At 36.7% G+C, this 144179-nt stretch overlaps 10 protein-coding genes, 2 long non-coding RNA genes and 2 other non-coding genes across 21 annotated transcripts; 9 read left to right on the top strand and 5 right to left on the bottom strand.

The window, feature by feature from the left end:
- The first annotated feature begins 23393 nt into the window (after positions 1-23393).
- Positions 23394-25132, top strand: LOC103930704 (transcription factor MYB59-like). 2 transcript variants are annotated; one of them, XM_009340071.3, is made up of 3 exons: positions 23394-23949; positions 24058-24187; positions 24445-25132. In XM_009340071.3, the coding sequence occupies exons 1-3, from the start codon at positions 23823-23825 to the stop codon at positions 24965-24967; spliced, it is 780 nt and encodes a 259-aa protein (XP_009338346.2). In that variant the 5' UTR covers positions 23394-23822; the 3' UTR covers positions 24968-25132. The 2 variants fall into 2 exon arrangements, with proteins under 2 accessions (XP_009338346.2, XP_009338348.2); XM_009340073.3 differs by having other exon boundaries at positions 23396-23978.
- Positions 25133-29283: 4151 nt separating this feature from the next.
- Positions 29284-39685, top strand: LOC103930731 (very-long-chain (3R)-3-hydroxyacyl-CoA dehydratase 2-like). 4 transcript variants are annotated; one of them, XM_048564792.1, is made up of 10 exons: positions 29284-29408; positions 29503-29588; positions 29717-29764; positions 29888-30013; positions 30975-31028; positions 31115-31182; positions 31325-31371; positions 31484-31581; positions 32575-32677; positions 39482-39685. In XM_048564792.1, the coding sequence occupies exons 4-10, from the start codon at positions 29960-29962 to the stop codon at positions 39634-39636; spliced, it is 579 nt and encodes a 192-aa protein (XP_048420749.1). In that variant the 5' UTR covers positions 29284-29408; positions 29503-29588; positions 29717-29764; positions 29888-29959; the 3' UTR covers positions 39637-39685. The 4 variants fall into 4 exon arrangements, with proteins under 4 accessions (XP_048420749.1, XP_048420747.1, XP_048420750.1 ...); XM_048564790.1 differs by having other exon boundaries at positions 29928-30013; positions 39482-39669; XM_048564793.1 differs by lacking the exon at positions 29284-29408 and having other exon boundaries at positions 29419-29588.
- Positions 34554-35923, bottom strand: LOC103930703 (probable aquaporin TIP1-2). The gene is made up of 3 exons (XM_048564789.1): positions 35763-35923; positions 35149-35399; positions 34554-35065 (listed from the first exon to the last, which is right to left on the bottom strand). Exons 1-3 carry the CDS (start codon positions 35893-35895, stop codon positions 34691-34693), a joined length of 759 nt encoding a protein of 252 aa, XP_048420746.1. The 5' UTR covers positions 35896-35923; the 3' UTR covers positions 34554-34690.
- An 18343-nt stretch (positions 39686-58028) lies between the features above and the next one.
- Positions 58029-60356, top strand: LOC125468533. The gene is made up of 2 exons (XM_048564383.1): positions 58029-58186; positions 59306-60356. The coding sequence occupies exons 1-2, from the start codon at positions 58148-58150 to the stop codon at positions 60230-60232; spliced, it is 966 nt and encodes a 321-aa protein (XP_048420340.1). The 5' UTR covers positions 58029-58147; the 3' UTR covers positions 60233-60356.
- Positions 60357-61155: 799 nt separating this feature from the next.
- LOC103929054 (RING-H2 finger protein ATL52-like) lies at positions 61156-61698 on the top strand. The gene has a single exon (XM_009338201.3). The coding sequence runs from the start codon at positions 61156-61158 to the stop codon at positions 61696-61698; it is 543 nt and encodes a 180-aa protein (XP_009336476.2).
- Positions 61699-62265: 567 nt separating this feature from the next.
- LOC103929053 (60S ribosomal protein L23a-like) lies at positions 62266-64695 on the bottom strand. 2 transcript variants are annotated; one of them, XM_048564388.1, is made up of 4 exons: positions 64623-64695; positions 64469-64536; positions 63036-63396; positions 62266-62533 (listed from the first exon to the last, which is right to left on the bottom strand). In XM_048564388.1, exons 2-4 carry the CDS (start codon positions 64482-64484, stop codon positions 62449-62451), a joined length of 462 nt encoding a protein of 153 aa, XP_048420345.1. In that variant the 5' UTR covers positions 64485-64536; positions 64623-64695; the 3' UTR covers positions 62266-62448. The 2 variants fall into 2 exon arrangements, with proteins under 2 accessions (XP_048420345.1, XP_048420346.1); XM_048564389.1 differs by having other exon boundaries at positions 64469-64527; positions 64623-64693.
- A 1473-nt stretch (positions 64696-66168) lies between these two features.
- LOC103929056 (UDP-galactose/UDP-glucose transporter 5B) lies at positions 66169-70768 on the top strand. The gene is made up of 10 exons (XM_009338204.3): positions 66169-66587; positions 66679-66885; positions 66976-67041; positions 67440-67538; positions 68378-68469; positions 68934-69046; positions 69443-69531; positions 69757-69843; positions 69940-70008; positions 70099-70768. Exons 1-10 carry the CDS (start codon positions 66477-66479, stop codon positions 70204-70206), a joined length of 1041 nt encoding a protein of 346 aa, XP_009336479.2. The 5' UTR covers positions 66169-66476; the 3' UTR covers positions 70207-70768.
- A 599-nt stretch (positions 70769-71367) lies between these two features.
- Positions 71368-71439, top strand: TRNAH-GUG. The gene has a single exon. It is a non-coding gene; the product is annotated as a tRNA-His (tRNA).
- A 1746-nt stretch (positions 71440-73185) lies between these two features.
- On the top strand, positions 73186-75356 carry LOC125468548 (glutelin type-D 1-like). The gene is made up of 3 exons (XM_048564511.1): positions 73186-73698; positions 74007-74724; positions 75013-75356. The coding sequence occupies exons 1-3, from the start codon at positions 73503-73505 to the stop codon at positions 75164-75166; spliced, it is 1068 nt and encodes a 355-aa protein (XP_048420468.1). The 5' UTR covers positions 73186-73502; the 3' UTR covers positions 75167-75356.
- Positions 75357-75693: 337 nt separating this feature from the next.
- Positions 75694-78666, top strand: LOC125468549 (DNA repair protein RAD51 homolog 4). 3 transcript variants are annotated; one of them, XM_048564512.1, is made up of 10 exons: positions 75694-75958; positions 76109-76188; positions 76296-76411; positions 76508-76589; positions 76843-76977; positions 77097-77210; positions 77296-77383; positions 77560-77630; positions 77958-78107; positions 78215-78666. In XM_048564512.1, the coding sequence occupies exons 1-10, from the start codon at positions 75871-75873 to the stop codon at positions 78248-78250; spliced, it is 960 nt and encodes a 319-aa protein (XP_048420469.1). In that variant the 5' UTR covers positions 75694-75870; the 3' UTR covers positions 78251-78666. The 3 variants fall into 3 exon arrangements, 2 of the variants coding, with proteins under 2 accessions (XP_048420469.1, XP_048420470.1); XM_048564513.1 differs by having other exon boundaries at positions 78326-78666; XR_007250951.1 differs by lacking the exon at positions 78215-78666 and having other exon boundaries at positions 77296-77395; positions 77958-78028.
- A 133-nt stretch (positions 78667-78799) lies between these two features.
- Positions 78800-82964, top strand: LOC103929063 (licodione synthase-like). Its single transcript, XM_048564510.1, has 2 exons — positions 78800-80293; positions 80886-82964. Exons 1-2 carry the CDS (start codon positions 79370-79372, stop codon positions 81552-81554), a joined length of 1593 nt encoding a protein of 530 aa, XP_048420467.1. The 5' UTR covers positions 78800-79369; the 3' UTR covers positions 81555-82964.
- A 789-nt stretch (positions 82965-83753) lies between these two features.
- LOC125468550 lies at positions 83754-86091 on the bottom strand. The gene is made up of 4 exons (XR_007250952.1): positions 85982-86091; positions 85610-85656; positions 84297-84499; positions 83754-84136 (listed from the first exon to the last, which is right to left on the bottom strand). It is a non-coding gene; the product is annotated as an uncharacterized LOC125468550 (long non-coding RNA).
- Positions 86092-107339: 21248 nt separating this feature from the next.
- LOC125468658 lies at positions 107340-107441 on the bottom strand. Its single transcript, XR_007251041.1, has one exon. It is a non-coding gene; the product is annotated as a small nucleolar RNA R71 (small nucleolar RNA).
- Positions 107442-108117: 676 nt separating this feature from the next.
- LOC125468543 lies at positions 108118-114538 on the bottom strand. The gene is made up of 3 exons (XR_007250945.1): positions 113788-114538; positions 113605-113675; positions 108118-113522 (listed from the first exon to the last, which is right to left on the bottom strand). It is a non-coding gene; the product is annotated as an uncharacterized LOC125468543 (long non-coding RNA).
- Between the last annotated feature and the right edge of the window lie 29641 nt (positions 114539-144179).

Consider the following 144179-nt stretch of genomic DNA (forward strand, 5'->3'; position numbering starts at 1 on the left):
TGAAGCTTTATGAGAAAATATTAGTACCTCATATCACTTTACATTGCAAACTTTTTCATCCATTTACGGCTCGTTTACGTAATCGTAATCAAAATACGAAGAATTGGATTGAAGATAAATTGGATTGAGAAAGAGTTGAAATAAGGAAGGGTCAAAATTCGATTCCTGTTAAAACTGTTTAGTTAAATATTCTGGAATTGGAGTATGAATGAAATTGAGTTCATATAAGTTGTTTACTAGTTCACCTGAATCGAAATAGCAATCAATATAATTACTAAAATACCCTTTAGTTCTTTATTTTTATTTTTATTTCATCTATATTTATTTTAATCACATTTTCATTAGTTATTTTAAAATGTCCTCATCCACCTCCTCAGCACCGACATGGCAGTTCTTGCTTTTAACTTCAATCCTCCAAAACCACTCTCCCGGATCATCTTCCAGTTCCCACCCTGCAGAAAAAATTAACATTTTAAGAACCTAGCCTATGCATCTTCCCAGTTCCCACCCTGCATAAAATATTTCGGAAAAAAATTGGAGCCAAGGACCAGACGAGCGTCAACATCGCCAATGACACAAGCAATTTGGCCCTGAACTTCGAGGTCCTGATTGTCAAACCAACGTCATACGAGGATGAGCCGGCTGTGTTGGCGGTGTTGAAGCATCTGCCGAAGCATCTGTGAAGACTCTTGATAAGAGGGCATAATAGGAAAGAAGAAATGCATCCCCGATTCCTTCACCATCTCAGAATCCAAATACCACATCCATGGAGGGAGTCAAATTCCATTTTTCGTGTGGGTCCCACACTCTATTGATTCCTCTAAATTGTAGTAAACACAAAAATTATCCGTAATTGGAATATGTGTAAACATGCCCTTAATGTATCATCAAATCAACATATAATTGACAAATCCTAACTTTAAAAAATCTCAATCAATCCTAATAATTTCAAATAAGAATGATGAACCAACTTTACGCAGTTCATGCAATTCCCCAAGAATTTTTTCTTGAATAAAAGGAATAATACTAGACTTTTTAAAGGATAAGTTGATTTTTTACTCAAAACTTTTTGTTGTTGTTTTATAGAATTTTGTATTTATGATCAAAATCTTTTATAGATTGACTAAACGATATTAGTTTTGATTCATTTTTTTGTATAATGAAATTTTTACAGAGTTGTTCATAATTGAAAAAGTTTCGATAATAAACTTAAAATTTTATAATTCAAATACAAAAAATCTTTAAGTAGCCAAATATTGTTGAATTAAAAAATCCATTGCAATTAGATACTTTCTAAATAAAAAAGCTCTCTCACAAAATTCAAACCCACTAGATGGGTTGACCAATATGTCCCTTCTTTGTTTAATTGTTGTTTACTGCTTTGGTCTTGACTCTTGGGCCACCTAACTTTGACTAGAAACCTTAATTACTTTTCAACATCCTTTCCGCAATTTTGAAAAGTATATAGAAACCAAGTGGACCCAAAGCTGACGTGGCCTTACCTCCTTAACCCAATTAGTTTACTAATATTCCAATTTTCAAAATATTTATTTATTTATTAATTTCCCATCACATCACATAGAATGCGATCCATACCCATGAATCATAGTGCTGAGAGAGATTGGACAGCTCTGATTTGAGTTTTTCAGAACACGTGGACGGACCAGATCAAATGAGGCTGTATCAGAAAACGTACAGACGATCTGGGAGCGGATCTGCACTGAAGTCTTTAGGTGTGCTGTCTTGCAGTTATTGTCATCCTCCTTCCCCTGATCTTCTCAGGTACTTAGACGTCGTCGTTTCTGGTGTACGTTTGAGAGTAGGGAAGTCATGTGGGCCCCAGCTTCTCTGCAAGCCAAATTAATCTTGGGGCCCGTTTTACTTTGTGGGTCAAAAACGTGGGTTTGGATTGCGAATTAAACCGGGTCGTTAAAGTCCAAGATATCGGCGAAACAGTCCAGGGTTCAGACCACATATTTTCCACAGGGTTTGACGACTGTTCGCACGTGCGGATGCACATGCTCTCACGCTTCACATTGCGTTCATAGCGGAATGTGAACTTCGTTGTCTTGTCTCCACCGACACGAACACACTTCCATAGATGAATATAAATAAATAGAAGGAATTAGATGTTGCATAGAGCTCTTTCATCAATTACAAAATTAGATGAAGTATGTCTGTGAGTTTTTCGATCTCTAAAAAATATATTGTCGCGCAGAAATCATCAGCTAATTTTGTTTTTTTTTTTTTCTTTTAAAGAATTAGTTAAGTTCACTACAATTACGTATTTCTTCTGTTTTTCAAGTTTGAATTTTATATTTCATAATTTATATGAATTTTAATGTAGAAGGTCGCTTAAATCAAAAAACAAAATTAAATTTTAGATGTTGAAATCTTGAAACATGCGTGGCAACGCTAGCTAACGTAGATACGCTCCTCCTTGTGCGTTTGAGGTGGAATCATTCTTTTCGCTGCTAGGCTTTTCTTTTCCAATTAGGAGAACTTGCATATCTTTGTGGCTTTCAGGAATGGACGTTCTCTTCTTGCTGCATGTAAAGAAATTAATAGGTGTCCTGTACGACAACGATGATGGGAACAATTGGGGACCTAACTAGGTGCACAACCATTTGACTCGTGTGGTATCATGTACAGTACGAGTAACGAGTTCAATCCATCGGGCAACACTCTTGTCCATGGTGGTGTACAAAATGGGCACAAGTGCCTTGACATTGTAGCGATAATATCTATTGTTGAGCACTTGGCCAACTCATACTCATTGTTTGCTTAACGTCCATCTTTATCTTTTTTGCCATTTTAATTGTATCTATAGGGTCAATTAAGCAGGGGTGAGGCATTTTGTCGAGCACTTGACCAATCCATACCTATTATGTGCTTAGCGTAATGCAAATATTTATGCAGTCGCTTCGGAAAATTTTAGTTAACCAGTGTCATTTGGATGGGAAGAAAACTGCAGGAGTTCCGACTGTGATTCTTAAAATCCCTTATTACACAACCACGAGAAGATTTTACCCTTTCAAGCTCTTTCTGTAACTAATGTTTAACAAATCCTGAACATTAGGCCATCTCAGACGTGTTGACATCGACGACAATGAATGAATCATTTCTTCGGAGACTACGCAGGACAGGCTATACAGTCGCTCAAGTTCCCTGCAAATCTTTCTTAAAAGATCATTTGGAATCTCTGTCACCAGTTGATTACTTTACGACCAAGAAACAAACACTTACATAGATAATAAACCAGAAAAAGAAAGAAGAAGATTTCTAACAAAATCCCGCTTCCATATTGTTAACGGCAATAGACCTGTTCGAGATCAGTATATTTGCTGCTATAATCGATTTTCCATTGCGATGCTTCAAATGGGGAGTAGAGAGAATTTTCCATTTTCTGGACAAAAAGAGAAGGAAAATATCCAATGAGGCATCGAGTAGCAGCACAAGGGACACAAGTGACTGGTCTCCAACCACTGAACAATGCAATCTCTGTGATAAAATGTAAGTATGGCAAGTGAATGACTTCAACACCAGCAAGTGAATGACTTCAACACCAGCAAGTGAATGACTTCAACACCAGGCTCAAACAGCTTCGAACAAATAACACTCTCCCGAAGCTTCCGAGCTATCAAGTCTTACTCTCTCCAAACCATCAATGGATGATTTAGTTGCAGAACTAGGCTTGACCTCATATATTTTCATGGATTCTCTCGTAACCCTTTCAATCACATCAATCGGTTTGCCAATATTTCAATCACATCAGTCGGATTGCCAGTGTTTCTGCGCATTCGCAAGTAACCTCCTCTATTTCGACAACAAGAGGCAGCATGGATAGGGTTGATTCAACGTAATTTTCCAACAATGACTGGCTGCTCATCTACTGGGACATGCATTCCAGAAAGAATTTAGTGATTACCAAAGTACCACTTTCGGATAATAGCATTTTGTAGGGCGTAAAAATTGACTGGAAGTGCGTCAATTAAAGGCTGAGACTGCCGGGTGATCTTGGGTTTGCTTATCTTCCACACATCGGTTTTCTGCTGCACATCGCTACGATAATGTAGGTGACTTATCATGCCTGAAAAAAATTGGAAGTTGCAGAGAAGCCAAACACTGCTCACCAATGGGGGATGCTAATTGAGAATCTGAAGTATTCAACAATTTGTGAATATCTGCAGGGTTCATGAGGTGTTTGCGTGCATATACATAATACTAATATATAACCCTAATTTCCACTAAATCAAGTTGGACTAAAGTTTTCTAGACATATTCAGCAATCATAAGATGCTTAGTCACTCATACAAATATTCCTAAATTCGTATCACTCATCAATCGTGACATGCTCGATTGAATGACCGCAACTATAACTATGATTATTGATACAGAAACCTGTCGATTCAAACTTAATTGAATGCTAAATAAAACCCTAAACTAACACCTTAACTTATAACAATTTAAAGAAAATTCGACGATATAAGTGAATTTATTAATAAACAAAAATGACACACTTAGTCTCAATGTCTCTATTGGATAGATAATACTTAGGCCCAGTCCTTCATGATTGGAATTCTTGGTTCCAATATTCGTGTCATGGTAGTATGAGAATTTGCTTGGGACTACTTATGAAATTGTTCAAATTGTTTTCTGACAACTGAAGATTCTTCTGAGTACATGTAAAAAGAAAACTTAAGTGTTTCCAAGCTATAGAAATGCTTTCTAAAAAAGCACATTGTCTCAGAAGCACTTAAAACTTTATATATGTTTCTAATTAAACCACTATTAAAATTTTGAATTAAGTACCTAAAATACCCCCACCTTTTATTGTCATTCCAAATTAGTCTCAATCTTTTCAAACATTCCAAACAAGTATCTAACCTATTAAAAATGTCACATCTATTAAGCCTCAATCATATTTATGTTAAATTAACTAGGCTCACTTTGTCTCTAACATCAACAAAAGGTCATGGAAGCATGCCCTCCACCAAATGACGGTTATCACAGCCCCCTTTCGGCCATCACCTCCAAATACAGTGCACAACCACAAACTCCACTCTACAATTAAAGTCGTCAACATTGAGAAGAAGTTCATGGTGGTTGCTAACATGGTATGAACTATCATGATGCTGCCACCACCCACAAAGAAGAATTGGAAGCTTTACTAGCCAAAAATTGGCTAATAAGGAAATCACATGAGCAGAAACAAGCTCGTTAAAATCATATCTGAATTCTTAACCTCATTTCTTAGGAGATTTTTTTTATCTTCGTTTTTGTATTTTATTTTATTTGTGAGTTTGTTTACTTTATTTATTTATTTATTTTATATCTTCATGTCTTTTTTGAAGTTATTTTTATTATTATTGTAGTGTCTGAGTAAGCAAATAAGTTGGACATTGTTGCCACATGTACATTTTACGAAAAAAATTAACTAGGATTTAACAAATATGATATTTTTAATAAGTTGGGTTCTTATTTTGAATGTTTAAAAAGGTTGAGGAGTTTCAGATATTTAATCCTAAATTTTTTTTTTTTCAAATACTTGCAAGCTGAGTAGAAATGCTTCTTATAAAAGAGCCTCCTAGGGCCCTAACTAAAGAAAGGAGAAAATAACTGTTTGGGCCATACAAAGCTTTCCATTTTTATTCTCAATTAAAGGCTGAGGTCGAATAAAGTATGTTGGACTGAAGCCCAACTCGAAATATGTTGGGTCGAACTCGAAGTCCAATCCATCTAAAATATCATTTTCCCCAGGATCGAGGGTTTGGAGAAACTCTCTCAACTGTCACATCAGCCACACACCAACTTTGAGAAGTGTATGCAAGGGGTGGGTCGATTTCAATCGATTCGGTTTTTTTTGTCAAAATGCAAACCAGATTGAAATTATTGTTTGATTCGATTTGTTTTTTTTTTTTTCGTTTTATTTCAGTTCGGATTGACTTTGATTCAACTTGTTTTGGTTCGGTTTGACTTTGATTTAATTTGTTTCGATTCGGTTTGTGTTTGATTCGATTTATTTATTTTTTTATTTATAAAAGCTGAAAATTATTTCTGAAAAAGAAAATTTTAATTGGGGGTTGTTGGATTTGGAGAATTGAGTTCTCGTACCTATGTTCGGATGAGAGAAGTAAATCTGGAATTTTGGACAAAGACAAAATTTTTAAATTGATATGCACAAAATCTTTGCTTAGATTCATAAATATAGAAATTTATAATTTTTGCATGGAAAAAAAAAACCTTGAAATTTGTGACTTCTAATTCCCAAGTTTAAATTTATGAAAATAAACATCTAAATTTTTATGAGCGAGAGTTAATTAAAAAAACACAAAAAAAACTTAACCATGTGTGGCCACACCTACCACCTACCACCACCATCTCGGTTGCTGCAACCACTACATACAATTGTGGTCCCCGCCACCACCCACCGCCATCACTGACACCACCAATACTAGAACATTTTCTAACTATTATCTCTTATTTATATATTAATGACTTTGTACACATTAAATTCTGTATGCAAATTTCATTAGTCATGTTAACCAAATATGAAAATTCATAAATTCTAAAACATAAAACTTCATTATTTCTATTTCCATCATTTTGAAATTTCTTAGTAATCTTAAATTTTTTCATCCAAACACGGTGCCATGCTAGACTCTTTTCTATGTTGTATCGAAGATTAAAATTAAATATAAAGACAAAATTCTAATGCAGGATGGGGCTTCACTGGTCCAAGCAATGGTATCCGAGAAGGCAAAGGTCTTCCACCAGCAGTTTTGCACGGTCATTGCAGATGTTCTATATCAATAGATGTATGCAAGCGAGTCGAATCCAGAGGGAGAGCCAGGCGAGTAGAAGAGACAGAGAGAGAGTGTGTATTCATATTCTCGTGGAAACAGCTCTGTTATTTTGTAACAACCTAATGCCGGTGACGCCAGATTCATCTAAAACTAAAAGATGCTTTACCTTCTAAAATTTTAAATTCTAATCGTTGAAAAAATGGAAAGAGACCAATCATTTAGCTGCCGCACGCGAGTCCTCCATAGTATCTGGAGATTTGGCACCCATGTAATGTTAACTGCAGTGCTTCATGAGGTATGGTAGGTGCTAAGAATACATGATCTAAAATATTTTCTAAATTAATCACAGGCACGTGTACCTATCAAAAATAGAGAAGTAAAGAATCATATAACTTATAGGGCAGGAATCAGTGGCGGAGTTGGCATCAGATCATTGCTTGCTTTTGATCCCAACAACTTCAAAAATTCCATGTATATTTGTTGTATATTGTATTTGATCCTCTAAATAGCAAAGACAAATGAAATTACAACCTCCTTCTTCTATTTTCTTCTATAATATGTGTCTCCCTTCTCTTTTTTTCTTGTGTGCGACTCTATTGTACGCACCATGTGTTCGATAAAATACCTTACTTGACAAGCCTTGGCAGTCTTCAACAATACTCCACAATATCCTGCATCTACTCTCGACAAGTCTTTACAAATAATAGTAGCTATGAACATATGTTGACATAAGCATTTGGCATATGTTGCAAGAATTGGCAGGTGCTTACTAAGTACTCAACGAAATGGCATAATGCGAAACCTTTTTTTTGTTGATATAACAAGCCCATTATTTAAAAATCATGACTCCGCCATTAGAAAGAATGATAAATAGATCAACTACTTATTTTAGTACTAATTCCGATTTCTGATTTTGATGGTATTCGATTACAAACTATAAAAACTGGATAGTTATCTGTTTTGTATTCCTTGTGTTAGTAAATATGGGAACTCAGAAATTTGAATATTTCATTGGATAGTTATCCGTTTTGTATTGCTTGTGTTAGTAAATATGGGAACTCATAAATTTGAATATTTCATTGGATAGTTATCCGTTTTGTATTCCTTGTACTAGTAAATACTAGCATATGGGCACACACAAAATGTGTGAGAAAATTTTTTATTTTTGTTTTTGAAATAGAAGGAGAGGGGAAAAGAGTGATAGAGAATGTGGGAGTTGGAAGTTTATTTAATTTTTTATTTTTTAATAATTAATTAATTAATTTTTATTTTTAAATTAGAGATGTGTTAGGATTACATGTAGGTGAGGCTTTGAAAAAAAAAGCAAAATTTGGTTGTGTGAAATTACATTTCTACCTATATTTATTATTCATGTTCTGTTTTAATTAGAGAGTTAAGCTGGTAAATTCATAGGGTTTTGGTTGACAATGAATGTTTTATTAATTAGTAGATATGGGCACACACAAAAGTATGTGAGAAAATTTTTTATTTTTGTTTTTGAAATAGAAGGAGAGAGGAAAAGAGTGATCATAGAGAATGTGGGAGTGGGAAGTTTTATTTATTTATTTAATTTAATTTATTTTTATTTTTAAATTAGAGATATGTTAGGATTACATGTCAGTGAGGTTTTGAAAAAAAAAGAAGTAAAATTTGGTTGTGTGAAATTACATTTCTACCCCATATTTCTTATTCATGTTCTATTTTAATTAGAGAGTTAAACAATTAAATTCATAGGGTTTTGGTTGACAATGAGTTTTATTAATTGGTAGAAATGGGAACTCAGAAATTTGAATATTTCCTTTTCCTCTCATATTCAGTTAATGTTGAGAGAAGTTAAGAATTGAAATAATTCTCTTTCCTCTCATATCTTCATATCCATTCATGCATGGTAAGTAAATATGACATCACACTTCGCTTTATCAATATATAGTGTTGGAATTACACAGTTTCCTGCTAATTTCTCAAACTAATCACAACTCACCATAAAAAAAAAAAAAAAAAAACCAATATTCATCTTCCCAAAATAATTCGAATTCCACTTGTTTTTCAATTTGTTGTTCTGAGACAGGGTTTTTGGCTGGTCACTTCCTGTTGTTGGTAATGAAGAATTTCTTGTTGGCTTTGTATCGTTAGGAAAATTATTTGAGAGCAATGAGAGGTGAAGAAAATTCAAGAACATCGCATGTATATTTTCTTATATGTTATTTATTCACGTTCTCAGTTTGAATAGTATTTATGAAAATTTACCCCATTTTTCAAAGTTTATGTTAGGCGACAATTTCCAAGGAACTTCCAAACTTTAGATATTGATATATTTTTTCAGTGTGTTTGGAACACGATCTAGTACATCTAGTGTCATAATATAAGTGATTGGATACTTGAAAAAAGAAAATTCCAACCATTTATATTATAACACTCAGTATACCGAAACCTATTTCATACACAACAAAATTTCTCATAGATACTAGAGCAAAACCACCTTATAAAACCAAGTGTAGTGAAAAAGCCTCCTAGGAATGTGAATACCACTATTAAGGAAGGAGTACTCTCTCTTTAATTAACAAGTAGGGTTAATTGGCAAACTCTAGATCCTCCTTTCTCCTTACTCCTTTTTCCACATCGTGAATATCATGATAAACTTTAAGTATATACATATTGTCATATAGTGATGATTGATCATACCAAGATGTTGACTTGGTTGCTCTATCGAGACGTATGTATCAACTGTGGAGATAACCCATGATGTCACACAACTTACAAACTTTTATATCTCGTCCCCTAAAAAATTAAACATGTATAATATTTGAGGTGCAGTGTGCGCCTGGACAGCTTTGCACTTGTGAGCATGTAGCTATATATACCACTATGCAGAAGACAAGCTAAATTAGTGATGCTTATCAACTTATCTGATATCAAATTCTTAAAGGTGTCTCCATTTTATGGAATAGACTTTTCTCATTTTCTTGCCTAGCTTATTCATGAGGAAGTGGTAGTGGTAGACATAAAATACCATGAATGAAGGGCTTTGCTTCTTCCTAGAGACATATAGAAAGATACCCAATTCAATTCGTTGTTCTATAGCTATATAGCTTGAAAATCATTACATCATGAAATGGTTTTATCTATTTTTAAATCAAAAGAAATGGCCAATCATAAAAAAGATTGGTTATATATAACCTATGGATCTATTGAGACAACAAATGCTGATGATTCCACAATCCCACTAGAATCTAATGGACCCAAATTCTGCAACCACTTAATTATTTATAGAATTAGGATCCGAAGGCAAATGCTTTTGACACATATTTTAACATAACGTTTTTCTGAAACCCACTAACACCGAGTTCTAAGCCCTTGTTTGGCAGCCAAAAAAAAAAAAAAAAAAAACTCATCTCTAAAGCCGATCCACTCAAATTCTACTTAATTATTTCAGCGATCCAACTTTTTTATGTCTTATCTCAAAGATCATGTCTACCAAAAATCACCTAAATTTTGAAATCATATGACCATTGGGTTAAATTTAGTGTTTCTTTGTACAAAAGTTTTGCCTATTTTTTTCCCACTACAAATAAATATCTTAATGGTTTTGAATTTGTCCAAATTTTTGCAAGGATGATTTGATGTACTAAAATATAGACGGTTTAGATCGTTGAAATACATTACGAATTGAACCTTACAAATGAGTGTAAAAATGTGTGTCAAAAACGTATATCCCTGGAATTTTTTTTTAATACATCGATATTTTTACACCAAAGGGAGGGAGAGTTCGGCTAAACCATACAATGGGCAACCTAATTTGGTATCGAAATCGTTATCCACGAGATTCGAACTTAAGACCTCTCACTTTCAAGTGAAGAGGAATACCACCAGGTCATAGTACTGAGTGACGCGTATTCCTGGATCTTAAATCATATATATCTATACATATTGTCCACTCTTTAAAGTGAGGGATCCTATTTTTTTGAATAGGATCCTCTTCGGATCCTTTTTGTGGGGATCCAAAAGTTTAATCAATCATGACCGTTCATCGTACACCATGCAGTTAGAAATCATTTTAAATTTTTTTTATATTTAAAATTGAATATAAATAGTACTTCACGAAAACTGAAAGCACGATGTATGATAAACGGACACAATTGATTGATCTCCAGATCCTTACAAAAAAGATCCAATGAGAATCCTCATCCCTATTTTTTTCAACAAATGGAGATTACACACGGAGCCGTCAAATCATTTTTAATGAAATCAATGCGGCTGAGATTAAACTTCCCTTATCATCTTATCTGAATCGGTAGGATGGAAAAGGCCAAAGCTGCCAATCGCTAATTCAAAAATAATGAAGGATTGTACAGGAACAAGGTTTTGATCATCTTGATTAGGATATCTTGGAGAAAGAATATACAGGTGCTTGGAAATTGAAGAATATGTGTTGAATGATTTTGATTTTTTTTCGAAGTTCTAATCGTAAATGAATATTCGGTTCTGATGAATTGCAGGTTTGAATTTTTTGGTTTTTTTTACTTTTCATTCAGGTTTGATTCCAATTATGGATTTGACTTTTTGGATATATTTTTTTTTGCAAGTTCTAATTGTAAACAAATAAAGATTATAGAAATGGATTCCAATTTTTTTTCAAAAAAATGGGATTAGTTGTGGGGCTAATACCACATCGAACTTCAACAATTTGAATCGTATATTTTTCAAGTTCCATCTTATAGATCATCTTTGCAAAATATTAGCCATTTTAGAGATAGTTGAGGTATCTAATTGAGTTTTAAAGAAATTGACGAACACTATGTTGTTAAGAATATTGAAATTTCATCGTGACAATTAAATGGGCAACTGGTTTTAGACAAAATTGAATTGAATTTTTGCAAAACTTTCTATGAATAAAGACTTACAAAATAAATTGTTTGGATCGTTTAAGTTCGATATGAAGTGTAGTCCACAATAATTCTGCATTTTTTTAAAAGTGAAAATACATACATACATACATACATATATATATATATATGTTATATATATGTAATGTAGTAAAAGACGATAACAGAAAAACCAGGACCAAGCAAAGTGGAAGTGATCAACATGGTTTGATCTTGTATTTTCTTAATCATTCTACTCTTGAGTCCTTGATTGCACTAACTCCTCCCCCTTTGACTGATCTCCAGTAGAAAAGAAAGGTAGTAAAAGGATTTTCCCTTTAGAAAGACATACATATAGCTTAAATATTTCATAGGTTCATATTTATATGTATTTTGGGTAATAAAGAGGCTAATTGTCATTACCAAATGATAATTTTCTTCCTACAAGTAGTAATCACAATCATATGGAAAGTTGCCACCATCCTCAGCTATGGGACCCTTGTTCCATTACGAATATCATTCCTTCCCCATCACTACTTGTGCATACAAATAACAAAATTAATACAAATTTCAGTCCTAATTAGGTTAATCCGTACCATTGGGATACTTTGGATGCGATCCCTAATCCTTAACATTCTTTGACTAAAACCTTAATGGTTTTCAAAGTTTGATCAAAGTCCATTGACTTTGTACACCTCATTATATTACTATTAATATTTTTATTTTTATAGTTTTGACATGAATTGTTTGATATTTTATGAGATTTATATTCCTATAAATTTAAAGTCCCTCATTATAATACTATTAGAAACGGTTACAATAAAAAAATTCAAACATTTTGATTGAATAAATGGATATAAACTATGTAACAATAAGAAATAATAAATGACAAAAGAATGTATCCATAGTGTTAAAAAATTTGGTACATTTTGCAAAAAAAAAAAAAAAATGATACATTTCACATATAACAAAGTGGTACATTAATAAAGAAGAATGGGTACATTATAAATAAATTAGGGTACAAATAAAAGATTAAAAAATTATGAATACAAATGAATTTTTAAAAAATATGGGCACTAAAAGAAATTAATATATGGGTACAAATTAAGACTAAAAAGAAAATACTACAAATTTAAAAAAATGTTGCAAATTAAAAGTGGGTACAAACTAAAAATATAAATATATGATACAAAGGTTAGCCATAAAACATAAATATACCATCTGTAATTTTTCTATCATTGACTAAATATATAATGTCACGTGATGGTAAACACATGGGTAAAAATACAAATAAAACTTTAAAAAAATATGGGCACAAAAAGAAACTAATATATAGGTACAAATTAAAAAAGAAAAGAAAATTGGTACAAATTAAAAAAGATTTGCAAATTAAAAATAGGTACAAACTAAAAATAAAAATATATGATAAAAAATTTAGCCATAAATATAGATATACTAATTGTAACATTTTTAACACTAAAGGAATATATTTAAAAATAAAAATATTTTATTATTCAAATAATTAATGATGTTATTAATACCCAAGGTCCTTAATCAAAAATTGAAAATGAATAGGATGTTAATCAATGTAGTAGCAAAATGAAGAATGTGAACCTAATTTCTCTTATTATAATCTAAAATATAGAGATAGAGCGTAATATAACGATATGTATTATTTTATCACGTCTCAATTTGTTGGCCAAACATCAGAGCACTTGTATCTGACTTAGAGTGTAACCTAATCAATAAAGTGGTGTTAACCGTCTTCTAATTACATTTGGTAAAATTGAGATGAAAATGTGGACCATGCGGACAATCAAACGAGTAAACAATTATTTATAGCTAGTTTTTAACATAAATAATCCTTAAAAGCGTATCTAGAACTTAAACAGTTCCGATCATTAAACAGTTTGGAAAAAGAATAAAAAAAAACTTTAAAATAGGTTTTTTTTTCAAAGAAATTTAAGAGCGTTGCATTAATTGGTGAGACAGAAAGTGAAGAGAAGGGTAGAATTAAGTGGGATGGCCACAGGGGGCATGATGTATTGATCTTGCTGGTTTCTTTTTCCTATTCCACTCCACTACACTTTAAATAAGGAATTTATGTACTATTTTCTTATATCCTGAAATCACCAATCCACCACCACCACAAATTATAAATTTTGTTAATTATGCTAATCGAGGACATGATGCCATTTCCCACTTAACTCATCTCTCTTTGAGACACTTGTCATGCATGTGGCCAAAATTTCTCATACTGAAATCTGGTTTGCTGTGTGTGTTGGAGAAGTAAAAATCATCTGCGGTCCTGGTATGAAGTTTCTTCTTCAAGCAAATGCACAAAGCATAAGGGGAAAAAAGGAAGAAGACGACGAATTAAATATTCAACACAAACACTCATGAGCTCTGATCTCTAGCAAAGTGCTGGATCCTAAATTCAAATATTGATCATTATACTAGAATCCACCATACACGATATGTATGTGCTGAAGGAAGAAGAGTCAAAGAGTTTCCAGGAAATTAGCTTGGCAAATGCATTTTGATGCGCCACATCGGTAAAAACTCACTTCATGAACTAGATAAATATTGCTTATGCAAAATACTCTAATGATAAATCTATTTTGCCTTGCTGAAATAAGAAAAATTGAACACTTAAATTTATCTTATATAACCATATATTTACACTAAAAGATGAAGAAATATAATTACACAAATGCAAACACAATCAAATCATGTTTTCTAGATATTTGTCTAACAAATTGACTCATCCCTTATAGTGACAAGTTTTTGATGAGGCAAATATTGAAGGCAAAGCGCCACATAGGCCACTCAGAGTACTCATTTGCATCAAAATGTTTCCTCATCCTTTGGAGATGCCTATGCATGGATGAGAAAGTGAGTAATCCCTAGAGTTAGGCTAAGCGGTGAGGATGAGAACGAACGAAATAAGTTAGAGAAAAAAGTTTCAAGTTGTAATTTAATCCTAGGCTAGGGAACGGGTTCAATTCCCTCTATTATAACAAATAATAATAATTAATGTTTACTTACTTTACTACTCTTAATTTAAAAATATTTTAATAATTATAATAAGTATGATTAACATCTTATTTGATTGACAAAGAGAAATGTTTTAAATAATTACTAGCAATTCTAGAGAAATAAGCTTATCTGATTAACAAGAGATTTATGGTAGGACAAGAGTATAGTGGGAGAAATCGTAAATTTAAGGGGCGTTTTGCCTCAATTTTGAATTTTTTGAATCAAACATTCATAGCCTTTAAACTTTTGATCAAACATTTTCCTTTACCACAGTGGTGGAAAAGTGTTAAATTCTTGCATGAAGGCATGGGTTCGAACCCTGTTGATGGCTAATTTAACATCTAAATCATTGTACTAAAAAAAAACATTTTTCTATTAATTTTTAATTATAAAATTATTTTTATTATATTTAATTTACCAATTAGTTCACATATTAATATCACAAATATCCTAAAACCACTACAAACATCCCATCTTATTGTGACATCCCACATCGTCCAGGGGAGTGATCCTTTTATGTATATTCTCATCCCTACCTATCGCGAGGCCTTTTGGGAGCTCACTGGTTTCGGGTTCTATCGTAACTCCAAAGTTAAGCGAGAAGGGGGCTAGAGCAATCCCATGATGGGTGACCCACTGGGAAGTTGCTCGTGAGTTCCAAAAACAAAACCGTGAGGGAATGGTAAGCCCAAAGCGGACAATATCGTGCTACGGTGGTGGAGCGGGGCCGGGAAGTGATCCGCCACGGGCCGGGATGTGACAATTTGGTATCAGAGCCTAACCCGGGTCGCGTGTGTGTCGACGAGGACGTCGGGCCCCTAAAGGGGGGTGGATTGTGACATCCCACATCGCCCAGGGGAGTGATCCTTATATGTATATTCCCATCCCTACCTAGCGCGAGGCCTTTTGGGAGCTCACTGGCTTCAGGTTCTATCGGAACTCCGAAGTTAAGCGAGAAGGGGGCTAGAGCAATCCCACATCACACATCGTCCATGGGAGTGATCCTTAAATGTATATTCCCATCCCTACCTAGCACGAGGCCTTTTGGTAGCTCACTGGCTTCGGGTTCCGTAGGAACTCCGAAGTTAAGCGATAAGGGGGCTAGAGCAATCCCATGATGGGTGACCGACTGGGAAGTTGCTCGTGAGTTCCCAAAAACAAAACCGTGAGGGAATAGTAAGCCCAAAGCGAACAATATCGTGCTACAGTGGTGGAACGGGCCCTGGAAGTGATCCGTCCCGGGCCGGGATGTGACAATTTGGTATTAGAGCCTAACCCTGGCCGTGTGTGTGCCGACGAGGACGTCGGGCCCCTAAGGGGGGTGGATTGTGACATCCCACATCGCCCAGGGGAGTGATCCTTAAATGTATATTCTCATCCCTACCTAGCACGAGGCCTTTTGGGAGCTCACTGGCTTCGGGTTCCGTAGGAACTTCGAAGTTAAGCGAGAAGGGGGCTAAAGCAATCCCATGATGGGTGACCCACTGGGAAGTTGCTCGTGAGTTCCCAAAAACAAAACCGTGAGGGAATGGTAAGCCCAAAGCGGACAATATCGTGCTATGGTGGTGGAACGGGCTCGGGAAGTGGTCCCACCCGGGCCGGGATGTGACAATTTGGTATCAGTGCCTAACCCGGGTCGCGTGTGTGCCGACGAGGACGTCGGGCCCCTAAAAGGGGGTGGATTGTGACATCCCACATCGCCCAAGGGAGTGATCATTATATGTATATTCCCATCCATACCTAGCGCGAGGCCTTTTGGAAGCTCACTGGCTTTGGATTCTATTGGAACTCTGAAGTTAAGCGAGAAGGGGGCTAGAGCAATCCCATGATGGGTGACCCACTAGGAAGTTGCTCGTGAGTTCCAAAAACAAAACCATGAGGGAATGGTAAGCTCAAAGCGGACAATATCGTGCTACGGTGGTGGAGCGGGTCTGGGAAGTGATCCGCCACGGGCCGGGATGTGACATTATCCTATCATAAGTCGTTTGAAAATAAATTTTTAAACTCAAATAATTTTTTTTTGTTTTCAATTCTAAAAATACATCAAATTTTTAATTATAAAATTATTTTTATTATATTTAATTTACCAATTAGTTCACATATTAATATCACAAATATCCTAAAACCACTACAAACATCCCATCTTATCCTATCATAAGTCGTTTGAAAATAAATTTTTAAACTCAAATAATTTTTTTTGTTTTCAATTCTAAAAATACATCAAATATCCTATTAAAATACAATTATGAGATATAACATGCACATATATTAAATATAACGTACCAATCATTTGGTACATATTGGTACGTTATATAAATTTAATTTGGGTACATATTAGTATTATTTTGGTACGTTAGAAAATATTACTTTGGTACGTTATGCAATTCTTTATTTGGTATGTACCAAGTTATTAGTGTGTTTTATTATTGTTATTTTGGTATGTACCAAGTTATTGGTACGTTGTATTATCCTTATTTTAACTATAAAAGAACTCTTTTTTTTTCTTTTTTTATAATCTGTATAAAATGTTGAGTTAAAAATTACAAAAAAAAAATATATATCCATCCAATTAATCTCTATCCCATATAATTGAATCCTTAAATTGAGGAAGGAATGAGATCCATAAAAATAACAATAAATAAAATAATATTATTGAGTGCATTTTTTATATGGAAATGAATTTAAAATTAAAAAAAAAACTTAAGTTAAGAATATACGTAGAATATAGGGTTTAATTAAAGGTGAAAGCACTTTAATAAAAAATTAGAAAATAACAGATGTTTAGTCTATAAATATCTAAAATCAGGCATCTAATTCTAATTTTCTCTAAATTTAATTGTTAACTATGTGTTGCCTCTTAGTACTACGGTCTAGTGGTATTCTTCTTCACTTGCAAGTGAGAGGTCTTAGGTTCGATTCTCGCCAAAGGCAAATTTGAACCACATTATTGTTAGCCCATCGTGAGCCTTAGCTTACTTCTCCACCCCTTAGTGTTGTATCTAAAGAAGTTGAGGTTCTATTTCAAAATTATTTGCCAGCGGTGGGAATGAATGAGGATCCTCTTTTTGAGAATCCCTAGGATCCTTTAATCGTGTCTGTTTATCGTAAATCGTGCGGTCAGTTTTTGTCAGGTACTATTTGTATTCAATTTCAAATAAAAAGTTTAAAATAATCTCTGACCGCACGATTTACGATGAACAAACACGATTAAAGGATCTCCGGGATCCTCACAAAGAGGATCCAGAGAGATCCTTATTCGGTGGGAATGACCCAACTTATTAAAGTTGCAATGTTTCTCAACTATATGATGTGAGATTATTTTACATTCTTACATGCCTTTACAAATGCAAAAATTTCAAATCTAACACGTGGATAGTTCAACTAGGTGATGCAGAATACCTATGGCTATTACTCATCGCATGTGGCCCATCTTGCTTTGATATTATGAAGAAAGTTCTATATTTCCAAACTAATTGAAAATGGGAGGAATTGAATGACCTAAATCCTTGGAGAATCTCCAACCAAGATGTCAAAATGCCACAATTGTAACATCCCACATCACCTAGGGGAGTGGATCATGTAAGCCTTATATGTATATGCTCAACTCCACCGTAGCACGATATTATCCACTTTGGGCCCCAATCACGCCTTCACGGTTTTGTTTCTCGGAACTTACACGAGAACTTCCCAGTGGGTCACCCATCTTGGGATTGCTTTTTCGCGCTACTCGCTTAACTTCAGAGTTCCGGTGGAACCCGAAGCCAGTGAGCTCCCAAAAGGCCTTGTGCTAGGTAGAGATGGAAATATACATATAAGGCTTACATGATCCTTACCCCTTGGCGATGTGGGATTCTCATCTTTACCTAGCATGAGGCCTTTTGGGAGCTCACTGGGTTCGGGTTCCGTAGGAACTCCGAAGTTAAGTGAGTAGCGTGCGAAAGCAATCCCATAATGGGTGGCCCACTGGGAAGTTCTCGTGTGAGTTCCCAGAAACAAAACTGTGAGGGCGTGGTCAAGCCCCAAAACGGACAATATCGTGTTACGGTGGAGTTGGGTTCAAGATTTGGTGGGGGCCCGGGCCAGGATGTGACAATTTGGTATCAGAGCCTAACCCTGGCCTTGGTGTGCCGACGAGGACGTCGGGCCCCTAAGGGGGTGGATTGTAACATCCCACATCACCCAGGGGAGTGGATCTTGTAAGCCTTATATGTATATTCTTATCTTTACCTAGCACGAGGCCTTTTAGAAACTCATTGGCTTCAGGTTCCTCCGAAGTTAAGTGAGTAGCGCGCGAGAGCAATCTCATGATAGGTGACCCACTGGGAAGTCCTCGTGTGAGTTCCCAGAAACAAAACCGTGTGAGCGTGGTCGGGGTCCAAAGTGGACAATATCGTGCTACAGTAGAGTTGAGCGTGAGATGTGGTGAGGGCCCGAACCAGGATGTGACAATAATGGACAAAGAAAACTATTTTTTACAGCAAAAATGGCTCCAAAAGATTAGCCAAATGTTGACATAGGTTGAAGGAAGAGAGTTCAGCGTAAAAAATGGCAGAAAGCAAGTTTGACGCCAATCTTTTCTATAAATTGACTAATCGTGAGATCCATCATAAATATAACTTCTTTTGTGGCTATATAACCTTGAGTTTACGTTCTTCAGATCTCTCCAATTCTAGGATTAAAACCTAAAATTTAGGTTTTAAACTAATCCAATCTTTCTCCAATGGTTGAACCTAAAATAAGTTTTGGGTTAAAACCTAAAATTTGGGCAAATTTAATCCAGAATTTAGGCCAGGGTTGAATAGCTAGCCCACCAAAACTTAGGTTTTAAACTAACACAATCATTCTCCAATGGTTGGGCCTAAAATAAGTTTTGGGTTAAAACCTAAAATTTGGGCAAATTTAACCTATAATTTAGGCTAGGGTTAAAAGGCTAGCCCACTTTATGCGCATGGACGCACCCAAAAAAGTAGAGGCTGCAACAAGGCGACGCACCCAACGCACGAGGCACGTGAGGGTTAGAAGGAGGGCGAGCCTCTGATGAGAATGTCGGCTACCCAAAACTTTATAAATACATGTTTCATGGGGTCGATTTAGTGAATTTTCAACTTTTATCGGAATCTAAATATTTTTAGGTTAAAATATTCATAAAAATAAATTATGATAATCTACATAAATTTTGTTTTAAAGAAAAAGTTTACCGAAAAAATGTAGCCTAAATTTTCTTTAAAGTTTTAACCCATAACCATTAAAGTAGAAAAATTATTTCTGGATTAAAACCTAAGACCAACTCCAATGGTGGGCTAAAAGCCAAATTACCTCCCAAAATTTCCCCCCAAACACACTCCAACCCAAGGGGAAATTTTGGGCAAATGCTAAACCAATGCGAAATTCCCCCCAAAATTTAGCTCAGAAATTGGAGTGGACTTCACCCAATATTTATCAGAATTTAAATTTTTTTAGATTAAAATGTTTATAAAATTAATTTACAATGGTCTACATATATATATATATATTTTAAATTTAATTTAACAAAAAAAAATAGTCTAAGTTCATTCTGTAATAGTCCCAGGCTAAAATTTTAGGGTTGAACGGTTGGAGCAAAAAAGCTGTTTCTGGGCTAGAAGCTAAATATTTCGGGCTAAAAAATTTGGTTTTTAGCCTAACCATTGGAGATGGTCTAAGGGGGGTGTATTCAATTGGGATTTTGAGGGATTTTAATTCTTTTAATGAATCTAGGGGTATTTAATCAGGATTTTAAGTGATTCTCTGAAATTCAATGTGTATTCAATTAGGATTTTAAGATAGTTTATTAAAATCCTTAGAAATCTGGGTGTATTTAATAAGAATTTTAAAGAAGTTTATAACATTCTAGGTGTATTCAATTATAATTAGAATTTAAAGAATTTGGAAAAGTTGAGGAATTAGAGGGAATTGGAGAGATTTTGTAGTGTATTTTAAGCATCCACAACTCTCACCTCTCCCCAAGAGATTTCAAGGGAAGTTGAATTGAAATTTTACATCGAATCTCTACAAATTAGTTAAACTCCATAGAAATCTATGGATTTATAAATCCATTAAAATCTCTCAAATTCCCAATTGAATACACACCCTAAATTTTATGCGTTATAAATTTAGGTTTTAACCTCAACTATTGGTCTCAATAACCAAGTCATAAATATTACAAAAATAATAAAATAAAATAAAGTATTAACGTATTGGGTGTAGTGGGAAGGTTTTCATAATGTCAAATTGTCACATAAGCCATCAAATATAAATTTTGATGAATTTGACTTCTCCATTGAAGATGCTTATAAGCTATTTTCTTCATATATGCATTAGGATTTCCATTTAATATAAGTGTGATTAGGAACATAACAGAAACTTTCCAAAACGGATGTCAAGGAGCCTTCAATTAGATAATACCCGTTGCTTGACATATGCTATGCATGTTATTGCTCGAGGTGTTGAAGTTGAGAAGAAGTAGTAGGAGGTAGTTACGTACAAATTAACTATTTCTTCTTCATGGACAAACCAAAGATCTTAATAATTGCCAATATAGAAAGGAGAAGTGAAAATTGAGATGACAAATGTAATTTAGCATAGATTATATTTACTTTAACCTTTTATATTTATATGCTTATTGTTATTCTTTACCCATCATTTTGATAATAGTTGTCCACATATATCTAGTCAAAACCTTACGATTGATGACAAATTGTCAGCTAATTACTACTCCACAACAAAGAGTGAAAATTGAAAGCTTCAGAAATTTGACATATATACATAGTCAAAACCTTACATTTTTCTCCTTGTGGTTACTAATTTATAATAAGGAAAATTTTATTCAGACTCATTTATCTTCATTCAATACCTACTTTATTAATTTTAGCCTCGAAAAATTTTGAATATACTCAACAATTCTCTTTCTAAAATGAAAAAGAACAAAATAATAAAAAAATAACATTTCAGCATTAGAAAACTCCGGCCACCCCATCTCTCTAGACCCTAACCACCCCCAATTTCTCCCATCTCTCCAAACCCTAACCACCCCCAATTTCTAATTCTTCTCAACCCCCACTGCCACCTACAATGAAAACAACAAAGATATTAGCCATCATACCCCTCTCCCGACTTTTCCCATGCCATATAACAACTCCCTATTCCACGCAATCCCTCTAACATGTTTGAATTCTATCCAAACTGTTGACCAACCGAATTTAACTGTGTTAGACCATTGAGTGTACGATACATGTGTAGAATCACACTTTTAATATTATCATAATGTTTTTCAAAGAAAAAAAATATTGACATAAATTTCTCTTGGGTCTTTTTGATGGTGGGTTGTTAGAGGATAAGGTTCTTCGAATTTCCAAATTGTTGTGGGTGGTAGGGGAGGAGCCAATAGAGAGTTGGAGAGACGTAGAAATGTGGGTGGTTGAGGTTTGTAGAGATAGGGTGGCCATAGTTGCCTATTACTGAATTATTATTATTATTTGGCTATCGTTGAGTGTAGAAACAGAATTATTGGACACATTTGGAATTTCACAATAAAAAAAATAATAAATTGAGTGTGAAAAGAGAATAAATAGGTCCAAATAAAATTTCTCATCTACTAAAATTTTGTTTTCAGTGTTGGATGGGCTATAGCGTAACCAAACTGGCCCTAACTTCATTCTATCACAACTCAATTTTTACGTATTAACTTATCTTTATTTATGAGTCTAAAGTATTTGAATGTTTACAATTTTTCAGAATTAATGTTTATAATTTCCTTCTACATAAATGAATTATGTTAAAAGCCCTTTTGCTTATTGTATAAGTTAAAGCAAAAGCATACGCTCATAAAATCAAGAGAAAAAGCACCAATTTCCTTTCTTTGAGAACCTTGCCTCAGGAAAGTTAATCAGCGGCACCAAAGAGCTGGTGCTGCGTTTAAGGGGCGACCGGCCTTATCTTTCAACTCTCGATCCACTTGTTAAAAGTCATCAAATAAAGCTAACAAATACCCCATGCACGAAACCCTAATCTAATACTGGTGGAAGCAACACACAACCGACATTGCGTTGGGAAATCCACTTAAGCAGGAAGAAAATGAATCTACCGATGCATTTTAAATACATATTCCTCAGAGTATATAATATGTACCAAAGAAAATGAATCTACCATTCCATGTATTTTCTCAGTTGAATTGAAAAAATGAAAGTCTTAAAGTAGGGCACACGTAGGGGGCACCACTAAAGCCTAAAGTACAATTTCTTCCTATTCCATTGCTTTTCAAGCTTTGTCCCCATCTGCTTTATCTTTTCACTTGGCTTCTACACCTCATATGGCCTCTATTATTGTCAAGGGTGACTAACTAACATCAATATTTCCTCAAATTGGATGAAGAAGCTCACTAGTGATCTCTATCAATTTATTCCCTTTTATCTAACCATATACCAAGACAAAGCTAATCTTCTTTACGGAAACATTCCTATCTAGTTCGTAACATAGAGTAATGTTCTTTTTTTTAGACTCATCGTCAAATAAATACTTATATTATTTGTGAATCTAATTCATATATTTAATCAAGATCAATTTCACTGAATACTTCAAATTTACACAGTTTGAGAAGATAACATTTCTCTCACAACAATTAATTGATTATAGTGACTAAATAATCTCAAAACATGGATTAAATTGGTATTAAATTTGATTAATGATCAAGTGCTTGTGTACTATCTTCACTCATATGATTGGGTTGTTAGAGGCCTCTGATATGAATCCATCTTATGAAAGTTGCACCAACAGATCAATATCTTACTTCGATTATTGCATTCATAGTGGCTGACATCAGATTGATAAAGTGCCTTATCACAAAAACCATGCGTGGAACACATGGACGGTGAAGATGCAAAATCAGCAATATTATAGTCACATACAATAATCATAGAGTACTTCAAAATGGAGAATGGGTAGTATATATACCAGTACCGGACAGCAAAGTTTCCATGTACTAAAAAGAAGAAAGCAGCAGCAGAAGAAGGAATCAGAGAGACAAACAAGGCCCAAGGGAATTGAAAAGATAAGGAAAAAAGGAAAGTAAAAGGCTCATCAAAAGAGAAAATTATCAGTGATGAAAATGGTGCAAGATCAAGAACAGATCAGAAGGGGGCCATGGACTGAGCAAGAGGACTTCCAGTTGGTGTGCTTTGTGGGCCTGTTTGGAGACAGGCGATGGGATTTCATAGCCAAAGTTTCAGGTTTGAAGGTGGCGGGAGACAAATAATAGGTATGGTAATCTGGAGATGGTCAGCTTTTGCAAGGAGCTACCATTTAACCAACATATATGGTGGTTTTGTTACTTGTAGGTTTGAACAGAACAGGTAAGAGTTGCAGGTTAAGATGGGTTAACTACTTGCACCCTGACCTCAAAAGAGGAAAGATGACTCCTCAAGAAGAGCGCCTAGTTCTTGAGCTTCACTCCAAATGGGGAAATAGGTTTGACCTAAAAAAAGCATGTCAATTATTAATTCATGTTTTAAGTCATTTGTTTTCAATTATCTAACATTTGAATGGTAAGACTTTAATATGCTATGTTGCTAGACTATAAATCAGACCCATAAAATCATTTTTAATATATAACATTTTGATTTATAGTTTGATAGCATAGAAAACCGAAATATTTGTCAGAAACCCTAAATTTCAATTGTTTAGAATTTTATTTTACTTGATATGGAATGAAAATTTTCTCGCAGATGGTCCAGAATTGCTAGAAAATTACCTGGGAGGACAGACAATGAGATCAAGAACTACTGGAGGACTCATATGAGGAAGAAGGCACAAGAGAAAAAGAGGGCCATGTCTCCCTCATCATCTTCTTCCAATTGTTCCTCCTCATCAAACATCACCATAACTGAAGGAGGAGAAAGCTTTTATGACACCGGGGGAAGGAAAACCAAGGCTTCATCAGGAGGAAAGAAAACTGGAGGAGGAGACGAAGTGAAAGAAGACGAGAAAAGGGAGCAAGGGGAGTACTCACTCGATGATATATGGAAGGACATCAATCTGCCAGAAGTGAGCAGTATTGTACCAGTTTATGATGGCAACCTTTCTTCTTGTCCTCTAATGGCTTCTCCGACGCCATGGGAATACTGTTCCGACTCGCTTTGGAAAATGGATTTAGAAGAAGAGAGTAAGATTATGTTTCTTCCTACACCAAGTGGTGATCACCAATTTCTGTCATGCTGTGAATATGGAAAGGCATCTCTAACTGGCTAATGATGATTAGAATTTTCTTTTTTAAGATTGGTTCATATATGTGAAATAGTGTTAAATTAAGGAAAGCTTCTAACCTGTATAATAACGTGGGTCTGATCTGATCTGCTGCAGCAGCCAGCCATCAGCTGCAGATCACTTTGTTTATGCATTGCTGTAGTTCCTATACTCTCTGTCTTGTGTGTTTTTTCAATTTTCAGTGAGGATTGAGGAAAGAGAGAACTTCAAAGCTTACTATCATGTTGGTATGGCATGTTCATAAAAGTATATTGTATATATGTTTTTAAGGTTTAATTTTTCATCAAGTTGGTGCAATCTACCACCCTTAAATTTTTCTTTCTTGATTTAGCCCTTATTTATATGTTATTATCGAACTATATGCAAGTTCTTCTGGAAATAGGGCAACGGAAAGTATGCAGACATAAAATTAAAAAGAATTTTGAATTATGAGCATAAGAACCTTCAGGAAACGGGATCAGGATCCTCTTGATCTTAAAAAACTGAGTATGCTGAGCAGGCAATCGTGGTCGTTGAAATTTGATCAAACTGCTACAAACAGTAGGGTCCTTTAAAGTTATAATAATTGTAACCGTTGAATCAAATTTTAACGGTCACGATTGCCTGCTCAACAGACTCAATTTTTAAAGGTCAAGAGAGGATCCTGATCCCAGAAAACGAACAAGGTTCTTCTATTCTAGCTTTCCCAGATACTGTTTTGCTTTTATTTTCCATGAAAATAAAAAGCTACAACTTTGTCTGCAACTAGAAAAGTGGACAAATTCTGGTTATTATGAATGAATTATTTACTAATTAACTGGTTGAAAACTAAGGATTAGCACGTGAACAAAGTGGGGGGTGAAATAATTTAAAGGAAAAATAATGAAAAATGTTTGAAAACTTTGAGTTTTAATGAAAAATACAAAATAAAGAGTAAAATGAATAGTATTAGAATTGACTTTTTGGTGTAAAAATATGATTTTTCGTTAAAATAAATAATATCGGAAATTTTTCGTTAAAATTCTTATAATTTAATTAGGACATCAATTTATAAATAAAAAAACTAATGAAAATGACTTGAAAACTTTGAGTTTTAACGATAAAGACAAAATAAAAGGTAAAGTGAATAATATCATGTTTGACTTTTTAGTGTAAAAATATAATTTTTCGTTAAAATAAATAGTACCGGAAACTTTTTATTAAAAACCCGCTTTATAAATGTTAGATAACAGGACCCAGCATGGAGAAAAACTCCTTTTGGGGAGTGTGGTCCAGGTGGTCTTATAATAAATCCTTTTGCTAATTAAACTAGCTAGTACTTTAAAGTTATATGTCCAAGTCCATTTTCAATAAAATTTGTTTAATTATTCATCGAGTAGTGGTCCATTTAGAACTGCACAAACATATACATTCTGCACTATCCTCACCTTGCCACGCGCAAAACCATTTAATATTTCATTTCCTGATGAAAACAAACTCAGAAAGCACTTAGATATATAGAGATCTCCTGATTAATTAATGATCTTGCAAATTCACCTCAAATCTTTCCAAGAAACACAGTTGGGATTTCTTTACTTTTTTCTTTTTCTTTTTGGAATATAGATCTCTAGGCAAAAGGCAAAATCGAGTTATTAATCATTTATACATTACAAACTAATGGTAAACATCAAACAAAATGAAGAAGGGTATAAAGAAAGTATGCCCAAAAACAGGAATTTCTAACAATGAGATAGGGATGGGGGAGATCAAGAAGTACCAAAGAGTGAACGTTTTTGTTATCTTGAAACCATCTTGCAAAATAACGAAGAATTAAATAGAGATTTCAACCACATATTACAAGGAGGATGGATGCAGTGGAAGAGTGCATCCAGTGTATTGTGCGATCGTCGTATGCTACTAAAACTAAAGGGAAAGTTTTATAGGACGGCAATAAAGCCAGAGATGTTTTATGACACGGAATGTTGGGAGGTCAAAAAGTAATACGTGCAAATTGAATGTAATGGAGATGAGAATGCTTTGTTGGATATGTTGGTACACAAAAAAAATAGGATTAAGAACGAGGATATCTGAAGAAGGTAAAGTAGGAGCGGCCGCTATTGAAGATAAAATGAGAAAAAATCCGTTAAGATGGTTTGAACACGCGAGCCGAAGACCTACATATGCTCCAGTTAGAATATGCGACCATAAGATGGAGACTTAGGACAAAAAGAGTAGAGAAAGACCTAGAAAGACTTTAAAAGAGACTAAAAAAATATGAACTACTCAAAGCTAACTGGAGACTTCTTCTTGTAGTAAAAATAATATCAATTAACTCAGACACTGATTACCTTTCCAACAGTTAAAAGTTAAGGCCACTCAAAGTTAATACAACAAAATAACTACAGGAAAATCCTTGTGCTCTACCCTGAATCAAATTTCCTATTATTCTGAACCAACCACATGTTCTTTGTCAAATATACAAAGTGTTTATATTTCCTTTCCATCCAACTTTAGCATTTCAATGGATTGCACATCAGATTTGGTAAGAATTGTAGAGATATTAACATTATCTTTTTTATAGTGCCCAGATGTGAATCCTAATCTGCTTGTTCCAGTTAGTCAATGTCCAGGTTGAAATTAAATAATTGATCATTTCCAGTTATGGTTCGACGTATACAATCAATCTACATCACCTTTGTAGTGCCTACTTACGGTACTCATCTTTCCTTTTTCTTTATTCAACAAACCGAAAGGTACATAAAGTAGTCATGAGCAAACAAGAATCTCAAAACCAACACCAAAGGAAGAAAAACAACAGTATGAAAAACCAATATGGCATCTACTACAAACTGCATAACAGCTTAATATCAAGGAGAAAGCCTATTTATATCTACATTACTTTTAATTTTCTCAAAGATATATACTTCCATCTGTGTGTTGCACTTCGCGGTGAAAAGTGAAAACCTTACCATTGCTTTTCAACTACATTAAACTTGATAGCTTTGCAGGCTAATTTGACAACAATATTTAGGCTTTTCTTAGAAATGCAAAAAGTATTTGAAGCGCTCCTTAAAATAAAAGCATGTGGGTGCGCACATGCATATTTAATGTTTTCCATCAAACATTGTCAGAATCACTTTTAGTAATCTGAAAACGTTTTTAGTTATTTTAAATACTTCCAAACAACCACAATAATGAGCCAATTGGTATCAAGTTATCAACATCCCAAATTTTAATACTTACAATAATAGATCAATCATGCAGAAATTTTGTTCCATCCATTCACTGAATATATGATCTATGGTTTCAATTGAAGAATAGCTTTGAAAAATTAGGGTTTAGGGCCACCGAATTAGAGCAGCAGATGTCCGATGGTGTTCCAAACTTCCAAGTTTCTGCAAGTATATACTCTTGAGTTGGAAGAGATTGTCCAGATAACTGAATCAACCAACGGAGAATGAATAGAATTCATAGGCACAAACACATAAATAAGGGAAGTGGTATTTATGCACCATTTTTAGCTTCTCACATACTCTTTATCTTTATGACCATCAGATTGAATAAATCAAATAAAATCAACGTTCATGATTAAACAGGAATATATAAAATGTTAAAAAAACATGCGAAAATCACTTTATCATAAATAAACATCGACCAACCGCACAGCAAGATTTATAAGGAGGGTCCTCAAGCACGGCCCAGGCCCACATCGGCCGACTTTCATATGTGTACTTATAATTGAGAATCCAGCTCATCAAGTAGTTGCTGAAGCCCATAAATATATCTGACCCACTTGGGCCCAATCCAAAGGAATAACTCCAACCACCATCATTGTCTCCCGCCAAGCCTGGAATTCTTGGTTTGTGTTTTTAATACATCAATATTTCTACACGGAGGCAAAGTTTAGCTAAACCACATAGTGAACAACTTAATTTGGTATCGAATTCGCTATCTACAAAATTTAAATCTAAAACCTCTTATTTCAAAATAAAGAGAAATAACTGTAGTACTGAGTGCCACCACGCTTGGAATTCTTAGGCCTGGTTTGGTACTGAGGTGATTTTGAAAAAAGCTGGTATAAAAAAAAACTGAGAGCTGTTTTTGTGTTTGGTAAACATTTAGCTTCAGCTTTTTTTTCACAGTTTTGGGTGAAAAAAAGCCAAAAACAAGAAGTTGCAAAACCCAACTATGAAAAACTGGTTTTTTTTTCACATCTGTTTTACATAAAAGTTTATTAAATACTATAATACTGTTTTTTTTTTTAAAAAAAAAAAGCACTTTTACAAAAAAATTTATTAAACACTCTGCTACTTTATTTCATATCTCCTTATTCCTACGCACAACAAAAACAATATACTAAACCAGCCCTTATTGCCAACCGTTGAAGTTTGCAAAAGGCAGAAATGGTAAAGCTATCCAAATCCAACCTCTGTCTCTAGGCCTACAACTCTCTTCAGGCCACTGCATGGTAAAACCCCCTCAACCACAAAACCCCACCTCCCCAAATTTCATTTTGTTATTCAAATTTTGTTGTTCCTCATATCAAGATTCTCTCATTGCAGGGCAGTTTGTCTCTCTCTAAGCTTGAGCAGCTTCGTCTTCACCAACGCCGTCAATGGAGCCTAAGCTTCTGCTGGACACCTTATCTGTCAGTATTTTAGTTCCATTTGTTTTAAATTCTGATGAAAATTGGATAAAGATTTGTTTTTTAAATGAAAATTGGATAAAGATTTGTTTTTTAAATGAAGTGTTGGGTTACATTTTTTTTTGCTGCAGATTTGCTCCAAATGGTACAGTTCTTGGAAGTTACACACGGAGCAATTGGTAGGTTTTCTGAAAGACCCAATATTTATTTATTTTATTATTTATTATTTATTATTTATTTTTTTTGTGTTCAAAGAAGTAGAACCCAATATCTATATAAGGTATATTTTTCAAATTTATTAGGTTTATGGGTTTTGTGTTTATATGTGTTCTGAAAATTGAGGTCTGGTGCCGAGTGGAGTGGTGTTGCCTCTGATGCAATGGGCAGGAAGGGCCCATTTTTTGTATGTTGTGCGCCAAACTCATGAGGTTTTCTTCCTTCTCTTTCTCTCCTTTTTATCTGTTTGTTGTTTTAGTTTCAGTTTTAGCACTAAAAACACTTATGGGTTTAATTATGGGACTTTAACGAAAAGCCCACGATACTGTTCATTTTAACGAAAAACCACATTTTTACACTAAAAAGTCAATTCTGGTACTATTAACTTTACCATTTATTTTGTCCTTATCGTTAAAATTCAGAGTTTTCAAGCTCTTTTCATTAGTTTTCCTTTTAATTATTTGAGATATGATGAGCATTCTGTGAATATGTTACATGGTGAGAGAATGACGAAAGGGATGTTTGTTTAAGCATGGACTTGAATGCATATTATGGCTATTGTTATGGATTTCAAGACCCCAATCCCAAACTCCCGAGATCAAGTAAAGTTGCTAGATAAGATAATTTAAGGATACTAGGTAAAGATCAATAACATATATACTTTAAATCAGTATTCTTTATGCGGTTCAATCCAAACTGGGGCAATCCATTGACCATGATTTGAACTAAAGGAAGAAGGATAAAAGTATCACAATGAAGAATGTATAGGTTCTTCCTTGTGCAAGTATAATCTTTTCCTTTCCCTTGCATTCAATCAAGAACACTGAATGTAACCCAACCTGACTGGCTATCTAATCTGTGGAGAAAACTTATGTACGAGCCTTCACACATCCTGACGTCCAGGTTCTAATATTCCACATATATCTTTAAGAACTATGGTAAGAAATACAAAATATGCTTCTGGTAAAAGCCTACAAACCTTTGTTGCCAGTCGTACTTTCTAGCATGCGATGTAATCAGACTCATTTTCACTTGAGAAAAATTACGCAAAGAGAAATCCTAAGTTCTGTAGTTCTGCAGAAGTGCTTAGTTCTTGTGAACTTGTATGAACATTTATGAGGTCTGTTCATTGTCCACAACTAATTGCGGACCATAATTTTGAGCATTTTGTAGGTCCAAGAGTCACCATCAGTCTTCATAACTTTTGTTGCTTGGAGCTTAACTGAGGTAATTTGGTGTAATATTTATAATGCAATCAAATTTTGTTTAACTAAATAGCGTATTTCAAATTATGATCACAAACCTGTCTGCAGGTTATTAGGTATCCACATTATGCTTTTAATTGCACGGGTAGCTGTCCATCTTGGATTACCTATCTCAGGTTCTACTCTTTCTCATTGTGATGATAAATTCAAAAGTTCGCATACAAGCATATAATTACAATACCACTCAACAAAAAGTTATACAATACAAGCAGAAGAGGATTTTATTTTCAATTATATTATTATTTTTTTTTCAACAAGGTACACTGCATTCATTGTCTTGTATCCTCCAGGGATGGCTGGTGAAAGTAAGTTCATCGTTTCCATTAGTCTTGGGTTTCGATTTTTGGTTGCATGTGCAAGTCCCCCTCCCCTTCTCCGTTGATTTATTTCTGTAAATGGTCGGTGATAACCATGCAGCCTGGCTTACATACCAAGCACTTCCTTTTATAAACAAGAAGAGCCTCTCCCCACATTTCTCCGCTGGCCTCTCTTTCAGCTATTATAACTTTCTGAGGGTATGTTCTGATTTTTTTCCACCATGATATGTTGCTTCTTTCCACTTTTCCAAGTAGGCACTCATGGTAGAGAACAGGTCCAAAACTTTCATATATTTTGCCGACTAAAATTGCACTTAGGAATATTTTCTCAACATATATTAAGCCTTCAAGTCTAAGAAAAATTCTAGTAACCTAGGATAATTTGAAGTGAGCTTCAAATTTTTGCACAATTTATGAATTCTTAAACTTACCTTATTTCCTCTGTATTTATGCTTAGTGCACATAGTTGATGTGCTTCATATTAGCTGAGAAATGATGGACTCAGAAAATATCAGTTTCTTCGAGGTTTTGGGGTGAACTGCCAATTTGAAACCTGGGTTTGTGTTGGAGTTGCACTACTAGGATATCTTTTTATTAATCAAATTTCCCCATGAAAGAAAGAAAATATGAAGTCCATAGTAGGATCTCCCATTTCAAAGTTGGTATTGCCAAGACCTTTCAGTGTCAGATCTGTCCAGGAAAAGTGCCATGGTTTTCTTGGTCCTCCAGTAAGGCGCCTCTATAAATATATACTCTTTGAATCTGCCATGTGGTTCCTTCAGTAAATGTTTTAGTCTTCAATGCACATGTATCAGAAACCATGCAACAAGGGGAAACATCTTCTATTTTCTATCAACGCCTTAACTAATGTTTCGGTTATGGTTAGCTTTTATCATTGTGATTAATATCATTGGATTCTTCTTATTCAGGTTTTGCTTGTCTGCTACCTATTCCTCTTGAGTATATTAACTGTTGGAAGTAGATGATATTTTGGCACTTGATGCGTTGGATTTCTAATGCACGTAGTAGTGGAATTGTAGCTTAAAAATTGTTATCCCTCTACACAAAAGTGTAATCTAGTTAAAGTTCTATATGTGGTCCGTCCTAAGTGTTGTTTTAAATTTATGCATAACTTACTCATGATACATGTTCCCACTTCTTCCCCCTTGTCTTTCACTTTTGCGATCAAAGTCCCTTGCCTATGGATGGTTGGACCGAATAGAACCAGTATCAAGGAAGCAGCCCTATAGCCTCTTGTTTAGGTTGGATGTTTGGACATTATGCCAACTAGCAGGTATGCTTTTAATCTAAGTGTACGTTTTTATTATGGTCTGCCAAGGCTATCTCTATGTGCATAGTTCACCCTAGTTTCTACATAGTATATTGCCCCATCTACGACTGACATCTCAAAGTGTACTCTCTCTCACACCCATATTTTCACTTTGTACATTATGTAAACGCATGCTACAAACTACCGTGGACGTTTTGGAGTTTACCATGTAAACACTCGTGTCATTTGTATGATTATGATTTCACCATCCTAATCTCGTCGATCCAATTCTGTGCATCAACAGTTCTGTGCCATCTTCTTGCCTATTCCATGCCAGATAATATAATTACTCCTTTTCCGCAGGCCATTATTTACTCAACGACATAATCACAATTACCTTTTTCCACTCAAGTTACTGTTTCAAACACCCCCCCCCCCCCCCCCCCCCCCCCTCCTTCTTCTCCCTCCCTCCCTCTCTTTTACTGTACCAAATATTTGGTCTCTTTCAAGATCTGTTGTCGTCTTGTCGTCGACATTGTCCTTTAGCTTTTTAGTTATTGGTTGCCAATGTTGTAGTTGTTATAATAGGACAACTGGCTCTGTCTCCTTTCTCTAAGCTTCCTGTTGAGTGATTTGGCTTGCAGGTTATAGGGTGGATTGTAGTCACGGATCCATGAGCTGGACTACTCAACAGCCACTCTATATAGACCACAAAGTTGCCAAATTTTGGTACCTTTGTATTTGAATTTTGGGGCCAAATTGTGGCTCATGTCATTGGCGAAAAAAACTCTTACTTTTAACCTTGTTAATAAGCTCGTTATCAATCATAGTCAAAATCGAACTGTACATCTAAATTCCATGGTTTTAAAAGACGCTAGGCGCTAGTCGGCCGGCGGGCTGGGGCCTAGCTCATAGGCGGCGAGCTGGGGCCTAGCGCATGGGCGGACTAGACGGATTTAAGTAAATCTATTATATTTCGTGTGAATAAGTGTTTATTTATACTTAAAATATATATATATATATATATATATATATAATTTCATCATAAACTACAAAATAGAATGACATATATTATAAAGTATTAAAACATAATGAAAACATGGGGACCAAAAATATAATGTATATTCATTTAAGTATGCAACAAGTCTCTTACAATTTATTAAAAAAATAAAATGCAAAATTAAAGTTATATATTGTCTGTCTGGTTGAGTCACGACTTAGGCGGGTCTAAGCAGGCGCCTTAGCAGATCTAGGCGTCATTTCTTAATTTTCAAACGCCTAGGAATTAATAGGGGAGGTGGTCAGCCACCTAGCACTTATGTGGAGCTTAGGCGGCACTAGATGAGGATTTTTAAAACAATGCTAAATTCTAACTTAATTTGCTCATGTGCACGCTGCGTGCAAGGGTAGAAAGGTCATGTTAAACATTGAAGCTTCTTGGATGCTTGAATTAGTCTTGGAAGGACTCTTTTACTCTTATAAGTGATGCACGCATTTGTCCGAATTTGAGGAAATTCAAAGTTCAAATTTGAGATTCTTAAGAAATGTTAACTACAACGGAATTATTAGGAGTTTTTCCGCCACATTAGATATATAACCTACACCACAACAATGAGGACCTTCATGACACTGGTATGCCATCATTGTAGCATCATGTACCAAAAGTACACTGAAATGTCATAGTAACAGTGTGTTCGAGTCATGAGAGTTGCTCTCCACTACCTAAAGCATCTGCTGCTCGCACATCTATCTTTGTTGTCCAAAAAGGCCAGTCTGTATTCTCTTAATTAATAATTAGCTGACTAATTAGCCTTAATTTTTTTAATCAAACGCATGCATGCCACTTTCCACCTAAAACGTTTTTTTTTTCTGTTCTTTTCAAAAACTGAACACCAATGAATAGAAAACAAAACAATACAACTTCCACATCAAATTCAACAATCAACAACATCCAAAATACAAAACTTCGCCAAACCACCAACCATTTCATCAACTTGAACTGAAACGAAAAAGAGAAAAAAAAAGAGGAGAAATCTCTTAGTAGTCTGTGGTGGGGAGCTGCTCGTGGGTGTCTTGGGCGATGAAGATGAGCTCGTAGACTACGGCTGCAATGGCAGCCCCGATGAATGGTCCGAGCCAGTAGACCCAGTGGTTGTCCCATGTCCAGCTGACGACAGCTGGGCCGAAGGAAACTGCGGGGTTCATGGATGCACCATCAAAGGCACCGGCAACCAAGATGTTGGCACCAACAATGAAACCAATGGCAATGGGTGCAATGGTGCCGATGTTGCCGTTCTTGGGGTCTACGGCGGTTGCGTACACGGTGTAAACCAAGCCGAAGGTGATCACAATTTCGAGGACCACAGCATTCCATACTCCGACGCCGGACGATAGGGAGAAAGCAGATGTTTCCTGCATCAAATCAATTAACATGTTATAAAAATTGGTTGTTTCGATTGAAAGTATTAATTAGGGACGATGGGTTAGTGGCATACCAATCCACCGGTAGCAAACTTGAGGAGCAAGCAAGCAATGACGGCTCCAATCAACTGGGCGATCCAGTACAAGATAGTCCTGACGAAAGTGATGTGGCCACCAATGAAGGCACCGAATGTGACGGCAGGGTTAACATGCCCGCCGGAGATGTTTGCGGCGATTGAAACAGCGACAAAAAGGGCGAAGGCGTGCGCTAGGGCAGCAGCTACAAGGCCGGCCGGTGTGGTTGATGCACTGTCAGTGAGCTTGTCTGCCAAAACAGAAAACACAAGATTAAGCAATGCACACTGCAACATAATAACCAAATAAATAAATATTTTTTTGCCAGACAATCTGATAGGTTAAATTATCGAGCAGCTGTTTTAACTTTGATATATACAGAGCATATTTAAAATATGATAATATAATGTGTTTTGAGCGAATGTTACGTAAAACAAAGTGAAAAATGAAAATGATGACTTTAACACAAATTCGTAAGATTTCTGCTTGAAATATATAGTTCGGATTCATAGTCTGACAATATATATATATATATATATATATATATATATATATATAATGTATTTGAACAAACATCACATAAAACGAACGGGAAATGGAGAGGGTGACTTACTGAAGGCCATGCCAGAGCCTTCACCAGCAAAAACAAAGATGAGGACTGAGATGAACTCAGCAAGAGCTGCTTTCAGAGCATGAGCCTGACCAAACTCAGCTGCGCTTCCCAGTGCAATTCTGTTGATCGCCATTTCGACTTTCGGCTTAACCAAAAAGCCTTTAGACTGTCGCAAGAGGAAAATAAGCTGCTTTTGCTCTGAGTGTTTTCGGTTAGAGTCATTGTGACAGTTATATAGAGCGGTTCCTAATGACAACGTAAACACGATGCGGGACTGGACTAGCCGGTTTCCGGTGGCACCGGAAATTCAACGACATGTACAATTAGCGGCCACCTGTCATTGTCTGAGTGGGCTAGTAGGCGGCCCTCCAATTTGTTCTCATCTTGCCACGTGGACGGCTGATGTGACTTGGAAGCTTGACTAATCAGCAATGATGGAGAAGTTTGATCACATTCACCGGCCAATGTTTTGCCTTGGCGCCCTTGCGGTTGTCGGTCCTCCCCAATGATTGTTGTCGTTTAGACCGACCAATGTTATTTTATTTATAATTTTGTGGCTAAGTGTGATTAGTTGGTGCTGGCTTCACTTCTTGAGTTTTATCATGCACTAATTATCCAACAAAAAAGAATTATCAACGTAGTTATAGTGATTAAATTCATTTTCAATTGAAGTTAAGTTAGAGCAATATTGCATTGGTCAAAATGCGTGATCCTACAAAGTTCAAACTCAATGATTTACTTATTTCCTACATTGTTTTGTTGTTGTTGAGGACATTGCTAAATTCAAATAAACACGAGTGAAGGCTATTACTCCTACTTGCAGTTTATTCTACTTGTATTGTTTTAAGAATTTCTATGAAAGCTCTTCTTGAGTATAACTATCATGAGGGCAAGATGTTTGATAAAGTCCCAAAAAAATTAAGGTAGGATAATTGAAGGCAAAGCGTAGACTTTTGAACTATTGAGCAAGAAGGTGAAGAGTGATGCAAACCTGGGGTAGGTCATGTACTTAGCACGAAAACTTCATAAATTCACTACTGATTGAGTACGTATAAGGTCAAAAGGGAAAATGATGCAATTGTAAATGTTGGGATGATTGTTTTCTCACCAAAAGTTACAAGAGTTTGATAGGAAGTGAAATTACTTGTAAACAAACAAGTTGATGGTAACATTTATGTGAAGATATTTCAATAAAAAACAAACAAAATGCTTTACAACGAAGCATCTAATTATCATATAAACTGATGTGATTAATAAATTCAAATTGGGGGCCGCGGGGGAATTAGCATTGGTATATTCTTTAGGGTTAGGTTGTAGTGCATATACATGATTTTTCTCTAATCCATTGTTAAAACGAAAAGGACGAATTATCAATGCATCCGATAAATGAGTAGCAAATAAGCAAATTACATCGTATTCTCATGGGATTATCAACAAGAATTAATATTTTCATGAGAACTGGCTTACATGACATTTGATTAGAGAAATGCTAAGGAGATTCTCTCAAAAGTGAGACTTTTTTTTAACTCTTCGTTACCTTATGTTTTTGACACAATTCTCATGCCAACATTATATAAATTGTGCAAAATATATGAGATGGCGAAAAGTCCAAAAGAATCCTGCTTTGAGAGAGTCTTAATTAGAAAGTATAAAATATAATTTGGCCTTATATTAATAGCATGGTCGATTAAAATAGGGGTGGTCAAAAATCCGTCAAACCAACTAAATCAAACAAATTCGATTAGGCTTTTGATGGTGTCCTTTCTCAGTTCACTATTGTTTATGCGGTTATTACTTCCAGCCGACATCGAGAATGATGGTGTGATCTTTTGGATATTCGTTCTTATACTACTGTACCTTGGATGACAATTGGCGATTTTAACACTATTCTTGGAGCTCATCAACGGATGGTTGTTTGCCAGCTCGAACTTCTTGTGAGGATTTCTGCAATATTACTGAGCTTTGTGATTTTACTCATATCGCCACTACTGGTACTTATTGTACCTGGGCTAGAGGTCGAGGTGTTCATGGTCATATGGAGAGGAGTCTTGATACATCTTTATGTGACACCCGTTTGTTAGAATTATGGCCTCACACTAGCTGTTCTGCTTTGCCAAGAGTAGTCATTGGTCATGATTGTTCAGCCTCGATTGTTTTACCAGGAGCCCTAGGCCTTTTCGGGTTCAATCTATGTAAACTTAGCAGTCTATAATTGCATATTGTTGTAGCATGTTTGTTATGTTGCAGAAGCTTAAGGCCTTGAGCATTTTCTTGGGGGATTGAAATTCTCGTATTTTTGGTGATGTTCATTAGAATGTCACTATTGCTAAGGAGAATTTTAGGACTATTCAAAATATTATTGCTTCCAATTGGCTTACTCAATAGAGGTTCCGAATCCAATTCAAATGGCTTACTAAGGGTGATCGTAATACTGCTTTTTTCCATGCTTATGCCCGTGTTAGGTCTTCATCTTAAAAAATTGCTACTCTAATGGATGGTGATACTATGCTCTATTCTCCGACTGATATTGTTGATCATGTGGTAAATTTTTATCAATCTTTATATAATTCTTCCTTCGCTCTTTCTAGAATTGGTGATGCACAATTCATCTTATGGTTAGTGTGGAGGAAAATTCAGTCCTTTGTTCTCTACCTTCACGAAATTAAAAGTGTAGTGTTATATATGGACCCTTCGAATGCACGGGGACCGTATGGTTTTTTTTAGTTCTTTTTATCGGTCTTGTTGGGATATTGTTGGTTTGGATGTTATTGCTTTTGTGCAAGACTTTTTTAAACGAAGTTGGTTATATCCCAATACTAATTGTAACTTTGTGGTCCTTAATTATTTCGAAAGTTGAAGGGACTGCTACTATTACTCACTATCGTCTCATCGCACTTGCACATTTTCTATTTAAATAATTCTTAAGATTTTTGCTGATCGACTCAGACCTATTTCCAACCGTATTGTTTCTCCTCAACAAGCATTTTTCTAAGAGGTAGACGTATTTCTGATTGCATTGGCTTAGTTTCTAAAGGGTTCAATTGACAAAAAGGCTTTTGGTAGTAATGGGGGCATAAAAGTGGATATTGCCAAGGCTTTTGATACTTTAAATTGAGATTTTCTTCTTCATGTTCTTTCCAATTTTGGTTTTTCTCGTGTTTTTATGGACTAGGTTCATATCTTATTACAGTTAGCTCGTCTTTCATTTCTAGTAAATGGCACCCCACATAGACTTTTCTCTTGTTCACAATTTGTTCGTCAGGGAGATCCTATTTCCCTACCCCTTTTTTGTCTTGCGGAAGAAGCTCTTAGCAGAGGTTTAACCTTACTTTACTCCACTAGACAAATTATTGCAATTTTGGCTCCAAAGGGTTGTTGCCTCCTACTCATGTGTTGTATGCAGATAATCGTTTTATTTTTTATTGTGAAAATGCCCGATCTGTTATCTACCTTCACAATTTCTTAGATATGCATGCATGCTTCTAGGCAATTTGTTAATGCTGATAAGAGCACCTTTTACCTTGGGTCCATCTCTTCTTGTCGCAAAGCTCATATGAAGAGACACCTTGTTTTTCATTTGGCTATGCCTCGTTTTACTTATTTGTGTGGATAGACAAATTAATGTGCATCCTAGTTTTCAAGTTTGTCCTCCTTCACTATATGTATTTTTCCTTTTTTCCTAACCTACTACTTTTTGTGCTTTGCAACTTGTTTTGCAGGTTTAGACCTTCTAGGTATTTCTTTAGCGGAGTTTAGGCTTGACGTTCCCCCTCCTTATTTTCTTAAGGGTCAGGTTGATGTCTCCCCTCAAAAAAATAAAAATAAAAAAAAATCATTTTCTTGTATTCTTATTTGTTTTCTTAAGAGGGATTAGGTTTACATTTGCATCTCTTTTATTGTATTTTTCACTTTATTATTCCTCCTTGTATTATGAGTAATTAAGATTTATGTTTCCTAACTAGATGCCTTTTTTCTTTCTTTCTGATTTAATCAAATTTCTCTTGTGTTGTCGAAATTTTCTTAAAAAAAACCTTTTCACTGAATTGAACCAAACTGCAACTAATTTGATTTGGGTCAGTTTAGTTTATTAATTGGAAACTGTTCCTAAACTACTAACGTTAGCTGTATACATTTCTTGGCACTAAAAATCTTTTCTTATGGCTCACACATTGATATTTGACCATTTAATATCTAAAGCTAAATTCCCTAAATCATTCGATTTTGACGTTTCTATCTAAATTCACCATCTTCAATAGCAAGAAATTTTCTCTACTATTATTCAACATATGGTATGAATTTCTCTTTGATATAGAGTACAGAAGAACTCTTTAAGTGCTTATGAAGAAAAAAAAAATGGTCGAACCGAACAACCAAACAGGTTACTGAATGGCGTGGTTTGATTCCGTTATACTACTAGTTTGAACCGTAAATCAAATCAATACGAACCAACCAAGATGTTAAACTGACTCATCCCTAATTAACAATATGCTACTTGTTAAAAATAAATAAAATGGCGTCACATGCCATTCTTTGTTGTTGTGCTCTGCTGTCATATGCTATATATATATTATAATTCCGCAACGACTATGCTTTGTACCATGACATCTCTACTAATTATTTTGTGAACGTGAGGGGGAAATTTAGAATATTAAAATTATATTAAGTGGGTAATGTTGGAGATGAGCTTAAAATTTGTCACCACTTCAACATGTAAATTGGTATAAATTAATCGTTAGATTATCAAGCCGACCACAATGATATGTATGAGCCATTTAAAATTCTAAAAGCACATAAAATAGCAAGAACATGACACAAATCCTCAAATCCTCAAATTTAATTGTGCACATTTTCATTCGTATTTATATTGTCTGCGAATATATATCATTTGAGCTCCATTCCTTTTTATTAAAACAAAGTCTCCCTCACCTTCCCTTTTTCTCATAATTTTCAATCTTATCTGTTGATTACTTTATCTAAAAGGGATGGCTCACGATCACTAATCATAATTAAAATGCTAAATCCTTTTTAGTTTATAGTTTTTTTGGATCAGATCTAAGTTGAATTCAGAGAGCCAAAGAGTTTGGTGGTAGAGGTGAGTTGTAAACCCTAATAACCAAATTCGTTTGAGGCATGCAGCTAGTAAATGCCTTGGATGCATGTTTTGTATTATATATGGATTAACAATGACTAGGATCACATGCAGGCGCAGAATATGCAGGTGTTAGAAGGTTTTATTTTTCCCCAAGTTGGAGAGATTTCCTTGGCATCTTGGCAGTTGGTTCCTATTCGATAACATACCTTTTTTTTAGATTGTCATGTTAGACTAATCAGTGAAATCATTGCTTAAAACTAGTTAACCCTTTTTAGCATATCCTTTTTATCAATGCTAATTTGAGTAATGTTAGGGGCAATAAATTTTTATGGATGCTAATAGTCGCTTTTTAATTCTACCGTTGGTCCAAATATTAACCAAAATTGTGCTAAAAAATAAAGGGCAGCTAAATTTTGCACCCTTCTAGTTTAGCAAACTAACACTAAAGACACAAATTTTTTCACCATTGGTTCTTCTTTAGTAATTTAACAGTCAAGTTAATCTTTATTTTTCTGATATAGCACTCAGTTGACCTATTTTTTTTTTTTTTCTTTACATGCCCGTTTCAGAACATGCCCATTTGCCCATTGGACTTATGCCCGACTAGGTGGTAGCGCATTTAGTTCCAAATTGGCATTTCCCTGACAATTGTGTTTAATCTTTACAAACATCAAAGTTCTCATTCGGGATTAATTCCCTTCGTTTGTGCAACTGTCAAAATGAAGATAAGTGTTGAAGAGATCATAATCAAGCTGCATAAACATATTATTATTTTTTTGGTCGAAGATTGTATAAACATATTTTTTTTGGTCGAAGGCTGTATAAATCATTTTTTTTCATATCTTCTCTGTTCGTGATGAATTTTTGCACTTAAAATTGTACCTAGATGAGGCTAAGCATGATGTTTAGTTTTACATGCGTCACGTCACGTGTCTTTTTAAGTAAGTCATGCGATGTAATCAACAACTCACAAATATCTTATTTTGATCTTGAAATCCTATCCTTGAGTGTCCGTTGTCTTTGGTGATTTCATTCCTACATTCCTTGACATTTCCTTCTTTGTTGTTTTGAGAAGGCTGCTGCCTCCAGTTCATTATTGTGTGAAATGTTTATCATTTTCTTCATGAAAAATTGATTTTAAATCCCAAAAAAATTGGTTTACATCCACACTTTGCATGATGATCTAAGATACGCTTCTCTAATAAAGCATAAAATCATCTTAGGTATAATATTTATATACTTGTGTTGTTGGTGCTACGAAGATGAAGAATTCATGAAGGAGCTGCCATGTTTTGCAAATTAAGACCAAACTTGGTGATGATGTGTGAGGATGAAGTTGCACGTACGAAGGTATAAATCATATAAATTCTCAAGCCATAGTAGATACCTGGTCAGCGATGACCACCGGTTTTTCCCAAAGGTGGGTTTCCGGGTGAACGCCTTTTTGTGTTATTTGTTTTGCTTTTGTGACTTGAGAGTTTGTTGAATGCTCATCAGGCGATCGCCATAAGTTCATAGGAACTTGTGTACGTTGTTGTATCAGTTGAGATGTTAGTTTTCTTGATAGACTGCTCTCACATATCACTCGAATTAATTATTGCTGTCTCGGGTGCCCTAGAGTTCAGGTTGTCACGATTATGAATGCTATACGTATTCCATTAAATGTCTGTGTTAATTTTTTTTTTCTGAAATGTTAAGTTCATATGTGCACCTAGAATTGTTGTGCTTCATTTCTATATCTGTTCTGGATTTCTATATTTAGTTTTCTGATAAAGTACTATGCAGTAAGTTTAAGAAGTTTGATCAAGTTTGCTTTATGTTAGTGTGATCTTGTTCTTGAGTCATCACTAGTATCCAATTTCATTAGCACTCTCCGACTTCAACTACAAGTGATGAAGAGAAATAACACTAGATGGTAATAGCGTTGGTAAAATAGAATTGACATTTAAGTCATTGTTTAGCCATTTAGCCTAGATTGAAATTTTTGTCAATTCTCTATCTAAAGACTGCACGTGAGAGCCTCATGAGACTAACTCTTCACTGAAGTAACTGTGTACACATAAAATATCATGACCAATGAGAGTATTCCACGTGTACAACTTATCAAATATGACTACTTTGCACTTGACGGAATACGCAAAACATTAGCCAAACCCTTACGAGCTATCGGGCCACATTCTCTACAAAGGCCTTAGAAATGCACAATCAACTGGCCCTCAGGCTCAATTCTTCGCCAATGGTCCAAGTCAATTGCCATGTGACCAACGCACCTTGATATGCAATAAGCTTGCCTATCAGCCTCTTACGAGGCAAGACTCTCCAAAGTATATTCTAGGAATCTCAGAAGAATATTTGTCCATCAGTGTGCAGACAAGGTAACACTATGTTAACATATTCAATGAACCTAGACGCTAGGGTTAACTCCTCAAGCTTAGCTACTTTATTCCAGTAATAAAAAACTCTCACCACACTCTTATTATTTCTTACACACTTAGGTATGGGAAGCCCTTTGGCTAACACCACACTGGTTTTACTGTGACTTTGTTTGTCTCTTTTCTTTATATATGTAAATTTTCATCAATTCAACCATAGCGAAAATTTGCTCCCACAGTTACAACCTCTATTAAGAATAATAGTTGTTAGCTTACTAATCCCGACTCTTATTAAGGGGGTATGAGTATAAGAAATCCTCAAGCAAAACAAAGAACCACTATTTCTTTGTTACTCTCATTCTCCACATCTCAATTACTATCATCAATCTACCTCTCCTACTGTTCCTATGTTCTATTTGTTGGACAATTGATTAAGATTTGACATTCGTGTATGCCAGTAATCTGCATAAGGGCCCATACATCATGTAAGGCTTTCCGTTTATATTGGAGTTATATATCAATTATTGCATTATGCAATGTCATGATATGCAAGTAAAGAGGCGTTTACGGATTTAGGACCATGATATCTTTGCCTTTCCTGAGTTGACATGCCAAAGACTCTACTCTTTTTTTTTTCTTTTCTCATATTAACCAATTTTGCGTCGTCATGATGGAATTCACCTCAAAGATTCAACAAAATGAACTATGAATTACACCGAGACTGTTTGGGATAAACTCCACAACTCTTGAGATACAAATGGTTAAGTTGGGGATAATATTAGTATTGAACCATTTTGTCCGTTTCTCTGAAACTTTCATATTGTATCAGAGCGGGTTTGGTCTGGGCCCAAACACTAGGTTTGTACTCTTTTTTGACCCCCTTAACAGGAGTTTGTTCAAAGTGCATACCATTCACATGCTTGTCTTTCCTTTCATAATGTGGAAGTTCTCTGCACGTGTGACCCACTAAATATTTCACATGAGATGGCATGTTGGAAATCTCACGTTGGATTTGGCAAAACCAATCGCTATTTATATACAAGAGGTTCCATTTATAAATACACCAAGTCCTTTTAGAAAATCCTACACCTCTTGGAGTACATGTGGTTAAGCTAACTAACAAATGTTGGACTATTTGACCCGTCTCTCTTAAACTTTAACAAAATCGTTACCTTTCAATTAATAAAGATGAAATGACAAAGTTAACCTCGTACACGTTATACTCATTTCGTCCTTCAATTAATACAGGAATTGTTTATGCATTTGGGCCTTAGAAGTTTTATTGAAAACGAACCAAACAACATTTTTGGCTCACTAGGACCACTACGAACCAAATAACTTGAAAGACTCAAATAATTTGTTACAAACGTAAAGCAACAAATATGAGTGACTAAGGGCCAAGTCCACACAACCTTGCTGCCAATAATCTTGTTACACATATCATTGTTGTTAATATTTAAATGATTTTGGTTATTGGGTTTAGGATAATGCTTGTGCCCTCACTTACGATTAACCAACCTTTACTTTCTAAACATTATAATCAAAACCGTCCATTCTCTTTATCATCATCTAAAGATCACATATGCAAAATATATTTCAATTTGAAGATTGTTTAGTCATCCATACGTGCTAAACCAATCAATGATTTTAATAACAAGTAGTATCCTCGTGATGAATCGTCCATTTGGTCTATGCATATGAATGGCTCATAAATCTCCAAATTGAATGATTTTTTCCCATATATGACCTTTAGCTGATGATAAATAGAATGAACAATACCAATTATGATGTTTGAATGTAACAGATTTATTAATCATAAGTTAGGAACAAATAAGTCCCCCGTTAAGAGACACACGCATGATCCTTGAATTTAATAAGGATGTCTTATTTGCTCTTAAAACAATGAAAGAGGACTGTTGTTGTTACTCTATGTCCATTACTTCGTTTAAAGCCTTAAACCATCTTTGTAATGGACCGTGAGAACTGATAGGAGTTATCAACTCAGCCCAAATGGCCCAAACCATACCATAAGCATGATCATGTATTGTATTGTACTCCTCATACCCCTTTAATACGAAAAAGTGCCCTTTACTTTTTTTTTTCTTTTTTTTTTTAACAAATGCTATTATCTACACTGTAGAGGTCGGGGAGTGGCTTAAGCCTCATAATAGGTTAACAATAATATGATTGAAATTCGTCTTTGGCGAGAATCAAATCTAAGACCTCTTACTTACCAGTGAAGAGAAATACCAGTACTAAGTGGTGCCCCTTACTATTTATGATCACTGCAAAGATTTTGTTAATTAGAAGAAGAATATATGATCATGACCTGTATAATTTTTCTTTGGTTATCCCGGACTAGGTAATGATCTCATCATCTATGTATGTTGAATTTGAAACCTCTTTCAACTAAGTGAAGACAACTACCACACTAAATCAAAAGTTAGCTAGTTGGTTTCAATGTTGTGTTATGTCGTTTGTGTCATAATATCTGAATTATGATATGTTGCTAAATCAATTTTTTTCTAGAAGTTTATATTCATTATTCACAATGCCAACTCTAGCTAGCAACCCAATTACTATAAGTTATAATTCACACTCGAGTCATACATACTTGAAAATGAGAGAAAAGGACAAAGCCAACCCTAGTTTCCTTTTCTTTCCGTCATTCACCTACTCATGCACAAACATAGCCTCCCTCCCCACAACATTAACAAAGACAACACTTATCTTTATGATCAAAAGTGCTTTTCCTAACTATAGAAATTAAAAAGCAGCAAGCTGAGTTCTCTCTTCAAACTCTGGACAAGCTTTTTCTCTAAAAAGCTAGACAAAAAAGCATGGATGGACAATCCTTTCTTGCATGCACTCCATGCAGTCAAACCAAACATCAAAACACCAACCGGTTTGTACAATTTGGTCAAACCCTAGCTGAAATTGTAAAAGCACTTTTTTCGGCAAACTCGACTGGCTTAGGACTGGTTTGGTATTGCTGTGCTTTGAAAAAAAGCTGATTCTGCTATACTGTGAGAATAAGCGGCTGTGAAATAAAGCAGCAGAGTGTTTGGTAAACTTTTTTGTAAAAGTGCTTTTGAAGAAAAAAAAAACAGTATTATAGTGTTTGGTAAACTTTTATGTAAAACAGATGTGAAAAAAAGCCGATTTTTCAAAGCTGGGTTTTGCAGCTTCTTGTTTTTGGCTTTTTTTCACCCAAAACTGTGAAAAAAAGCTGAAGCTGAATGTTTACCAAACACAAAAACAGCTCCCAACTTTTTTTGATACCAGTTTTTTTCAGAATCACCTCAGTACCAAACCAGATCTTAATACTTAGAAATCTAACTAAGAGTATCCTATGAAGGCTTAGCTAAATATAATTTCATGATTAGGTACAGTTAATGATTGTTTAATTTAATCAACCTTTTAAAGAGACAATGGACAGGTTGATGATCACCCCACCATATAACCATATAATGGCAGACAATGGTCGAAGCCACGATGGCTCTATTTGGTATCAGGTGGAAAAAATTGAGATTCCACCAAAAAATTAATTAGCGATATGAAAAGTAGTCAACTTACTTATAAGTTTATATAAGATCTTTTCTCCTATCAATGTGAGATTCATTCTCAACACATCCGTACATGTAGTGAATTTTTAAGCCTAATACATGGACAATACAATGGGGGTGACGTGGAGCACGTGTAGTCGTTTGGCTTCACACGTAGGATAACATGCCCTAATACCTTGAAGAAAGTTGAAATTTCACCATAAAATCAATTGTCAATATGGAGAGTAGCTCAACTTACTTATAAACCCATGCAAGGTCCCTAATCTCATCAATGGGGGATTCACTGTTAACACACCTCTCACGTGTGGCAAATTTTCAAGCCTAACACATGGACAACACAACGGGGTGATGTGGAGTGTGTGTGGCTATTCTACTTTACAAGTGGGACAACTTGCTCTGATATTATAAATAAAGTTGAGGTTCCAACATAAAAATATTTGGTAATATGAGAAGTAACCTAATTTACTTATAAGCTCATGCAAGGTCTCTCCTATTAATGAAGGATTTATTCTCAACACGCCTCACATGTGGTGAATTTTCAAGCCTAACACGTGACCAACATAATGGGGTGGCATCGATTGCGTGTAACTGTTTGGCTTCACATGTGAGACAAACTTTTCTGATACTATGAAGAAAGTTGAGGTTCCATCATAAATCAATTTACAATATGAAACGTAGTCTAACTTACTTATAAACCCATACAAAATCTAAAAATCATCTATCCCATACTTAAATCATAATGCAGGTCCTTTTATATAATTGCCAAGCATTTTTTATAGTTACTTTTTGCATGACATCCCAGTTAATTACTAGTAATACTAACCAGTAACGTTGGCTAAATGGGTCCGTCAATATCTTGACAAAGCATCTTCTGTAAAGACTGCTCCATTGGGAGTAAACTCTTGACTGTTGCTGAAATAATAATATTTATAAAAAAATAATAATTAAAAAAACCCCTTGATTCCTTATAATAAATCAGCAGAATTTTTCTGTTTTGTGTGTGTGTATTCAATTGGGAATTGAAGAGATTTTAATGGATTTATCTATGGATTTTTATGGAGTTTAATTGATTTGTAGAAATTCCATGTAAAAATTTGATTCAATTCTCTCGAAATCTCATGGGGAGATGGGAGATTTGTGGATGTTTAAAATACATTACAAAATCTCTCCAATTCTCTCTAATTCCTCAACCTTTTGAAATTCTTTAAAATCAAATTCTAATTGAAAACATCTGGTGTAACGACCCGAAATTTCTAATTCAGAAGCCAAACACACAAGTAGGCCACAATAAAATAATGGTTAATTAAAATTCTAACTAACTACACTAAAAAAAAATAATCATTTTGTTTAATTTATGGCTGCATCTAACATCCTGGTTAGACTGCCTACGTACCCTAAACGAAGGGATCCAGCCATTCATAGTTCACCTTACGCTTCTAGAACAACATACTAAAATTTTATTCCGGTCCAACGGTCCGATCTTTGCCAATCACGAAATCAAATGGCGGTCAACGTTTTATTTTAGAAACTTGCAAATCCAATTCGGGAAGATCCGTACGTTGGATTTCCGATCTGTAAGTTCCTAAGGTCCTCAAATATTACGTACGATAAGGTCTCAAAGTTTGGTGATGATCCAAAGGTCCGATCGTTGATTCACAAATTGATCAAGTAAGGTATCGTAGTCAATTTAGGTTCAAACGATTAACCTACGTCATATGAATATCAAAACTGAAATCAAGGCATCTAATTTAGCCTAAAAATAGCATTGACGGCCACTCTGGGCACACGCCCCCATGGGTGGCGGTTGGTTGTCCCGACTCACCGGAAAATTTCAACTATTTCCAAAAATTCTCAAATTTTATAGAAATAAAGATCTCAAAGAGTAGAGCAAACTTTATACCTGTGGCCAAGTCCAATTTAGCCGTAAAAAGGCTCCAAATTGACTCGAACCCTCCGGAAACCTTTGTTTTGGGTAGTTGTCGATTCGTCACCAAAACGAACTTCGTCACCTCATCAAAGGCTTGGGCCTTGCTCCTGGGGTTGAGAGGAGTCTTTTGGCGGTGGTCATCAATGGTGAAGCTCGTCGGATCCACCGAAAAAAGATTAAAGCCGTTGGAAAAGTAGTGGGCTTTGTGGCTTCAATTGGAGGAATAGGAACGAAATTGGGAAATATAACACTACAGAGATGTATGGCTCCTCAAGGGCTTTCCATGGATACCAAGATCACCCAAAACGGAGTTCGTATGGAGGAGATATGAGAGGGTCAAGTTGGTGGGTCGGGTGGAGGAACCGGGTTGGCTGATTTTCTCTTTCTCCCTTCCCTCCTTTTCACTCCTTTTCCTTTTTCTCTCCTTTCCCTCATTCCTTGTTTTCTGATTGGGCAATGCTCTGTCTTTCCCAGCCAATGCCACACACGTGGCACCTCACAATTATCTGGAGAAATCTAGATTATGGTTAAATGACCATTTCACCCCTAACTTCGCTAGTTCATATCTCATTCGTTATAACTCCGTTTCACAAACGGTTTGTGCCTTCACGTTCGTGAGATCGAGCTCTATCCAAATATGCTAAGAAATATGATGAAGCATATAAGGACAAAATACGTCCTCATAAAATTACGTTTAGCCAAAAAGGGACATTTTTGTCATTTCACTTTCTGATAAAAATTTCCACATAATCATATATTTTAAAATTTTCAGGGTATTACACCTGGAATGTTATAAACTTCGTTAAAATTCTAATTGAATACACCCAGATTTCTAAGGATTTTAATAAACTATCTTAAAATCCTGATTGAATACACATTGAATTTTAGAGAATCACTTAAAATTCGGATTGAATACCCTAGATTCATTAAAAGAATTAAAATCCCTCAAAATCCCAATTGAATACACCCCGCTTAATTTAGTTATTTTAGTTTATATGTTCAACTATGATTCGTAAATAAGAAAGAAACGGCTATTTACAATGTTACAAATAAGGAGTCAAGCATTATTCAAAATAATATCAAGCATAAAAAACAAGTCACTTAAAATAGGATGATATGGAATTACATGATTAATGTTACATAAACTACAATACTAATTATGTATCGAGGTGAGATGTATCATAGATACAACGGAATTTGTAAATGTGGCCTACTTAGGTTGATCCATTGGTACACAATGTTATAAACTCCTATGCTAAAATTAAAAGTCCATGTATGAAGCACAAAAAGTCAAGAGGTGGATAAGAACAATAAGATTCATATGAACATGAAGTTGATTACAATTCGGGAACATGGGTATTGGTTATTGAGCATAGATACCTATTCTTCTTCCTTTCTTTATAAAGACAGGCCTTGGAAGGTAAAGATTAACGAGCAGCTAGCAGCCAAGCTAGCATTTCACATGAACACTGTAAATGAGAGAGAGATTTAAACTAAGATAGAGTTCTAGAAGAGGCCGGCAAAGACCCAATAAACAATTTTGGTAGGCATTGGAGTGAAGCACAAGTTACAAAGACTGCCTTGGATTGTGTTTTGGTTTGTACACTAGAATGTTGAAATTTTCACATACAACAAGTTACAAGTGATATATACGTTTTGTCACGTATATTCATAAAATACATTTTCCACAAGATCTGAGCCAAACTGTTTGATAATAAGTCAATTTAAATCATATATTCAAATAAAAAAACGTGGTGTGCAATAGATAAAGACCGTTTTCCTTTTGAGTTCGAACAAATATTCAATTTAAAGCATACATTATCTTTTATACTCAAAATGACACAGTTTTGAGTTTTTGTACAATTGATTTCATTCCATACTAACGCGTGGTAGCTTGTTTGAGATTTATTTTATCTTACTATGAAACTACTCAAAATATTTTTTGATCATTGTGCTCGAAACATACTTAGTTATTGGCCTCCTAAGAAATAGTTCGAGATTAAATCTTTCGACCTAGACCTTTTATCTTGTTAAGCTTAATCACAAACACTGAACCCTAAACAGGATTTTACTAGCAAATGAAATTTGAAGAAAATTCCATAAAATTGACTTGTAACCATTTCTTGGTCCCCTCAACGGGCTATCTAAATTCTAATGGCAATGCCGTTTGTAGACTGTTTCCTTCGTTCTCAAGGGAGGACCGAGTCGACCAGAACCACTCACTGAGTCACTGTTTACTATTCCAAGTCTTTCTGCTCAATTTCTTCACTAGCTATAACTCTTGGGCCACATGTGAGCTCCTCATTGGCCAGCTTCCATGCAGCGACGGACGCGCCGCGCGGTGAGTAAACCCAATTTTGTTTGTGCGACTTCCGAGCTCTGGTTATAGGTCTTTGGCTTGTCATACACGTGTCGTGACGACGACGATCCTCACATGACCCGTACCTAATTGCATGTGCAGCTTCAGTACACGACAACCTCATCGGCTTGCCGCAACATTGCTTATGATAAGGACGGTCTTAATAATTAAATTTAATCATAAACACTTAATTGCATTTGTCTAATTATGAATAATTATATGATACGGTGGGTAATGTGCCAAGAAAATGGACAAAAGTTTGCAGTATGATCGTCAGTATGATCGTCATGCTCCTATCAGCGATTCAGTTGTTACTAATTTGTTATTAATTTATAACGTATACTAGGAGCATTGTTCTAAAAATCTCCGTTTAGCATCACTTTAAGTTCTGTCTAGGTGTTAGATGGTTAGACACTTCCTCCGATTAATTTTTAGGCGTTTGAAAATTAAGAAAAGATGTCCAGACCTACTTGGGCGCCCGTCTAGCCCGTCCAAATCCTCTTAGGCACACACTTAGATCACGACTCTCATCTACACAAAAAATACATAACTTTCATTTTGCGTGTTTTTTTTAATAAATTATAAAAGACTTATTGAATATTTAAATGAACACACATTATAGTTCATTATATACTTTTTAGGTATAAGCAGACACTTGTTTATACAATATATAATAAGTTTATTTAAATTCACTTTGTTCGTCTAGGCCCCCACCTAGCCGTCTAGGCGCTAAACTCCAGCCCGTTGCTCAACTAACGCCTAACGTCTTTTAAAACCTTGATTAAGAGTAAATGATTAAGTTAGTTTGTACAAAATCTACAATTTAATATATTTGAGCAATTTTCTAATTTAGTTACGGGTACATAAAACTTGTTAAAAAAAGAGACATGTTACTTTAAGAATTTGTACACTACATGATACATGACGATGGAATTAAAAGATTACTCAGCAAAAATTTGCAGAGAAATAGATCCTCACATGAGTGGCTACGATACCGTCTAATTATACAGATAAAGGGTGATAGTGATTTCTTTTTCCCCAAGAAACAAGAGTGATGAAAGTGTTTTCTTTTGTATATATTTTAATTTTTTCTCCCAAGAACATGATTTGGTCGACAGGTAAAGTCGTTACCGGTTAGGAGGTAAAAGTGGGAGGTGGTCTCAACTTTTTAGGACCATTTTTCTAAGTTAATCACTGAAATTACGACAATACCCCTACAATGCGGCTGCATAGCATTGTCCATTGGATCATTGCCCATGGCTTTGTATCATTCTCCATCTGCCATTGAACATGCATGCATGCTTCCAAATCATGCAGATTAAATTTATCTAACAGTAATAAATAGGTATTAGACTATCACTTTACTTAAAAGTTGTGAACAAAAATACTTCCGAATATTATAGCCTACATACAAGATTTTTTTTTTTTTTTTTTGGTAAAACTACATACAAGATTTGCTTCATTTAAAACTACCAAAACTATTCATGCAAAAACAACACTCAATCTTGACCATCTGCAGTCCAATATTGGTAATTTGACAAAATTAAAGACGACACAAGTGTTCAAGTTCTAAGTATACCGAGATTTTTTTGTGATAAAACGTATCTTTATACCTATTGTACAAAATTTAAAGTACAAGTTGAAACCACATCAGTATATTCAATAATGGTCTCGTTAGTCCATTTTCTCTCAAACATTGACAAAACTTAGACCTTCATTTGATTAACATCTCAAGATTTAGCCAGTCAAATTTGAAAACTCAGTTAGCCTATTCAAATACAACAGAGGTACAATCACTATAATGAACAAGTTATAATCAAGCTTAGTTTGCCTATTCACATAGAATAAAGGTACGATCACCATAATGAACAAGTTATAATCAAGCTCAGTTTGCCTATTCACATAGAATAAAGGTACAATAACCATAATGAACAAGTTATAGTCAAGTATGTAAACTCAATACAATATGTATCGTGCTTTATCTGTGTGTGTTATTAAATGCGAACGACTAATAGATAAGTTTTGCTCTTAAGACTTTTGTCGATTAGATAAATCCTAAGCTACAATGTTAGATCATTTTTAGTCTTAACAACATAAATCTTAATAACAATATAAAATTAAAGGGTCAACTAGTGAAGGTGCCGAAACCACAAAGCGAAGATTAAAGAACAAAACAAATACATGTACACACGTATAAGCAAACCAGATACATTGAATCAAAGAGATCAAATGTTTCTAATGCAGTAGCCTTTGTCCCAAACCAAAACATTTTTAAATTTAGAATTTTTGTCCTTTTTCAAGTTCAACGAGAACCGTCAACAATAAGCAAGAAATCAAGTAAACTATCCAACAATTAGAATAACATTGTGGGAATACCAAAACATTTCTCGCTGCCTGGTTGTGTGGTACATGCATACTTATTTTCTTAATCTCAACGGATTAAGGAATAATGCTATAATTAATATTATCACAAGGGTGAAGTTATTGTGTTTGATATAAAATTATGAAAGAGTGCCGAAACCGTTTGTCGGGATAAAGAAAGAAATATTGTGGTCTTTTCAATGGAATTCCTGGGGAAATCATCCATGTGCATTGTGCCTTTGTCTCTGTCAGAAAGAGGTTTATCAGGTTGGTTTTGTTCTTAACTTGAATATAAATCCTACAAATAATATGCTATATATCTGGATCCACACCATGTCCAAATGGAAATCTAACTAATTAAGATTCTAATATTAACATGTAAAGTGTTTTATTACTTCAAACGACTGATAACCACCAGTTGACGTAAATTTCATATTAATTGATGGGTACGGATACCTTTATATATAATATATTTAGGGGTGCGATGTTCACACACCCTATTTTACTTTTCACACACCCTTCTAATTTTCAGCCGTCGGGTCAGATAAATTGAAGAAAATCAATGGATATAAATTAACAAGGAGTGTGTAAGAAGTAAAATAGGGTGTGTGGATAGCACACCCCTACATTTACCTTAAAAACTTCAGGACCTTCAAAATCGAGAGTCTTATGCGGGTGCACCACCTGCACTCCCTCAAAGCCAACCCATGGGTACATTGTTAGAAAATATGAGTTTCATAGCATGTCACGTACCAATTGATGACTTAAATTCAACCGTTTATGTACGCACAGTTTTACAACTTCAAATGCTTACAACATTTAAAGAACAAAAAAGTCGCTCATATATGCATGAATAATTAATGCTAGTAAATCTTTCAGAGTTTAGTATGTTTAAATGAAAATGAATGATTAAGCCTAAGGAAAAATAATCGTGATTCTCTTCGACATATATATATATATATATATATATATATATATATATATATATATATATATATATATATATATATATATATATATATTGAATCTCTTCATATTGGTAATGGTGAACCTAAAACTTAAGAGTACAGGGTTTAGGCACTAAAATCGTAGAAGTTACAACGTAGAACCCTAGAAATTGAATCAAGAAGCATACTAAGTCAACCGTTATGTTGTTTATTTCAGTTTCCTCGGGCAGTTCACATGGAAATCTAGTACAACCCTAGAAATTAAGATAATATATGGGTCCATCCTTCATAATATAATAACCATCAAAACGAAAAGCCAAATTTTAAATGAGTACATATATTTTATGATTCATCAATCATTCAAGGTGGAAAATTGATATTCAAGGTAAGTGAACAAATGTATCTCTACTGTCATTGTCCCGGTCACATGGGACTTAAACTATACTCTCCATTTTTTAATGTAAATGTATCGCTATATTAAAAAAATTTATACAATAATTTTGACAGATATTTGTATCATATCTCATTGATTCAATTCTTTTTTTTTTTCAGAGATATATTTATAAAGAGACGAACTTTCTTGGTGATGTCATTATTAAATATTTTTTGTTGCTGTATATTTGATTTAGTTGATTTCTGTTGTACTAAGGCTTCGAACTTAACCCCTTTTTTTGTATTTTTTTTTTTTTATAAACAAAAACACAATTGCCCGTGAATTTTAGACTATTTTTTGTAAATAAAATTTGGGTGATCCTATCCACACACCTATTTTTATCTCTGACACATCCCTTGTTAATTTATGTATGTTGATCTTATTCAATTCATTGGACCCAACAACAGGAAATTGAAAATGATGTGTGAGAGATACAAAGGGGTGTGCGGATAGAACCACCCTAAAATTTTCATATAATAGCATTAAAAAGAGGGTGGTTCTATCCATACACCTGTTTTTTACTTCTCATACATCCGTCTCAATTTTTGATCGTTAGATTGAATGAATTGAAGAAGATCAATGGACAAAAATTAACAAAGTTGTATGAAAAGTGAAAATAAGTGTGTGAAGAACACTACCCAAACAGATAGTTTGCGTACGTTACACTGCAAGATTGTGTCATGGTGGCATTTATATTGCACTAACAAAAGTACATAAAAATATATAAGGAAGACAAATTGCAATTGCAAACTACAAACTAATATTGGTTTCATATAATATTTTATTTTTCAAAATCTTAATTTTTCATGTTTCATGTATTATGGATACGAACACATTTTTAACCCTCAATCTTGACGGGATCCACTTAGACTGATAATCTCACCCTCTAATATCCACTTAGATAAACACGCATAATATCACCTACTAATCTTGAAGGATTCACTTAATTAAACTCATAATCCCATAAAGTTCGTACCAAATAAAATCATAGTTAAAATAAACACACATATCACCCTTTTTAGCTCATAAAATGGGAGCAATAATAACCTATATATAATGATGTGATTTGGCAAAATAAAATAATTTATTTGAAGCATGTAAAAGTAGGATTAGCCGTTAAACTAGAGTCCCATAAGGCCATCTCCATCTAAATTTCTTATCTTTATATATTCTCAATAATATTTATATATTATTTTATTTCTTATCTTTATATATTCTCAATAATATTTTAGTTATGATTTTTAAGGATTAAGAGGGTATGAGAAATGGTGTAGAAATGGGATGGGTATTCATAGGAAAAAGTTAGGAACTTTTTGAATTAAAAAAAAGAAGAAGAAAAGAAAATAGTATACAAGTAGCTGTTGGAGATTCAAATATGATCGTTAGATTCTTTCAAAAGTGACCGTTGAATCTATAAACAGACTGCAGCTGCTGTTACTAGGCCCCAGCAAACGGGCTAGGTATCACGCCAAGCTTGGCCAATCTGATGGCCTTTAGGCCATATTAGTTGGGCCCACTGATATGAGTTTTGTCCAAATAAGACCATATTTTTGCTTTTTAGCTCTCTTCATTACAAATGATCTAAATTAAATAACTTTTAAATTAGGGATTAAATTTTCACATTAAAATTAGGGAATCCCTTTCTATTAATTGGGGGGGGGGGTAACTTTTTGTTGATTTCCTTTTTGGAATGCAGCCAAATAAATATTTCGATAAACTTTCTAAAGATGAAAATAATTTGAAAGCTGATCCTAATGAGAAACGACGCAAACATCTCACCGTTGATTGGTCAGGAAATCCTGTCCTAAAATAAATTTCCTTTGAACAGAAAATTTTGGCTTATTTTTAGGAGTTCTATTTTGATCTCACTTTATTGCTGGAACTTAAAAGTCACCACTTTATTTTTTAAACTCAAAATTTGTTTCATTTTAACTTTTGGACTCTCTCTCATCTTTGAAACTATAGGTTGTCTCCGAAAGCATATGTGAGATCGAACACCCAATAAGCCTATGTTACATGTGTAGTAAATTTAATTATAAATCTTCATTATGCATTAACATTCAACAATCAAAGAATAGTAAGTTGAAGAGAAATTGAAGGGATGAAAAAAATAAAAAAATAGCTTGGAGCACCCAAATCAAACTCACATAAGAAATTAGCAAATCTAAGGACAATGTGGAGTGAATTTTGAGTTTTATAGAGACGACTTTCAAGTTTCAAGTGGTAAAATGAAATCAAAGTCGAGTTCCAAGTGGCAAAGTATAGCGAACTTTGATTTTGAAAGTATAAAGTGATGACTTTTGAGTTATAGTGAAATTAGAATTAAGTTCATGAGACATAACTAAAAATAAGTCAAAAAATAAATAAATCTTGCCATTATCAACCAATAATGGAGGTAGCATGTAACTTTTTACCACAATAATGAAAATAAGTTAAATTCTTGTATGATGATATAGATTGAAATTCTATCGGTGACTAATATAACATTAAATCTAACCAAATATATCGTTTAATAAGAAGAAGAAAAAAAAAAAAACCAATAATGCAGGCGCATTACCCTCATTGTGCTCCGCCGCTATACAAAAACACGTCTCATCAAGACATGGTGAGCCGCCGGAGGAAATATTTCATTTTAAAAAGGGGTATTTATGGGAAGTTACCATATACAAACAAAGTAAAACCGCGTAAAATCCTCCACTCAAAAAAACAGCAAAGCTTCTGTAATCATTTGAGAATTGAGTGGGAAGTTTTATTTCATTTTTTTTTATTTTTAGAAAAAAGAGGGAAATAAATTAAATGATTTTTAAGTTTTGGATGGATTAACTTGAATTTTCTTTTTCGTTACAATTGAGAGTTTTGAACCTCGAATTTAGCCTATACGTACACGGTACACCTATTCTCGTGACTAGGTAATCCAGGTAAATTTAAGGTATTAAACAATAATAAAAAAAGAATACAAAAGGAGAAAACGAGAGTGAAAAATCATTAAAAAAAACGTTCAGAATTTTCTTATAAAAAGTAGAATATAAATTTTGGGTAAGACACAGGTCCTGAAAGAGTGGAAAAAGTTTGAATGAAATTAATTTTAATTGGAACCTCTAAAAAAATTAATTTAATTAAATAATTTCTTTTTTTTTTTTAATTTGGTCGGGGGCTTTTGTGGATCCTTGTGAAAAAGCCATCTCTCTCTATTGTCTTATTTGCCTCATTTTCCATCTATAAATGTGTCACATTCCCACCCTACCTTAACTCCTAATTCTCTGATTTTCCTCTTCCTTTCCTCCTCCCTTCTTCCACTTTTCTCACCAGAGAGGTTGAAACTCTTCCAATGGAGGAACCGGGTTCTCTGTGGACTACTTACCCTGAGGTGGGTCTCTCCTCATTCTTCTTCTGAGTGCCACTTTTTGTTGGGTTCTTTTTTCTGCTGCAGTTTCATCAAAGTTTGCTGCTTTTTCTGCTTCAATTGTGTGTTTTTATGGTGGCTTTTCTACTTCATGCTGTATTATTCTCACATGCAATTGCAAATGCTTCCCTTCATTGCCTCTTTCGATTCGTTTTTCGGTTTTTTTATGTGAATTTAATTGTTAGTGATGGATCTTCCATATCTGAGAGGAATTCAACCATTAAAGTCCGAATTTTTGGTCTCTATGAAACATTAATTTGTACTTGGCACGCAAGTTCTGCAGTCTCATTAAGAGTCATCGTTCTTGTGAATGCAAATTTTGTTTTCTTTGTTTTTCTCCACAACACGACGTTTCTATTAGGAAATATTCTAATCTTCATGCACGGAATTCAAACAAAAGGCGGCCACGTTGTCTTGTCTAACTGACCTAACTTACGTCGGTATTCAAAAAATTCATATGTCAATTAATTGGCTTTAATTTTTTCTTTATAAAAACTATGGTAAATGTGTACCTCTTCTATTAATATATGTGATGAACAGAATATGCAGAATTTGAGAACCAATGTGTTTGTAGTATTGATGGACCCAGTTCTCTGATTTCGGTTACAGGGGTAGGTTTTAATGGAGTTTCTTTATATATTAACCCTTTTTTTTCACGCTCCCTTTTCTCTTTTCTTCAAAAAGATAAGCAGGATTTGTTGACCAGGACGTGGGATTTTCATGGGCCCTTTTTGGGATTTCACTGTCTTCCTAACCTTTGAAATAGTTGCTTTCCGTTTTCCACCATGATTTTGTTCCGAATCTTTTGATCCTCCCTTAGTTACCTGTTTGAGAATTGGTGGGTTTGGTGTTCATGTTTGAGTTTGAACCTGTAACCTTGGATGTTTATTTTGGTTTGTTTGGTCTCGAAAATGTTTTGAGTGTGATAGTCGCACCTGTTATTAATTCACGTGTTATGATATGAGCTTATGTATTCTTTCGGATTCTACTATGTTTAGAATTGTTATTTTTTTTTTCTAGGTTCAATTTTATTATTTTGATGGAATTGAAACTCATTTCTTGAATCCTGTTTTGAATTGACAGAGCGCTGATGAGTTGAAGGAGAAGCTTCTGTACACAACCCTTGAGCTAGAATCCGTAAAAACACGCGCAACGGATGAAATCCGAAAAAGCGAGGAGAATGTGGAGAAACTAGTCAATCTTCTAAACGTTGCGTCCAAAGAGAGAGATGATGCCGTAGATCAGCTACGAAAGCTGGTAAACAAGATCATGCCTTCAGGTCCAATGGAACTCCCACTCAACATGTTTCCTCATGAAAGTACACTTTTGCTTCCCACCAGAGCAAACTCGAGCATAACTGAATCCAACAGCCTCTCTGAAACCTACAATCCCCAAAAATCGCATGTTTCTTCCTCTGTGGACTCCTTATTCGATGCAGTTTCTTCACCCGAGTTTTCGAACATAAACATGGCTGAATCTGGCTGCATTCCTTTTGTGAAGCACCAGCCTCGGGTGCAAGAATATAATGGTACTGTATCTGCTGGTGTAGTCTCTTCAGGGATGATCAAACCCGACCCGGCTTCTGAAGTGATTGACAACTTTGTGAAAGGAAAGATTTTGCCTGAACAGGGAAAGCTCTTGCAGACTGTGATGGAAGCCGGTCCACTGCTCGAGACTCTTCTTGTTGCTGGGCCAATGCCTCGTTGGCGAAACCCCCCGCCTTTGCAGCCCTTCAAAATCCCACCTGTTTCAATCAAAGGCTGTGAAGCTGCTGCAAGCTTCAACCAGAAACCAGTGGGAAATACTAGTTATGTTGTCCATAAGCCAATCAACTCGGCATCATATCCTGAGATGTCTTGCGGCTTTTCGCAGACATGTTCGGCTTCCATGTTGAACTTCAACAATGGTGGTGCTTCCATTTCACGCCTGAACAATGCAAGGATGTTGGCTTCGCTTTCCGGCATTGACCACCAATTTTCGATTGGCAAGCGGCAGAGGCTTCAACGATAGTACGGTGAACTTTTGCTTCTTAATTTTTAGTGTAAAAAATTGAAGTTTGAGAGCTTTGAAGGTGTAAAAATGGGATACTTTTGTTTTTGGGTTCAACTTTAAATGACATGGCCATTTAACTTCAGTTTTACCCTTTTTGACTTCTCTTCGTGTACATCAAGTTGCTTCTGTTTGCCAGTTCATTTGCATAGGAAAAATAACAAGCAAAGACCATATTGGTCCAACACTACATGCACCAAATCAAAAACTAAAATTTCGGATCCCAACTTATGCAACAGTGTTTCATTTGTCCTTCGGCGGTATAATCACGTCAAGCTTTATGTAGCATATAGTAATTACCATCTTTCTTCCTTGGGAGCCACTCGATTTAGATTGTTTGCATCTTTAAATTTAGATGTTTGCACTTATTCTGCCTAAGATTAGTGGAAGCTTGGGTATGGCCAAACACAGAGAATTTCATGCTTTTGTGAGAATTGTTCTACAAATAATGTGATTCAGACGGTCTTACACAAGTTTTTCTTGTAATGCTTGTCACCAACTAATGGTGGAAACCAAATCCTCTTGCAATTTGGAGGAATGGGGTAGAAAATAAAACTATCCATCAACATGCGACGAGCGAAAGGTGTACAAACCTGTTATCTAGTTCTCGTGTGAAACTTCCCTCCAACTTTGATATTATCTACAGCAAAACAAACATTTAAGCAGCTCTTACAATTTTGAAATCCTTGAGATCCTCACGTCAACCTTCAAATATGTCCACATATGTTTGTTTTCATTGATTTAATCGTTTTAATATCATTAATTAAACAGTTTTTGTTTGCTAATCACCCCTATTTAATCAGCAACGCAGCCTAATACAAAGCCCTTTTGGAAAAACATTTTGGTAATTAGTCTCTAATTACACAACTTTAAGTTAGATTAGTATGTCTTCATGGATCGTAGCTTCTGTTGCTATTATTTCCACCTTCACCCTCCTCTTCACTTACTACAAGATACTCCAACGCCTCTGTAGACGACTTCAGAGCACGGGCTGGTCGAGAAACCCGAACCTAAGGCCTGTACTGAACGAGTTCAACCTAGACGATGCCAGGCTCGAGTCTCAGAGCAACGGACTGGACTTCTCGGTTGCTCGGTCTCTTCCCGTGACTCAGTTCAAGAAGAAAGATGAAGCTGAGGATGCCGAACAGAGCCCCGCCCAGAGCTACACAGACTGCGCAATCTGCTTGGGGGAGTTCGAAGACGGGGAATGGATAAAAGAACTACCGAAATGCTCCCATGGATTCCACATTGCTTGCATAAACACTTGGTTTGTGTCTCACTCAAACTGTCCCATATGCCGATCACAGGTCCATGATCTGATGCATGATTCTCCTCTTCCTACGCAAACTCCAGAAGAAACATTGAGCCGAGATGAAATCGAAGAAAGTTCGACGCATTTCGAAATGCTGCAATCCGCCACGATGTGAAGCAAGATATGCTCATTGATTTTTTTTTTTTTTTGGTCCAATTCAAGAGGATTAGAGAAACAATTACTTTCGTAGATGCTCAAGACAAAGCTGTAGAACCGGGACCGGCGAAAGGGTTTAGGTTTATAGAAAAAAAATACTACTCGGCATTTGACCTTCAACTGTTTCCGGCAAAAGATCGAAGCTGTAGAACCCAAACTGAAGCATTTGCTTGCCCCACACACACACACACACACACACTCTATATATATATATTTTTTTTTTTTTTCAGCATTGTCGTACATGTTATGTTATCAAACTTCAAAGAGAACCACTCATTCAAACAAGAATCCACATTAATATCCGATTAATAACTTGAAGCTTGCTTTAATTGGAGCTTGCAAATGAAACTTGTGTTTCAAGCAACAACCCAGGAACCCTGTTCCCAGTACTTACCTAGTCTCCCTACAAACATGACGGTAATTTAACGATTGCAAGACTTTGAAATGCAGCCGGTAGCGATTCTCACTATGCAACACGGTCAGCCATACCGCCATTATATGAACACACTTACAATGAACGGCCGGATTCATAACACATTTAGTTATTAACCATTCCTTAATATGTAAAAACGTCGTCGCATATGAAAACATAAATAATGTTCCAAAATAGATTAACCTTTCACGCCTACAAGGTGTTGCAACTTCAAAACTAAAACAGAGCCACCGCAAACTCACAGAACTCCCCTCTTTGCAAGGCTTTGCCATGAACTTAGATGATACCGATTTTGTTTGCAACATCCAAAGCATCGTAGTCAGGGGTTAGCCTAACATAAGCCTTTTTGGTACCATCGGGCCTGGATCAATAAAATATTCAGATTATCAGATCATCCTATGAAGACGCACAGAAACAAGTATGGATCACAAGCCAGTAATCTTACTGAACTACGATGCCAAAATTATTACAAAATTGAAACTATATACCCATTGAAAAAAAAAATGCTCATTATTTTTCTCCGTTCACCACTAGTAACCTGTCATAATTGTACACATTTAAGGAAGTGTGTCCACACCAAGGTACTCAGATCAAATCATGAGCTACATATCTCATGCCTCATAAACCTTCGAAAAATAAAGCAATTTGGACAAAGTCACAGGGGACAGCTCATGCATCAAATATTAAAACTTGCAAAAAATGCATTAAACTAACATCTTGACCGAAGTAAAAGAGCACATACACAATTATTCTTGAAGGAGGTCCGTTTACATAATCAAGTCATCTTTGTAAAATTTTGAAAAAAAAACATCCGTTGTTCTTCTTTAGGCAGTATTCTAATGTCGAAATTGCAATTTACTAACCTGATCAGGGTATTCACTTTCTTGGTCTGAATGTCGTACATCTTCTTGACTGCATCCTTGATTTTCTTCTTGTCAGCACGTATGTCAACAATAAAGACCAAAGTGTTGTTATCTTCAATCTTCTTCATTGCAGACTCAGTGGTAAGAGGATATTTCAATATTTGATAATGATCAAGCTTGTTCCTCGGTGTAGCACTAATACGAGGGTACTTAGGGTTCCTCTCCTTTTTCAATGTCCTAGGCCGGTGAAATGTAACTGAGGTTCTGATCTTCTTAACTTTTTTAACAGCAGGGCCAGATTTCAAAGCCCTTGCAGCCTTCACGGCTTGTGACTTTGGGTCAGCCTTTTTTGAAACATTAGCTTCAAAAGATATGCACAGGTCAGAGAGAATCTATTTAAAATTTTATCCATATAAATTTTCTCGTAGCTCATTGGAGAGGGGAAAGTCGTAGGGTTATTTATGTGAAAGAACGTACTAAACGCCAGTGAGTATGGGGAATTAAGAGTGGAAAATGAATTTGCATCACCTACGGTTACTGATTAAACAAAAGCCAAGCAATTGCAGAGCTAATTACATCTTGTCAATATCTACTGGAAGGAGCGATGAAAATTTGCAAGTACAAGCTAACGTTAACAGGCATTGACCTATAATTCTGTTAACCCTTAACCTAGAATGCTAGCAGACGAGTCATAATTAAAACCCACACTTAAGATGTTCAAATCCAATTGACTATTAGCTTATAAATTTTATCTTCCAATTCCCTTGATACCCTTAGAGTCTGACTACACCGTGCACACGAAACTTAACAAAACTAGACTCCAAATTTTGCATTCAATTGGCTAAACATTCGAATTCTAACAGAGACCCATGGAACCAAGTGTAACAGGTTTCATTCCTATCTATAAAAAAAAAACTCCACAACTCATAAGCACTTAATCATTGATACATTCATGTGCAGTTAATGACTGCGATGTAAATAGGAAAGGAAAACATGTAGCGGTAAACTGCATATGATGGCGAAGATTTCTTTTGTTTAGCCGATTCCTCAAATTTCACAGCAGCCATTAATTTAGGAACGTATAAAGTTGTTCTTAGAACAACGAGAACTCACACAATGATTAAGGGTTAAAAAAAGAAATTAAGGGTTTGCACAAACATAGAACAATCTAACCCATTTGGTTTCTCAGAAAATGCGGCATACAATCTTAGTTTCCATACCAACAAGAACCCAATAGATCCACTTCCGACGACAATTTGGTTAATTTGAATTCATTTTTCACTAACTAATACTAAGAATCATGTCAAGAGAAATAAAATACATCGAGATTTTGATACAATAACTAGACTTTCCACCATTTTCTCAGCAACCAAACAGTAACATAGGAAAAAAAATTGAAGCACGACAAGATAATGAGAATGAAGGGCCAGTACCTTTAGGTGGAGCCATTGATGCCGACGAAGAAGCTCTGGTTATATTCCCAAATCACCACCTGGAAACCCTAAAAGGACACACAGATACAGCACGTAAATTTCAATACTTTCTCAGTTATCAAAAGCGTGTGTCTGAAGAGAGCGAGAGAGAGACCTGCCGGCGTGAAGCTGAACCAGTAGGGTTTACGGTGGAGGAGGAGGCAGGGGTTATATAGAGAGTACTCGAAATTACATAAATGTCCATGTATGTTATTTGATTTACCCGCATGAGCATGTGGGCTTTCTCGCGGGAATGTGGACCCGACTTGAAAACTCAGGCCGAAGTCCAATTGTAAGATTTGATGTAGCATTGTCTGAGAATCAGGGCCCGTTTACGGTTTCTCAAAAAAGCACTTTTGTTAGAAAAGCGTTGAAATTTTTATTCAAAGTCAAGTGCTTTCTCTAGCCAAGTACGAGAACGGCTTTTATGGGCTCAGCAGTATATTTTTAAATTTTTTTGTCAAACAGCATCAAATACGTTTTCTGTTGTTATATAAACAGAGTTCGGATCCTCGTTGAATTCTTTTTGTGAGAATTCCGGAAATTTATGAATCAAGTTCGTTCATTATATATCGTGCGGTCAGAAATTATTTTTTAAATATTTTTATTTAAAAATAAATATAAACAGTACTTGACAAAAACTTACCGCACGATATATAATAAACAAGCATTATTCATGAATCTTTAGGATCCTCACCAAAAAGATCTGAAGAGGATATAAACATATCTAAACTTACGAGCCACAATAAACAGTTTACTTTATGTCCTATCTTTGTTCCTTTTGTTTCCAAGTAGGTCTTGTCTTCCTCTGTAATTGGTGTCAAAACCGGAACCCTCCCGAGTCCCGACCACGGCCTCGTGTCCCTTTGGATCGGTGAACTTTGCCGGGTTGTTTGTCATTGTACTCATCGTTCGGCCCCTCTGTTTCTCAAAATCTGTCCAAAATTATTTAAACAATAGTTTGTAAGTCGCACTTCATATACACGTCCATAAAAATATTCTTATAACCGATTGTAAATATGCATTCTAGATTGATAGTCTGACAATATAAGAATTTGTATGCCTGACTTGGGCACCGATCCCATATTCACGAAAATCAACCGCTAGTCCGAGTTCTCCATTGGCATGGACTGTGTCATGGCCTTGGCCCTGCAGATTGTAGGCTTGAAGTTTGTGGCCTAAAGCAATGCCTCTTCATGACCTCTGAAAATGTTAAATTATTTTTTTCCTAATTTTACAGGTGGTCTGGCTCTTTTGCACTCAGAGGAGTTATCCAAAACTTAATAAATTTGTACATTATTTATGTAAGATTTTTAGGTTAGTTTGACGACAAAGTAGAAAAAAAGAAAGCGATAGTGTCAGTTGGATTGGACTTAAACAAATTATAATCTTGTTCTAGAAAAATAATTATAGTTTAGTTATTAAACTCTTCAAAATTATTATTTAATACTACGATTTAGTGATATTACTTTTAATTTATAAATGAAAGATTTTAAATTCAATTTTCGTCGACGACGAATTTGAACAATATTATTTCTAGTATAAACCCACAATTTCCTTTTAGGGTATATAATATCACTTGTTAAAAAATAAAAATAAAAACTCTTCAAAATTATTATTTGACCAAATCAACGGTCGATCTTGTACTGTAGAAGAATAAACATTGTCAGAATTTTCCAGTCTTGGGAACCTGAGCGAGGGAGAGGCTGCTGACGTGTCCACACTTTTCAAAAGCCTGGGAAACAACAGTCTTCCACACAACACACATTACAGAGAAATCGCCGCCGGCAATTCCGATGCGCTGGTCGCCGCTGCTGCTAAATGCGCCACGTGTCCCCCTAGCTCTCTCCCTACTCTATTTGATCCCAACTCTCGGGCCCCGCGCCATTTATCCGGCGACCTAACGGCACCGTATTCGACACAAGCTCCCAGGCGAACTCCACTCAGCTACACTCTTCCCCATCGTGCTATGGCCGAAACGACGCCGTTGCCGGGCGCTCCGCAGCCGAGCAAGCTGTGGAAAGGGGTTTTCGCGGTGGCCGGAATCATGACCACGCTCGTCACCTACGGCGTTCTCCAGGTTCCTAATTCCCTCGCATTTCTCTTATCCTTCGGATCGACCTCCGTTTTCGTGGCGGAAATGTTGAATCTTTTGCTTCGATTTCTTGCAGGAGAAGATCATGAGAGTGCCGTACGGCGACGACAAGGCGTTTTTCAAGTACTCGCTTTTCCTCGTCTTCTGCAACCGCATCATGACGTCGGCGGTCTCCGCCGGTGCTTTGTTGGCGAGAAAGAAGGCTCTGGATCCCGTCGCTCCGGTTCACAAGTACTGCCTTGTATCGATTTCGAACATACTAACGACTACATGTCAATATGAGGTGAGAGCTGCGGTCTTTAATTTTTTTGCAGAATGTGTAATTTTTTTTTATATAGTTTTTGATTGATTTCGTACATTTCGGTGGCCGCAGGCTCTCAAATATGTCAGCTTTCCGGTTCAAACTCTTGCGAAATGCGCCAAGATGATACCTGTGATGGTAAGAAAATACAGTTTGATCAGTTATGGTGCTTCATTGTACTATTTCTGAGTAGTTTTATCTGTTTGGTTAATTTTTGTCATGATTTATTGTCAAGCTGAGTAACATGTTGTTCGAATTTGAAGTTTCAAACTATAAAAAATGCTTGGAGCATTCAACTTATCTAGTGTGCTGGATAAGAAAAAATGGGTAAACTTGCACGAGTGACAAGTTTTTCTCAACGTCTAAACATGCTTGATTGATCAGTGAGCTCCAAATGGTTGAACGTGTGGAAGTTGGGCTTGAGGTGTGACCTAATAGTGAAGAGACTAATTGAGAAACTTCAGTATCTTTTTCATGAGGGACATAGGATCTTGTGTTCTTTGGTTTGCCAATTCATGCGGTTATTGTTTATGCAGGTTTGGGGCACTATCATTATGCAAAAGAAATATAGGGGACCGGACTATTTTTTGGCATTTCTAGTGACAGTGGGCTGTTCAATATTCATTCTATATCCGGTATGGTTTGATTCCCTGTCGAATTCTTTAAAATTTTCCACTGAGGTGTGCACATACAAAGGATTGTTTTGAAAAGTGGTCTTAATTGTTAGCATGCCACTTTTTTGTAATACTCGTAAGTGACCATGGTCTCTGATTCATGCTGCAAGTTTCTTTAGATTTCCCTTTCAGCCATGCACATACGGATGACGGTACATTAGGAACTTGCAACCAATGCCAGCATGCTACCACTTTGCATCCATGTCTATAAATTTCCATTTCCTTTCTTTTCTATGTGGAATCTCTTGCAAAACTAGAATACATATAAGTACTCTTATGCCTCCCATGTTTCTTGTACAATGGCTGCTGTATGGTGCTCGGTGATACTATTGTAGGAATGAAATATTTGTTAGTTGAAGATGTTTCCTATTTAGTTTCATAGTTGGCCATAGAACTCCCAGAATTACCACCTCTCAGTTTCAAAGCCAAAGATTCATTCCAGTTCAGGTTGTTTATTACAATCAGTTGGGTGACTGCTGTTTACATGCTAGCTTCGTCATATCTTAGTATGATCACAGTGCCATGTACCTTTGCCTTACCACACTTGAGTATCTTATATACGTACTCTGTGAGCGAATTTGAAAGTAAATAGAGTGCGCTTAGTATCCCTGAAATTCTATTGTTTAGCAACGAGATATTAATGAATACTCCCTTGCTTGTTTTCTGAAAATGGTCTAATTAATTAGAGAAAATTCCATATATGTTCATGTATGTGGCTGTTTTGTGAGCTGGTGATGATTCTAATGAGAAAAATGTTCTTTGATTTAAATAGAACTAATTGTTTGTGCTTTTGAATGTAGGCAGGATCTGCTGACATTGGTCCATCTGATATATACGGTAGAGGAAGAGAAAATACCATTTGGGGCATTTCCCTTATGGTTGGTTATCTTGGGTATTAACGTGAACCCTCTGTTTATTAGATGGTTATGATTTGTCAAAAAAGAATTTGTTGCTAGCTGCTGAGATGAACAGACTAAATCCACTTCTACCAATTCAAAAATATTAATATATGCCTATTTTACTAAAAATGTGCCATCAAACTTTATCTCCATGTCTTGATGCTTAGTTGCTAGGGTAACAATAATTTACAATGAATTAACGCTCCCTTACAGAAGCAAACCATAACAAAACTAGTAGTTTAAAGTTTGCCTCCTTGCAATTGATTATGAGTGCAGCACTGGCAGTGTGGATGATTTTGCTTTTGTCTATTTTTCTTTTCTTTACTTTTTACAGCGTATAGTAATAACACTGAGAATTTGACCAATAAAAAAAATCAATGACATTGAGAATATTTGAAACAAGATACTTGGAGCCAAAAATTTATAGATTTAAGATGCTCCTTTCTTTGTCTGATAGGTTTGATGGATTTACAAGCACATTCCAAGATAAGCTATTTAAGGGCTATGATATGGAGATACACAATCAAATATTTTACACCACTTTCTGTTCTTGTGTTCTCAGCCTGACAGGTAATATTCTTATTCAGATCTTGTTGCTCCATAAGTAGTTACTAATCACACAGAGGGCAGGGTCGTCTATGCTTCATATTGCTTACCAGGATTCAGTGTTCATATGTTGTCACAATTTATGTTGCGGATTTCGTATCATTATCTTGCTTGTAATCCAACTTCAAAGTTATCCACGCATATGTTTGTGTGTCCACTGAAGGTTGTGAATATTACTACTATGTGTGTACTACGTGCCGCTTGAGCCACTGGTTGATCACTGGTTCAATGGTGTTTGAATATATTTTCTGTTGCTTAAACTTATCTGCACGTACCACCTCCTTTATATTTTTTTTTTAGCATTTGAGTTTATTTATTTAACCTTTTAGCGATGAGTTGTTGATTCTGCTAAATTTTCAGGTCTTCTATTACAAGGTCAACTTCTGCCAGCAATTCATTTTGTTTCTAGCCACAATGATTGTTTCTTCGACATTGCATTGCTTTCCACCGTAAGAGATCTTTCCTTGCTATTATGGTATCTGTTAATGTTACATGTTTAATTACTTTGTATTTATTTAGCAGATGCTTCTAAGTTTTTTTAGGGCTAGTGGCCGTTGTTTAAGTTTTTCTCATTTCCCACTGCCAAATTTTTTCTTTTTCTTGTCGTGTCTTCTCCTCTGTCTGTTGGTTTCCTTTTCTTTTCCTTCCTGGTTTATAAGTGTTTTGTGTTGCAGGTAGCAACAGCGAGCCAGTTTTTTATTTCTTACACAATTCGCACTTTTGGTGCTCTCACATTTGCCACAATAATGACCACAAGACAGGTAAGTCATATCTCTCCAAAATAATCCTTGTAAGCGTTCCCACTTCTTCGTTATTAGTGCTTCTAATTAATGGTGTCTCTCTCTTTGGTATTGAAGCTGGCCAGCATTTTGCTATCGTGCCTGTGGTTTTCGCACCCCCTTAGCTGGGAACAGTGGATGGGAGCTGTAAGCCTCAACCTCAAACCTAGTAATTTTTGTATTTGTGTTTTGTTTCCCCAAAAGCCCAAATAACGCCACTTTTGTTACAATGACCAGGTTGTTGTCTTTGGTTCCCTATATGCGAAAAGCTTCATGAGAACGAAGCCTTCACCTTCCCAACAAATTCAGAATGGAGCTTTGAGTCCAGTGAAGGGGATCCCTTGATAGTGTTTGGGTTTTAACGGTTGCCACAATACGTCGGACTAGGTACCTACCTCTAACTTTGACCAATGGGCAGCTTTGGTTTTACAAATGTCAAGCTGCAACCTGCGAACAGGCCTTCGATGCAGTGAAATTATTCTAAATATACTCTAGATCACACGCATGCATACCGCACGCAAGAGGTCTCAATGGAGACCAAAGATTCTTGGAGGCCTACGTCTCCATAGGGAGGATTAATCATAGACTAACTAGAGGAACAAGAATGTTTCGTTTTATTCTTACATACGTTTTGGAATACACGGCTCAAAAATGTATAACGCAACTGTGCAAGCGACATTTCCTTCGAGTAGAAATAGAAGAACAAAAAAAGAAGAAAGTTTTGGATAATGCCACCCTGGAGTATTTTCATCTCTTCCTCTTAATGATTTTTCTCTTCCTGTGACCCCAGCTTGATAAGGATTGTAATAATTGGTTTACTGTTTCGATTAGGGACGACAGTGTTTAATTAAATGATTTTTGGTGGTTGTTTTGGTTTCTTATTGTGATTAACGTATCTTTATTCTCTCAAGGGAAGCTCAGAAAGATGTGAGAAGTTGGATTTCATCAGTGTTGTGTGTGCATATTGTTTTATTGTTTTTCAGGTAACATATGTATATTTAGGGGAGGGAATAGAAAAACAAAGTAGATTGTAATAATCACAATATCAGGTCCGGCTGTAATGTTACGTCTTGCAACATATTGATAACAAACTAATTTCTGCCTAATTTAGCCCTAGGTACTACTTGAGACGCTATTGTACTTTGACATTGATGTCAAACATTAAGTCAAATCAACGCGTGTTCTGAAAATATGCATCGGTGGGATAAATAAATATTCTTCGATCCATCTATTCTAAGCAACTAACGTTTTGTCGCATTAGCGGTAAAAAAGAATGTCTATACACTTTAGTGTGGGTTCAATCATAATCTCATCCCTCCTAATATGTAAAAAATTAAAGAAAATCTACAACAAATAAATTTGACCAAATTTGGCAAGTGTATTTTCTATTTGATTATCGATGGACCCGATTAGTAAAGATACGAACGTCAGCCGGTGAGGGGTTTGGGTGATGGGGTTTACTGCCTATGTTACATATAATAAAAGTGGACAACATTGAACAACCAAGTGGCTGTAGTTTAGTGGTAAGAATTCCACGTTGTGGCCGTGGAGACCTGGGCTCGAATCCCAGCAGCCACACTTTTTTATTGTTTTTTCTTTTAATTTTGAGTTTAATTTTCATTCATCTAAACTCTAACAATAATAATTACATTGCTCTGCAACTCTCTAACTGTGACATCCCATATCGCCCAGGGGAGTGATCCTTAAATGTATATTCCCATCCTAACCTAGCACAAGGCCTTTTGGGAGCTCACTGGCTTCGGGTTCCGTAGGAACTCCGAAGTTAAGCGAGAAGGAGGCTAGAGCAATCCCATGATGGGTGACCCACTGGGAAGTTGCTCGTGAGTTCCCAAAAACAAAACCGTGAGGGAATGGTAAGCCCAAAGCGGACAATATCGTGCTACGGTAGTGGAGTCGGGCCCGGGAAGTGGTCCCGCCCGGGCCGGGATGTGACACTAACAACATGCTGATTAGAATCTGAGTTGTCCCGATATCTCTACATGCTTTTTATGTATCCTCAGTTTGTACGAATCACACACTTTTTTATTGTTTTTTCTTTTAATTTTGAGTTTAATTTCCATTCATCTAAACTCTGATAATAATAATTACATTGCTCTGCAACTCTCTAACAACATGCTGATTAGAATCTGAGTTGTCCCGATATCTCTACATGCTTTTTACATATCCTCAGTTTGTATGAATTCTGAATTGTTTTAATGAATATTGTACTTGTTTCCAAAAAAAAAAAAAAACAAAGTATTATTAATTTTACGAGCTCTTACGTATGACCTTGAATCTCTTTCTTTATAAGACTTGGATGACAATCCATGGTGCTTCCTCTTAAAAAAAAATCACACCTAATCTCATATCTATAAGGAATGTATTCCCAACTTTATACAATTGGTGAATTTATTCCCAACTTTTGGTGTTTTTTATTTGCTTTTTAGAATTATTTTTAAAGTCTTTACAAGCATCTTATAAATAAAGCAAAATCGATTATCTTGTAGCGGTACTTTTTTTTGTAACGTTAAAAAATGTCTTATTAGTCACGACACAAATATAATACGAGCACAATTGTATAATACAAGCATGTGCTTAATATTTTATTTATTTAGGCTGTTTGCTACAATTTAAAATGAAGGCATGGAAAGGATAAACTATTCTTTTTTATTACAATAATAATTATTGATATAGTTTTTTTATTTATTTTATTTTACAAATTATAGTGTTGTGGATTAATTTATAAAAAGCTATTGTTTTAAAAATAAAATAAAATAAAATAAAGAGGACAAATATGTTGTTTTAAAAAGTTGGTCTCCATATTACCTTAAAAATAGATTATCTTGTAATACGAACTATCCTCTAATCGTACTTAAATACTTCACAGATAATCCACCCTCATCCCAAATCAAAGTCGCAGAGAACTAGAGGGACTCCAAGTACCAATGTAATTACATCTTACTTATCCTAAATTTCATCCGAATTAACCCATAATCCTTTTCCTAATCATATTCTAAACACATAATAATTAATGAAAATCCGCAAATTCACCCTCCTTCTCATTATTCATTCATTTACTACGCTACGCTTATTTGAAGTGGTCCTGGACCATCTTGGTCCCGATACCACTTTAGTCCCCTGTATATCTGTCACTCAATGCAACTATTGGCGAGAACAAAGCCAAAAAATCTAAAAATCATAGAGTTTTATTAAACTAAAATCTTGCAACTAATGTTAGGATTGAAATATGAAATAGAATCACATTATCTGTCTAGTTAAAATCCAATCAAATATTTTAGACATAACAGTAGATATATCGACAAGAAAGCAAGATTATATCCAATCTCATCTGTCCCACTAATCCTCTTTTAATCATGAGAAATTGATCAGATTATCCATTTTTATCCTTAATCCAATCCGAACTCACAATCCCTCTCCTCATCAGATTCTACCTCCTTCCTCCTCCCTCCCTAATCTCTCTCCAACTGGATGTCGTACCTCCAAACCCGCTCAACCCCACTATATATACACCCCCCAACACACGCCTTCCTTACCGTTCGATCGCATTCAATCATTCATTCAATCAATCACTTTTCTCTCGCTTTTGGGTTTTTCTGGGTTCGTGAAAATAATCGCAAAGAATGGAGCTTGATCTTTCACCCAAGTTGGCCAAGAAGGTGTACGGCGGCGATGGTGGCTCCTACTTTGCCTGGTCACCGTCGGAGCTTCCCATGCTCCGTGAAGGTAACATCGGCGCCGCCAAGCTCGCTCTGGAGAAGGACGGGTTCGCTCTCCCCAAGTACTCTGATTCCAACCAGGTCGCTTATGTCCTCCAAGGTATACAATCTTCTCTTCTGTTCGTGCGATTAATTCATTAATTAATATTTTTTTATGATCGGGTTGATCTTATTTGTTTTTTCTGATTGGATTGATCTGGATCATGAATTTTATATGTGAATAGTCCATATTTCATCATTAAGATCATATGGCTTAAACTAATTTTTTTATATTTTATTTTCTAAGATTATCTTTGTGAATCATGAAATTCGTAGATGAACTGTGATTAACTTTATGATCAAATAAGATAATGTGGGTTTTAATTTGTTATAATAGTGTTTTTTATTTTCTGGGATTTGTTCTTTTAGGTACTGGTGTAGTCGGAATTGTCCTCCCTGAGAAGGAAGAGAGGGTTCTTCCAGTAAAGAAGGGTGATGCCATTGCCCTCCCTTTCGGAGTTGTCACTTGGTGGTACAACAAGGAGGACACTGAGTTCGTTGTTCTTTTCTTGGGTGACACTTCAAAAGCTCACAAGAGGGGTGAGTTTACCGACTTCTATCTCAATGGCTCCAACGCCATTTTCACTGGCTTCTCAACTGAGTTTGTCGGTCGGGCATGGGATTTGGAGGAGAGTGTTGTGAAGACTCTTGTTGGCAGGCAATCCGGCAAGGGCATTGTCAAGTTGAGCGGAGTTACCTTGCCCGAGCCAAAGAAGGAACACCGTGATGGTATGACATTGAACTGCGAAGAGGCTCCCCTGGATGTTGACATTAAGGGTGGTGGAAGAGTTGTGGTCTTGAATACCAAAAACCTTCCTTTGGTCGGTGAGGTTGGGCTTGGTGCTGACCTTGTGAGGTTGGACGGAAGTGCCATGTGCTCCCCTGGATTTTCTTGTGACTCGGCTCTGCAGGTGACTTATATTGTTAGGGGCAGTGGCCGTGTCCAGGTTGTTGGTGTTGACGGTAAGAGGGTGTTGGAAACTACCATCAAAGCCGGTAATCTCTTCATCGTTCCTAGGTTCTTTGTTGTGTCAAAGATTGCTGATCCAGAGGGCTTGGAATGGTTTTCTATCATCACTACTCCCAAGTAAGTTTTTCCTCTTTACATTATCCGATATGTTCTGCATTGCTTTACCTGCCCCTAATCTGCTTTTTTCTTCTTGCATAATTACGCTTTCGATATTCTTGATTTAGGCTCAGCTAGTTGAATTATGTTTTTCTCTGCATTTATAACATCCTGTTGCTTGGAACACACACATACATTTATTCCCACCACACACAGAAAACTTAATTCGAGAGAGTTGACAATGTTTTACACCAGAAGTTTATCGATTGCTGTTGAATGTTGCTAATTCATTTAATTACTTCGCTGCAGCCCAATATTCACCCACTTGGCTGGAAGCATTGGGTGCTGGAAGGCTCTATCTCCTCAGGTGCTCCAGGCTGCGTTCAACGTGGATTCGGAAACAGAGAAACTTTTCCGTTCGAAGAGGACTTCTGATGCAATCTTCTTCCCTCCACCCAAGTGAACAGATCGAGCTCAGGCCTAGTTCCATGGTCCAGAGTCTCCAGACTCCAAATAAAATAGCTTTTTGCTCGTAGGATTTCTGCCTTTTAATTTTTCAATCTTCTTTTCTAGTTGTATAGTTTTGGACCTGCCTTATTTGGTATAAAAATTTCTAGCAATTTCTTGCTCTAATTAATTCAGATGGTTTTGCATGTTGGAATGTTGGATGTTGATATTATCTTGGATTGACAAAAAAAAATGTTGAAGTGCTTCCAAATTTTGGTAATGCAATTTTAACGTTTGGCTTGTTAGATTATTGCAAGAACACGAAGGCTTGGTAGGGCGCTATTTAATACTACAGTTTAGTGATATTTTTTTCATGAATTTTAAATTCGATTCTCTTCAAAAGATAAATTCGAACTATAATTTTATGGTTAGCCCAAAGGCAAACTTCGAACTGTAAATTAAACTAGGATATCACTTGTACTAAAAAAACAAAATGAAAAACCAAGAGATCCTCAATATTCAATAATATTTACAAGTGCAACTCAAATTACACAACACAGCTAGAGTCCCGGTGCTGAAAAGCGTTTCTGTTGCTCCTATTCCCTCTTCGAACAAAAACTCGTCTCTGCGATTCCGTAAAAGCAAAAACCAAGAGAAACTCGGTCGGAATTGCAAAAGCTCTTTTTCCAAAAGCACCGCGCGACTCGTATTGCGAAAGAAATGGCACCCTTGAAATCTCTGGAGGCAGAGCACCCAGTAATCGACTCAAATTTCCAGACCTTTTGCGCCTCCCATGGCATCTTCTCAGGTGGGTTCCATAATTCCGCTCCGTCAATTTCGAAATTTGCTTCAGTCCTAGTAAAAGCACCTAACTTTACATCTGGGGTCTCTTGAAGTTGATACCCAATAGAGAAAATGAAGAACCCAACTTGAATTTTGTGAGATTTTTTTGGTGCAGTGGAAGATTTCCTCATTCACGACCTCGATGAATTGGCTGGTTCTGCTCAGCAACATCCCACATCTGAAAAGCTAAAGCAGGTTTTTCCCATAAGCACTTTTTTTTAGTAATCACAGATTCATGTTTTCTGTTCATAAATCCACCTTCAATTCAATTAATCATATCATGCATGTGATGGGTTAAGCAGGGAATTACTGAGGTCCACTCTGTCATTGATTCTCAGCACCAGCCATGGTTGAATGGTTTGGAGCTTTTAGATGATGCTTTGCATTTCAAACGTGTATTATCAACTGGGTGTGAAGGGTATGCTTTTTGATTAGTCAACACACACTGACCTATTCCTTTTCACTGCTATTAGTAATACTCAATGTACTGTTTCTTGGATTGTTGTGAAACCAGGATTGATTTGTTACTCAGAGGCGGATTGCGTGAGGGGCAGGTAACTGAACTTGTCGGTCCATCTTCCTCTGGTAAAACCCAAGTAAGTAAATCGTGTTTCTCAGCAATTACATAAGTTGGTGAAGGCAATGATTTCAAATTTTCAGCTTACACATCACAATTTGTTTTGTCATTGCACTTCACAATTTGTTTTGTCATTGCTTATGCAGACTGTGTTGCACCTACTTTGTGATCAATAGTTCAATGTTTAACTTTGTAGTGATACCATGAGTAACTGTATGATATTAGTAGCGTTTATATCTCAAAATTATATTCAAATTCTTGGTATTGTTCAGGTTTGCCTACTATCTGCTGCAAATGTTGCAACGAAGCACATGGGTACTGTTGTCTATCTGGACACAGGAAACTCATTCTCACCTGAACGAATTGTGCATTTTGTTGGTGATATCTCTGACCATGCCTTTGATCAGGTCACAACAATACGACATCACTTTGAATAAATTTTCTGTGTTTTGTTTGTTTTAGCTAGCCATTTTACCCTAGTGAACTAATAAATTGTCTGATTTGTCCGAACTGAATTTATCTGTAGGCTGGACAAAGAGTTTTTCAGAAAGTAATGAACAACATTTTATGCCATCCTGTGTTTGACATTTTTACAATGTTCAATCTCTTACACCGGCTAGAGTTCAGTTTGCCATCTCAGGTTGACATTGCCATGAGGCATTTCCTTTCCCATTTCTTGATAGAGTTCCTATTCCCTGTTTATTGAACATATGTACTCGTTCCAGATGCGGAAGGGAGAGCAGGTGCGGTTGCTTATTGTTGATTCGATCTCTTCACTAATCACCCCGATTCTTGGGAACAGTGGTTCACAGGGTATGCATCATTGTATGCAGATAACAGTTTTCTTCAGTTTGTCGTTTGCTTCAATTTATATTTATGATGTTTTCCCATAATTAAGAAAAAGGAAGGTTCACCTCGGTAGGTATATTACATGTTTCTAACTCGTTAAGATGGGAGCTGATTTATTGATGCTTGGGGAATAACTACAGGACGTGCTTTGATGATATCTGCTGGATATCTGTTAAAGAAGTTAGCACACGAGCATAATCTTGCAGTACTGGTAAGTTTTCATTGGATACACGATGTGTAGAATTCTCAGCTTTACATAATCTTTCACCTTTAGTGAATTACTTTCTTACTAAAATCAACCTAGAGAAGCTGTCGTTCTACAAATTATTTTTAGCTGTAGTAAGTATGATGTTGTTATATAATTTGTAGTTCGGATCAGTTCTTTATCACTTGAAGATTATTTGCATCCCCGCTATCGTTTTTTTTTGTCTTTATATTAATTAAACGTGAGAGAAAAATATTTGAATTGAAATCAAGTTCATGCTTTCAAACATGACAAACATTTCATTTGAAAGGGTTTAATGGAATAAATGTGAAGGTGACCAATCACACGGTGGGTGGGGAGAAAGGTATTCCAAAACCAGCTCTTGGACAGACCTGGAAGAGCATTCCACACGTGAGGCTTCTTCTTTCCGGTGATCAGGGAAATAGTACCCGGACTATTTCTGTGCTAAGACACCCATCTATGGTACGTTAATCCACATTTGGTTATGATTGTGATGCATTTACTAATAAAATCACTTTGCTGTACGACTTTACTATCATTACTCATGTCTCTCGCTCCATCCCTCGCAGATAGTTCCCTCTTTTTCAGTTTCCGTTCAGAGCTGAAGCATGCTCCTACCACAGTTAACATTACTTCCAATGTAGTTTCATAACTTCTTATTGCTCCTTTTTCTTTCTCAGGCTTCTGGCAAGTCTACAAGGTTTACAATATAGGAGTGCACGGTAGATTTAACTTATACTTGCCACTCCTACACGAAAAGGTAGGAAGAGTGGATCATGTAGATAACTGAAGCTGCTCTATACGACGATACTGTTAACAAATTTAAGGAAGAGTGCTCTCTTTATAAGTTCGAGATTCTGAGATTGGGGATAGATTAGTTCAGATTGCAATTTTTTACTGACTACAGGGAAATAGATATAACATTATTATCTTTTGTGTGTACTTTGGTAGTTTATGGTGTTTGTGAAGTTAGGGAACTAGTCACCAACATTTTGTTTGAATGAGAAAATTAAATTATGTATTTTTCGGTTTATTTTTTGTTGGAGTTTTGTTTTAATTCGAGAGCTTAACAGGAAGTTTATAGAAAAAGGGTGTGGAAAGATGATCAACTGATGGAAGGAAGCACGCTCGATGACTGCCGAAAGAAACCTTTTCACGTACAAAGTGGTAATCCAGCACAAAGTGGTGAGTTTGGGCATGTAAAACAGGGTTCTAAGCCATACACGTAGTGCTGTAAGTCGTACAGCATCGCCAAGATTATACAGAAGGGAAAGGAGCCAAGACATCCCAGCAGACATGACCCAATCAGCGATACTCCGACTTGGCGCTCGATTGGGAAACTGTAGGTTGCTTCTAAGATCACCTAAGATATCAAGTTCGTTCTTAAGTAAACGAGATAGCAAGAAGCAAGAGGCTCGTAGAATCTGCGTCGGAGTATGCAACAGGCTTGTAGGAGAGTGCTGAGCTGCGATAAGGATTCCCAAAAATGAACTTTTGCAGTGAGATGCAGATTGAGAAATTAGGGTTTGTTGGCAAAAGTTTGGTACAAATATTAGATGGCACGCGTTCGGTGAAAATTTAGAGGAGAAAGTTAGCTGAAACTAACCTTGGCTGATTGGGTGACTACGGTACGACTTTGTATTTGTTTATGTACATATAATATAATGACCATGTTTTGGAATACAACTTGTCAACCATTCTTCCTCTAGCAAGAAGGAGAAGCCATGACAGTCGTTGAGCTCCTCTCCCTCTTCTCAATTCTCTTCATCGTATTTCTTCTTCTCCGACCCCTCTCTGCCTCCAAATCCCAAACCCTACTCCCTCCAAGCCCCTTTGCCCTACCCATCATCGGCCACTTCCACCTCCTCAGCCCTCTCATCCACCAATCCTTCTACAAACTCTCCCTCCAGTTCGGCCCTTTATTCTATCTCCGCCTTGGCTCTGTCCCATGCATCGTCATTTCCTCCCCAGACCTCGCGAAAGAGTCCCTCAAGACCCACGAGCTCTCCTTCATATCCCGCTTCCAGTCCATCTCCATTGAGCGCCTCACCTACAACTCCTCCCTTGCATTTGGACCCTATGGACCTTATCATAAATTCATCAAGAAGCTCAGCCTGAACGAGTTTCTAAGCAGCCGTAGCGTCAGCAACTTTGCTTCGATTCGAACCCAAGAGTACGTAAGGCTTTTGAGGCTGTTGGCCAAGAAAGCTGAGAGTGGTGAAGCAGTTAATCTCACTGAGGAGTTACCAAAGCTTTCCTACAATGTGATCGCAAAAATGATGTTGGGGAATTCTAAGGGGTCTAGTAGTGCTGAAGGCAGAGACGAGGAGGCTAGGCTTGTGGTGAGAGAGGTAACAAGAATTTTTGGGGAGTTTAATTTGTCAGATTTTGTTTGGTTCTGCAAGAAGCTGGATTTGCAGGGATTTGGAAAGAGAATTGAAGACACTCATCGGAGATTTGACGCGTTGGTGGAGAAGGTTATTTCAGAACGTGAAGAACTGAGAAAGAAAAACATGAAAAATGAAGGAGGCAATGGTGGCGAGGAGGTGAAGGATTTTCTTGACATTTTGCTCGATATACTGGAAAAAGGGAGTGCAGAGTGTGAGGAGGTGGAATTTACAAGAGTGCACATCAAGGCCTTAATCATTGTACGTAAAAATTCTTTTTCGTATGACTTTCAGTTCGATTATGTTAAATAAAGGTCAACTTATGGGGATATGCTATTGAAACAACAAATAGAAATGTTAAAGTGAGATTCTCTATGAACCATTCGCTTATTTTTTAGTTGCTCTCTGATGATTGTGTCGTTGAAATCAAGGAAATATTCAAGTCCGGAATAGTGGGTAGGAGGAATCTGATGCACGATTGCAATTTTACTTGGGCAATTGGATATTTCTTGGTGTCATTGAGTGTTGTTTGGTCTCTTTGCAAACAAAAGTGGTTTTATCAAATTTTAATTTCAAGACGTTAAGAATTCTCTTTTGTTACTGTTTAATTTTTAGAATATTGTTTTGTTTAGGTCTTCAAGGTCATTTTGCGTGAAGTTAATTTTGTCAATAAAATTTTCATATTAAAGTGGGTGAGAAAATAAGAGAATGAGGCGTACATAGGCATAACACCAAAGCTTAATTTTTCACATAACGCCTTAGTGCCTTTTCCTATTATTTAGAGCTATATATAACAGATAGGTTAGTTAACATTAAAGGGCTTTTAGGAGAATAATGAAATTGGATTTTTCAGGATTTCTTCACGGCAGGTACAGATACAACCGCCATTTCAATGGAGTGGGCACTAGCAGAGCTCATCAACCACCCGAAGGTGCTGGAGAAAGCAAGGGAGGAGATTGATCGAGTCGCTGGGAATAGACGGCTAGTTGTAGAATCAGACGGTCCAAACCTTCCATACATACAAGCCATCATAAAAGAAACACTGAGACTGCACCCATCTGTGCCTATGATCCCAAGAAAGAGTGTACAAAAGTGTAACATTGGAAACTATGTGATCCCAGAAAACACAATGCTATTTGTGAATGCTTGGGCCATTGGAAGGGACCCAAAGTATTGGGAAAATCCTTTGCACTTTTACCCTGAAAGATTCTTAGCACCACTCAGTGGTGGAGGAGATGGAGCGAGTGCATTAGATGTTAGGGGGCAACATTTTCAGCTGCTTCCGTTTGGGACTGGGAGGAGGATATGCCCTGGTTTAAACCTAGCCCTGCAAATGCTGCCAGCCCTACTTGGTGCAATGGTTCAGTGCTTTGATTGGAAAGTTGTTGGGGTAAATCAAAAGCATACGAACGGTGATGAACGTGTTCTGGAAATGGATGAACGGCCAGGAGTGACAACTCCACGAGCCCATGATTTGATTTGTATTCCAGTGGCACGTTTTGATCCCGAGTTTTATCCTTAACCCATAAAGCAGGTGAGCAGATTGTAAATGTTTGAAGACTCTGATCAAAAAGAAGTTTGAGGACTTGAAGAGGGTGTCAAACTTATTGGGCAAATTTACCTTTTCTATTTACAATTACATGAAAATGGATAAATAATGTTATTTCTATTCTTAAAAGGGGTGCAAGAAAAAACTCTCCTTCCGTGAGAGACATTTTCTCCTCTGTGAGAGTTTTCTTTTCCCCTTTGGTGAGGGTCTTCATCTTGTCTACCTTCTTAGGCGCCGACTCCGACTTCGGCTGGAGTCGGTTGCCTCCTTTCCTTTGCTTCTTCTGTTTTCTTCTCTTCTGCCCTTCTCTGCTGTGTTCTTCTCCTCTTTTCTTCTACTACTTCCTCCTGTTTGTTTCCCAATTTGTTTTGTCTCTTACCCCGCTGGTACGCCTCATTCTTGTTTATCCTTGGTTCGATTTTCAGCCATGTTTCCTATTGAGATTGTGTGTAGAGCTCTAGTGGCTCGGGTGTTTCCAGCACCACCACTTTCTTGTTGCTATCTGCCTTTTTCGATAGTGTTGTTTGTGGGTCTTCACGGATTTCATCTTGATAGTTGGCTTCTTTGTCTTTGTTGCTGGCTATCCTTACTCTATGGATGTGCTCGCGGAGCAGATCGGAATTGGATGGTGCATTTGATGAGGTGTTGCTTGGTTGTGGGTGAGGATTAGAGCAGATCGGAATTCTCTATGGTGGCAGAAGTAGTGGATCTTTCTAGTTGCTGTCTGTTATGTTTTGCCTTTTGGGCCGGCTTTGTTTGTTTGGCCCTTTTGTTTTTCAGTTTGTGTTTGGCCCTTTTGCTTGTTTATAAGTTAATTTTGGGCTCGTGGGTTGTTCCTTTGTTTGTGTTGCTTTTTAGCGTTTATTTTGATAACAAATAACATTCTCATGATTGTTTGATTTAGAGAATCATAATATAATAAAGATAATGAATTATTCCCATTATGATGTTTGTGTGTGGTAAATGATGTCACTATATCATTGAAATGGATGAATAACTTTTTACATGTAAGAAACCAACCCCTGCCCTTATCTGTCTCTCTCATTAAGTCATATGTCACCCTATTAAGTTTTCATTTTCGACCCATAAAAATCATAATAAGTACTTTTATGATTAAGGCTTACTTAAGCCTCATGTACATTACATGAAGTCTCACTTTATTTCTACAGTTTGTCATGTCTCACTTTGTTTCCTGTACTCATCCATTGTGTTTCACTTAACTCTATTTCTTTAATTGGGTCAAAGAGACGTTAGTTTGGTTGATTTGACAAAGGCTCTTTGATTTTTTCAGTCAATTTTTACATTTGGGATATCTTAAACCATAAAAATTACCCTATGTGATTCTCAAATTTCCTTCTTAGCAACCCTAAACAATATTATCCCTAAAACTCACAATTTCTTCAATCTATCACTATATTCACTGTTGAAAAGATCAAAGGACCCCTACCATATTAATGAAACTGATGCTCAACCCAATTGACGGAATGGGGTACCGTGTGACACGAAAAATAATTACAAAGGATAAAGTGAGATAGAATCAAGTGTACGTTGTGAAGTGAAATTTTGTCTAGAATACATAGGGGTACCCAAAAAATAAGCTTTAATGGTAAAACTGGTTACGTAATTGGGGTATAAAGGGAAAAATCAAATAGGGTGACATGTTACAATGAGAGAGCTATAGCTAAAGGATATTGTTTGGCTACTTATAATTACATGTATCATAATCGAAATCATTCATGCTTTTAATAATTATTTAAAGATCATCTAAAAAGACAATTATTTTGGTTTGAAGTCCGTTTAGTATATATATATGAAACCACAACTTTTTAATAATTTTTTAGACAATATTTTGTAGACCATAATTTTAGATCATACTAGAAAAATTGTCTGCGCTTTGCTTTGGGTTTTGGAACCTTTGTCCACAACAGGCATGAATAATTTGTACAGAAAGATGCACTACAAAGATAGTACGAACAGAGTCACACCCTAAAATGCATCAATGCAGATAACACACATTTCACCAGAGTAAATCCTACAAAATCACAAATCAATACAGGCATTTCTAAAGAATTTAAATGATCAAGAGATGAGGGAACCGAGCTGATAAATATTTAAATAACCAAAAGATGGGTGAACGGAGCTGATGAGAATTTAAATAACCAAGAGATGGGTGAACCACGAGAAGAAAAGTATGCTACCTTATACTATAATTGGAAAGAATTTAAAAATATCTCCCCATCACACTGCCCAGAAGTACAACTCTTAAGGAGAAAGTGAGAATTAAAGAGGTATTCTCCAGATGATTCTCAAAACATCCTTCTACAAATTCTCACCCAGTATCTCCTATGTATGATTATAGGTCAAAAGCACAACAGTAAACTGGGTAAGGGGGAAAATCTACCGTAGGAGCCAATGACGAAAGGAAATACAGGCTAAAACGCTCTTTGAATTGTTCCAACTACAGGATAATAGGATTCACTAAATCATTAGAGACTGCAACAATGAGAGAGTATATAAGCTCACCAATGTTCCCCTCTACACGTAGAACAAAATATCTGCAAAACAAATAACATTCAGTCACCACAGATACAAATCAAAATCTACACGTAAAACTTAATGTAAAGGAATCTTATTGAGAGTAATGTAGGCGCATGACGTTTTAACACGAGGAGTCCGATAAAGATACGCTCCAGTTTAGTGAGAATTAGGATAAACCTGCAGCTATCAGTTACAGGTTCCACTGGATGAGGGTGCGCGAGCATATAGTTCACCTGCAAGGATACATCAGACCATCCTTCAATCTCACCGACAACAAATCTACCCTCTCCCTTCTCTCTCTGTCTGAATTCCTTTCAAATGACAGACAAATGCAACCACCATACATGAAATCACATTTTCGCTTCTCCCAAGCACTAAAGCTGAAAAACAAAGTAGACTTCCAAAATCAAAATAATTGATTTTACCATCCTCAACATGCTCGAAACCCAAAAGAACAAAACAGAAATGAAAGCAAAGGGAATAACTTCAATCATAAATGGACTTAAAGAACTCAATTCAGTGAATTCATTAATCTTCTATCCTTTTTTCCCTTGATTTTCTTGGAAACCAAACAGAAAATGAGAAATGAGTTAAACGCTATTCAAAAGGGAGAAAAGTGCGAATTCCCTATCACTCAATTTCTAATATCAAACAAACAAAATTAATCCAAACCCAGTACAACATTAAACGTAAATATTCAAACTTTACTGCCTTTTAGCTCTCTGAATTGACTCTCAAACCAAACACAGAAACTAAACCCAGTAAAAAAATTATCCATTTTTTAAAACCACTTGTCAATTCAACATAAAAAAAAAAAAAAAACAAAAGGAACAGAAACAGTCCTAATTACTCCACGACACTGCGCTTTTTTTGGTCTAGTAATGCTGCATACATGGAAAACTTAAAGCTCAAAATTAGACATCCACGAAAATTAAATCCTTCAGCAAGGGATACAACTATTAACAAAGATTTGGGAAATTTCAATTTTCTGAATGAAGCATCTCTTCTGAATGACAAACTCAGATCTTGGAAATAAACAATAATATTTTACTATAGGCAAAGAAAAAGAAGCAAAATGAAAGCCAATATTATAGGTGGTCCGTGGAAATGACAAATTGCACTGCGATAAATCTCCGAATTGCTCATCGTCCACCATCCCCAACTCAAACTCAAATAGAGAGAGGCACTACATGAACTTCTAGAATCCCCCCAAAAAAAAAAAAAAAAATCCTATTTTGCTAAAGATACCCGAAACAGTGTACAATGCAATCCAAAACCCAATCAAATTAAAATCCCTAATATCAAATTTAAGAATCCCAATTAAACAAAAACTGACCTAATTAATTGGATAACCCCGCGAGTACCAAATGGAAGCAAAACCCATCAACTAAAGCCCAGCGCAAGGTAAATCATCAACCAAAACTAATAATTTATCAATTACAGTAACTAGGTCAAGCCCACATTGCTAAAAGTTAAAAAAGAAAAGATACCTTGCACTGGGCGGCCTCCTGGGCATTTCATGTTCAAACTTCGGGCACTTCATTGGTTGGTGGAAAAACCAACGGAGATCGCAAAGCAGGGATTGAAGAGTTCACAAATCAGGGATTGAAGAGATAACGAAACAGAGATGGAAAGCAAAGTTAATTACTAATTTGTAAACAACTCTTAAGATTTCTCAGGTCAATGCGTGTTTTCATTATTTGAACCAAACGGTATGGATAAAAAGCAAGGAAAGCAATCAGCTGCATATAAGTACCGAAAACATGGAAATTCATAACCCATACGCCGAAAACAAAATCGGAAAGAATTCAAATTAAATTAAATAAACAAGATCGAACAGAAGAAGCGTTTGAATTACTCACCATTGTCGAAAATTCGAATGCAGTAATGGAGGAGGAGTTGCAGAGAGGAACTCTGTTCAGCTACTACTAATTCCATTTACTGAAGAGAGGATGACGATTTTTGGTGTGGAAATAACCAAACCTACACCCGCACCTCAACCTACGGACTATATTACCCTCCTAACTTTTAGTAATTACCCCAACCCAACACAGATTTGGTGGCAGCAGTGGGTAAATAAAGCAAAATCAAGGGGCAAAAATTTGACTGTAATCCTTCCTCAGAATAGATAATTTTATAGACCATATTTTGAAAATTGCAGGGAGATCATATTTTCTGGACAACATGATGTGACGGTTGATGATTGAATACATTCTTTAAGAATTTAAACAATAAATCCAACCATCAACTGTTATATCATGTAATTTACAAAATATAATTTCAATCGTTGGTATATCGGACATTACCATTTTTAGACAGAAGATCACGTTTCATATGCACATATAAGGAGTCAAGGACCACGCTTTAGAGTTTCCAAAACTTATCAACCGTTATTCTTCCTCTCACAATTAACAATGGCAGTCCTCGAGCTCCCCTTCCTCTACTCTATTCTCTTAACCATCCCTCTTCTTATCGTCCAGCCTTCACCTCCAAATCAAAAACCCAACTCCCTCCAAGCCCCTTAGCCCTACCCATCATTGGCCACTTCCACCTTGGCCCTCTCCTCCACCGATCTTTCTTCCGGCGGTTTGGCGCCTTATTCTCCCTCCACCTTGGCTCCGTCCCATGCATTGTGGTTACCACGCCAGAGATTGCGAAAGAGTTCCTCAAAACCCACGAGCTCTCCTACATATCCTGTGCTCAAACCATCGAACGCCTGGCCTACAATCACTCTATCACAGGATTTGCACCCTATGGCCTTACTATAAATTGATCATAAACCTCAGCGTTAATGATCCTAAGCAACCGTAATGTCAGCAACTTTGCTTCAATTTTTAACCCAAGAGTACCCAAGGCTTTGGAGGTTGCGGGCCAAAAAAGCTGAGAGTGGTGAAGCTGTTGATCTCACCATGGAATTACCAAAGCTTTTCAACAATGTGATCGCCAAAATGATGTTGGGCAATTTTAAGGGGTCTAGTGTGAAGGCAGAGACGAGGAAGCTAGGCTTGTCGTGAGAGAGGTAACAAGGATTTCTGGGGAGTTTAATTTGTCCGATTTTGTTTGGTTTTGCAAGAAGTTGGATTTGCAGGGATTTGAGAAGAGAATTGAAGACACTCGTAGGAGATATACGACGCATTGGTGGGGAAGGTTATTTCAAAACGTGAAGAATTGAGAAAGAAAAACTTGAAAAATGCAGGAGGCAATGTTGAAGAGGAGGTGAAGAATTGCTTGATCTTTTGCTTGATTTGTTGGAAAAAAGGAGTGGTGAGATTGACGAGGGGTCAAATTTGCAAGGATTCACATCAAGGCTTTAATCATGGTACGTAAAAACTCTTTTGTTTATTTATTTATTTTATTTTATTTTTTGTGTGTTTATTAATTTGTAACATCTATGCATAATTTTTAAAACATGTTTGGAACAAAACTTGATAGTGGAAGGTGGCAGATGAGTTGGACAACTCACATCATTTAATTTCAATTTCAAATTTCTTATTAATTAAAACCTTTCAATAAGGAAAATTGCAGACTTCAAGTCTCTCTCTTGCGTTAATAACGTAATTGAGTATGAACCCTAAACTGACATAAAAATTTGATTTTGACTCTTAATTCTAGTGAAAGCTAATAGAAATTATTTAATGAAATAATCAGATGAAATCCTTCTACTAAACCACAAAATAAAATTTGAAATGTAAAAAAAAAAACAAAAAAAAAAAAAAAACAATCACGAGCTAAGAAGCCATGGAGTACCAATGAAGATTGGAGATGGATATCACTTAAAAAACAGGCGTGAAAAAAAATTAAAAGAGGGGAAGGAAGAAGCAGAACTGACAATTAATGGAATAAATGTGAAGGTGACCAATCACACGGTGGGTGGGGAGAAAGGTATTCCAAAACCAGCTCTTGGACAGACCTGTAAGAGCATTCTACGATCACCTAAGATATGAAATTGGCTCTTAGATAAACGAGATGGTATTAGAACTTTGCTCCACTTCTTCCTTGATTGCACATAGAGAATACTAACAATTGCTCATATATTTCATAACTGTCTTGCCTTTAAACCACTATTTAACAACCGAACTCCTAATTCCAACTAACTAATAACAACCTACTGTACACTTGTCACTATCTTATTGTGCCATTTGGTATGGTATCCTAACAATACCCCCCTTAAAACAAAACTTACAATTAAAAACACAAAACAACAACATTCCAGAATTACAAATTGCAGAAACAAGAAAAACAGTAATTTGAACTTCAAAAATTAACAATTTCTGGAAATCTGAGTTTCAGTTCATGGTACAACTCCCATGTAGCATCTTCTCTAGAATGGTTCTGCCATTGAACTAAGACTTCTGTGGCAGCAGCATTACCACTTTCAGTCATCCTTCCCTCCAAAATTGCAACAGGTACTCTTGCAGTATTCCATTTTCTGTAATCACAGGTAAAGGGACTGTGGTCTGCACTTGTGATCCTAAGTGTTTGTTCATACATGAGACATGAAACACGTGGTGTAATTTCGAGTGTTCAGGCAATTTCAACTTATAAGCAATAGCACCAATCTTGGATAGAATTTGAAAAGGACCATAAAACCTGGGTTGCAGCTTGTGAAAGGAATGTGAAGCCAAAGACTTGAGCTGATATGGGATCAATCTCAAATAAACTCAATCTCCTTTCTGCAAACACTTTCTCAGTCCTATGTTTATATGCTTGAACTCGCATCTTGAACTGAGTTGCTTCTTAATTAGTTTTTAGAAGAGCTAACATTCTATTTTGTTCCTGTAAAGCCTGGTCCAAGGAGTCAACATTTGTTGTACCACTTTCATATGCGGTAATGATTGGAGGAGGCTGTCCATATAATGCTTCATATGGAGTCATCTTGATAGAACTGTGATAGCTAGTGTTATAGCTATACTTAGCCCAAGAGAGCCAATTTGCCCATTTCTTAGGCTGCAAGTTATAGAAGCTTCGAAGATAGGTTTCCAAACACCTATTGAGGACCTCATTTGGCCGTCAGTTTGTGGATGGTAGCCTGAACTAAACACAAGGCTGATCCTAGATTGAAGAACTCTTTCCAAAATTTACTCATGAAGACTGGATCTCTGTCACTCACTATTGATTGTGGCATAGCATGCAGCTTAAAAACATGATCAATGAATAGCTGAGCTACTAATGCAGCAGAAAGTGATAATGCTACAAAGTGTGCGTATTTGGACAATCTGTCTACCACCACCCAAATCTCAGATTTTCCCTTACAACAATGAAATCCATTGAAATATTAGCCCAAACCTTGTTTAAAGGTTGTAACAGGGGGAGATAAGGTCTCATATTTATGCATTTGACAATTTGCACAAGCTGCAACTCTTCCCTTAATGTCTTTTTTCATCCTTTCCCAATAAAAAGATCTTGGCACTTTCTTATATGTTTTCAAGAATCCTTCATGACCTGCAGTAGGGCTAGAATGGTGTTCATTGAAGATTCTATCTCTCCATTCACTAGTGGGTCTAACCACAATCCTGCCTTTGTATTTTAAAAAACCATTATCATACTGAAATTTAAGGTTGGCAATAGGTGATGAATCACCCTCCATAGCAATCACTGATTGTCTTTTTGAAATTAGGGATCTTTCTCAATGTGTCTTCGAAGATCATCCATCCAACTAGAATAAGGATAAGAGATAGCAGCCAATTGAACTTCTTCCAATGACTGCAGTGATGGTGAAATAGTGTTGAGAGGAGATCTAGACAAGGCATCAACAACTTGGTTATCCTTCCCTTGCTTAAATTGAACCTCATAGTGAACCAAAAACTTCTTGGTAGTAGAACTATTAATTCCTAATTTTAGGAGTAAGAGTCGTACCTTCTCTTTGGAAGATAGACTTCTTTAGTATGAGAGGGGAAACAAAGGGAAAGAAGAAGAGAATTTGCTCCCTTAGTTGCCTTTCTTATATTTCGACTTCAATTCAGGGTAAAGAATCCAACATTTTTCCTTTGAATGTTTGTTGGTTCGACAGTGATCACAATATTGTTTCTGCGTTGGCTCATGCTTGCTCTACTTCCCTTTTCCTTTCCAATCAGATTTACTAGAAGACTTTGGTTTATCATCTTTCTTTTTTCAACTCATTTGTTTTTAGCTTCAATGGCAATGGCTTTCATACTAGCATCTTCAATGCTTTCAACGATGAACAATTTTAGTTCTGTGTATACAATCGGCAAGACCTCCAGTATGCTTCATGAATACATCGTAGTCATTAACGTCGATGTCCAAAACCATTACTTGATTATGGAACTTCTTAGTATACTCTTGTACAGTCAGGCCAAACCTCTGCTTATAGTGTTGCCATTTGTACCATATTTCTTCCTCGTAACCAACTGGATAAAATTGTTTCCTCAATAATATCTTGAAATTCTTCCAAGTCAAATCTGATACATTGTACCGTCTATGATAAGACTTCCACCATGTAAGGCCATGGCTTGAAATTTTCAATCTTGCAAACTTTATCTGTTGAGCATTAGAATACTTATACACAGTGTAATAAATTTTTAATACATCTATCCAATTGTCTAGCTTCTCAGGGTCTATGTCACCTTTGTAGATAGGAATATCAACCTTAAAATCAATCTTTAACGTATCTACGAGATATTTATCGTCACCTGTTTTAGCTTCTTTCTCATCTACGTCAGTTGTTGCATCATCTTCCTCTTCACTCTCTTCGACAACCTTCTTCTTGAGCTTACGATCGGGCTTCTTAGAAGATGATGCATGCAAGGTTTTCCGGGAGTTGATACTTTCAACGAGTTGAGAAACTAATGCTGTTAAGTTTTGAACTTGTTGTTCTAATTTGGAGATTTGGTCATCTCCACCAGGTGTTTCCTGTTTGTCGTGTCCCGTCATATCTCATCTCTTTGTTCTTGGCTTTCGATGTAAAAGCAAAGGACCAAAAAGTTCTTCACCCGAAGTATTTCATCGATTGCGCGTCAGGACCATAAACCACCATCACCCTTTTTGGATTTGGTGCTCTGATACCACTTGATCCAAAAAATGTCTTTGTGATAAAACTATTAATTCCTAATTTTAGGATTAAGAGTTGTAACTTCTCTTTGGAAGATAGACGTCTTTAGTATGAGAGGGGAAACTTGAACTTTTGGAGAAGAAGAGAATTTGCTTTAATTCTGCTTGTTCATTTCATTTGTAAATGAAGGTTTATATACAACTTTGGCTTTCTAATATTAGCTAAATAAGAATAACAATCGATGTTTAAACCATATAACTTTTATGGTTTGGCAACTTTGACGTAGCAAAACCATGCAAAATTAAGAATTATATAACACAATTAATTATAGTTATGTTATCTTATTCATGTGATCCTTATGGATCACATAGTCAAATCCAAGCAATTTGGTGACCCATTTTTGCTGAAATGGAGTGTGAGCTCTGTCTTGAAGAAGATACTTTAAGCTATGATGATCTGTTTGTATGATGAAATGGTTCCCCACCAAATAAGATTGCCACTTATGTATTGCATGTTGATAGGAGCATATTTAGGCGACTTACTTAGCTTGTTTTCGTGCATCTATGTTGTTAATTCATAGTTGTTTTAGTAGTTTAAGCCATTTTCGTGTGTTTTTAGGTTCATATGGCTAAGGAAGCAAAAAGATGCATTTTGGAGCATTTTGGAGCAAAATTGGGCTTGGAATGGATAGCATATGATTGGAGCCAAAGTGTTGGACGAATTTGAAGGCCTTGTATTCATTTTGGACATAAAACAAAGGGCCTAGCCCATTCTCTCTTAAACCAACCCCAAGGCCATGCATTTCCTTCCAATTCCAAAGCCCACAATCACTTCAAAAGCCATGCAAAGAACCATCCATTCCATCAAAAACAATCCATCAATTCACATGCAAAACCACCATTAACACACATGCACCCAAACAAAGCCAACCTAGCTAACCCTACATGCATTCTTTATGCAACTCTTCATCATTCCACCATTCATTCTTTATTCCACAAACAAGTCACATGCATTTCCACCTTCCTACTTCATCATTTCACCACATTCTCCCTCTTTAACTCATTTCATTATTCATTCACTTTGCATTCATTCAATTCCACCCCACATGCACCCTTTATTCTTCATCATTGCAACCATGGCACATTTACACCAACAAAACAACTCCCATGCCATGGCCTACTCATATTCCCATTTCCTTTCCAACATCTCACATGCATTTCCACCTTCCTACTTCATCATTTCACCACATTTTCCCTTTTATTTCCACATGCAATTCTTCATCATTGCAACCACAAACACCTTAAACAAATAGCCATATACATCTCCACTCCTCCTATAAATACCCTTGCATTCATTCATTCAAAAATCATCTCATTCACAACACAACACAACACCACAAACACATCCACCTTCCTTAGCCGTGAGTCTCCCTTAGAATCCAAAAACCATCTTCCATTTCCACCACTCCTCATCCATTTCCATAATTTCCCAACACTTCCATCCCCCCAACCAACTATCCCTAGACCTTATGCTACAATAAAGAGGAAGATAAGAGGGCCTAAACGTTCATACAATTCAAGATTGAGTTGTTGGAATGTTTAGGCGTTTCTTTGATTTCAATGTTTAATTTCAATTCTCTTTGTTTTGTACGTATGAGGAAATAAACCCCCTTTAGCTAGGGGGTGATTCGAAACTATGTTTATGTTTGTAATATGATTTGATTACTTTTAATTACGTTTCATAAGTTGTGAATTCAATTTGTTTAACTGTTTAATTGATAACCTATTTATGTATGTTTATTAAGAATGAACGCTTAATTTTCATGCATGAATTTGACGCTAGAATATAAGTGAGTTTCACGTAATAGTTATGAACTTATATTCACAAGTAGTGGAGGTTGCTTATAAACAATCGTGTTAAACATATTCTTGGCATAAGTTTCATGCAATCATAGTAACGAATGCCTCGTCAACACTTATAGTTTTCATGATGCTTAATGATTCTTGCTTGTATCTCTATTATGCAATTCATGTAGGGAACTTGTGAGGAATGCTTTGGATTGTCGTATGCAATCATCCAATTCATTAACTTAAGGAAAACTTGACGGTTAATTTAAGCGGACCTAATTAACCCGGGGCGTTGAGAATTCATGGTTTATTGAAAAGCAATTAGACATCGTTTTGTATGCAAGTATAACATATGTGGAGATGAACCCCTTAGCTAGCTTCCCATCCATTCATTTCCGTCAAATCCATATTTACAATTTGTTTTATTTCCAAGTTTCCATTTTTAGTTTAAAGTCGTCCAAATCCAATCCCCCTTTACTTTATTGTTCAATTTAGTTAGAAATCAATTTAGTTTGTGTTTTTAAAGCATTTTGAGTCTTTTGGTTTGTCTTAGTGTTTTAACGTTTAGTTTCACATTCTTTGAGTCTAGTTTAGTGTTTTATCTTGTTTTTACGTTTTTGAGTCAGTTTCCAAGGTTTTAGCAATCCCTCCTAATCTCCGGTCCAAAACGATCCCTACTTATACTTATACTACAATTGACAAAAAGAGGGTTTAATTTGTGTGCGTATAAATCTCGCATCACATGTATAATGGCTAGCATCTCCATTTCTTAAGCTGATAAAACTCGATTCCGAGGACACAAGGCCTTAGTAGTAAAAACAATAGGTCTACCATCTTGTTGGAGAACTGCACCAATTCCTGTATCTGGAGCATCACTCTCTATGATTAAAAGCTTGTTGAAATTAGGTAGAGCAAGCACTTGAGGGAAGAACACTGCCTGTTTCAAAGTCTGGAATGCTTGAGTTGCTTCTATGTTCCAAGTAAAATTGTCTTTCTTAGCTGTTAAGGGAATAACGATCTTGCCAAATTGTGGAAAGAACTTCCTATAGTAGCCTGTCAAACCTAAGAACCCGCTTAAATCCTTAACCGATGTTAGTATTGGCCAATTGGCAATTGCTTCCAACTAACTAGGATCTGCAGCAACCATATGTTTTGATACAATATGTCCTAGGTATTCAACTTGAGATTTTCCAAAAGCACACTTTGATTTCTCCACAAACAAGCTATGCTCTTTTAATGTATCAAATACCATTCTTAAATGTTGTAAATGTGAACTTCGAGAAGAACTATAAACCAATATGTCATCAAAGAAAACCAAGATGAATTTTCTTAAATGTGGCCTGAAAATCTCATTCATAGGACATTGAAATGTAGTTGGTGCATTAGTTAAACCAAATTGCACAACTAAAAATTTGTAATGGCCATCATGAGTCCTAAATGCTGTCTTTTCTACATCATTAAGATGCATACGAATTTGGTGGTAACTTGTTCTTAGATCCAGTTTAGAAAATAATTGTGCACCAGATAGTTCCTCAAGTAACTCATCAATGAGAGGAATATGAAACTTATCTTTGGTGGTAATGTCATTTAAGCCTCTGTAATCCATGCACATGCGCCAAGTTCCTTTTTTTTTTCCTCACTAAGGTTGCTGGAGAAGAATAAGGACTGTTATTGGTTCTAATGAAACCAGATTGCAATAATTCCTTCACACATTTATCAATATCTGATTTCTATACTGGACCATACCTATATGGTCTACTGTTAGGTGGTTTACCATATTCCAATAATGGAATTTGATGATCTTGAGATTTGTGAGAAGGTAGTGTAGTAGGAGTAATGAAAACCATTTCATAATCTTCCAGTAGCTGCTTCAATTGTTGTTGTTGATCTTTAGAAAGGTGGTTTCCTTGGTGATCCATTGCTGTACGCTCCATATGTCGAACAGACACATCCACTAACTCAATATGACACAAAATAGCTCCCATAGTTGTTTCTTGCTGCACAAGTCTGAACATCTGCAAGGCTGAGATATCCTCCAATTGCTCCAAATGTGACTATGAACTAGCAATGCAGTATGTTGAAGAGCTTTTTTTGGAACTTCATATATAGCTTATCGAAATTTCACAAGATTGGTCCTAAGGTTCAAAGTCATTGTACTTCGAGCACTACATCACACCCTCCCAGTGAAATTGCAAATAAATATGTTACACACTCATAATTTTGAATCTTGACAGGTACTTGAGCCAATGTGCCTTGAGTAGACACTTTACCCCCATCAGCTATTTTGACATTAAAAGTATGCCTTGTATCCAAGTCTCCCTTCAATCTTTTAACCAACGAAAAATCCACAAAGTCATGGGAAATGCCTGAATCAACCAACAGGGAAAGATTGAGAGGATCAAAACTGACTGATACCAATATTAGAACCTGTTGACCGTAAAAACTACCAAGCCTACGTGGCGCACATGCCGAGTAACTAATGAGCTAACTACGTCATTCGGTTAATGCGGGGCGTGCCAACTCGTCGGTTGAACTCAACCGAGGAGTAAAATTTGTTGATGTTGCGTTGAGCACGCTGCTGACTTCTTGATCTTGCAATTGCAACCGAGGAAGGAACATATCTCGGCCTTCAGGTTCTCGAGCCTGAAGACAAGGCTGTTAGTTCTACAAAGTTCACGAATTGTCGGCGTTGGGTTCGATCATGGCGATTATATTCGTAAGAGTATAAACACGTCAAACCGTCTCCAAACTATACGGACGCAGGTACTCAAAAAAGATGTATGTCTTGATGGTAAATGTGGTTCGGCCGTTAGAATGCCAAACTCTAAAACTTACTTGTGAGTATCCAATCATAAAACCACTCGGCGTTCAATGTGCTAAATGTAGTAACTTGTAACACCTCACTTCACCGAGAAGGCTAATGAGATGACCTCTGCCAATAAGGATTCTAAAACTCTTATCGACCGAGACTTGGATAGGTAACTAGTCGACCTTGACGCAGTACTATTTATCCAAACTGAAGATGTTCACCGATTACCTTCATAGTGCTATTTATCCAAACTGAAAATGTGTTGGCGAAAAAAGAAAATAAAAAATCTCAAGATGTTTGAGAGGTTTGCGTAGGACAATTTGTGTGTTGAATCGGGGGGAGTTTGAATGATGCACTTTGCTCTCTATTTATAGCAATAAATCTTCCTTAAGATTGAGTTGAAACCATATTCGGATTATAGCTTCTTATTCTGATCCAACCTTATCACCAACCTTATCACGACCAATCTTACTCTTATTAGGACTTTGAACTCACCCCATTTTCAGGCCGTATTCATTTCCGGCCAAGAATCCTTATTGCATTAGGACCCCATTATTGTACTAGGACTTTGACCCATCCGCTCTTATCCAAATCACTTCTTCTTGCAATAGGACTCGACCAGCCTAACTAAGCGGCTTGGGACCACTAGACAGCCCATAATACATTTGAAAAAGCTTTGAGCCGAACATAAACATACGCTCGGCCCAATAACATAATTTTGGGCCCAAACATTGCCCCCTCGCTTCTGAGGTCTTCGGCTTAAAATTCCTTAGCTGATTTTCGACTTTGAAGAAGTGAAATTAAACCCTACAAGATAATTACAGGATAATGAAAAGCCTCAAACATCCCATCCATCGAGCGCATTTATGAAGCACGATCGCACGATCCGAATTCCCCTGCACGTCTTACCGCGTGTCAATCCTTTGGTTAACCTAGTAGCCCTTAATCATGACCCTCGAAAACATACGCCGGTTGAAACATCTCTTCTGCATTAAATCCCCTGCCATACACAATCGTGCGTCCTCAAATTGCGAAAACCTCGATCCTTTCCCTCAGACTCTCTAAATATCCATAGTAATTAGCGATTTACTGGTCGATTTTGCCCTCAATTTTGAAAACCAAACGTTTAAACTCCCCTCCCAGAATGCCTATAAATACCTAAACTTCTTCCATTTGCATTTTACGCTTCCAGAAAACTTGAAAATCCTTTCGCCATCTTTGCCTTCAAAATCCTAGAAAATTTAAGGCTCTTACACCAACAATTCATCCTTCAAACCCAAACAATTCTTCATCAATGACTTCATTCATCTCACAACACTTTGACGAGTGCAACAAATGCAAAGGCTTCATTGACCAGAGTGCCATCAAAACTCTAGGCTTTGAGAGTGATCTGAGCACTACTCATCAAATCATGGGGTCACTCTTCAAGGATGCAGTACCATCGTCCATCACCACGCTCTTTAAGACTCACTGCCTGACACATTTGTTGCAAGGATTTGATTGGTCAAAATAAGACCTAACAAAGCCCCAAGGAGTCGGGCCTACGACCAACGCCAACTGGGCAGCCTGGGTCATTCAGATGGAAAAATTCTTCAGTCAAGAATGGAAAGCTCTTTGGCATCTATGATGCCATTAAACATTCGACCATGGAGCTAGCTATGGACAAAGAACTTCTTATGGCAGCACTATGCTTCTGGTGCTCGACCACCAACATTATGATCCTTCCCTTTGGCCCTATCAGCCCTACCATCCTCGACGTCTCAACCATTCTTGGAACTTCTCCTTCTGGCATCCTAATAGATGCCGCCCTCTTTAGGTGCCCGTCAAATCTCGACCTCAAGATGTTTTTCGACGAACGAGCCGTCGAGACGTTGAGTCAAGATGGTTAAAAGCCTTAGTAAGAAGAAGTTCAGAAGTTGTACAAGAACTTCTTTAACTACAACACCCTCATCCTTCATTTTGCTAGCCGAGGGGAGGCGAGTCTACGGAAGCGGGAACACGAAGCCTTCCTAATTTACTGGTACAACAAGTTTATCTATTGTACCAAGTCAAACAAATACCTGGTTGAAAATATGCCCGTGGCTGAAGCCCTGGTTTGTGGTCATACCTTAGCGCTCAACTCAGCCGTTCTTGCCAATCTCTTTCGCTGCCTGGCCGAAGCGATAGGTCTACTTTGCCACACTTCAGCCAGAGATCCCCAACTTCCAGTCCACTAAATTGCTCGGCCTTCAGTTGGCATCTCGACCGGCGCCTCCTCATCGTGCCGAAGAAGTCTTCAAATATTTCTTTGGCCTAGATGTCCTTTCTGACGACAAATTTTTAATAAGTCGTCGCTAAGAGTGCTCATCTTCCATCAGGCTTCCAACATCAGCATAGAGTGAAAGTGAAGATGCTGATCTTCGTCAAAGCTAGAGGTCGTTCGCGTTAACAAGCGACCTTTCGCTCGGTTGCGACTCCAGCGAAGAAGGAGTGCAGAGATACTGAGAAAGAGTTTCAAGAACGGTGTAAAACATTCCACCTCCAACAAACTATTCCCGAATCTCTTAGCACTGACACCTTCGGTGACTGGTGGGAAGAGTATACTCAGGACTTTTTTGGGGCTTCGTTCGAAGACGTTGTCAACAAAATTTTTGATGACCAACCTGAAAAAACTTCTGCCCCTCAATCTAAAGAGACAACCCAAGGGTTATGGCTATCTCTACCTTTATTTCCTTTTTTTATTACTATTACTAAACTTTACTAATTTGATCTCGCTTTCTCAGACGGTCAAGTGTTGAAAAAAGCGGATGTGATCATCGTGGCTGCGGCCAGGAAAAAATTGGTCCCTATACGAAAACCAAAGTCGTCGCGCAGGCTCTGTTAAGCAAATGGCCTCGCCAGGAAGCCGAAATGGCAGATGAAGCTCTTCAACCCCCCAAAACACGCCAAGAAATTGGTGAAGAAAAGAGAACGGGAGATTCACATTATCTTTAACTAGACTACGGGAGTGATCGCTCCCAGTGTCTCTCTTCTCGCTCTTGTCATTCAAGCCTCGACGGAGAAACGGCCAACACCAGTTAGCCAAGTGGCCCAAATTCAACCGGTCCTTAGGGTTGTGGCCAAACCAGTTGTTGCTCCCCTGGTCGAATAACCTGTAGCTCTGGATTTGATTACTTCCAATTGCGTTTCATAAGTTGTGGATTCAATTTGTTTAACTATTTGATTGATAACCTATTTATGTATGTTTATTGAGAGTGCACGCTTAATTTTCATGCATGAATATGACGCTAGAATATAAGTGAGTTTCATCTAATAGTTATGAACTTATATTCACAAGTAGTGGAGGTTGCTTATAAACAATCGCGTTAAGTAAATTCTTGGCATAAGTTTCATGCAATTCATAGTAACGAATGCCTCGTCAACACTTATGGTTTTCAAAGAACTTAATGATTCTTGCTTGTATCTCTATTATGCAATTCATGTAGGGAACTTGTGGGGAATGCTTTGGGTTGTCGTATGCAATCATCCAATTCATTAACTTAAGGAAAACTTGACGGTTAATTTAAGCGGACCTAATTAACCCGGGGTGTTGAGAATTCATGGTTTATTGAAAAGCAATTAGAAATCATTTTGTATGCAAGTATAACATGTGTGGAGATGAACCCCTTAGCTAGCTTTCCATCCATTCAATTCCATCAAATTCGTATTTACAATTTGTTTTCTTTACATTCTATCCATTTTAGTTTAAATTCGTCCAAATCCAATCCCCCTTTTCTTTAGTGTCCAACTTAGTTAGAAATTCTTATATTGTGTTTTTACGTTTTTGAGTAAAATCCAAGTGATTAACAATCCCTCCTAATCCCTGGTCCAGAACGATCCCTACTTACATACTTACTACAATTGTCAAAAATAGGGTTTAATTTGTGTGCGTATAATTCACGCATCAAATTTTGGCGCCGTTGCCGGGGATTAGCAACTTTGCTAATCCCTTGGATTGTTATTTTCTGTTTAGTTTTATTTTGTTAAAGTTTTTGATTTGGGTTTTGTTTTGTTTTCTAGTCCTACAACGTTCGAAGGGGTGTTTATTCTTGAGTTCTTATTGGAGCACATAGGTAAGCCACTTCCTCGAATTTGAATTTCTTTTTTTTTACTAATATGTTGTTAATGATTCAGGCACCCAATCTTGAATTTAAACCTTTACCGAATCAATTCAAGTATCACCTTCCATTCAAAGATATATTTCATGCCGTGGGTTCCAATTGAGCCTAAGAAGGTCTCGTCCGGCTGCAAGACGTAAAAGAAAGCGCTACTTGGGAGGCAACCCAATGCACTGAATAAAACAAAGCATGCTCATTAATTTTCGAGAAATTACAAATGTATCTAACAAAGAAAAAGAAAGAATGAGCCTTCACAAAGGTTGTGTACGTGAAGCCCCACTACGTGGCAACACTCTAGGAGCAGGTGGCATCGGAGCAGGAGGCATCGGAGCGAGAGGCATAGGAGCGGGAGGCACCAAAGATAGATCATTCAAGGCCTCAATCCTTAGTGGAACGCTAGATGACGCAGGAAAAAGGTGCCTCTGGAAGAAAGACGCAAGCCTTTGACGGTCATTTTGAATTCGACCTTGAGATTCTTGCATCTCATCAAGCTTCCTCTTCTTGCCTGTTGAATAATTATTTGCAAGCACGTGCAAAGTTCTATTCTCGTGCTTAAGCTGTTTGATCTCTTGCTTGAGATTTTCCACCTCTGCCATCAATGATTCAACCTGACGGGAGCGAACAAGTAGGCGTTGGCCCATGTTGGACACAGAGCCCGCGCACTGAACACTGAGAGCCAGAGACTCTTGAACGGCCAACTCATCGGACCGTCCTGAAAGCAGCTGACTATCTTTGGGAGTGAGGAGGTTCCGAGCTACTATCGTAGCTGTTGTTGCATCCGTCATCACAGAGTCTTCACCTGTAAGAGGGCCATGGGAAGATAAGAAAGACGGGCACCATACCTTACCCTGACGCGGCACGACCGGATCACTGCTTAGACTCAAATCTAAGCAAATGTTCGATGGGTTAGATGAGCTAACCATTTTTCAAGAAGTTAAAAGAGAATGGTTGGATGGAGTAAAATCTCGACGGGCCGGAGACGATTTTTGGGCAATCTTCAAAGTGTGCATGATAGAGGTGATCGATCACCTCTATTAAAGGAGAGGCGACACAATCACCAATTCAGAATTGAAGAGACACCACTCTTCAAAGCCGGATTTTCCGGCGTAAAGATCGCCGACTCTTCAGACGCAATCCCGGCTTTTCAGATAAAGCGTGCAACTTTGTCAAAAAATTTCTGACAAAGTTAAAGACGCGTGGAGGCTGAGAAAGCAGCTACACACTTTTGCCGACAAGCGTGGGTGACAAAGCCGAAATCCCGGCTTTTCAGAAAACGCGTGCCACTTTGTCAAAAGCTCTTTGACAAAGCTGAAGACGTGTGGAGGTCATTTCCGCATCCGCACTGCCACTTGCCATTACAATTCCTATATACATCAACATTCATGGCAAGGCATACGCACAAAAAAAACGCATGACTTTCCTTCTCGGCCGAGAATGTAAATGCAACCAACCCTCTCAACATGCTTTCTTCTTCCCTTGAGACCACAAATTCAACCACTGATGTATCCCCCAAAGAAGATACCAGATGCCTGGAGTACAGATAAGGCAAGAGGAAACAGTGGATTGAAGCATGTCGAGACAAGCGCAACAAATATATGTGCTGATTCATTCGCTGCTTCTTCAAAAGCAAAAGTATCTCATATCATCAAGGGCGAAAGCAAAGGTATCTCATATCATGATCTTTCCCTGTCTTTTCCTTTGCCTTTGCTATTACTCGCATGGCAAAGTAAAAAGAACACTCAGCCGGCACTTGGAGTCAGTCTTTCGATCTACCCTCTTCAATACAAATTGGAAAGATTGAACAAAGAAACAGGTCATCACCTCCACCTCGTGCTTGCCTGCCGTGTGTCAAAATCCTCCAGCCCTGTTCAAGATTAGCCTGTGGAAAAGCTCACGATCAAACCTCAATGCAATCACCAAGAAGAAGATGGAATTTACACTCCATAACCAGATTTGCAACCCTAAACTCTTCTCTTTGTTAGATACATTCTGCCGTGTTTAGTATGTTTAGTTGTTGTTTATGTGTTTACTTTTGTTTGGTGTGTTTTAAGCTTAAAACATTGAGGACAATGTTTGATTGAAGTGTGGGGGGGGGGGGTAACTAAAGTGTTTTGATGCAAATTCGTAGGGTTTTATCCACCAGAACTTCTAATGTTGTTTCTTGCTGTTTTTAAGTGTTTTTAAACTGTTTTAGTGTGTTTTGACTTAAAAATTTGAAAATCCCATAACAATTTGAAAAATTGTTTTGAAAAACCCAAAAAGAGTTGTTTTAAAGTTGTTTTTGTGTGTGTGTTTGTGTTGTAGGTCACCTTCCAACACAATGATGAGGATTTGGTTTTTAATTACATGACTGTAAAAAGAGTTATAAACATGGAGAAAAGTTTGATTTACTCTTGGTATATGCTTGGTTATGGTTATAATGTATGACTTCACATGCAATCATAAAAGAAAAATTGGTTTTTGTAACATGCTTGAAGGAAGGAACTCAAACAAACGCTACAACCTTGTGAGACTTGAGCCTAAATGTTATTTGGAGAGTTAAAATCTGTGCATTATTGTTCTAAAGTCGTTGCATGATCTCATTATTCTTTGCTTGGTTACTACTTAGAAGGCGTTTCATCATATAGTTCCAAATGCTAGAACTCATGCCCATTTCATTCAAAGCATGTTATTGATTTGCATAACACATATTCAAGATGAAGTTGTGTAGTGACCACCATCAAAGCCAAAAAGCCATGTGCCCTTAACTCATTTTGTGTTTAAGTTTAACCCCATTGAGCCGTGTTAGCCCATGTTCTTTGTTAACCCACTTTATCCTCACCTAGCCTAGAATATGACCGTCCTTACCCTTGTTCTTGATGCATAGTAAGCAATGAATTCCTTTTGATTAAGGTATTGCAGAAAATAAGTGTGGGGGAAAGAGTGTTTATGTGAGTTGATGTGCCATAGGCACGGCCAAAAAGAAAGAAGAAAAAAAAAAAAAAAAAGAGTTGAAAAGTATTGTTTGTTGAAGTAAGGGCCCAAAACAATAAATTAGGCCCTAAGAGTTGTTGAATCTCCCCCTTATGTCTAAAAGTTGATTTCTGCACGCGAAGTGAATTTTAAGCCTTAATTTCATTACTTTGCTTGCTATTGTTTAAAGAACTTTTGTTTATCCCTACCTTTCCTTGTGAGCCAATACCCCAAGCCCCGTTACAACCCTTGACTTCTATCTTGAGTGTTGTGCATTTCAATTGTGGAGTTTGAATTTGGTATGAGCATATGGTGTCACTGGTTCTCGCATCTAAGTGGTAGCATTCCATTCGTGAGATCATATCCAAACATGTTTATTAACTCCAGAAATTGCTTTCTTTGAGATATACATATGTGAGAGTTTAGTTTCATATTTACATCAATCTTCTCACATATACTTAGTGTAGGGTGTGTAGTCAGAAAATCTGAGTGAAAATTGAGTGCATATCTTGTGAGGAATTGAGCAAATTCTCTAAGGCATGTTACTACATTCAAAACATGGTTTTAAATGCTTAATTGTGAACTAGTATGTGGTGACTATGATTAAGAATGTACTTAAGTATGAAGATGACTAAAATCTATGGAGATAATGAATTTAAACATGTCATGTGCATTGGAAACCCCTGAGGCAACGTTGGAAGGTTTAGATTGTCTTTTGATTGTTTTGTTTTGTTTTGTTTTGTTTAGTTTGTTTGTTTTGCTCGAGGACTAGCAAAAGCTAAGTGTGGGGGAATTTGATAGGAGCATAATTAGGCGACTTACTTAGCTTGTTTTCATGCATTTATATTGTTAATTCCTAGTTGTTTTAGTAGTTTAAGCCATTTTCGTGTGTTTTTAGGTTCATATGGCAAAGGGAGCAAGAAAGTGCATTTTGAGGCTATTTGGAGCATTTTTGGGCATGGATTGGATAGCTTAATCATGGAGCAAAGAGGATGGACGAAATTGAAGCCTTGTATGCTCTTTAGGACATAAAACAAAGGGCCTAGCCCAATCAAACAATCTTTTGAGCCATGCAAAACCCCTAGCCCAATCAAACAATCCATCAATTCACATGCAAAACCCCTAGCCCAATCAAACAATCCATCAAAGCCATGCAAAACCACCATTCACACACATGCACCCAAACACTTCCTTTGCCGTGCATTCCCAATCCCTTTCCAGCATTTCACATGCATTTCCACCTTCCTACTTCATCATTTCACCACATTCTCCCTCTTTAATCCACATGCATTCATCATCATTCACTCTAGTTTCAATTCACATGCAAACACATGCATTTCAAGCACCAAAACCTTGTTGCCGTGCCTTTCCCTTCCACTTTCCAGCCATTCCATTTCATTATTGCAGCCACCATTCACTCTTTAACTCACATGCATTCATCACCAACCAACCTAGTTGTCACTCACATGCATTCCCTTCAATAAATCAGCCAACACATGCATTTCCAATACAAAACACCTTCCTTGCCGTGCACTCCTACATGCATTTCCAGCTTTCCTCCTTGCAATTCCACATGCATTTCCAACCTAGCAACACCCCTTTAATCATTCCTAGCTGCAATTCACATGCTCTCCCATCCATTCTCTCCCTATATAAACCACACACACTTCATTTATTTATCATTCAATTCCCACACCTCCATTCACAACACAAACACACACCATCTTCCACAAACACTTCCACTTTGCCGTGGGTTCTCTCCATTTTCTGCACCATTTTTTCCTCCATCTCCATCCATTTCCATAACTCCCCACTCCATTCCACACTTCCATCCCTCCAAAACACTATCCTTAGACCTTATGCTACAACGAAGAGGAGGAGAAGAGTGCCTAAACGTTCATACAATTCAAGTTTGAGTTGTTGGAATGTTTAGGTGTTTCTTTTCCTCGATTACAATGTTTAATTTCAATTCTCTTTGTCTTGTACGTATGAGGAACTAAACCCCCCCTTGGCTAGGGGGGGATTCGAAATACATGTTTATGCTTGCAATATGATTTGATTACTTCCAATTGTGTTTCATAAGTTGTGGATTCAATTTGTTTAACTATTTGATTGATAACCTATTTATGTATGTTTATTGAGAGTGCACGCTTAATTTTCATGCATGAATATGATGCTAGAATATAAGTGAGTTTCATCTAATAGTTATGAACTTATATTCACAAGTAGTGGAGGTTGCTTATAAACAATCGCGTTAAGTAAATTCTTGGCATAAGTTTCATGCAATTCATAGTAACGAATGCCTCGTCAACACTTATGGTTTTCAAAGAACTTAATGATTCTTGCTTGTATCTCTATTATGCAATTCATGTAGGGAACTTGTGGGGAATGCTTTGGGTTGTCGTATGCAATCATCCAATTCATTAACTTAAGGAAAACTTGACGGTTAATTTAAGCGGACCTAATTAACCCGGGGTGTTGAGAATTCATGGTTTATTGAAAAGCAATTAGAAATCATTTTGTATGCAAGTATAACATGTGTGGAGATGAACCCCTTAGCTAGCTTTCCATCCATTCAATTCCATCAAATTCGTATTTACAATTTGTTTTCTTTACATTCTATCCATTTTAGTTTAAATTCGTCCAAATCCAATCCCCCTTTTCTTTAGTGTCCAACTTAGTTAGAAAGTCTTATATTGTGTTTTTACGTTTTTGAGTAAAATCCAAGTGATTTACAATCCCTCCTAATCCCCGGTCTAGAACGATCCCTACTTACATGCTTACTACAATTGTCAAAAAGAGGGTTTAATTTGTGTGCGTATAATTCATGCATCAGGACCTCTTATCGTACTAGGACTTCGACCCATCCGCTCTTATCCATAGTACATTTGAAAAAGCTTTGAACTGAACATAAACCTATGCTCAGCCCAATAATATTATTTTGGGCCCAAATAGAACCTTGCTCCACTTCTTTCTTGATTATACAGATAGAATACTAACAATTGCTCATGTATTTCATAACTGTTTTGCCTTATCTTACAAACCACTATTTAACAACCAAACTTCTAATTCCAACTAACTAATAACAACCTCTTGTACACTTGTCACTATCTTATTGTGCCATATGGTGTGGTATCTTAACAGATGCAAGAGGAAGACCAGCAAAAGTCTAGGCATGCATCATAATCTCCGTTAGAGTATGCAATAGGCTCGTAGGGAAGGGTTGGGCAGCGATAAGGATTCCCAAAAATGAACTTTCAAGTGTGCTTATTGTCATATGCAATGAGATAGAGAGTGAGAAATTAGGGTTTGTTGGCAAAAGTTTGGCGGCGATGACTCTCCGCATCCTTGGGCCTTCGTGGTGGCACCGCAGATGACAAATAGCATGTAAGAGAAAGTAAACAATGATTAGTCAATTTCATATTATATATTTTACCTTATTCTTAGTGTGTTTTGATAATTATTTTGGTAAAACTTTGATACTTTACTTTATATTTTCAATATAGGACATACGATTTCCCCTGGAGAAAAACATGACCAAACAGATGAATTTTGAAGTGATTTAAATTGGAGGACATTCATGTGTCTCTTAGCGTGTTCATACCAAAATTTCAAAAATTTCTACTAGGTGGTTATTTTCTGGCGATTAAATAAATGAGCAGTATGTGTTGCTGGAAAGTGATGTTTTTTTACTTAAATGCTATTTTTGGAGCCCAAGATGATCTCAGATGGGTTCATGGCTTTCTGGAGAAGTGTTCAGAATAGTCCAAGTTTCAAATCCAGGTATTATGGGCCAATTTTGGAGCTGATATGGGTCCAAAACGTGGCTGTATAGTATTTTGGATGAATTTACAAAGTCAAATTGAGATTATGTTTCTTAATTTATTTCAATTTATTTGGCTTCCTAGTCTCATTCGAAGACCTTTTACTAGGAGGATTTAATTCTAAATAAGTCTTTTTGATCCTGAACATGAACGAACAGCTAGATATAGACGTAGAGAGCAGAATCTGCAATGAGAACCCTCACTACAGGGAACAATTTTGCATAATTTATTTATAGGGGGTTTTGGACATCAAAGAGGCCATGGCATTTGTTCTACCAATAGCGGGACAACCGCTGAGGAATCTTTGGCAGCACATGCTACAGAGGTTCCAAGCTGCATATCCTGAGGTCGAAGATGGGTCTACATTTTAGATATGACATCATATGTTGGAGATTTTGCCCTCTTTTCACAGTTTATCAAGATCACCTAACATGCATCTAATTGAATTTATGATGGGGTACAAAAATATTTTGGTGAAAGGCTTTTCAGCCGAATCTATCAAACTCCGACTTTTTCCTTACACCTTGAAGGATGGCGTAAGGAGATGGTTACTCACACTTCTATCTGGAAGGATTACTTCATGGAACCAACTCAGTGATGCATTTTTAAGCAAATACTACCCAGCTTAAAAAACACTTGATATGAGCACTCAAATTTTAACATTTGCTCAGAAACCTAACGAAGCAATTCATGAAGCCTGAGAACGTTACAAGGACTTGCTCAAGAAATGTCCACATTCAGGCATTAATGATGATACTCAAATGATTTTATTTTACAGAGGGTTGAATTTGACTACCAAGACTCTTGTTAATGCTTCTTGTGGAGGAACGTATTCAGACAAAAATGCATTGCAAGCGTATCAATTGTTTGAGAAAATGGCAACAAAATCTCAACAATGGGCAGTTGATCTACCTCAGACTGGGGGTGTTTTTGAGATGTCTAGTGGCTCACCTCATGTATTTGCACAAATAGAAAAGATGGAGAAAAAGTTAGAAAATTTTGATGCAAAATTTGACATGCTTTTACAGAGAACGACAGCAGCACCTATGCAGCAGCTTGTACCATTTATGGCATCACAACACATGATTTTATGGGCTGCCTGCATAGGGATACATATCCAGAGCATGTTACAGAACAGGTTAATGCATTTAATAATTATCGGAGGCCTAGGAATGATCCGTATTCAAATTTTTACAACTCGGGGTGAAGAGATCACCCAAATTTCAAGTGGGCCAAAGATCAACAGGCTAAACCACAGTTTCAACAACTGGTACAATAAATTGCTGCACTAGCTAAAGCTTCTTGGGAAGTCGCAATTGAAATATTAGCATGACATACTCGGGTGAACTTTGATGCAACAAAACAGGACATTCAGAAGACAAACTAGAGCATACAAAATATGCATACAACCATGAAAAACATACAGCAGCAAATTGGACAGATTGCACAACAAAGGTCAAATAGAGAACCAGGAAAATATCCCAGTCAAACTGTTCAAAATCCATGAGGACATGCTGATTCTAATGCTGTTAGAACACTGTGTTGTGGTAAAAGTTATGACAACATAAATGTAGCAAATGAAAAAAATGATGCAGAAAGTTCACGGACATCAACTTGCTAGCCAAAGACAAATTTTAATATTTTTGTAGATTCTAAAATTTCAGCAGAATTTGCACAGCCCTTGGATAGATCCAAAAACAATAGAAATTGCTGCAGTGTTTATGTGCCACCAATGCCATATCCCGAAAGATTGAAGTCTCATGCCAAAGATCAACAATTAACAGATTTTATGAAGACATTAGCTAAAGTTCAAATTAATCTAGTGTTAATTGATGCAATCAAGAACATTCCCTCATATGCCAAGTTTTTGAAAAATGTGTGCACAAAGAAAAAGAAGCTTGTGGATTTTGAAAAAGTGATTCTCACATAATAATGCAGTGTGGTTTTATTACAAAAATTGCCACCACAGAAAAAAATCTAGGGAGTTTTACAAAATCACGCATAATTGGAAATTCAGATTTTAAACGTGCTTTAATCGATTCGGGTGCTAGTATTAATTTAATGCATTTTTCTGTTTTTCAGAGCCTAGGACAAGGAAAAATCAAACCAACATCAGTTATTTTACAGTTAGCGGATAACTGTCAAAGCAGATAACATCAGTTATTTTACACTTATCCTAGGGGCATTATTGAAGATCTTATTATCAAAGTGGATAATATCTACCTTCCAGCAGATTCTATGGTTTTGGATATGGATAAAGATATGCAAACACATATTATTTTGGGGCGCCCATTCATGGAAACCGCTAGAACTTTGATCGATGTGAAAGCTGGAACATTGACACTTAGAGTACAAGAACAATCTGTTGTTTTTAATTTATTTGAAACGACTAAGAGGCCCAGTGATATGCAAGATTGTATGCGAGTTGATGTGTTAGAAGGCATCATGCCTGCATATATTATGCCCCATTTGACAGCAGATCCATTGTTAAATGTTTTACATGGTTTTGAAGACACAAAAACTGAAGATGAAGAGGTATTTGAGTATGTTACAGCTTTGGAAAGTGTCCTTTTACACCAGCCAAAGTGGAGGCACATTTTTGAGAGTTTGGAGGAACCAAAAACACCATTACAACATTAAAAAATACAGCCACCTAAGCTGGAATTGAAGCCATTACCCGAGCACTTTAAACATATTTATTTGGGTGCTAATTCATCGCTGCCAGTCATTGTTTTTGCAGATTTATCTCTAATTAAGGAAGACAAATTGTTGCGCATCTTGAGAAGTTTTCAAGATGCCATTGGGTGGACAATTCCAGATATTAAAGGGATCAACCCAACACTTTGTATGCATATAATTTTGATGGAGGAGGGTGTCAAACGCACCATTGATGCCCAACGCCAGTTGAATCCGATTATGAAGGAAGTTGTTCGAAATGAGGTTATGAAGCTTTTAGATGCTGGAATGATTTATCCAATTTCAAATAGTAAATGGGCTAGTCTAACTCAAGTGGTACCTAAATGCACTAGAATTACAGTTGTGAAAAATGACAACAATGAGCTTGTGCCTACACGTTTAACTACTAGGAGGCAAATGTGCGTTGACTACAAAAAGATCAATACAGGTACTATAAATGATCACTTTCCATTACCATTTACTGATCAGATGTTGGAGAGATTGGCAAGTCGAGCTTTCTATTATTTTTTTGATGGGTATTCAAGCTACAATCAAATTCTAGTTGCTCCAGAAGATCAGGAAAAGACCACCTTCACATACCCTTTTGGTATGTTTGCTTACAGAAGAATGCCTTTTGGATTATGCAATGCACCAGCAAGATTCCAACGTTACGTGATGATCATATTCTCAGGTTTGGTTGAACAAGTGTTGAGGTATTTATGGATGATTTTTCTGTTTTTGGGGATTCGTTTGATCATTGTTTGTAGAATTTATCATTGGTTCTTGAACGTTGCAAAGAAACTAATTTGGTTTTGAATTGGGAGAAGTGTCATTTTATGGTTAAACAAGGCCTTAAGGCACTTAGTATCTAGCAGAGGTATTGAAGTTGATAAAGCTAAGATTGATGTTATTGCTAAGTTGCCACCCTCTACCACTGTGAAGAGCATTCGTTCGTTTCTTAGGCATGTTGGATTTTACAGATGGTATATCAAGGATTTCTCCAAGATTAGCCAACCCTTGTGTAATTTATTGGCTAAGGATGCACAGTTTGTTTTTGATGATGGATGCTTGGAGGCTTTCAACAAGTTAAAAACACTCCTTACTTTAGCACTGATTATTGCAGCTCTGGACTAGAACTTACCGTTTGAATTAATGTGTGATGCATCAAATTGTGCAGTTGGGGCAGTTCTTGGACAGGGAAAAGACAAGCTTCCTCAAGTCATTTATTATGCCAGCAGAACTCTCAATGATGCACAACTCAACTATGCAACCACCAAAAAAGAATTGTTGGTAGTTGTTTTTGCATTAGAAAATTTTCGTTCTTATTTAATTGGAGCTAAGGTAATTGTCTACACATATCATGCTACACTGAAGTATTTGTTATCTAAAAAGGATGCTAAACCTCGACTTATTCGATGGATTTTTTTACCTCAAGAGTATGATTTGGAAATTAGGGACAAAAAGGGCAGTGAAAACATGGTGGCTAATCATTTATCAAGATTAATTAATCCTGCTAGTGCACAAGATGACACATTACCTCTTAATGAAAGTTTTCCTGATGAACAGTTGTTGGCTGTCCATCACAATATACCATGCTTTGCAGATGTTGTTAATTATTTGGCCAGGGGAGTTATTAATCCAGATGAAAAAGAAACTTTTGACAAATGTAAAATTTTATTTTTGGGATGAGCCGTGTCTGTACAAATACTGCCTATGTCAGATTATTCGCATATGTATTCCAGAGGAGGAACAACACAACGTTTTAAAGTTTGCACATCATTATGCTTGTGGTGGACATTTTGAGACTACAAAGACAATAGCTAAAATTCTACAAAGTGGGTTGTTTTGGCCTTCCCTTTGCAAGGATGCTAATAATTGGTGTAAATCTTGTGATCGTTGTCAACAAGTGGAAAACCAATCCAAGCAGAATGAGATGCCATACCATGGTATTTTGGTTGTTGAATTATTTAATGTTTGGGGTATTGATTTTATGGGACCATTCCCATCATCACATGGCAATCAATATATTTTGGTGGCAGTTGAGTATGTTTCTAAGTGGGTCGAGACAATTGCATCACCAACTAATCAAGGATCAGTGGTTCTAAAATTCCTCTAAGGGGTTATTTTTTCACAATTTGGAATCACGCAAGTTATACTTAGTGATGGGGGAAAGCATTTTATTAATAAACCATTTGCTACATTACTTGCAAAATATGGGATAAATCATTGTGTTGCCACTCCTTGTCGTCCACAAACGTTAGGGTAGGTTGAAGTTTCAAACACAGGAATTAAGCGTATTTTGGAAAAAACAGTTGGCTCCACTCACAAAGGCTGGAGTTTGAAATTAAACGATGCATTCTGGGCATACATAACAGCATTTAAAACACCGATTGGGATGTCCCCGTTTCGGCTTGTGTATGGCAAGGCTTGTCATTTACTTATGGAGCTAGAGCATAAGGCGTTTTAGGCTGTTAAGGAGTTAAATTTTACTTACGATTCAGCAGGAGAAAAGAGTATGCTACAGCTTAATGAGCTTGATGAAATTCGTCGTGAAGCTTATGAAAATGCACGCATATACAAAGACAAAACAAAAGCAATTCCATGACAAACAAATTCTCAGAAAAGATTTCCAGCCAAGGCAGAAAGTGTTGTTATCCAATTCCAGATTAAAGTTATTTCCAGGGAAATTGAAATCTCGTTGGAATGGGCCTTACTTGGTTACTAAGATTTATCCGCATGGGGCAGTTGACATTACAAGCGAGATGAATGGCAACACATTCAAGGTGAATGGTCACAGGTTGAACCCATACTTGGCATCACTCTTCGACAGTGCAACTGAGTCATTGACTCTGAAGGAACCAGTGATCTAACCACCAGGCTTCTGCAAAGTCTAGCTACGACTTAAAATAAAGCGCTTATTGGGAGACAACCCAATTTTCTAACTTTCCTTATTTTCTTTCAAGTTTGTTTCATTATTTTCAGTTTCTAGATGCATTTAATTTCCTAGGTTGTCATTTAGTTTCACAAATAATCATATCAACAAAAAAAAAAAAAAAAACAAAAACAAAAAACAAAACAAAACAAAAACATAAACAAAAATAGAAATCTGAAAAAAATAACAAAACAATACTTTGCTTTAATTGTTTTATTTCCTAAGTAACTCTAGTTTACATTTCGGGGTCCTTTACATTCTATCTCTAATTCTCAAGACTTGGGTTTTGTAGGGCAACAAACAAGACGAACAAGAATCAATGCACAGAGATTATCCTATACTGGATCATGCACCCAGCAGCAAGTCTACATTAACATCAACCACATCCCTATACTATGCTGAAGAATATTGCAGAAATTACAAAGATCTTGCAGACTCACAGATCCAGTCCCAAAAGTGTACATCTGACCATTGGTTTCTGGGATGCAGTTCTTTGATATGTGGAAGCAGAATATACAAAAATCACAGATCCACATACTGCAGAACTGATCTCCATCATGTTTACCAGATCTACATTTTTGCAACCCAATCTGTGCCCCGAGTTGCAGGGATAGGACGTTATACCTTTCTGTTTTGTCGCGCAGCCATTCTTCTGTGTGGACCATTAGATATGGTTTCTGGCTTCAACGTTGAGCTGCCTTTGTGGATCTAGCATATTCCTGCAACAAATCATTCAGGTTGATGAGTTATTGAGGATGCATTATTTTTGTGCATATCTACAACTTCTACATTCGAAGACGCCATGTATGCCGTTATTTGAATTTGGGGGTTGGTTCTTTATCTGTGCTCAGCACAGATCAAGTCCAAATGGTCCACATATATGTTCAGGGCTGATCCAGGTTTTCATTCACTTTTATTACTGGGAGAAGGCGTGTTCTAAGTCCAAAAATCTCATCCCCGTACAGATCTAAACTTTTGTCCAGTATTTACAGTCCACATTTGTTACTCATATTAAGTTTTGGGGTGATTTCACAGATAATACATGCATGCCATGCTCATTTACAGAAGTTTAAACATCCAGCATGGATTCCAGCGGAGATACGGCGCCATAACTTTCAGATCCGAAGTCATGGTAACTTGGAAACTTCTTTTGCCATTTTTGTTGACTAAATCTGCAGCTTGAGCATTCTCTCTCGGATCTATCACAGCTCCGATGTCCTACATAGAGATACAGACATGTGAGTACCTGTACTATGTTTTTACAGATCAGAACCCAGACATATCAACGTTGATATTTTACCTTTTCTTTACACGGATCTCTAGCCTCCGAGGGTTCTCCTTTGTTTTGTTTTTTCCTTGTCATACACGGATCTGGGAGTTTTCGACACAAGATGGCAGTCTATTTAGTTTTCTCGAAGATCCGCTAGTGATTATTCATGTCATGCATAAACAAAGATCGAAAGGGGGAAGTTAGACATTTTACCTTTTATTTTGGATCCACGCCTTCAGTGCTCTCTCTTCCCATTTACAACGGCTCTGCGCGGTCCCAGCATTTCTTTTGCATGCCGTCATCCACGACATCGGAGTCCAATCCTGTGCATCAATGGGAACATAGATGGGTTTTTATTGGCCCTGGATCTGTGAAGCTTGGGTGTTGGTGCATTTCTTTTGTTGTGGAACAGAGAGTCCTCGCAGAGAAAGCAGTTGCATGTGTTAGTTCTTCAATTTTTCCATAAAAATACACTCAATGGAACGCAATGGCAGCAAGGAATGATCTTTACCTTTGGGACTTCGAGCTTCGCCACCGAGCTACAGCAATGGTGATGCACTCTATGACTGGGACCGAGAGCAAAAAGGCATGGTTTGAAGTTAGTTTGGGAGACCCTAATGCACATGGAGGAGCAGCAACGGGTGAAGGATTTGTGTTGATGTGAGAAAGGAAGGTACAATATTGCAGTAGAAATGGAAGATGAGGTGCGGTTGGGATTCTGCAATTCGAGGATAAATTTTTAATTGTGACGGAAACATGAATAGTACATCACATATTTTATGAATCATTTCCGTTAATTTCGTGATTACAAAAACGAAAGACAATTGTGTAGTAGAACAATGGCACAAGAAGCCTCGGGCCCAAAGAACCTAGGCTGATTGGATACTATTGTACTACTTTTGTATTTATGTAATCATGGTTTGGTTACCATATTGTACTACTTTGTATTTATTTAATCATCTGTTATACTACTTTTGTATTTATCTAATCATGGTTCGGTTACTATATTGTCATATCTTCATCATCTGATTCTTTTTTGTTTGTTTCCTCCTTTGACATGCAGTCCTTGAAACTTCATGTTTTAAAGCTTAACGAAAACATAGCTGAATTCAAGCTTTACCAATTGTTGTACTACTTTTGTATTTATCTTCCTCTGGAGCAAAACATGATCAAACAGACGAATTTTGAAGTGATTCGAATTGGAGGACGTTCATGTGTCTCTTGGTGTATTTGTATCAAAATTTCATAAATTTCTACCAACCGATTATTTTCTGGTGATTAAATAAAGGAGTAGTACGCATTATTGGAAAGTGACGTTTTTGGGCTTAAATGTAGTTTTTGGAGCCCAAGATTATTTTAGATGGGTTCATGGCCCTCTGGCGAAGTGTTCAAAATAGTCCAAGCTTCAAATACAGCTATTTTGGGTGAGTTTTGGAGCTGCGGTATTTTGGACGAATTTACCAAGTTAAATTAGGATTATGTTTCCTAATTTATTTCAACTTATTTGGTTTCCTAGTCTCGTTCTAAGACCTTTTACTAGGAGGATTTAATTAGAGTAGTATAAATAAGCCTTTTTGGCCAGCCCTAGGGTTTTTCTTTTCTATGCAATTTTTGGAGAGAAGATTTTGGGCAAAGCTTAGAGATTTCAAGACTTATACTTTCAAGGTGTTTTCATTCTTTTTCAATAAAGACTTTGTGATTTTTATTATGAATATGCGTAACTAATCATCTTTGCTAGGGTGAAGCCATGATCCTTGGCAAGAATATGTTGTCTCTTTTTAATTTTCTTATGAATTTATGCATGCAAATTTTGAATTGTTAATCACTGGTTTAAACTATCTATTTGTCTTAGTGCTTCGCGACCATTAGAATATTTAGAAAAGTAATTTGATGCAATTTTGGGGAGGCTTTCCCTAAAATTGACTGATGCTTCTTGTGGTTAATATGTGTAACTTCTTAGGATAGACGACATGTCTTTAGGGTTATATGGTTTTTCAGAAGGTTTTCACATAACTTAATGAGTCTTGCATGTTCACATTTGACCTGGACACCACGGACAGGTGCATGTTAGATATACGTTCTATGTTGGAGGTTCCAAGTAGGATATACTTTAGGAAAACCTAACCTTCAAAATATGCATGTATGGTTCATAAGTAGTCAGAAGAACTACATAGGATTGTTAGGATGACGGAGGAACCCTAGTACTTTCTCACTTTGAATTCTAAAAGTTATTTCCCTTTTCCTTCTTTAAAATTGCATATTTTAGTTGACCTTTTTAATTAAATTCGTTTTTCTTAATTTAGGTTATTAAATCACCCTTTTTCCAAAACTTTGTTCTAAATAATTAGTTGAGAATTGATTTTGTGTTAATCTATTTAAATTAATTCCTGTGGAGAACGACTTTGTTTGAGCCAACTATACTACAATAATATTGTTTATTTTAGGTGTTTTTAACCCTTTTTGTGCGGGTGGTAAAAATCCTATCAAACAACAAAGAAAAAACAGAGAAAAGAGAGAAAAAATTGGGTGTTGAATCGGCTCGGCCGAGTTTTGTATTTTGTTTTATAAAGTTGATTAAAATTTGCAAAGATTGTTTCTTTTAGAATTCTAGTTTTCTAGAAATTGAGTTCAACGATTGGGATTTTTGTTTTTTTGGAGAACGGATGATTTGGGTCTCCTCCTTGATTCAAATTGCAGATCTCGTTGTGAGAGTTTCTTTTTAATTCCAGTTTGTTGGTCCAATAATTTGGGATCTCACAGGTTCTTAGTTTTTTTTTCCCAATATTGCACATCTCCTCATACGATCTCAGAATTTTATGCACTTAGAATTGTCGAATGAAGATTTGGTTAGAATAAATATACATTATATGTACACGACGTGTATATGATATGCTTACAAATCGGAACTCAACCCAAAAACATAGAGCTCACAGCTCTCTCTCGACATCCCTCTCTTCGAAATAAGAAAAATACGTCACCAACTGTGAGTTTTTACAATTTATACATAGGTACTTTCATCATTTTACTTTTATGCATAATGTGCATGACTTGTACACAACCATTTTGTCCTATTTTTATTCAAAGATTAAAAACATGAGTCATTTCTGTTAATTTCGCGATTACAAAAACCAAAGGCAATCGTGGGGTAGAACAACGGCACAAGAAGCCTTGGCCCCAACGAACCTAGGCTGATTGGGTTACTATTGTACTACTTTTGTATTATCTAATCATGGTTCGGTTACCATATTGTACTACTTTGTATTTATTTAATCATCTATTATACTACTGTTGTATTTATCTAATCATGGCTCGGTTACTATATTGTCATATCTTCATCATCTGATTCCTTTTTGTTTATTTCCTCCTTTGACATGCAGTCCTTGAAACTTCACGTTTTAAAGCTTAACGAAAACATAGCTGAATTGATGCTTCCCCAACTATTGTACTACTTTTGTATTTATCTAATCATGGTTCGGTTACTACTTTGTATTTATTTAATCATCTATTATACTACTTTTGTATTTATCTAATCATGGTTCGGTTACTATATTGTCATATCTTCATCATCTGATTCCTTTTTGTTTATTTCCTCACTTGACATGCAGTCCTTGAAACTTCACGTTTTAAACCTTAACGAAAACATAGCTGAATTGATGCTTCCCCAACTATTGTACTACTTTTGTATTTATCTAATCATGGTTCGGTTACTACTTTGTATTTATTAAATCATCTATTATACTACTTTTGTATTTATCTAATCATGGTTCGGTTACTATATTGTCATATCTTCATCATCTGATTCCTTTTTGTTTATTTCCTCCCTTGACATGCAGTCCTTGAAACTTCACGTTTTAAACCTTAACGAAAACATAGCTGAATTGATGCTTCCCCAACTATTGTACTACTTTTAAACCTTAACGAAAACATAGCTGAATTGATGCTTCCCCAACTATTGTACTACTTTTGTATTTATCTAATCATGGTTCGGTTACTACTTTGTATTTATTTAATCATCTATTATACTACTTTTGTATTTATCTAATCATGGTTCGGTTACTACTTTGTATTTATTTAATCATCTATTATACTACTTTTGTATTTATCTAATCATGGTTCGGTTACTATATTGTCATATTTTCATCATCTGATTCCTTTTTGTTTATTTCCTCCCTTGACATGAAGTCCTTGAAACTTCACGTTTTAAACCTTAACGAAAACATAGCTGAATTGATGCTTCCCCAACTATTGTACTACTTTTGTATTTATCTAATCATGGTTCGGTTACTACTTTGTGTTTATTTAATCATCTATTATACTACTTTTGTATTTATCTAATCATGGTTCGGTTATTATATTGTCATATCTTCATCATCTGATTCCTTTTTGTTTATTTCCTCCCTTGACATGCAGTCCTTGAAACTTCACGTTTTAAAGCTTAACGAAAACATAACTGAATTGATGCTTCCCCAACTATTGTACTACTTCTGTATTTATCTAATCATGGTTCGGTTACTACTTTGTATTTATTTAATCATCTATTATACTACTTTTGTATTTATCTAATCATGGTTCGGTTACTATATTGTCATATCTTCATCATCTGATTCCTTTTTGTTTATTTCCTCCCTTGACATGCAGTCCTTGAAACTTCACGTTTTAAACCTTAACGAAAACATAGCTGAATTGATGCTTCCCCAACTATTGTACTACTTTTGTATTTATCTAATCATGGTTCGGTTACTACTTTGTATTTATTTAATCATCTATTATACTACTTTTGTATTTATCTAATCATGGTTCGGTTACTATATTGTCATATCTTCATCATCTGATTCCTTTTTGTTTGTTCCCTCCTTTGACATGTTTTAAATCTTAACGAAAACATAGCTGAATTGAAGCTTCAGTTGGTGAGTTGTCCTGGGTTTTTATAATTTTGTTTTATCATTTTCTTTCAAAATTCTATGTTCGTTGTTCCCGTTCAAAGTAAGGCAAATTGTGCTATGTTTTTCTTGATTCGGTCCCTAATTAATCTAGTTGTTAGAATGAAACTTTATTTGTTTAAATAGTTTGATCGAGGTCCCTAGCATCATTTAAGGGATTTAACTCATGTATTTATGCATTCAATATCCCACAAATTATGAAATTTAAACAAATCCAAATATTGTTACAAGTATAACAATTACTTAAAAATCAATAGTAGAGTAATTTGTTCTTCACATGGTTCTTGCAAAAAAAAAAAAAAAACAAAACAAAAATGTACGTAGTATTAATATAGTGCAAGTAATAACTATTGATATATTTTAAAACATAAAATAAACACATATAATTAGCATGGGTACGTTTGACACATCCTGACCCGGATTGTCCACTAGAACTCCGAATTGAGTTGTGTTGGTCGAGCACGAGGCCTTTTGGGAGCTCACTGGCTTCGGGTTCCATAGGAACTCCGAAGTTAAGCGAGTTCGCACGAGAGCAATCCTAAGATGGGTGATCCACTGGGAAGTTCTCGTGTGAGTTCTTAGAAACAAAACTGTGAGGGCGTGGTCAGGGCCCAAAGCGGATAATATTGTGATACGATAGAGTCGAGCTTGGAATGTGACAACATTCATAAAATATATATATATATTGGTATAAATTTAAAAAATGATACAAATTATAAATAGAAATATATGAAGGAAAAAAAAAACTAAAAAGATTGTATTTGAAAATAATTAATAAATTTTTTTAAACTTTTTTGAATGGAAGACGATATCATTAACTTGGGAAACTTACAAAATGTCTTGGATGAGGAGATCCTGAATAACACTACGAGGCTCCTCAACCTAAACTACTCTTGTCTCAATAGACGATCTAGGAATCCATCGATCCTTCCATACCCGTACAGACACCCCATCGCCTACCAGCCATCTCGAACCCTTCTCCAAGATTATTCTAGCTTTGAGTATGCTAGGCCAACAATAAGACGAAGAAGAGGGTATCGGAGCCTCCTAAAACGACGTATGGGGAAAATATTTTGCCTTAAACAACCTTGCCGTCAACGACTCCGGATAGTGAAGAATAAGCCATCCCTGCTTCGCCAATACCGCCAAATTAAAGGCAGAATGGTTTCGGAACCCCATAACACCTTCCGGTTTAGCCAAACACAACTTATCCCAAGACTTCCCATGAATTCTCCTCGAATCCGGATCACTACCCCACCAAAACCGAGCCATAAGCTTATGAAGATCATCACAAATTTGTAAATAATTTAATATTTAAATAATGACATGAAGAAAAGTCAAGGGATCTTGATCAAAAATGAAAAATGAATAAGATTTTAATTAATGAGAATGAGAAATGAAAGATAGGAAGCTAATTTATCCTTGTTTAATCGTGCATTCTTTTTGAACAGTAGATAAGTAAGATGATCACGTTATGCGCATCTTATCTATTATATATATATATATATATATATATAAAGAACAAAAAAGGTGAATACTATTTTTGGTGTCATCAAGCTTCAACAAAAATATTTGGACAACAATGCCTCCAAGACAAAAAACTTCAAAGGTATTCCAAAATAATGCATCAAATAAAGCAGGGCATTTTCATCATTTTAATAGTGTTTTTTTTAATAATTAATTTTTTTTGTGCTTTTTTTAAATTAGTACCTCACAATAAGCTAACAATAATGTGATTCAATTTCTCTATTTATAAACACTTTCAAAACATCTTAAGAGGCATGTAATGCTGGTTATAATAATGGTTTTTCGTACGCGGATAATAATATGATTAAATTAGTAGTCAAATGATTGTGTTTTTTTTTTTTTAAACAAATGATATTATCTACACTAAGGGAAGGAGGTGCTGAGCTTAGTCTCACATTGGGCTAGCAATAATGTGATTCAATCAGTTGTTCATTCAATATTATTTTCTCTATTTTTAAACACGTTCAAAACATCTTAAAAGGTGTGTAATGCCGGTTATAAAAAAAAGTATTTCGCAAGCGGATAGTAATGTGATTAAATTAGTTGTCAAATGATTTTTTTTTTTAACAAACGATATTATCTACACTAAAAAGGAGGGCTTAGCCTCACAATGAGATAGTAATGTGATTCAATTAATTGTTTATTAAATATTAGTTTCTTTATTCTTAATGTAAATTATATAGAGACCTATTTTATTATATGAATTCAGTTGCTTTAATTGGTTTATGAGAGATTTCTTCTAGCATGATCTAAGATTATTCATTTACTTCAAATATTTGGCTTTCCTTTTGTCAATTTACGCATATAAATACATTTAGAGCGTGTAAGTCGCACGTAACACACCATAATTCAAAAAATATCTTTGCACGCACGTGAGCAATAGAGGCATGCTTGCCCAAATATGTACGACCTAAAATACTTTGAAATTGACACGCGTAATGTATTAAATTGGAAACAAATATGATAAGTCCAGATGAGGCTCTAGTTAAACTTGGATGCTTTTATGTGCCATGTGAATGAAAGTGACGCACTCGGACTTTTCCCATTAGGTCAACGTCCTCTGATTCATCCTCAATTGAGTAAGACAAATTTAGAGTACATTAATTTAGCCAAAGGTAAATAAAAATTTTACTATTAACCCATATATCAATGACATATTTTTGTTTTGGGCTTAATCAATGATATATTTTTATTAATTAGGCATAGGTCAATGATGAAAGCCACAAAGGCTTTAAGTCATTTAAATAGTTAGAATTTGAATTTGACTAATTCTATCATTCACTCTCTCTTTTTCTCTCTATAAATGTTATATGGACTTAAGCTATTATAAATATGGATTTAGATCATATCCGGATCAATTTATGGAGATCCTGATGGATCTCATCCATTGATACAAATCTAACGGCCAAAATCTCTTGTCCTTCCTCTTTTCCCCTCAACTCTTCTCTTTCTGTCTCACTTCGAAGCTCTTAAACTCGAACCACTAACTCCTCAAATTCCAAATTAAATTCAACCCCACCTCAAAATCAGCCCTAACACTACCACAACCCACTCAACCGACAACCATCAATTGCAAGTCCCTCACCTTACCCTCTTCAAAATTAGCCCCACCACCACCACATCCCTCAGTTGTAAGTTCCTTGACCTTAAAATCTCAGTTGATGTTAATGAAACAATAAAGAGAGGGGTCGTGCAAACCAATGTCTTTTGGTTGCAGAGATCTTTTTCATAACTATGGAAGAATTAGAGTGAGAGAAATCTCAAGGATGAAGAAGAAGAAAGAGATGATAAATTTAAAAACTAAAACGGTAAGGGATAGTGAAAAAATAAATCAAACTTAGAGCACAGATGATCTGTAATTGAATTTGGGGTTTGCTAACAACGGTGGGGTGTGGGGATGTAAAAAAAACATGGAACAAGGAAACAGACATTGCATTGCAGTGTTCGAATCCAAATGTAAAAAATAGAACTAGAAAATGGACACTGCATTGCATTGTTTGAATCCAATTGTAAAAAAACAGAACCAGGAAACGTACACTGCATTACAGTGTCTGAATCCAATTGCAAAAAAAAAAAAAATAAATAAATAAAAAAAATAAAAAATAAAAAATCCAAGAAACGAATACTGCATTACAATGTTTAAATCTAAATATAAAAAACAGAGTTAGAAACAGAGCTAGGAAATAGACATTGCATTACAATGTCTGAATCTAAATGTAAAATCAGGAGTCGCATGAAGTGTGGAGTGTAGGAACCATGTGAGTGACGGAAAAAAAATATAACTAAGAAACAGACACTGCAACGCAGCATCTGAATCCAAAAGTGAAAAACAGAACTAGGAAATGGACACTGCATTCCAGTGTTTGAATCCAAATGTACAAAAGAACATGTAGGAGGCATGTGCATGATGGAAAAAACATAAAACCAATAAATGGACACTGCAACTCAGTTTCTGAATCTAAATGTAAAAAACAGATATAGGAAACAGACATTGCATTGCAGTGTCTGATCCGTATGACTTATTATAAATATAAAACTATAAGAAAGAAAGTGTTAGTCGAAGTGGGTGCCATCTATAGTTGCAAATTTTTTAATTTTTGTTTATTTTAAATGCATTTAAGTATCACAATACATGATTGACCTATTTATAATTAACATAAATATTGTTGATCTATTGTTAATATTGTAACTTTTTATTATTTTTCACAAAATCACCCTTATTATATTTAGTTGTCAAATGAATTTTTATTTTCTATTTTTTATTTTTTATTTTTAATTTAGTTGCCAAATAATTTTTGATTTTTTAATGAAAGTGACACACTCGGACTTTTCCCATTTTCTTAATTTTTAATTTTTGATTTTTTAATTTTATAAATTTTTAACTTTTACCTGTTAGGTTTTTTTAATTTTAAATTTCAATTTTTTTATTTTTATTTTTTTCAATTATTTATTATCCACGTGGCACCCAGTCATTGTCTACATGGGTGTCACGTCACTAGTTAACAGCTTACTTAATAGCAACTTTAACATATGTATGAAGTTGTCCCAAAATTTTGACTTCAGGTACCACTTTGGGATGAAGAAAAACTTGATGTACCAAATGTTGAAAACCAAGAAACTTGAGGGTAATAAACTGAGATTAACCCTAAAATAAAAATAATTAAAGCAATTTTATGCAATTCTCCTTGATACGATGGGCTTGGGTACATGTGAAAACTCAAATTCTCTTTGAATTAATGCGACGTAAATATATACAAGGCTTTAATCCAATTGATGTAGACAACCATTGCAAGTCTCAATCCTAAACATCGTAAGAGATAACAACACTAGGAGTAGGACTTTTCTATAATAATTAAACACTTAGAACTCGTGAAATATTAAATAAAAACTAAAAACACCTTATATACGGAACCCTTCGTGTGAACACATAATGTGAATAGAGAAAAATGGTGTGTGCTTATCCTTGCTTATAAATAGGATAGCAGTTTCGAAGCTATGGAGCAAGTAAAACACACGAGAAAGAGAGAAGAGGGAAGAGAGAAAAAAGAAGAAGAGAGAAGTGGGAGTGATCATACCATTTAACATGGCAACATCATCATCATCAACATCAACAACATCAACATCATCAACCACAACAACATCAACAACAACAACCAACGAGAACAACAACAACAACAACAACAACAAGAATAGCAACAACGACAACAATAACAACAACAACAACAATAACATCAACATCGACAACGAAAAGGTTGTCGAAGTTTCGAAGGAAACCCTCTCCAAAGACAAGGCAAACCCTAACCCTGAACAAGACAAGGTAAACCCTGACCCTGAACAAGACAAAGCAAACCCTAGCCCTCAAGAAAACAAGGCAAGCCCTAACCCTGAAGAAGATAAGGCAAACCTTGGCCCTGAAGAAGACAAGGCAAACCTTGACGCTGAAGAAGACAATGCAACATCAACAACAACAACAACAACAACAACAACAACTACAACAACAACAACTACTACTACCAACAATAACAACAACAACAACAACAACAACAAGAACAGTAACAACAACAATAACAACAACAACGACAACAACAACATCAACATCAACATCAACATCAACAACAACATTGATGATAAAAAGGTTGTCGAAATTTCGAAGGCAACCTTCTCCGAAGACAATAAAAGGGTTGTTGAAGTTTCGAAGGCAACCCTTTCCAAAGACAATAAAAGGGTTGTCGAAATTTCGAAGGAAGACAATAAAAGGGTTGTTGAAATTTCAAAGGCAACCCTCTCCGAAGACAATAAAAGGGTTGTCAAAGTTTCGAAGGCAACCCTCTCCGAAGACAAGGCAAACCCTGACCCTGAAGAAAATAAGGCAAACCATGACCTTGAAGAACCTGAAGAAAACAAGGCAAACCCTAACCCTAAAGAAGACAAGGTGAACCCTGGCCCTGGCCCTGAAGAAGACAAGGCAAACCCTGGCCCTGAAGAAGACAAGGTAAACCCTGACCTCGAATAAGGTCACACAATGCTAGACCCGAAAGAAAGGATATCTTTACAGCCACTCGACATTCATAATCATAACTATCACATGATGTTTGTGGGTAACGTCTCTGGAAACCCTCACGAGACTTCACTCGTCCTATCAGGGTCACCTATGGGTTTACAAGGCTTGTTGCATACGCTCAATGCAATCGAGTTTCCTGCGAAAGTGGCATTAGTTTTCAACACTAGTTTTTCTTATTTTTAGTTTCTATGTATTTCAGTTTCACTATATTGTGTGAGTGTTAAACCAATAAACACATATCGTATCAACTCTGTGGTTATGTCCTTTATGTAGTAGCTAGTGTGTTCGATAAAAGTTGTGTTTCTTGGAAATTTTTGCTTTTAATGATGTTCGTATCACTTTAATTCCACATTTTAGTAGCTTTAAGTACTAATTAAACTAATTAAGAAACCAATAATGAACTACAAACTTGCTACTCTATTCTAAATAAGTGAGAAGGGAAGATTGGTATCTTGCATCAACTTAGGGTTCTATCCGGTGGAAGATTAGTATTACAGTGCAATCTATTTTCATGCATCTTAAACCAAACAATATGACATGCCTCAGAAAACTTTGTGAATATAAAAGTATAAACCCTCTGAAAATGTGTCCGTAGTTTTTAATTTTCCGTAAACTACGTTGTCCAAATTTTTTTTCTTTTCAAATCAAACTAAGGGGCCATAACTCATTAATAACTAACTCAATGAAAATCTTCCCAAGTCAATTTCAAGAACTTCCAATAATTTTCGAACAACGTCTTTGATGGGGGATGTATGAGCATCAACAATGGAAAGATAAATTCTAATTGAGATGTGAAAATCATATTTACTTCACAGTATACATTTCTGGAAGATGTAAATATGAGTTGTATTTCCAATGAGAAAGATGCAAGCTTGAGATCTCATTTAATTTTCTTTATTTGATTGGCAGGACCAACCACCAAAAGATGTAAAATTAGGTTCTAAATTACATATTCTAGCCAAGGTGAATATTTTACATCTCTCTTTTTGAGTTTCTCTACAATGCCTTGAAATTGGCATTTTACATTTCTTGTTGGTCAAAAATCTCTCTGTGGAAAGATGTAAAAAATTCATCTTCAACAGAAAATGTAAATAAAAAGAATATAAATATACACTTATTTTACATCTTTAGAACATGGACAAAGTTACAAAGAGAAACAAAATAAGGTCCCAAATTTACATCTCCTCCATTGAATTAGAATCTACATTCACATCTCTTGGAGATACAAAATGAGAAGTAATGTGTTTTCCCATCTCATATTTGCATCTTTCCACTAGATATGCCGGTGTACTTTTACAACTTTGTATTTTCTTTTTTTCTTAATTTTCTCTAGAAGTAGGCCAAGATGGAAAGGGATTGTTCGAACTCTTGGCATCGAGGAGGGAATGCTCAAACTCTTGACTAAGTACAAAACTCACTAAGCCAATTCCACAAATTCAAATAATTTTCAAGTGAATTTTGCAAATTTAGAATTGTTTCAGCAAATCTCTATTTTTGTTTCTCTTATGTGGAATGGAGGCCAAAATGGGAGGGGAATGTTCAAAACTCTTTGCTCGGGTGTGGGATAAATGCTTAATGCCACTAAAACTAAACATTTCATAATCCATTTTACCTAGTTGTGAAAATACTCTCACAACCGACTAATAACTGATTAAGCGCTTGAATGTATCTTCGTGTACATAAGGCATGATCAATCCAGAAATTTCACATGCACAAAAATCAAAAGAGTTCATTTTCCATCCACATTATTTCTTTTGGTTACCTGGCATTGTCCCCACATTAGTTAAAGCTCTGCAATGAGATCATGCTATTCAATCAAATCTAGCGTCATGTCAAGCCACTAGGAATAGCCTAGTGGTGAGGGTGTGGGTAAGGAGTGGGGTAGATTAGGTCCTAGGTTCGAAGCCTGGTGTGGGTGGGGTGGGGTGGAAAAAAAAAATTTGGCTTCATGTCTAATGACTTCAGCTAAGTAAACAACTTAGTTGTTGAAAACATCGCAAATACATATATATCACATAAAATATAAATTAGTAATCTAAATCATAGAACTACGTACCCAATCATAGAAATATACCTTACAATGATGTTTTCAGACCCCGTATTTTAAAAATAAATATTTGTTATTATTATTATTATTTACCACGTGCTTAGCTCCTATCAGTACTAGTCTTAATTATCTTGGGAGAAAGAAATGGGTGATTAGTAAGCACTCTAGTGTGTTGATTTTTCAAGGCTATTTGCTTGGAGTTGTCATCCTTTGCACACATGCAATTGACACCTTGCATAACTAGTGACTAAGATCTTGATACTACAATAGGTGTCGCAAGGAAAGTATTACCTTCATATACGCGTAGGAGTTTACGAATAGGACTTCATATATTTTATCGTATATTTTCCTTGGACCTCAAGTCTTGGAGCTGTTCTATTTCACTATAAATAGGAGCATTGCTCCATTGTTTTTGGAGCATAAAAAAAAGTGAAATACGGAGAGCATGTATGTTCCATAAATAGAGAGATAGCGAGCTAGGGTTTGAGGTTTGTGGAGATGTTAGTTGGGTTGTCTTGCCAAAGCTTGGATTATCGAGATAAGTGGTTGATGTAATGTGTTTCAAAGTATTCTTATTTTCTGATAAATGAAAACCATGAACTATTGTGGGTTTTATCTTGTTTGTACCATACTTGACCAATCTCGAAACTATTAAGCACCGGTCAACAGCATACCGTCAAGGACCCACAAGACTTTTCCTCTAACCAGGAGGCCAATCACAACATGACACATGTCGGTATCAGAGGCCAATCACAGCGCAACACGTGTCGATATCAGAGGCCAATCACAACACGACACGTGTCAATGTCAGAACAAAGCTAGAAACTCTCTTCTATAAAAGGGGATCATTCTCCCACAATAATCGCGAATGTCATTTGTACTAAACTATTCACTAAAACTCACTAAAAGAGAGCTTGAACCTATGTATTTGTGAAAACCCTTCACAACTAATGAGAACTCTGCTACTCCATGGACGTAGCCAATCTGGGTGAACCACGTACATCTTGTGTTGTTTGCTTCCCTGTCTCTATTCATTTACATACTTATCCACATTAATGACTAGAGCAATCTAGCAAAGGTTACAAACTTGACACTTTCTGTTGTACCAAAGTCCTCATCGATTTTGTGCATCAACATTTGGCACCGTTTGTGGGAATCGCACTTATTCCTACTCTCTCCAGCTTTGTCAAGCTGGTTTCCACCATTCGCACACTTTCTTTCGACCAGGCACCCCTCTCCAACATGGGGAGTAAAGGGAGCCACAGCACGCAGAACGACACTCCCCTCGCACTTAGTGCATAGCAACGAAAGAAGGAACGAAAGAGGTTTGCTCTTCAAGCTAAAGTCGATGAGCTAGAGGCTCAGAACAGCAAGATAGCGATAAAGAATGAGATCCTCCAAAAGCAGTATGAGAAGCTCTTCGAAATGCTCCATGAAGCTAGGCATACTCAAACACACGAACTCATCGCCCCCGGGGAAGTTAACCACCACCTGGGTGCCCCCCAACACGGGGGATCACCTGCCTTCAACATGGATATCCCTAATGGGGAACGAGTTACTCATTAAGGTGTTGATGAACATGAGACCTCTCTCGACCCAGCTGCTTCGACCCAAAGCAGGAGAAGTGGAGGAAGGCACCTTCTTGCAGAAAGAGTAAAAGGATCAAAAGCCGTTTATCGCGACTGTCGGGATTTCATGAGGCAACGTCAAGAGAACCCCATCCACAAAAGCTTGAAGGTCAATGATCCAAGGGTTTTTGAAAGATTCGGTCCTCTCCCATGGCCCAAGCCAACTGCCATTCTAAGGAATGAGCGACATGTCCTAGAGGAATATGAAGGTACGGAGGACTCGAGGGCGTTTCGACAAGCTTGCCCTGGAAGTCAGTACGGTGAGTCCAAAGAAAAATCACATGCCCTTGATCAAGCTCTCCTACTTCTAAGAGGAGATGGAGACTTACGGAAGAATGATCCAGCAGTACTTGACTCCACTCAGGACCCCCTTGTCCTACAACTCCTTGAGGAAGTAAACAAGTTAAAGGCCGAACGTCAGGCCGAAATACCTGACTGGAACCAACCTAGGCCTGGCCTTCTTACAAGGAGGATCCTCGACACCCCCTCCAAGCAAAGACAAAGCAGAAGCTTGGCTTACAACTTTACATTGGAAGGGAGGACCCAATTGAACACCTTAACCTCTTTGAGTCCACCATGCATACTGGATGCACATTAACGAAGAACGATGTGTTATCTTCCCCTCTACCTTCTTTGGTGAAGCTCTGAATTGGTATTGTCGTCTTCCACCTGAGACAGTAGACTCATTTGAGGAACTAAGGAAACTGTTTGTTTCCCAACATATCTTCCAAACCTGTTGCTTACATTCTGCAGATAACTTGTACACTATTCACCAGAAACCGGACAAGTCACTATGAGAGTATGCCGGTCGCTTCAGCCATGAGTATTCTCGCTGTGTTGAGGCAGATGACAAGACCGCCCTCAAAGCCTCCATGGCAGGCCTACATGATTGTTTCTTCAAGTACATGATCAATGCCAACACTTGGAAGATTTACTCTGGGGTAATGGCACAGGTTTACAACCACGCCTTCGCCGAAGCAAGGACATACCAAGGGAACCCCCATATGGTTAACCCCTATCAACAAATGGGAAGTGGAAGTCAAGTTCTACCAAGTGAAGAGATCTTGGCCATTCAGACACCCATTGCATTATCTCCTGCCTAATTTAGCTACTCGCTAAGTCACCAAACGTATTTGTCTCTTGGTAAGAGGAAGAATTTTTACTCTCAACAAGCCTATTACAACAAAAGGGATAAAAGTTTGTATCAAGACAACCAGGGGTGAACTTACCGTTGACTATTATGACTATGGGGCCAAGCCTCACTTTTTCAAAGTGAAAGATTGGGTACTGAAGGAAATGCTATTATAAAAAGGCATACACATTACAAATGTTTTGACTCTCAACCACTTGAGATCTTTTGTCACACAAGCCATTCGGCAAATATTTAAAGAAAAGGGAATTCAGACAACTTCTTCTTAGTCTTTTGCATTTCTAGCAATAGAACACTTGGTTTATGCTGACCTACCCCAATACTTCAACTCAGAGCTTCAACATGCGTACTTTGACACAAAGTATGTGATACTAAGTGTTACAACCAACAAGGTTCACATATCGAAAGCATGGATCCCTTCATGCATAGAAAAACAATCATAAGCATCACTCATGTCAATCAACATAAACATCATACATTCCAACACATTCATACATAAACATCGTACATTCCAACACATCCATACATAAGCCAACTGTGCTTCGAAAGGGTTCAACATACTTTGTGTCATTCGACACTTGCTATAATGTGCCTCGACACCTTGCCCTTATTCTTAACAACCAAGTGATGAAATGTGAAGAAAGAACTCATCTTCATGCCACCAACGATGTGATGAAATGTACAACCTGTACTCTCCTTCATGCCACCAACCAGGTGATAAAATGTACAACCTATACTTTAATATCATTTGGCAACTTGCCACTCATGCCACCAACCAAGTGAAGAAGGAACTCATCTTCGTGCCACCAACCAGGTGATGAAATGTGATGAAAGGTGATAAAAGAACTCACATTCGTACCACTAACCAAGTGATGAAAACAACTCACCATTCATTCCACCAACCAGAAGACGAGTGGTACAACTTGTACATGTGGACTCCTAGCATTCACAAATAATCAAAAACCCTCAAGCTTTACAACTCAACTAGGGGAGCACTTATGCCTAACAAGAGTTATAGTCACCAACAAAGTCTTACTGCAAGCCAACAATAGCTTCAGTGCATGGTATACGAAGATCAAGCTCTTCAGCCCTCTTACATCTGCTTTAGACATTTCTCCTCTGTAAAAATGCAAACACTACAACTCGTAGAAAGCTTCACACACTCTTGATCAAGACTATTCGAAGTAAATTCAATTTATATGGTTCATCCAAACCTTCGACTATTACAAGGTGTGGCTTGCATCACAATCTTTTGCTCAACAGTGTGGAAGCAAAATTTGTATATGTTGTCTCTCTTCCACAAAACTTGTATATGTTGTCTCTCCCACATTTTCAAATTCCTAATTTTCCCATAAAAAAAAAAAAAAAGGAAATTAGGAAATTCAACAACTTCAACAAATGGAGGGTAACTACAACTCTCAAAAACTTTACACACTCTTGATCAAGATAGTGTGAAGCAAAACCAACTTATGGTGCCAACAAAATCTTCAACAAGTGAAGGGCAACAACAAATGTCAAAAGCCTCACACACTTTTGATCAAGATAGTGTGAACAAAACCAACTTATGGTGCCAACAAAAGCTTCAACAAGTAAACACTCTTGATCAAGATAATGTGAAGCAAAACCAACTTATGGTGCCAACAAAAGCTTCAACAAGTAAAGGGCAACAACAATTCTCAAAAGCTTTACACACTCTTGATCACAAAAGCTTCAACAAGTAAAGGGTAACAACAATTCTCAAAAGCTTCACACACTCTTGATCAAGATAGTGTGAAGCAAAACCAACTTATGGTGCCAACAAAAGCTTCAACAAGTGAAGGGCAACAACAAATGTCAAAAGCCTCACATACTCTTGATCAAGATAGTGTGAAGCAAAATCAATTTATGGTGCCCAACAAAGCTTCAACACAAAAGCTTCACCTACAAAGTTTCAACATCAAACAAAGCTTCAACATCAAACAAAGCTTCATCAATGGAGAGCAACTACAGTTCGCAAAAGCTTTACACACTCTTGATCAAGATAATGTGAAGCAAAATCAATTTATGGTGCCCAACAAAGCTTCAACACAAAAGCTTCACCTACAAAGTTTCAACATCAAACAAAGCTTCAACATCAAACAATGCTTCATCAATGGAGAGCAACTACAATTATCAAAAGCTTCACACACTCTTGATCAAGATAGTGTGAAGCAAAATCAATTTATGGTGTCCAACAAAGCTTCACCTACAAAGCTTCAACACAAAAGCTTCACCTACAAAGCTTCAACACAAAAGCTTCACCTACAAAGTTTCAACACAAAAGCTTCACCTACAAAACTTCAATACAAAAGCTTCACCTACAAAAGTTCAACACAAGGGCTTCACCTACAAAACTTCAATATAAAAGCTTCACCTACAAAGCTTCAATACAAAAGCTTCACCCATAAAGCTTCAACACAAAAGCTTCACCTATAAAGCTTCAACACAAAAGCTTCACCTACAAAGTTTCAACACAAGAGCTTCACCTACAAAGCTTCAATACAAAAGCTTCACCTACAAAGCTTCAATACAAAAGTTTCACCTACAAAGCTTCAACACAAAAGCTTCAACACCAAAACTTCACCTACAAAACTTCAACATCAAAGCTTCACCCAAACAAAAAAAAAAAGGGAAAGAAAGAAAGAAAGATGACCTAGGCCTTCCTTTCTTTCGGCCTAACAACTTTTGTACCAAATATATATGAAGGAGGAGTTTTGGGCAACCACTTAGAAAGGAAAATGGTGAAGTTTTGTTTGGAAAATTGCCTACTAGCAAGACACCTCCCTCTACCGGAGACTTGGGGGACTCCTACCATATATCATTACACCTTGGTACTTAGAAATTTCGAGACTACTCAATGCCTTGGATTTTTCAAGTCCCCAACCGAGAAGTTTTCCTCACTCAAGAAATTAAGGGAGCACTACTTCAACCTACAGGGTCTACCCACGAAGTTTCAACATGCAAACTTCAACAAAATAAAAAATCCAAGCTCGGCATCATTGCTCTAATTGAAGAGATCAAAAAGCCTCAACAGCCATTTGCTAACACCGTTGTCGAAGAACAAAGCTTCGCCATACCACATCTACTACTTTGTCAAACAGGAAAAGTATCCCATATCATCATGATCGAACATACTCCAGGTTTGACGGACTTGTTTTGACCCTCAAATTCTGGAGTCAGCTCGCTTATTTGGAGGAAACGAGAAAACCTTCAAGCCCAATTCAAGAATACACCCGTGGAAAGTCAAGTACAACAAAGCACATGTTGATTCGTCCGTATTCTCCAAAAACAAGAATACCTCATATCATCTCTTCTCCCTGTTTCTTCTCTTTATCCTTGTTGTTGAATGAGAGACAGGGAGAATGAGTACAATCAGCTAGAACCCAAGATCAATCTACCAATCTGAGACTGATTGCTTACCTTGCCTGTCACCTCCTTAGGCAGATCTCCTCGCTTAGAGACTTGGAGGATTCCTATTATATGGTTTGTATCGCACTTGACCAAACCCAAAACTACAAGTAAGCTTCAAATGAAAATGATACATTACCTTGTGCCTCAACACCAACTAAAGATACCACTCCTGGATGAAGGAAAAGTACTTCCAAGAGAAGATGCCACATCTACTTACAGGACAGAGAAGGCAAGTGAAGGCGACACCACACTTCGATACTTGGAAGTTTCGTGATTACTCAATGGCTTGGATCTTGCAAGTCCCCAACCGAGGAGCTTTCCTCACTCAAGAACTTAGGGGAGCACTATTTGTACCATACTTGACCAATCCCAAAACTACTAAGCACCGGTCAACAGCATACCGTCAAGGACCCACAAGGCTTTTCCTCCAACCAGGAGGCCAATCACAACACAACACATGTCGGTATCAGAGGCCAATCACAGCACAACACGTGTCGATATCAGAGGCCAATCACAACACGACACGTGTCAATGTCAGAACAAAGCTAGAAACTCTCTTCTATAAAGGGGGATCATTCTCCCACAATAATCCCGAATGTCATTTGTACTAAACTATTCACTAGAACTCACTAAAAGAGAGCTTGAACCTATGTATTTGTGAAAACCCTTCACAACTAATGAGAACTCCTCTACTCCGTGGACGTAGCCAATCTGGGTAAACCACGTACATCTTGAGTTGTTTACTTCCCTGTCTCTATTCATTTATATACTTATCCACACTAATGATCAAAGCAATCTAGTGAAGGTCACAAACTTGACACTTTTTGTTGTACCAAAGTCCTCGCCGATTTTGTGCATCAACTTATCTATCTATAAGTCTCTATCTATTTTAAGTCAAACATGTTGGATCTGTTGAAATGCTTTTGGAATTATTAATATGGTGATATGTGGATTATTTGGATGTGTTCATGGAGCATGAAAACTTAGTGTTGCATTAATCCGAGGGATAAATGTAAACTGCACACGGGGACATTAGGGCGGAAAGGCTAGTAGGGGTCACGTGGTGAGTTACAATTTATAAAGGATGTAATAAACACGTTAAGGGATGATGTGATATGAAATTACGTGATTAAAGCTTTGATATTATTATCCTATTTTCTAGAGTGTGTAAAAAGGCATCACTTGACTGACATATTACATATTCTACTCACTGAGCGACGGTGGTTGTTGCTCACCCCTCACCTATTATTTTACAGATGAGTTATTTGGCAAGACGTGTGTTATTTGGCAAGACAAGTCATAAACGAGTTGAGGTTGTGTTGGATAAGGGTTTTAAGGATTTTAATTTATTACTTTTGTACACCCTGTAAGGATTTTGGAGTTATTTTAATAAGAGGAGTTTATTTTCCAACCCATTCCAATTTCGTTTTAATTATGTAGCTTTTAACTCACGTTTCGGATTCGGGTTCGAGTTTTTATTACCGACTCCGAGTTCGGGGCGTGATAGATACATGTTTCACTTCCAAGTTTTGGGAAGTCTTCTTGAAGGCTATGAGTACAAGTTGTTGCCCAATACCACATTTCATCCTCGGAATAACGGCCAATCTGAACAAATTATCTAGACCTTGGTGGACATGTTGAGTTTATTCATGCCACAGTTTTAGTATGATTATGACTAACACCTATCCTAGCTAGAGTTATGTGTAACCACGGTTACAATTTTTAATTTTGGGTATGACATTATTTGAAACGTTGTATGGAGACTTTATGCACGATATGTGATTGACAGAAGAGTATTGCGAACAGGTATCTGAATGATTGAGATTACGATATAGAAAATTTTATAATATTGACAATGTTGCCCGATAGGGTATATGTGTATTTCCTTATTGGGGGCATGATGGTAATATGGCACCCTCGAGAATTTGTTGCTTGCTTAACAAGACAATAGTGAGCTGTCGATATCGCAGGCTCTAGATCGTATATCGATAACTTATTTGTTGGAATCGTTAAGCAACTGAACAAGCAAGTCCTTTTATGTTAGCATTTGTATTTGCTTATTTAATTAGTTATTGATTGTTTGGGCTTAACCCAAGTAGACTATGCACTTATCCTTGAAGTACGTGACGCTACAACTGCGTAGGTAAAAAACTTTCTATTTTCAGTTTTGATTTCAGTACAATTATTTTAACTTTACGTTATTATATATGTATGTATGCATGTATTTTGACAGGAAGTTATTATACATATGTTAATACTTTTGACTTTATGTTTTTATAAGAAGTATTATATTATAGTATTGTACTGAAGGAGAAAGAAATTATGAGTTTGGAGGCATGAAAGAGGAATCATTGCACTCCAATTGCAACGGAATATCATTCTCTTTTATGCAACCGCTTTAACTTGACATCTTCTTTACATATTTATTTTTCTGTTGACTTTTCACTATTTTGTATAACAAATGATTTCAAATTTCGGGGATGAATTTTTTTTTTTCTTCAGATGGGTAGATTGTGACAACACGTCCCTAATTTTACAATTTTATTAATTTTAAAAGAAGGACTTGACGAAAACGCCCTTAGAGGAGAGGGTGTTGACTTTTGTTGACCAGCATATAGTGAGACATACAGAACATTCTTTTAGCATAACCTTATAGAACTCATCACTACGAACACATGGACGGAAACGGAATTGAATTTGGAGATAGAAAGATTTTACGAAATTACAAAGCAGAAAAGGCATTTTAGTAAATTCGTTATTCTAGATATTCAACTTTATTATTTTATTATTTTCTTATAGGATATCTGTGTGCTTGGAACCACACACGTAGGTCACATATCCCTTTTGTCCTCGTGTCTCCCACCCTCCCAAAATCTCTCATTTTCTCTCTTTCATTTCAAATCTCCCCACACGCCTTACTCACCCACTCACTCACTTCCATGTGACAACCTTTTCCCCACATGCCCAGACCTTCCCTCTCAGCTCTCTTTCTCTCTCTCTCTCTCTCTCTCTCTCTCTCTCTCTCTTTCTCTCTCCATTTGGTCTCTCTCTCAATACTCTCCCTCTCTTCCTTTGCAGACCCAACACTAGACCACCATCCCACGCAGCTCCAGCGACTACCGTACCACAACCTTTACTAACCCTTCCCAATCAATCGAAGTTAGACTCACAAACACTAAGTCCAGGTCGAGTTTCTCTCTCTTTCTCGTTGCACAGTACAATCACTGTGCAAAAAGAAAAAAAAATGAATCTGGCGACGGTAAGGCCTAAAATCACTCCAAAACCTTTGTAAATTGTGTTTAAGACTATTGATTACGTTGTTTTTTAGACATTTTGGTGTTGTTTGGACGTAGAAACCACTCGGGGAAACTTCCCCAGTTTTCCAGCGAAGCTCCGGCACTGTGCAGGCCATTTCTGACCATTTCCGGTCACGACTCAACCCCAGATTGGTACATTTCGATTCCCTAACTCTTGAGCTTGACTATGGCTTTTGAATTTTTTACTTTGGTTGAGAAATGAACATAATATAGCCCTTTGAAATTTCTTAGCCAAACTCACCATTTCCAGTCTTTTTCTTCATTGGGTTCAGTGACTCGCGAGCCCAAACGGGTCAAACAAGACCTGTTTCAAAAAAAAGAGGGGGGCCTAAGCCCAAACCTGGCCAAAGTCTTAAGCCCAAACCTTTGGGCCACTGATCCAGCCCAGCTCAATTCTAAAATGGGCCTGAAATATTTCAGAATATTCTTGGAATATTCCTTTATGTTGACCTTTTCAGAATTTCTCGGAAAACCCTTCTAGGCTAATTTTGATGCCCCGAGTCCGTTTTTGACATTTATTTAGTGAAATTCCAAAGTTTTAATGTAGTTGACCGCTAGGATGTCTCAATTGACTTTTTTCTTGACTTTTTACAAAATTTGCCTGAAACCCTTCTTAGCATATTTTGACGCTCTAATTCCAAATCTGCACTCCGTTTTTCCAAATTTAATCATTTTAGTTGATTTTTACTAATGGGTCCCAATCTTATGCTTAGGTGTAATTACCACCAGAGACTCCGGCTTTCCTAGTCCGAGTAGCTGCGATCTCGCGAGTATCTGTGCATGGGTCTTTCCTTTGATATATACATATATTTATTTAGTTTCCATATATACATCTAATAATGAATTTTCTATATGAGTACCGTAATTAAATTAACATTTATAGAAAATGATGTAACGACGAGAATTAGGAAATCATTACAAATCCTACGGGATGCCTTAGTTAAACTTACGACCATGAATAATGTTATGTTAACTATAATTATAGAAAATGCCATGAATAATTTTATGTTAACTATAATTATAGAAAATGACATAACTGCTCATCGTTTGCTACACCTGTGTTAGTACTCGCCCAGGCCAAGGCCAGTCTTTCACATGTATGTGCACATTGCACTGTACGCTCACTTTGAATCCATTGTAGGTGCTAGTCCTATCCTAGATTGTTGTAGGCAATTAGGACTCATATGTGCTGTGCATAGCGCCAATCTTCACGTGATTAGAGTACTAAAGCATATATTATTGTTACACAAAGTCCTGTTCATGTTAGAATATCTCTGCATGAACTTGTGTGTCAGCATGTGTCGATGAGCACTCGATATGATATGTTTATTTATGCAAGAATTGGTGATTACAGACGTCATGTATTTATTTTATGAAAGCTTGTGAAGTATTACATTCCTGAGATACTGCTGGTTCTGGTAAGTATTGTTATACTATACTTAGTATGTATATTTTGGAAACTATATTTGTTTTACGGTAAAGGGTTACAATGTTTCCAAAAAGGTTTTTTTATAAAACTTTATTTTTAGGCCCACTCACCCTTGTTCTTCACCCCTTCAGGTTTTAGCAGCTGAACTTTCATATCGACAAGGATTCTTGGCAAATATCAGTATAAGTGGCTACCTTCGATGGTAAATTTGCATCCTGCCTTGCTGTATTTTACTTATACTCTGACATCACGTGTGAAATGGGTTCATTCCTGCTCACCAGCGCACTCTTATAATTAGGCACTTTTAGGTTAAATTTATTCACATTTTCCACTTCACTACACTTTATGGCTTCATCAGCCTCCTAATGTCGGCCAGCACAGTTCAATTCGAAGTCAAGGTGGGCATTCAGGGTCGGGGTCTGTTATTACCACTATAAAGGATATTTTGGTCACTTACACTCTAAAGATAAAAAGCCAATGATGTCATCTTCCACATTTATTAACTTTTGTCTTTCATTGAAATGTTTAAAAAGTGTTGTCTCTAGGGGTGGGCATTGTCACACCCTAGCCCAGATATATTGCTTTATTTCGGGAAATAATAATATTAGTGATAGGCCCGAACCACACTCTTGTTTAGTTAACTTACCATTAATCCCAATTAAACACTTCAATTTCATGAACCCTCACAATAAATTTATAACCACATTTGATTATCAAAACATACGGATAAAACTCAAGTTATCGATCAAACTTCCTTCTCTTAGCACAATCATTCAACAAAAGATTTACCTCGATTAATTAGCTACCACCTAACGTGTTTCTTTATTTATAGGCCTTGGTTCCATCCATGGTCCATAATTACAATTTCTATATCAAATGCACTATTTCTTTTCACACTTAGTCACCACCTTCCTTTATAAATCAAATCTCATTCTAATTATTTATTCTTGAAGTATTTAATCTCACTTATTTTTATGGTTGCATGTAACGTCTCATTAGACCGCTTACGTACCCTAAACAGGGATCAAGCCATTCGTAGTTCACATTCTAAATTGTATTTCATAATCTTCACATTTTAAAGTGACTGACACTTCATAAATTAAGTCCAAACAATTGATTCACATCAAATATATTATAAATATGGACTCAGAACATTGTAATTAGCTTAAAAAGAGCAATATCGTCGTCTTAGCCACACGTCGTCGCTCTGACTCGCCGGAAAATTCAACTATTTTTAAAAATTCTCAAAAATTTTACAAATGAAGATCTCAAAGAGTAGAGCAAACTTTATACTTGTGGCCAAGTCCAATTTGGCTTGGAAAGGCTCCAAGTCTTCCAAGTCTTGTCTCATGGCTTGATTGTATTCGACACTGAACAAACTACTTTGTTCGATCACTCGTAATGAGTTTATACTCAACTTGACCGGTACCATAGCGTCATGTCCATAGGTTAACGCGTATGGAGACATTTCAGTGGCTGATTGGAGTGAAGTTCGATAGGCCCATAATGCTTCATTTAGCTTCAAATGCCACATACCAGGTCTCTTTCTTACCTTTTTTTTCAAGAATGCCGATCAAAACCTTACTACTTGCTTCGGCCTACCCATTCCCCTGTGGATAATATGACGTAGATTGCTTGAGTTGAATATTTAGATTCGTTGTGTACTTCTTAAACCTGTTGGCTGTAAAGATTGTGTCATTGTCAGTTATGATCGTTTATGGCACACCGAATTTGGTCACAATATTTTCCTCTACAAAATTGCAAACTTCTTTGGTTGTTAACTCGGCGTATGTTTTTGCTTCGACCCACTTAGTGAAGTAATCGGTTGCCACTAGTATCCACACGTGTTTTGCTGCTCTAGAAGACAGCGTGATTTTTCCGATTACGTCTATTGCCCATCCTCTGAACGGCCATGGTTTGGTAACTGAGTGAAGTAATTCGGCTATGACTCTTTGTATAGGTCAGTGAATTTGACACTGTATGCATCTTCATGCGTATTCAATAACAATCCTTCAATATACTCGGCCATAAGTAACCGTGTTGAAGAAGCAACCAACACATTTTTCGTTCGGATTGGTGAGCCCTACAAATCTCTTCGTGTACTTCGACGATTGCTTGGGCAGCCTCCTGTGGGCCGAGACATAATAACAATAAACCATCCTCACATTTTCGATATAACTCTTTTTGGTATGACATGTAGTTTGTGGCATGGACTCTTGTCTTCCAGTCATGTTTGTTGCTAGGGTTATCGAGATATCGTATAATCGTCATTCTCCAATCATCTGGCAACGTCTCGACAACGCATACTTCTACAAGATCTAGCAACGATGGTAAAAACATCGCTCGTGTACATATCATGTGATTGCGCTGGAGAACTTGCTGATTAACCAATGCTGGGTAAGATCGCTGTCTTATAAGTGTTGCTCGACCTAGCTGGCCCCCCGGGAGTTGTGCTTCAGGGGCTATTTGGGCGAGTTCATCCGCGTCAGTGTTTCAAACACGCGAAATTTGCTCAAATGTAATTCCTTCAAACGACTCGGCTAAATAGGTGGCAACCATGTGATAGGGCGCCAAAGTACAACTCATGCAACGAAAAATATCGTTTAGTTGGTTAATCACTAGTTCGGAATCACCAAGGACGAGGACACAGGCTGCCCCTAAGTTATGAAGGACGTGAAGGCCGATGATAAGAGCTTCATATTCGGCCTGATTATTCGCACCGCTGAAGTCTAATTTGAGAAAGAGATACTAATGGTAGTGGTTAGGAGATTAAATGACGATACCAACACCATCCGAGGTTGAGGTGCTAGAACCATCAAAGTGCATCGTCCAGTAGTTGTCTCATGTTTTGACTAATTCAATGTCGACTTCGTTGCCTTCGAAACCATAAGGAGAGGGGTATTTGGCAAAAAAATCGGCTAGAGCTTAACCTTTAACGGCTTTTTGAGGCACATATTACAAACTGAACTTTGATAATGCCATTGTCCATTTCCTAATTTGGCCTTTTACTATAGGCCGAGTAAGCATGTAACGAATAACATATGTTTGGGCAATGACCTGTGTAACTGATAAGGGCATGTAATGTCGAAGTTTTGACGCGGCGAAAAACAAAGCCAAGCAAAGTTTCTCAACAGGTGAATAATTGATCTCAGGCGAATTCAGAGTTCGGCTGAGATAAAAGATAGCTTGTTCGTGTTCAGCATCGTTATCTTGCACAAAGAGTCAACCAATAGACTCATCGGCTGCTGAAATGTATAGTTTGAGAGGCCTACCGCGTCGAAGCAGTACGAGTACTGATGGCGTTGTAAAGGACACCTTGAGTTGCGTGAAAGCCGCCTGATGTTCTTCTTTCCACTCAAAGTTGTCTGAGTCTTTAAGTTTCAAAAACATAAAGAATTCTTTCATTTTACTCGCCGAATTAGCTATGAAACAGCAAAGAAAATTTATCTTCCTGAGTAATAACTAGAGTTGCTTCTTAGTTGTCGGGGATAGAGCGCTAATGATTACACGAGCTTTATTTTTGTCTACTTCAATGCCACAATGGTGCACAAGAAAACCTAAGAAGTTACCGGCCGATACACCAAAAGCGCACTTGGCTAGGTTCATTTTGAGATTATGTTGGCGCATACGAAGGAACATTTGCCGAAGATCATCCAGATGCGTTCGGAGGCTCTTTGATTTCACTACCACATCGTCGATATATACTTTTATAACTGCACCGATCAAATCATGGAATATGGTATTCGTAGCTCTTTGGTATGTGGCATCAGCGTTCTTGAGGTCAAATGGCATGATGACCCATTTGTATGTGCCGATCACCTCCGAGCAACGAAAAGCAATTTTGTGAACGTCAGCTTTGGCTATAAAGATCTGGTTGTAGCCAGCATGGCCGTCCATAAAGGACAACATTTCATGATTGGCTGCAACATCAATTAACAAATCTGAGATCGGCATCGGGTATTTATCCTTAGGAGTGGCCAGATTGAAATTACGAAAATCGATACAGATGCATAGGGCGCCATTTTTCTTTAGCACCGGGACGATATTGGCTAACCACTCGATGTATCGAGCGGTTTGAATAAACCCAGATTTTAAAAGTTAAACTAACTCGTCGTTTATGCCGAGCTATACTTCGGTCGAGAATCGACGAAAGGGTTGTCGGAAAGGCTTACAACCAGCTTTGATGCGTAATTCATGTTCAACGAGATTCTGATTGAGGTCGGGCATTTCATGATAACTCCAAGCAAAACAATCTTTAAACTCGTTTAGCAATTTACAAAGTTCGATCTTCATGGAGTGAGGTAACAACGCACTAATAAATAACAGCCGAGGGTCATCTGCCATTCCAACATTTATTTCTTCTAATGGATCCTTGACTTGGGGTCAACTATTTTGGAGTTTGGCCGGCGTGGCCTGAACTGTGACTAATGATAATACTGGGCCGTTATCTCCTTTGGCCAAAAATTTAATTAAGTTTATGCCCGAGTATGGATGCTTCGAAATAACATACTAATGAGCCAGTAGACGTTCCATGGTGGATGAAACCAAGGCCCAACGTCTTTCTTGTTGGGCATCAATCATCGGTGTTGGTAATTAAGTCTGCCAAGCCCAGTCACGCCGAATCTTGGTATGCAGTCTCAGTGCCTACCTTGATGGCTTTCTAGACTGAGATTCGAGTTGGTCGTCCGTCCTCGTTAAAACCTTGTAGGGTAATGTAGCCGATGTGATTGTCATAATAGCGGGCCTAAATCATGTTGGTCTCGAATGGCTGATTATCGGTTTGGTGGACCAGAGCCGATTTGCTGTCCCAAAAGATGAGAACTTGGTATAACAATGAAGAAATGCAGCTCATTTGATGGATCCAGTCACGGCCAAGCAATGTGTTATATTCAGTCTTTGAGTCAATTATAAAGAATGCAGTCATGTGTTTGCGACTTGTTGCCAACGAAGTTGCTCATTGTTATTTCGGATGGTATGAGTTCGTCATTAGAGCAGCATAATGCATTCATGATGGATATAGGCATGATGTTGATTGTGGCTCCACAATCCGATAAACACCTTAGAAATTGGGTATCCTTTAATATAAGCCGTAGTGTACAACGACTTTAGCTGTTGAAGATTAACAAAAGAAGAGCGAGGGAAACAATTCGGCCTGGGCTGCTTTAAGTTTGTCATCCTTACTCGCGTGTCCCATCTTCTTCGGTGGCAATGAAATCAATATGTTACTTCCACGTCCCCATCCAAGAAATTTGGCTGGTGCGTGGTTGGTTGAAATTCAACGGGTAAAACATGGACCATGCTGATTTCTATGTTTTTAAGGACTGAGGGACCCATTGGGTCCTGGTTGTCTTCTCCAAGTGATCGAGGCAGCATCATGCTTTTGAGCATTCTTGTCATGGCCATATTCTGCCTCATAGGATGCTTGCTCTTGTGGAATGGCACCTAGACCTGGTTCATTATGGTTGTCGTCTTCGAGCATGTTCGATGCTGAGGTTTGATTTTGTCCCTGCAATGTTTTATAGGCTCGTTCTTCATAGGCGATTCAGGCATTCCTTATGTCTAGATATGTATCTAAACGCGCCACACAATGCATTCTTATCGGCCGTAAGGCCGAAGAGGGATACATGGCCGAGAAAACTTCGAAATGATATTGCAAATGCTGGAGATCTTCAAGGGAAAATGAAGCTCGACGATGTTTATGTCTGTGTATGGGTCGACCTCAAAGCCGAGGGTTCAAGCCTCACGTATATGCTGGAACCTAGCTTTTATTGCTGGATCAGTGGTTTTTTGGATAATTCGTTCAGCATCAGGACAAGTTAGGGCCAGGTCGAGGGCTTATTGACATGCCTTAGGCATGCCGTATAAGTCATTGGCAAAATACTTCTTGTGAAATTCTCACTTGTACTCTAAGGATTCACCGAGGAATGGAGGGTGTACATTCCGCTGGACTTTTATTAATGGCTCTTGTGGGGGTAATGGGGAAAGCTTGTTTTCAGCTTCTTGTTTGAAATACTCGAGACAAGCTTTCATCTCACCAGGTCGAAGAAAGAATTTGATGCTTTTTTCGGACTCTTCAATGGTGGTTTCAAAGTCGCGATCAACTGCCTTTTTCTCTTGAAGTAATTCAACCATAATGGTCCGGGTTGGTCGATCATCGCCACTTCCCGCTGCCTCTTTTGGCTGCTATCTGGTAGTCGAATTAGCTTGTGCTTCCTGTCGTTGGGTCATGCAGTTTATCTGCTGGCAGTAGGGGAATTGTAACTATACCAATGTTGGTCACGTGGCTTAGGCGGCTTGAAGGTTTTTTGACTCATCGATGAACTAAATTGCTGGAGTTATGCGAGTAATAATCTTCATTATAAAACGGTGAGTCGAAGTCAAGACGCCATCTGGCTAAGGTTTGACCATTTGTTCGTACGTAAGGGTTGAGTCTCTCAAACACCTTCTGGCGTTGGCTGGCACCAAGTTCCTTTGGGGGTGTCATTGCGGCCGTGGACGGTTGCCATGAAGTTAGAGCCTGAGGTGTTTTCTCTTTAGGTTCGGTTAAGACAACGCATGTTTTACAACGGCCGCACAA

The sequence above is a fragment of a genome, unplaced genomic scaffold (assembly GCF_019419815.1).
Source record: "Pyrus x bretschneideri cultivar Hongxiangsu unplaced genomic scaffold, Pyrus_bretschneideri_v1 Contig39, whole genome shotgun sequence".
In the NCBI taxonomy this organism is placed as follows: domain Eukaryota; kingdom Viridiplantae; phylum Streptophyta; class Magnoliopsida; order Rosales; family Rosaceae; genus Pyrus; species Pyrus x bretschneideri.

Coding starts and splice junctions, on each gene's coding strand:
- LOC103930704 (XM_009340071.3), top strand. CDS start 23,823: ATGAAAATGGTGCAAGATCAAGAACAGATCAGAAGGGGGCCATGGACT. Junction 23,950..24,057: donor TTTCATAGCCAAAGTTTCAG/GTTTGAAGGTGG, acceptor TGTTACTTGTAG/GTTTGAACAGAACAGGTAAG. Junction 24,188..24,444: donor CACTCCAAATGGGGAAATAG/GTTTGACCTAAA, acceptor ATTTTCTCGCAG/ATGGTCCAGAATTGCTAGAA.
- LOC103930703 (XM_048564789.1), bottom strand. CDS start 35,895: ATGGCGATCAACAGAATTGCACTGGGAAGCGCAGCTGAGTTTGGTCAG. Junction 35,400..35,762: donor AGGCTCTGGCATGGCCTTCA/GTAAGTCACCCT, acceptor CTGTTTTGGCAG/ACAAGCTCACTGACAGTGCA. Junction 35,066..35,148: donor AGTTTGCTACCGGTGGATTG/GTATGCCACTAA, acceptor GATTTGATGCAG/GAAACATCTGCTTTCTCCCT.
- LOC125468533 (XM_048564383.1), top strand. CDS start 58,148: ATGGAGGAACCGGGTTCTCTGTGGACTACTTACCCTGAG. Junction 58,187..59,305: donor TGTGGACTACTTACCCTGAG/GTGGGTCTCTCC, acceptor TTGAATTGACAG/AGCGCTGATGAGTTGAAGGA.
- LOC103929056 (XM_009338204.3), top strand. CDS start 66,477: ATGGCCGAAACGACGCCGTTGCCGGGCGCTCCGCAGCCGAGCAAGCTG. Junction 67,539..68,377: donor CAATATTCATTCTATATCCG/GTATGGTTTGAT, acceptor TTTTGAATGTAG/GCAGGATCTGCTGACATTGG. Junction 70,009..70,098: donor GGGAACAGTGGATGGGAGCT/GTAAGCCTCAAC, acceptor TACAATGACCAG/GTTGTTGTCTTTGGTTCCCT.
- LOC103930731 (XM_048564790.1), top strand. CDS start 29,728: ATGGTACAGTTCTTGGAAGTTACACACGGAGCAATTG. Junction 30,014..30,974: donor TTGTGCGCCAAACTCATGAG/GTTTTCTTCCTT, acceptor AGCATTTTGTAG/GTCCAAGAGTCACCATCAGT. Junction 31,582..32,574: donor GCTATTATAACTTTCTGAGG/GTATGTTCTGAT, acceptor TTGCGATCAAAG/TCCCTTGCCTATGGATGGTT.
- LOC103929063 (XM_048564510.1), top strand. CDS start 79,370: ATGACAGTCGTTGAGCTCCTCTCCCTCTTCTCAATTCTCTTCATCGTA. Junction 80,294..80,885: donor ACATCAAGGCCTTAATCATT/GTACGTAAAAAT, acceptor TGGATTTTTCAG/GATTTCTTCACGGCAGGTAC.
- LOC125468548 (XM_048564511.1), top strand. CDS start 73,503: ATGGAGCTTGATCTTTCACCCAAGTTGGCCAAGAAGGTGTACGGCGGC. Junction 73,699..74,006: donor GGTCGCTTATGTCCTCCAAG/GTATACAATCTT, acceptor TTGTTCTTTTAG/GTACTGGTGTAGTCGGAATT. Junction 74,725..75,012: donor TCTATCATCACTACTCCCAA/GTAAGTTTTTCC, acceptor ACTTCGCTGCAG/CCCAATATTCACCCACTTGG.
- LOC125468549 (XM_048564512.1), top strand. CDS start 75,871: ATGGCACCCTTGAAATCTCTGGAGGCAGAGCACCCAGTAATCGACTCA. Junction 76,189..76,295: donor CATCTGAAAAGCTAAAGCAG/GTTTTTCCCATA, acceptor TGGGTTAAGCAG/GGAATTACTGAGGTCCACTC. Junction 76,412..76,507: donor TTATCAACTGGGTGTGAAGG/GTATGCTTTTTG, acceptor TTGTGAAACCAG/GATTGATTTGTTACTCAGAG.
- LOC103929054 (XM_009338201.3), top strand. CDS start 61,156: ATGTCTTCATGGATCGTAGCTTCTGTTGCTATTATTTCCACCTTCACC.
- LOC103929053 (XM_048564388.1), bottom strand. Junction 62,534..63,035: donor AAAGTGAATACCCTGATCAG/GTTAGTAAATTG, acceptor TTATTGATCCAG/GCCCGATGGTACCAAAAAGG.